The sequence below is a fragment of the Ornithodoros turicata genome, chromosome 1, assembly GCF_037126465.1.
Source record: "Ornithodoros turicata isolate Travis chromosome 1, ASM3712646v1, whole genome shotgun sequence".
NCBI lineage: Eukaryota > Metazoa > Arthropoda > Arachnida > Ixodida > Argasidae > Ornithodoros > Ornithodoros turicata.
The window spans coordinates 171,380,594-171,524,772 of NC_088201.1; the positions used below are offsets into that span (position 1 = coordinate 171,380,594).

General features: G+C 45.0%; 2 protein-coding genes and 1 long non-coding RNA gene across 7 annotated transcripts; 2 read left to right on the forward strand and 1 right to left on the reverse strand.

Moving 5' to 3' along the window:
- The first annotated feature begins 8,658 nt into the window (after positions 1 to 8,658).
- On the forward strand, positions 8,659 to 63,936 carry LOC135372930 (uncharacterized). 4 transcript variants are annotated; one of them, XM_064606311.1, is made up of 12 exons: positions 8,659 to 8,843; positions 9,002 to 9,091; positions 10,153 to 10,325; positions 11,823 to 11,885; positions 15,156 to 15,307; positions 15,493 to 15,530; positions 19,966 to 20,080; positions 22,270 to 22,341; positions 37,311 to 37,440; positions 48,348 to 48,449; positions 49,159 to 49,197; positions 63,008 to 63,935. In XM_064606311.1, exons 1-12 carry the CDS (start codon positions 8,816 to 8,818, stop codon positions 63,125 to 63,127), a joined length of 1,122 nt encoding a protein of 373 aa, XP_064462381.1. In that variant the 5' UTR covers positions 8,659 to 8,815; the 3' UTR covers positions 63,128 to 63,935. The 4 variants fall into 4 exon arrangements, with proteins under 4 accessions (XP_064462381.1, XP_064462383.1, XP_064462382.1 ...); XM_064606314.1 differs by having other exon boundaries at positions 8,696 to 8,843; positions 10,135 to 10,325; positions 63,008 to 63,933; XM_064606313.1 differs by lacking the exon at positions 48,348 to 48,449 and having other exon boundaries at positions 8,660 to 8,843; positions 10,135 to 10,325; positions 63,008 to 63,936.
- LOC135378796 (peroxynitrite isomerase THAP4-like) lies at positions 57,245 to 60,307 on the reverse strand. The gene is made up of 7 exons (XM_064611892.1): positions 59,971 to 60,307; positions 59,699 to 59,891; positions 59,271 to 59,474; positions 59,173 to 59,211; positions 57,817 to 57,891; positions 57,621 to 57,680; positions 57,245 to 57,503 (listed from the first exon to the last, which is right to left on the reverse strand). The coding sequence occupies exons 1-7, from the start codon at positions 60,045 to 60,047 to the stop codon at positions 57,378 to 57,380; spliced, it is 774 nt and encodes a 257-aa protein (XP_064467962.1). The 5' UTR covers positions 60,048 to 60,307; the 3' UTR covers positions 57,245 to 57,377.
- Positions 63,937 to 119,676: 55,740 nt separating the features above from the next.
- LOC135372976 (uncharacterized) lies at positions 119,677 to 120,595 on the forward strand. Of its 2 annotated transcripts, XR_010416199.1 has the most exons (4): positions 119,677 to 119,812; positions 120,001 to 120,059; positions 120,134 to 120,284; positions 120,447 to 120,595. It is a non-coding gene; the product is annotated as an uncharacterized LOC135372976 (long non-coding RNA). The 2 variants fall into 2 exon arrangements; XR_010416197.1 differs by having other exon boundaries at positions 119,677 to 120,059.
- Positions 120,596 to 144,179: the final 23,584 nt, after the last annotated feature.

Consider the following 144,179-nt stretch of genomic DNA (forward strand, 5'->3'; position numbering starts at 1 on the left):
ACGCCTGCAACGAGTCAAAGATATAAGCGAGCTTCCTGACATCCCTCCCTGTCAAATATTGTGTTTTTAACTTAAGTTAACGTCTATAATGTGATTACCTAATGAGCGGAGCTGTCAAGCCAATGTAATTTTTCTCTCACGAATTAAAACACCATTTTCAACACCAGTGTAGAGAGGGCGTATATAACGTAAACACCTTTTCCGACACCATAGTTACTTGAAGGGTGTAAAGACAGGTGTAAACTCATAAAAACACCCTTTTTGATACAGCACTTGGTGTAATAAAGAGTGTATTTTCTCATACACCTTTTTAGGCCCTTTTTGCGGCCTTTGGTTAACTTTATGGAATTAAAAAAGACGTATTTGCTTAAAAACGCCTTTCTTTTTACCTAGAAAGGGTGTTTTTGAATTTACTGTGCACGAGCAAGAGCAGAAACTGAATGGCGGCAACCATTAGCAGTGGCCGCTTCCAGTGTTCACCTCCCTCTTCAGGGTCTTTAGAGCTGCGTGAGAGAGTGCGTCGAGGTCTCAGAGTTTGTATACGCCTGTCCTCGCGTGTGACGCAGCCCGCAGTATGCAGAAGCTTCATGACAGAGAGCTCTAAATTAAACGGCAATCAGAAGACCCGTGAGCCACTCCAATGCTGAGACTGCAAAGGATCCCTACACCCCAGTGACAGAATTGATTTTAAACGCAGATGCCGACGATGTCGATATAACTCGAGCCAAAAACACAAAACAAAAACAAACAAACAAAGGTTTGAAACATCAAAATTCCATGGGCGACAAGAGCTGGAGCCTGCTCTCCGCTTCGCTGTCGCACAGCTTCAGCTACCCAATGCAGCAGCTGATTTATGGAAAGCCAGCTCATTGTCGATATGAATCATTAGCACCATTTGATTTGACTACTTGAAAATTATCAACACCTTCCCAAAAATTGTTGCAGCGTCGAATTTGCCCCAGATGATCAGGGTAATGTGTTTTGGCACGACCGCGTCTCACCAAGGACCAATGTTCTCGAATCGCGCCAAATGCAAGGCGTTACACATGGACGAAGAGGCTGTCATAAAACTAGACCTCCAAATGAAAAATGCATGGAAGAGGAGGAGAGGGAACCTTCAAATTTCCTCTCCTCACAGACACCCTTATTCTTTCTGTGTTCAGTGTTCTTCAGGTGCTTCTAATAATCAGCGGGTATAAACGTTTTCCTTGTTTGGAACAAAGAGAGTGGCTCTGTATCATTCTTCAACTGGCCAGCTTTAATGGATGTCGTCTGCGACTAGTGTGGAGGGGCTTTGGTCATGCCTAAGGACAGTAATGCCCTGGACCGGATTAAAGTCGAAAGAACAGCAAGACGAATGTGAGTCACAAACATAATTACTGAAACCCACACAGTGATTCAGGCAGATGCCATCAGGTACGCGAAAACAAAAGCCGATACCCTCAAGGTTTTCCTGGAGAAGCTGGTCACCTGCAGCGGGGAACTTGAAGCACTTGACTGAAACGTCGAGGAACAAGCTTCCGATGAGAGCTTCGAGGCGGGGTAGTGCTACATTATGAGGAGATGAAGGACAGAGGTCATTGCAAATTTGTACCTAACCTTTGAACGCATACAAGGTACGCAACCCTCCACTTCCTGGACTGCTGCTTTGTGTTCTCCGGCATCTTTGGCTGCGACTACTAAATCTGGATCAAGCTGCAACGCCTTCAACTGCTCAGGTATCGAGTAGACATTGCTGAGTGGCAGTCTTTCTCGGAGCGGTAGAGGGCAATGTACACCGCAGTCACAAACTGAGCAAGTCTGAGAAGTTCTACTACCGTCGCTTGCTGCTCTTCGAAACTGCTGCTGCCGCTATGTTGTACTGCAAACAACTGTGGTAGATTATGACGGCGCCATCACGCTTTTTACGCACCGTTTCGGTGATCGGGAATAACTCGACAAACGGCACCACGATAACTCAGAGATATATCAATGGTGAGGTCATAGGATACATTGGGTGTCCCAAGACTGTTCGACATATGGTAACGAACGTCTTTAGGCTGAAATCATTGGAAGTGCACACCTGCACTTACATGGCCATGATGTGTCACTCTTTTTGCCCGAGTGCCACCGTCGGAAACTTCGCAATACCAAGACACACCTGGAACGTTACTACCAGCGCAGTATGATCCCAGGCAACCTTCAGAGACGGATAACGCAACTTTGGCAACGATTTCCGGAGAGTGGTACAAGTTGTTAAGCTTCGTGAAGGCGGAGTCGAGAACGGTGTGGAGTTTTCGACAAACTGACGACGTCACACATTGAAGACGTCCTTTCTGAGCAGGGGTCAGCAGAACAACGCCTGCGGTTCAGCGCCTTCCATGCTGGTGGATCTACAATGCTCGAGTCGTTAACATATTATCTGGTAAGACAGAATAAATCGTGTCACCACTGACATTTGAATCTCCAGTTCAGCATCCAATAAACTACTTGTGAGTAATTATTATTACGTGCAAATTAAACGAGCACGTAGTATAAACAGATATCAATAGCGCACCAAATGAAGAGACTACAGAGCAGATGCTGCTCACGGGCAAGCGTTTATTTCAGACGCGTCGTGCAACGGAACAGCCGACACACTGCCACAGCCATCACAACGGGATGTCTCTACAGGCTGGGCGATCTCAGATGCTTGAGCGATTATTGCCGGGTGATTGCTGCAGCAGCACATGATTTTTTGTGTGGCTTACACACCGCACACATCCTGGGTTACGGAAAGACGATAAGAAAGAAACATGCATGCCATCGCGCATTCATGTGTGCAGAAGTGGCAGCGATAGCTGTATCGTGCACGCGCAACATTGAGCGCGTGCGGGCGCGAGGTTCGTCCGAATCCACATCATATCACGAACCTCACAAACATGTCCAACCTGGTTATTCAGGATCTTACGCTCTAACTCAGCGTCGGTCAGTGCAGACTCCGACGGACGCGTATTCGTTTCAAGTACACACGTCTGGGACCGTTTATATCCTCTCGCCACGGCCTCGTGCCCTCGTACCTCAGTCAACCACGAAATGTAGAATGAACGTTGAAATAACTTTGCAAATCTACAGTACCATCCTAGAATCTGCGATAGCGTGCAATGTAGAATCTACGTACAAAATGTCCCCTCAAAAACACTATAATTTTATAAAGTTACTTCTACGTTGACGTTTGTTTATTCAGCGTTGATAGGAGATTGATCAAGTGATGTGAATTACTCTTTATTCTACGTTGTCTATTGCTACCGCTTCCTACTATGCTACTTTAAAGTTCCACTTCAACTGTCGCTATTGCGCACGTGTCCCGAAACCTAATTATGTACAATTACAATAGTATAAACCGTGAGCAGTGCGCGCCGGGCTGATTATGTCTGGCCAGACGCGCTGTGCGATCTTCGCTGAGGCCGCACTGATAGCTGGCGACGACGGACTGCAGCCGGCTACATTTTCCGTGGGAACTCGTTGTTGCGAGATGTGGTCCGCTACCGCACTTGTTGCGTCCACGCGGGCGATTGGCGAGAGAGAGACGTCGAGGCGACCTCTTCATGGGGGATTTCCAAACTAGTTGGTGTCAGTGTAGCTGGTGGTGGTCGCCTTTTCGGTAGGGGGATTTTGGAAACCGTAGCACTATAAACACGAATTATTTTTAGCACCATTTATTTCGGCATGGTTTATTTTAAACGATTTATTTCGCTACGATTTATTTTAGCGCGCTTTACTTCGCATGATTTATTTTGGACGGTTTATTTCGGTAGCTTCCCCTGAGTCCAACGCCCCTGATTCGGCAGCCTCGCCCACTTGAAACGGTAGTTGGAGAATGTCGATGGCGACAAGGCAGACGTGGTTGCGCTCTTCTCGCACTTATTGGGAAATGGATTTCTTGTTATACCCCTTAACTTCCGTAACCGATGATTATAAGTGACGTGCAAAAGATAAAATATTTTGTGTTTCTCTTTGCTTAATGAATACGTGGAATTCGTGGTGAGTCGTTTACAAATATGCTTAAAAAAGGTATGGCTATGAGGTTATAAAATAAATAAATATTACACTGTTAGAAAAAAAGGTATAAATAAGGTATAATAATGGGCCCTTATAGCTCTTTGGTACCTTCTGCTTCGGATATATACCTTTGGATGATATAGAAGAGGTAAAACTTTTCTATTTATACCTCCAACCCTTCTCAAGGGCTTGAAAGAGGTATAAAGAAGGGCTAACGTACCATATTTATTCCGCATCACCAGGCGTTCATATCCGGTACCAGGACTAGATCAGCAGGCTATGCCTTTCACAATATAGATGAAGGTTGCTTATTCCTTCTGATTTTTTATAACTTTATTGTTTTTTGTACCTTTGCTTCCACAACTTGCTGTATCACATCATCATATTTTCTCTTGAGACGGTGTCAGCTAAGTTGAACAAATATTTAATTAAGAAACACAGACATCAGTACAGTACTATCTGAATCCACATGGTTGGTTTATGGCTGCATAATATCTGTATTGCTGGAATGTTGAATCTAGATGTCCTCACCAGTAGGGTTGGTTACCACACGAAGGCTGCTGCACAGTTTGGCAAGTTGCCACCGGTATATCAGCATTTGTTATTCTGTAAATGTCGCGATACACACAATACATGGCGATATACACTTCACTGCGAAGGGCGGCCTTGCTCCTTGAAAATTTTCTTTAGTTTTTCTGCCCCCATATTGTCTTTTTTGTCTACATGGGAGTAATGTGCACGAGCGTTGCTTTATACTTCACAACCATATGCAATTGCGTGTGTTTGTATTACGGTGTGTATGTCAAAAAGTTTTCTTCGCTCCAAAGGTGATTTTTGTATCTCTCTCCTCTAAAAATATCTACGCCTAGGTGTGACTTAATACCACGATGATACTCGTGCAGACCTTCACAGGGGTATAGAGCTGTACCCCTAAACGTATGGCATATAGCCCTTTGTTGAGGACTATTTTTTATACCTGTAAGCGGGGTATAAATAATACCTAATAAGGGCTAAGTTATTGAGCAGGCCCTCTATACCTCTAAAGGTATAGATTTTTCTCTGAGTGTATTAGTAATGGCAGTGAGATGATTACCACGTCATATAGGCCTTGCTCTACACGCGAACGGCACAATAGAATGTAAAAACAGTGGCACAGCACACAATTGGGTGCGAACAAAAGGAGCAACCACTTTTCCATTCGTGAAAAAGGTTCAGTGTAGAATCAACGCAAGTTTTTGCTGCGCATATCTACAGTTGAGTGGTTCGTGGAAAATGAACGTGTTTCTTCACGTTCACAATCCACTACTGACCAGGTACAGTTGAATCAGCGTTGGTACAGCGTTATCATTCTACATTCAAATTGTTCAACATTGCTAACATTAGACAACGTAGATCCCACGTTCCACCAACAGTCGGTATATGCTTGGACGTGTGCCGTCTTCCACCCTCCATTGTCACAACATTGTTGCGTACAATTGTATTGCCATACCATTGTCACACAGGCAGTCTTAAACGCCGTTACCAAACCGCGGATATCATGAACCACGGTTTGTTGTCACACGGCAGTTTGTGACAAGTTAGTAGTGACCACGTGGTTGTGACACAAGCGCTAGGTATACTCGTATGTTCTGATTACACTGTATACTATGAAAACAAAGGGGCATAATGGTGGTTAAACAGCTTAGGAATAATTGAATACACATTGTGCACATAATTATTGGCGGGCAGTATCACACGGCAGCGGAAACCGCGCTTAAGGCAACCGTCCACTACCAGCTCCCGTGGCATAGTGGTTAAGATGATCGCTTTCCACGCCGCGACTGGGGGGTGACACGGGTTCGAATCCTGTCACCGACTGTGCTGTCTGAGGTTTTCTCTGGGTTTCCCGAAGACGTTCGAGACGAATGTCGGCCCAGGACGCAAACTCCCCTCCCACTCCTTCCTGCTGTTCTCTCTCCATCTGTCCACGTCTGTACGCCGCTCATAGCAACAGTTTCTTCGCGGCGCTAACACGATATAAAAAAGAAACGTCCACTTCCTCGGTTACATCGCGAAACTGAGGTAGCCAAGCCCGGTTTTCCATAACCGCGGTTAGCGGCGTAACCTCCGTTCAGAGTCGTCTGCTGCTGTGATTCACCATTCTGCGAATTCAAAAATCCGCGAATTATTGCAGCTTACCCGGAACCTGCAGACCTAAATGTTGCGACAAAAAGTGCAAGACGCTTTCCAGAAAATCAGTTTTGAGAAAGATTGAGACAGTTTCACGCTTTATTTTCAGGTTTTTCTCATTTAGTACACGGGGACGTTCCATCACAACTCGCAGACGACAGTGGTTCTTCTCCATGGCCACGACCGCTGAAAGCACGTTCATGATTGGCTATGGCCGTTGAAAACACGATGCTGATTGGCTGACACTTAATTGTTACGTCACGTCGATGAGCGCGCAGGCTTTCTGTATCTAGGTGGTGTTGGCCGAGCTCCCTTTCGGCAGACGTCGTGCAACGCTCCGTAACCGCCACATAGCCTCTGGTACACTGACTGCGCTCGCACCCCAGTTCTCTTTTTCTTTTTAGCTTCTCTCCGATTTGCTGCTGCACCAACCAATGGCGCGCAGAATAAAAAGGCCAGGAACCATGCCGAGGCCTCCACAAAAGTTCCCCCATACAGCTATCGCTGCAAAACGAAAACTGGATAACAGGCAGAACGACAGGGAAAAAGCCTAGCATCCGCGAGATGATTTGTCCAATGTGTTTGGCTTAGCTCTTGATGGCGCCGTGACACGGAGATTCGACAACTACCTCTGTAACGCTAAATGTCTGACGCGAAAATAAAAGAGCAGCAACGCCTGGATGCATGGTTTAAAATCGAATCATCGTCGTCCTTTTCCTGTAGATTCCACGGTTTTCCTGCTATCACAATATTCTGCTCTTTTTTGCTATTCTGTAAGGAAGCGGATGGTTTCGCCACATTGACCTGTATACACAGGGTGTCTCAGTTAAATCCCCGGGCTAAATAATTCGGGAACGGGGGCACCAATCGAATAACTTTATTTTTTACAAGTATACCATATAGTGTACGATAGATAGATTAGATACCAATAGATTACATGTATTACCGTAGATACACTATATTACCGTGTACCAATTGTACGATACCACCTACAAGCTTCGCACCGTGTGAATGAGTGGGAGGCGTCATTATTTAAATAAAAATTCAGATGTGTTTCGTGAAAGCAAGTTACCGTCCGCATTAAAATGGGTACTACGCCTTTTGGGACTTTCAGTGGACACCTCTTAGCGAAAAATCTGCCATGGAAGCGGGTCATTTGGTGAAGTAATTCATTGGTTTCGGCTTAGATATTTTTGTCATGGCTGGTCGCGGCGAAGCGCAAACGGACGTTATTCACTGGTGTAATTCATTGTGTAAGGACGAGATTCATTGGACCAACGGCATGGCCGAGTGGGTTACGACGACGCGCTCGTTGGTGTCGTGCTAGCTGGGAGGTGGTGCGTTCGAGTACTACCACCGGCCGTGCTGTCTGAGATTCTCCCTGGGTTTTCCGAAGACTTTCCAGTCGAATATCGGCACAGTTCCCCCTGAAGGCGGCCCTGGACGCATGCTAACCTCCCTGTCCCCCACTCCTTCCTGCTGTCCTAATCGGTATGCCGCTCATAGCTACAGTTGCCTCGCGGCCCTAACACGAAAGTAAAAACAAATAAATAAAAAAGTAATTCATTGCTGGATAAGGGAGTGGAAGAGCGTCCTTTCGGGCTTCATCGCGTCGACCCGCGACAAAAATATGTAAACCCAAACCAATGAATTACTGCAACAATAGACCCGCTTCGGAGGCAGATTTTTCTCTAAAAGATGTCCACTGAAGGTCCCAACAGGAGTACGACCCATTTTAACGCCGAAGGCGCCTGGCTTTAGAAGTTACGTTTTTTTACCAAACACATTTGACTTTTTACTTAAGTAATGAGCGCCTCCCACTCATTCGCGCGGTGCGCAGCTTGTAAGTGGTATCGGACAGATACTTGTAAAAGAAAAAAAAAGTTCTTCGATTGGTGCACACGTTCGCGAATTATTTAACCCGGAGATTTAACTAAGAAACCTTGTATATAACGCGAGTACTACGGCCGCAGTTGGCACACTTCGTGTAGTTGGTTCCGTATTGCCACAGAAAAGTTGCGCCAAAGTCGTTTGAGCGGGGTTCTGAATCTTCATGATGAGGTAGAAGCAGTTTGCAGGAGCCCATGCTGAACTTTTCCCCTCCCCAGCTCGCTGCTCGCTACCTAGCGGACCTCCAGCGGAAGCACTCAGCGAATGATAGTAACAGCGGACGACAGGTTTAATTCGCGCTGACCCGAAACTGCCGGAACGACTTCCATTCGTGTGCGATGGAGTTTCCAGGCTTACAGAACTCAAACAGCAATAGCACTGTTCAATTCCGCAGTGCAAAAACTACAGTGGACAAGAATATTCAATGTCGAGAAGGGGAAGACGGGGGTGAACGAAAGCAACCAACACAGCGGGAACCATGCGCGAATTTATATTTGTACAATCTTTGAAGCGTGTCTCGTGGAAGAAGGCATGAAGCACGTTGATTTATTCATCGACAATCATTATTTTCTCCGTCATCTTGAGGACGACGCAAGCGTCTCCATACGTAGTTGGAGACGCGATTAGATACGAGATTCGACATCTCAAAACTTTGTTGTCCTTGTTGTTTACTTCCAGAAGCCGAGTCGTCATCTGCGGAGTACTTGTTCTGGCAATTCTTTCCGTCGTCATCGTCATGAGAGTGATAATCGTCCTCGGACAAGGTAGGATCACTCGAAATACTAGCCTGCAACTAGTATGGATATGTGACATATCCGGCTAACCAACCCTCTTTCCTCCCTCTGGAAACCATATGTTTACAGGAATGATCTTATTAGCTGCTGGAAGCGTCATAATAATTTGCGCATCTTGTCTGTTACAGATAATGGTTCCTTCTTCGACTCGATTACGAACGCAACTATCGCCAGCACGCGCAAATACGCACCTGATCACCACCAGCACACCAGCACCAGTAAGCACACCTGTATTCAAAAATATGAATAGACAGGTTATTGAAAACGAGAACGAACTTTTAAATCTTAGCATTCGTTATACTCTCGAAGATTTACGTCTTGTAGGTCTCGAGATTCAACGACCGGCACTGTTCCCGTTCATGTCGGCTTCTCAGGCATGTTAGTTCCCCCTCAGTCTTCCCAACTTCTACCATGCTGTCCTCTTACTATACTTCGTGACATTTCATCTCCTAAAGATTAACCAAGCCAGCACACGTAGAGGCGTCTGTGCTTGGTTTAGGTGGCTGCGTGACGCTGTTGAACTCGTGAATTTTTAAACTCGCTCGCGTGGTCCATTGGTTAGCGTGCCGGCCATCTCATGTGGAGCCTGGGAGGTACCCGGGTTCGAATCCCGGCACGGCTTGTGTTGTCTGGGGGTTTTCCCGGGTTTCCCTCAGACGCTTTCAGACATTTGTCGGCACAATTCCCGAAGAAGTCGACCCAGGACTCACATTCCCTGATGGCGTCAGTCGTGATGTTGCCCAGCTCTGTGAGACCGACAACGGCGAGCGCTTTCACCACCCCCATCATGAATTTGAGAGGGCTAAAACCACTCAGGAACACTGAAAGACGGACAAACAGAACATCAAGCGGTCGTGCACTGATCGAGTTCCAAAAATACTCATCAGAGACATTCTACCTAGCGTACATTTGCATGCTTATCAAGCTAACACGTAAAGTATTCGCGTTAAGAACCATGTGCAACAGACACTTTTCTTGTATCAACATTCTCGATGTGATGACTACATTATCCGACTGCGTATACCTCCAGGATTATAGATATTATATTGTCTCCAGATATGCAATTTAAATCCCTCACAGAGTGAGAGCTGCTTGGCGTTTGCTAATAAGCAACAAGGTCCACGTCCGAGATTTGAAGCTCGGTTAGAAACTGTAAAAATGTGAAACATGAGAAAAAGATCGCGACTACAGTAACGTGCAGTTTTGAGGAGAATGCCACTGATGCTTTTAACTTCTATTCCTGCCACGACGACTGTTCCAGCCCCGACGACTGTTCCAGCCCCGACGACTGTTCCAGCCCCGACGACGACGACGAATGGTCCCCTAACCGACGCTGAACTGACTAAGCTGGCTGAAACGCGACCCATCACGGTTCTCTTCGTCGGTGATCTCAGCTTTAGCTCCATATCAAAAGAACAGTTCATGATATACGCACAAAGCCAGCTTAATGTGGTAAGTGTACAATAGACGTACGGTGAGTGTGGATTATGCTAGAGATGCACACCAAAGCCACGTGAGCCATGAGAAGGGAGCGCTAATCACAGCGCCATCCTGAGTCAGAAAGATGCTGAATAGCAGGGAGCCATCGTTGCACTTTGGCTACGAGGTGCTTTATGTGGCAATCCAGCACAGATAGAAGTACATGACCACGCCAAGGAAGCGATGGAAGCGTACAGGTTTGAGATACTTGGCACCCACCCACAGAAACAAATTTGTGACAGGCTTCCGTGCGAACGGGAGCTCGATGTACTTTTCATGCGAAAGGTCCGTCCCAAGTTGCGTGTGGTATGAGGGGATGTTATTTAAAGCCAGCTGCAAGTGCCGCTGAGTGGCAGGCCATGATTTTACTATACTGTCCAAAGGGCAACGTCATCTGCATACACAGAGAACATCACTTTCCGAGCAATTATCGATTTACGCCCCCCATCACCTAAACTTCAACCACAGAGACGTGAAGCCAGGTGAAGCGCTAGGCGCATTCCACTGACAAGTAAGAAGGCGTGTACACGTCACAGTCCTTGGTTGAGCAGATCTAATCCTATTAATAATTCGGCGCTTTACGCCGCGAGAGAACTGCGATAATGAGCGACGCCACAGTGGTCGGATCTGTGGATAAATTTTGCCCATCGGAGAGTTCTTTAATGGATACTCCTGGTGATAAAGATCTTACCTTATCGTAACTTATCCTAACGTGAGCCGAAATCTCGGCACTCGGCACGCCACATTTAACGTCCCTTGCTGAAGACGGGGTGACGGAGGCACGTGTACTCCTTCACAAAGTTGTCACTGTCCTCGACCGGGCTTGATCCCGCGATCTTCACATCAGGACGCGGGCTTGCTACCAACTGAGACACCGAGGGCGGCTCGAGCAGATATACACCATAAAGCATGGCTGTGCCCTTGGGTGTTTCGGAATGAATTATCTGTTTTCTTGCGTTTTCTTTTCTTTCGTTGTCTTTGCAGATTTTTTTTCACGTGTTGATGTACCGAACTGGGAGGATGAAGCTGCATGTTGGGGAGAGTTCGATGTGGGCTTTCAGAATATTGCAACCGTGTCAATTGTTTAGGATATTGGCGTAGCTGATGTTTAAATTGTCTAATGAAAGCACAGGAAAAATACGCAGACAGAAGAGACGCTGCTGGGATTCAAACCCGGTTCACGTCGCATTCTGGCCATAGAGCTACGCCAACGGGAGCTTCTTCATTCGTTCTTCAGTGCCTTGTGTTTTACATTTTATAGAAAGTAGCGTTAGTAGTAGCGGAAAGCAATGTACAGCACTGCTTAAAACTCACTCAATGCGGTGATAAATTTGCTCTACCAATGACGTTTGCCATTAGTCGTAGTTGATGGAATTGTTCAGAAGCAAACTCGTGTTTGGCGGTGGCACATGACAAAATATCCATAGTATTTGAATTAGCGGACATTTTGTACCTCTTCTTACCTTCCAGATGAATGCAGCTTTTGCAAATGTCAACATCAAGCTCAAGATGAAAGTGCACGACACCTATGTGGTACGATCTCATGTACTGGTCTTCCAGCCGTGTTAATGAATGTACACGCTTAAAATGGTGGTCAATGTTATGCATTTTAGGGTTGTAATGGCTTGTCAAAATTGTTAGTCCACAAGTGGGTAAGTTTAGTCCAGTACCCCGAAGCTCGCGAGTTCCGTTGCGGAATAAAGTGAGGCGCTTCATGAGTGTCACGTCATCGAACGTCACAAAACGTCAGAAAATTGAACGTTACGACGACATCCAGTGGCTAGTGCTTACTGATTGGTTAAAATGAGGTAGAATTTGTTTTCTGACCGGTGATTGTCCGTTAGCAAATTCGTTCGCGATCGCCCAAACTGACAACAGCGCGTCGGCTGTGCCGGATGGAAGGGGTCGCCGGTCTCCGTCTTTGATGGCTCATGTTGTGTACAGCGGTTGAGTAGGTCCATGGATTCCGATTTTTCACGTCAACGCCTTGGAAAAGTCACAGTCGCCGGGGAAGATGCCTGCGCAACATACTGCTCTGATTCTTGGTGTAGAAACCATTCGACAGTCGAACGCCTAGATCTTCAGATACACGGTCAACTACAATAGACAGGTAAGTGGGTACGTCATTTGTTACTGCTTGTTGCCTTACAACACCGCACGTTCAGCATTGGCTTCGTGTTTTGTAGATATGTAGCTCAACAGACACTGTAAATCCCGGGCTACGCTGTGACCGACAACGTAGCTTTACAGTCGCGATGGTAGATTTTATTTCCTTTCGTAAAACAATATAATTTTCATGTTATGAATCAACAACCGCTCGCGTCCTACTGCATAAATGCGTGGCACAGCGGTAGGTCTGTGATTTTCGGTGATTCGCTCGACACGTTTTATCCGACGTTGTTAACTTAGTAGCTGTCCTGTAGGTAGCTCCAAAGCCCAGTTTCGGGTATTCGGCCTGGACATATCGTTGTGAGGTTACGAAGTAAAACATATGTTTTGTAAGTAGGTCACTCATTACACTCCATATCTGCGAGCCTCTCCACAAACGTGTCACAATCGTTCTCATTTCTCGCATTCAATACCAGCTTTTGTCTTTGTGTTTACATTGCAACTTTCACATGCATAGCTGTATATCTGATAAAATCCGCAGCCATCATCCCGCAATAGTTGCTGCTGTTGTTGTATATCTGATCCTAATTTTAATCTTGCAGCCACTGACCTCCAGCCCCCCGTAGCAATCCTTGCCCGAGACAGCCCGACGTCGTCAGGCTTCAAGCAAATTCCGGAGCAACATTAGTGCCACGGAGTTTTCGTTACTCCAAACATGCTTTGCACGTGTCGCTTGCATAGACGCACACTGCACAATAAATTACTTGTGTGGCAAAACAGCAAATGGTTCGTTGTTTTTTCTGTACTTTCCACTACATCCGAACAAATGCGAACCAAAGAGACAACGAAAGAGACGAACAAGGAACAACTACAAAAGACGGGAAGCAGAGCAGAAAGGAGGAAAGTAGTGAGAGAAACGCGCGCATTCTACGTCATTGGCGACACCACCAAAAACTGGGTGGCTAGTCCTCCGTCATTGGTCCAGCAGCAAAGGTCACCTACAGTAGGGTGCTATGGCAGCTTCGCACCCCTGGTTTAATCCATTTGGCAGGGTGATACGCTTCAACCCTCGGCAGGAGTCCTAACTGTGCCGCCCTCGGTGTCAAATCTATACAGTTCAAGTGTATCAGTGCATTATCCGAGAGCCTGTAGCGTTTGAGCTTGGAACAATACGGCTTCCTCGAAATATGCTAATAGCGTATGTGTCGCTGCTGATGTCTTTAGCGTCTTTAGCGTAATACATACATACAAAATTCACGAGCATTTTTTTCTTGGATTTCCGTCTATACAGGGTGTCTTTTTTTAGGCGATACAGATTTTTCATTACAAAACTATAAGGGCTATAGACATGCTGTTTTCACTTCTATCATCTCTGGGCCGGCGGACGTTCTTGGCCAAGTGTTGCTCGACCGTCAAATGACTTAATTACCTAAAAAATCGTTAATTACCTTTTTAATTATGAGAGATACGAAGTTGTCCCAAGGAGAACATATGTTCCTTTCGGTGACCTGATATCTAGCCGTTTTCAGAACAAAAATCCGTTCGGTAGATCGTCCGCCAAAAAGTCGTGAAGGAACGCCATTTTTTTCTTCATTTTGTTCAATGCGCATCTTCGGAGAACCGTCGTTCCTTCACCTTCAATGTGAGAGGGGGAAAGAGCACACTGGTCGCCTCTTGCGACCCGGAAAAAGATTAACAGAAAATGCGGCCCAAGATAAGGGCAGTTTCGATAGCGTCGCCCGATACATGTGTTTTTGTTTTGTTACCGCAAGTTAGCTCATCTTCGACGCATGAGGCGGCACTTTCAGCGGCATCTTCGACGCATGAGGCTCCTTAGATTTCCCCGTCGTAGTAACTAAAAATATGCCGCCACAAGTGAGAACGTTTGGAATTGCGTTCGCGTATTGCTGACTGCGTTTTCTACTTAAATTACTCCTCAAATACGATGATACCGTCTCTTCGAGAAATTACGTTGTGTCATGTAGTAAACTGGTGCACTCGGAGTGGTAAATGGGCTAAGTTACCAACCTGTGTATGTTGTCAACCGAAACAGGACGCCGCAATCGAAGAATAAAACAGTCCCGTTTATTTATTTATGTATTTATCAATGCCCACCAACGGAAATATTACTCACTAGTGCAGCACGATACACGAGAGAAAGAAAGAAAATAAACGTGATCAGTAAAAGCATAAAAAAAAGATGCTAAGCATCGGATAAGCATAGCTAACCAGATCTCGTTTCATTATACGCAGACCTTGAAATATCAACTTCAGTGTCACGAGCAAAATCATTGAACTCACACAGTACACGACTGAACGGACAATGTCGATGATGAACAGAAGGGAAGAATGAAAGCTGCATACCCTTCCGCAGGGGCCCGCTGCAGTTGAGTGTATTAGTATCTGCACAGTGCAGTCTCTCTACTCTGAAGTGCTTCAGTTCGCGGGGAGGGCACTGAGCCCAACGGGGCGCCTTCAAACGAGATTGAGGGCAAGAGTAATCTGGTGGCCGGCACAAGTTGCTCGGATACCAGGGCTGCTGTTGGAATCCTGTCGGGTATCACAACTTTGATGGGCAAAATTAGGCAATGGAGCGACCGCTATGGCGGCACTGGTGATGATACTTTGTCATGCTACAATGTCGTTACCTATAAGGGCGCATGCGTAATTTTGAGAAACCACCTGCATTTCCAGATGACTGCTGATCAGGACAGGACCCACCTTCCGAAGATACCGGGTCAAAGCTTGCCAATCGTAAAAGCAACGAAAACCATGGATTTACTTCGCACAAAAGTTGCCGAATACCCTGGGGGAAATGAGTCTGACATGGTGTTCGTATTAACGAGGTGGGTGTCGAAGGAAATGGCGCCCGTCATAGACTCACTGCAACAAAATTAATTCCAATAATGCAAAAAGTTTGCTGTTAGACAATGAAGGTGTCCAACTCCAATATTTGAACGGTGAAGGTCACCCAATACAAGCCCCCGGCAATCAAAATAGTTTCATTGAAACTTACATTCTTGCTTTTCAGAAGTTTTCTCCTAAACGACAACAATAAGGTTGCTTCAAGTAAGTATATGCATCGAATAAGCGTAGCCTAATACTGAAATGAGTGCTGGTAAGGTAGCTACGTGGGTTGATATGCTGTAGGTGAACAATTCGAATGAGCGGCGAACGGGGTCAAAGCGACGTCGCATACACCGTGACCCAGTGAGAAGTGGATCCCTCTCCATTTTCGAATGACCGATGTGGTGTTGATAATCAGTTTTTGGCTGCACAGGGTTTGTGACAATTATCCTGTGTTTTTGCGCTAGAGGAATGATCCTACTTTTTTCTTTTCTTTTTTTTTTTGTAAAAGAGCTACGAGAGCAGTACATGTGCTGCTTTTTGTTGGCGAGCTATATACGGCCACGCGCACTATCTGTGGGAGAGGGTATGCGACTACTAGGTGATTAATTACTTGAAATTCATCAAATTTGTGATGTGACTGTTTACGGGAAATTTGAGATGGCGAGAATTGTAGCCACCCTGCAGGGCACGCCAAATAGCTAGAAACCGAAACGAATCTTATCGCGAACAGAGGAAGAACAACTTGCTTGAACACGTGCTTTGAAGCGATGGAAGATTATGGAGTAGCCGCTGCTCTGCTGCAGAGCTGCTCCAGAGCGTTTTGTGGCCTGGATAAGAGGCGACACTCAATACGACGGAGAGAGTCCTTCCCAAGCAGCACACAATATTGGCTGATGACTGGTAATACGGGTCCACTATGGGACCCGTTTTGCCAAGATTTGACTATATTGCTCAAACTTTGCAATATGTGTCCCATATTGCCAAGTTTGAAGTGTGGGGAAAATGTCGGTAACATGGGGCCCATTATGCCAGCGTGCGCCCCGTGTTAACTAGAAATGGAGAAGATGGGACGAACCCGAATTTGGTAACCTCTCGCACCTGAAGGTATGACAAAATGAACATTTTTCATGGACTTGCATGCGAAATATGCCACGACGTGCAGAACATGCATTTATATGCACCATAGAACCCTTCTGGTCGATGCCAAACCAAGACCAAAAGTGTTTTATCGTTTCGGTACGAAACCATATCGCGAATGAAGCATGCATTTGCATGAAATTCTGCGCTCCATTCACGGCTCCTATATGTCCTCAGCCTAAACTTTGAGTTGCGAAACCTATTGCAGAGTAGCATTCTATCGCGGGATTTCCCGGTTGTGGTGACTACATTATTTCGGTTACTTTTTCGCTTTTCTTTCTGATGGTGATGATGATGATGGTGATGATGATATCTATGATGTGTCTAGGGCCCGGCACCTAGAATGTTACTTGAGGGTGAAGGCGCTCGCCTCGTTTAAAGCAGTCCACTGACTGCGCTTGTGACCGGCAAATATCAAAGACAGGATGTGCAGAGAGTTAGTTTGGACACTAGTGCCTCTGTGCGACGCTTGAACATGTTCATCATACATAGGGTCAAGGAAGACGGTGACACCCCTTGAGACTGAGAGAAGACAACGACGAACAAGAACACTTCTCATATGTATTTTGGATCTGAAAACTTGTGGTGTAGGGTTGACCATTCTAGTCTGTAGATCCATAACTGCATCATACAATGTGCGTAGGCTGCTGATAGGTGTTCAGTGTGTGACCTAGCGACAGGCTCACATTCCCGTGATGTCAGAAAGTTCCAATAAAAATATCGATCCCAACCATAACGACGAAGGCTCGCTTGCAAGAACATTCAGGTGATTCCGCAGCGTTGTCTTCCGTAGCTTCAGGGGTGCTTGGTGCACGTGATACAGCCAGCAAAGCTCTCCGTGCGTAAATCACTACAAAGGCTGCTGACGATGCCTCTAAAGAATTTCCTCAACGTTCTTGCGAGCGCGAAAATATTCGTGCCGCAGGACGAAGGCAATTCGCTCCGAGATCGAACGGTGGACGCGTCGTCTGCTTTTACACATTTGCTCCGTGTTCAGTGCGGTAGGTGCGGAGCGTAGGGGGTCCGAACATTATCGTACCATCGCGGCACAAGTGGTCTTCAGGTGAATGTACGCAAGAATTACAGAAAAGAACCATCAACTCCGAACATCGGCAGGGAGTCATCCACACTAGAAAGGTGACAATGTCGCCCCTTATAGCTCGATCTTGCAGCGCTTGTGACACACAGCATCTCGCTGTTTCTGTTTTGCTTTCCATTATATGGAAAACCCCAGTTGATAAGATAACGTGGTTGCGTTTAGACGAATGGTAATATGGTCGGGTCGTTCGAATATATTTGATTCATCTCTGAGAAAACTAAGTTACTTGAAGCAGATACTGGCCATCTTGATTCTGTTTGTGTCTGTGTTAAACGCGATAGTATTTGTTACCCGCGCTTTCAGGCCTTGGCGGTGTAGTGCCAGTAGAGAGGGATATTTTCTTTCTCGCGATACGTTCTCTCCCACTCGTTCTTTTCTTTATCTCGGCCCACAAGAAACGTTTCGGCGGGCGAGGATTTAGCAGATCTGAAGGTCTTCATGAAAACGGTTCTTAAAACACACGATAAGCCCTTATTCCTTTGGAGTGGCTGGCATCACGCTATGGATCTTTGTTTTGACACCTTCCTTTAATGTTTCGTTTTCGTAGAGAGCTCGCGACCTGCTGAAACTCCCCATTGACTACGTGAGTTCGTTATGTCGTCAATATCGTCCGACATCACGGAGGGTCAGTGTAAACGATGTGATCACGGCCAAATGTCTATGTGCACGACGTTATCGTTAACGGTTTGAAGGGAACTCCCAAATTCATCCAGAACGACGGACTAGGCCGCATCGTCCCTCTATGGCTCCGGTTTGTTGGTGAAGTAACTGGTCGCGCCGCTAAAATCAAGGCCGCCTCGCTACGTGGCATCAATCCTTGTCTCAGTCCGGACAGAGCTCCCATCAACCTCAGAACGGTCACCATGCCATGTCGCGAGTGACTATCCTCGAGGGCCTGTGCATAACTAATGTACATGGAGACTTGATGTTTTATCACACCAGGCGCAATGCAGACAAGCATCTATGCAGGATGAGTTTCGAACACTTGAGCGCAAGAGGCTCGATACCGTTACCGTGCGTCCACACGAGCGACACCCTCATCGTAGAATGTAGGGGGAACAAAAAGAGAAAACGGTAGAGGAGACCGGGGCAAGTTGTCATAGTTTTTACTTCTGATGTTGGTGTGACGAAACTGCGTCCGTCAGGCTGATGAGACCAACGCTGGATTTTGGTACCATCTTTTGCCTACGCAATGCACTTATTAAACGAAAGCTGACTTTCGAACGCAGTATACAGGGTGTTGCACGAGGGAGCGACCCCTAATTATTTTTTTTTAATGTACGTGAGAGAGAAGTGGGAAACGTTCTGTGAATTGTTGTGGAAACAATGTGACCGAAATGGTGTGTTGCGGTCATGAGCCTTTCAATTAAGGGGAAAAAAACGTTACCTTTCCTTGGCAAATTTTCCAGTTAAATTAAGCTAATTATAATAACCCAATAGCACTGCTGAAAGGAGCCCGTCGTTCTATTCTGCTATACCGGTGACATCTCTGGCTTCCCGCCAATGGGCAACCGACATTCTCCCCCACCTATGGTGGGAAGAGTTGATCCAACGCTCGCTTTTCGCATGCCTCAAAACACCTCTCGTCAACATGCTGCATTACTCCATCGAATGCGACTCGCGTGGCTTTTACAGCTCAGTGACGTTACCGCTTGGGACAAGATGACTCTCCCACCTGCTGCCACTGTGGTGCTCTAGAGAATATGGAGCACATTATTCTTCATTGCCCGCATTACCAACCTTCCCGAACCGCACGCTCCGTGTCTTTTAGTCGGCTGTACTCTCGCCCCTTCTTCGTATCAAAAATTGCTTGGGGCACTGATAATCCGTGTGAGACAGCCGGATGCGGGTCCATGTCGTTCCCCATGCACCAACGTTTCAGAGCGGCTGGTGTTGCACTTTACACCAAGCAAGGGAAAAGTGGGGCCACACAATGGCGTCTGCCCATCAAAACGAACCGAGAAGAGGGAGGCATGTGCACAATCGAGAGCAGTATGAACGATCGTAGGACCATCATTGTCGATGTCAACCTATCGCCAAATGTCTCACGAGATGCCATCACAACTCTTCCTTACTTGGAGTCTCCTGCTCTGCACTTCTAAAACGCAACTAAAGTTTCCCAAGGCAAAAACGACGCACTGTACTACCGAATAGCCGTAGCGACGGGGACGGCGGGATGGGGAGGGAGGGGGGAAAGTACGTATGACTCTAGGGCTTTTCGACAAGACAAAATGCGGTACGGGCGAAGTATGTTGTGAAACCATCGCGAATTTGGTCTGCAACCATTGTCTGTGCCTGGGCGGTTCCTGTCTCAATACTTCTGCCTGGTGCTCAATTGGTGTTCTTGGATTGTGGTCGATAGACTATGATCTCAACATTTTAATTAGTACATTGTTTCAATATACTGATATCTTTCAGACTACTTCCACGATCGAACTGGAGTTTGTGGGGGACGCTTCAAGGCAATGCTCTTCAAAGACGGTCCCTTCTCCTATCTCGCTGCAGGTACCATGTGGAGTGTTATTCTGAGAAGGTTCGTAAATTATGCTGGAAAACGCAGTTTGAGCGGAGTGTACACTATGTTATCGACATTACGAAATTTTCATTAACAGTTTATTGTCACATTATCACGTTCCTGAACGCAACTAATTTACATTGAACGAGCGAGACTTGAGCATCGAGAGTGCCGAGGAGCGGGGAGTGTCTTTCCGGACGTCATGTAAAGTTTTGTCAACCCTGAACGGTCGGCGTACGGAGAGCACGTTTTAATTATGAAACAATTTTAGAGAACTAATAGCGCCGAGGGTTGAGAGGCGGGACCACGCCCCACGACACGTGGCCTGACAGTTCTAATGCATGGAAAGAGTTTTTTTTTTTTTTGCACGGAAACAGGGGACAATGTGCCGAAGAATGTTATTAGTTTGACGTTTTTATATTTCATACTTTTCAACATCGAGTGGTGAATGGCGGTTTTACGTGGTTGTTAGGCTTTGAATTTCTCGCCGGTTGGTGTTAGGAGAGCTTCACTATCAATCAATTAATCGAGTTTTCTTTGCCAAAACTGAGCAGTGAACATGAGAGAACTGATGTTCTGGGGCTGGAACAACATAGAAGGGACAAATACATACAAAGCCTCACTCTGCCTAAGAAATTAACGATGAAAGATGAAAGTCACTGAAAAGGTTAGCCAGCTGTAAGACTCGAACCCACATCTTCTGGATTGCCGGTCCAGGGCTCTACCAATTGAGCTAAGCTAACACGCCTTCGCAGCGACTTCCAAGGGTGCGTCATATCTGAAGGGACAAACCAGCCACTCTCTCTCACTCATCCTCCTTTCACTCTTACATTTTTGCTCACTCATACACACATTCATACGACGGGATCGACGCAGGCGGCAACTGTTGAACATGAGAGAACTGATGTTCTGAGTCTGGGACAACATAGAAGGGACAAATACATACAAAGCCTCACTTTGCCTAAGAAATTAACGATGAAAGATCTTTCATCGTTAATTTCTTAGGCAAAGTGAGACTTTCTATGTATTTGTGCCACAAACATCACACGATGGCATTGGTACTGCTGTAGCTATTTCAACTTCTTTTACTGAACGCCTGAGGCGAGAGGTTGCGGCAGCTCTCGGCTGGTGCAAAAAGCGCCATCTCTTGCTCTTATTTTCCTTGCGAGTGTAAAGGCTCAACAACATTTGTCCGCAACCGTGGACGAAGGTAGCTTAAGGGTTAAGCTTTCTCTGCTTCTATGCAAGGGTTTCATTAGCATGGGGTCCATCTAATGAGACCGGCAACTGCGCGGTATTAATCGTAGTATAGATGCTTTCTTGGCGTTTTGTCGCCTGCACTGTGTAACCTACTACACTCTAAAACCAGAACTTCACCGCATAGCACGCTGTCAGCCAACCATTGCCACGAATGATAGGGTTATCACTTCTGATTTGAGGAGAGAGAGGGCCGTACGCCTTTTTGTGGCAATTTGGATATAGGTAATTGCCACAAAGAGGCGGACGCCTCCCTCTCTCCTCGAACCATAGGCGATAACCCTATCATTCTTGGCAATGGTTGGCGCACAGCGTGCTATGCGGTGAAGTTCTGTTTTTAGAGTGTCCTTACCTTCGTATGATTACAGTTCTACAGGTTTTCCCGCTAATTTTAGTCTATTGGTCACTAGATTTAATACACTGGTCAACCATCAATTCAATTCAAACGTTATCCTAATTTATCCAAGCGTCCATAGCGGTGTAATGCAGCTTGTCATGAGCGAAATCTTGATGCAAATGTCAGTATTCCAGTCGTTAGTTATGTTTTTACGACTAAGGCTTTCAAGCCAAGTGGCTCATCAGTGACAACATATAGCTGTGCGTTTGTGCTTAGTCCGCGCAAAGTTAGAGGTCTGCCTCTGCTCTGGCGAGCTCTGAGATGAGAAGCACAAATGAACTAGAGCCGATTGTGGAACAGTAAATACACACGCGACTGCACACAGATGGAAGCTTTACCGCACGGCAACGTGTTCACAGGTTCACAGAAAGAGAGAGAGAGAGAAAGAAGCAAAATTCACAAAAATATTTGGTAGTACCCAGCGTTGCTTTATCAAGGGTATGTATGTACTCCTGCAGCAATTACAGGTTGCCAGATACAGGTTGTCTCTCGATACTTCACTAATCAACTAACATGAAGAAAATGGTTGAAGAAATTGGTTTTCTTTTTCCAGGATGGCGAAGCCAGACGGATGTAAAATGGAGGAACGCTATCGGTGCTACAACCAACTAATTCCTACATACAAGTAAGGTTCGCCTTTCACGATGCTGCACTTAACCTCCATGAAAGTTTTGAGCGCTTACGGTAGCATGTAGCACGGTAATGCGTGTTTTCTGCATTTATGCGGTACCGTTTGTAGGCAGAGAATATACTATTTACGGGTGGTCGCGTGACAAGACATTGGTGGACGGTTAATTGTAGCGATAGAGCCATAACTTCCACAGGTAAGCAACCCGCTGTAGGGGAGTCGGTTCGTCGCGTCCAGAGTTGCACCATTTAAGTGGCTCTGGGTAGTTTCATTTATAATCGAATGATGCCCGCCGGTCACATTTTTTATTTCTCTCGAAAAAAATATATGTTATCCCACCCACACAGAGATGCAAAAGATGCCTGACCGCAGGTCTCTGCGATATTTTCTTCTCCGTCCACGGCGCTTCGAAGCAACCTGCGCTATTTCGCGGCTTACATTTTTTCCAAATTTGTGACCTTGTATCTCTTGAACGAGATGTCCCATTTGAACGAAATGTTTTTTGCTGACAGAGTGGATGGTGCATGTTCCACCGTGGGCTATTAAATTTATCAAGATAAAAGTATACGAAAAAAAATCCCGAAAACGCAACAGAGAACAGAGCAGAAAGATCATTCTTTGCTCTTTCGTTTGACGTCAAACACTGTGCTTTATCTTCAGCCATTATCCCCGAACAATGCCGTGAACACGGAAGGGTAGGGGAAAATTCTCATTTTCACGGCAGTTTTTACCCAAAAAGGACATCTTGAAAATGTTTTAATATTTCGTACTAACGTAGCTGAGACATAGGTCTTTCACGATATGCAATAAAATGTTTGCTTATTTTGGTCGCAGAGGGCGCGCAATTTTTTTTTTTCGCAACCCCTGTTGGGCAGCGCTCGCAGGGGTCAGACAGACGTACAAAGAGTGGACTTGCACCCCAACCCCTGATTCTTTTTTTTTTTTTTTGCTTTCGGTGAGTGTGCCATCATGCCGAAGGCCGACTATAGTAATATGCACAGATCACTGTGATGTCCGCAGACAAGCAAAATTTCGTTGCTTAGGCTTTCCCACCCGGTTTCCCACCCTGTTGAGTTGTTGAAATACTGCAAGACTGTTGCCTGTTACGTGCTTGAAGGAAATCGGACATGGGAACATGACATTTGTAAATACTGCTGCTTTGCCAAACCGAAGCGCGAGACGTCTATTCTCTTGTAATTTTGTTTTCTTATTTGCTGGTTTCTTCTACTTGTGAACAAAGACGGAATTTGGAGCACTCAGGTGATATGCCACGATGCCGACAGATCGCCCATGGACTGGTTGTCTGGTCTTCCTGGGAATGATAGGACATGTTCGGTCCCTTATTTCTTCAAGGTGAACTCCTCTTAGAAATACTATTTGAAGGAGTTAGCCTTCCAACGGGTGAGAAAGTCGGGACGCTACGTGGGAAAAGATGGTCTTTAGGCGTCTACGGGGTTCCCGCCGCTGTCCACATTTTAAGACAAGGCCTTGCTTTCCTCGATGTTCCGCATGGATTTCGTTTTGTCGTCGGCGTAGCGTGTACTTCTGCGCTCCCCATGGCCAGCCGTAGCCACACCAGAAATCGACTATACTGCACGAACTATATTTAACGACAAAAGAAAAAAATACCCTGGAACAAGAACTTCAGGCCGGTATCGTTGATAGGATCAGGGCCTTTGAATACGATCTTGAGCACCTCTGAGGCAGTTCATGTCCACGACACCGACGAAATATGTGTGAACTGCTACAACACGTTTCGACTACAGGTTGCTGAGGCAGTGCCTTCAGGTGAACAAGACCCTCTGGCTTCAAGCCCTGACGATGCTGACTTCACTGACCCCACCGAAATTCTGCAGACTGTGAACGATAACATATCAGAGCAAGATATTGGTGTGAGCCCACTGAGGCACCCGTAGTAGACGAAGTAGAAGAAACAGAAGTAGAAGAAACCAGAAAATAACAAAACAAAATTACAAGAGCATGGACGTCTCGCGCTTCGGTTCGGCAAAGCCGCAGTATTTATAAATATCATGTTCCCATGTCCGATTTCCTTTAAGCACGTAACCTTGAAGGGATTAACCGGGTGGGAAAGCCTAAGCAACGAACTTTTGCTTGTCTGCGGACATCACAGTGATCTGTGCATATTACTATAGTCTGCCTTCGGCATGACGGCACCCTCACCGAAAGGGGGTGGGGTAGAAGTCCACTCTTTGTACGTATGTCTGACCCCTGCGACGCTGCCCGATAGGGGTGCGAAAAAAATTGCGCGCCCTCTGGGACCAAAATAAGCAAACATTTTATTGCATATCATGAAAGAGCTATGTCTCAGCTACGTTAGTACGAAATATTGGAAAATTTCAAGATGCCCTTTTTGGGATGTCCCTTCCGTGTTCACGGCATTGTTACGGGATAATGGCTGAAGATAAAGCAATGTGTGTGACGTCAAACGAAAGAGCAAAGAATGATCTTTCTTCTCATGTGAAGAACATCACAGTCGGAGATCCAGGGCCGCAGCCATGACCTTCCAAACGTGCGGTAAGACGCTTCTCTATTGCATTTTCAGGATTTTTTTTCGTATACTCTTCTCTTGACCATATAAATTTAATAGCACACGGTGGAACATGCACCATCCACTCTCTCAGCAAAAAACATTTCGTTCGAATGGGACATCTCGTTCAAGAGATACAAGGTCACAAAGTTGGAAAAAATTGAAGCCGCGAAATCGCGCCGGTTGCTTCGAAGCGCCGTGGACGGAGAAGAAAACATCGCAGAGACCTGCGGTCAGGCACCTTTTGCATCTCTTTGTGGGTGGGATAACATATATTTTTTTTCGAGAGAAATAAAAAATGTGACCGGCGGGCATCATTCGATTATACATGAAGCTACCCCTCTGTTTAAATCACTTCCTATTTTGATGTTCTGCTTAAAAGTGATACCTGTTGGAAAATTAAAATGGAGATGACGGGGGCTCTCTGTCGCATGCTGTTTAGTAGAACAACCAATGAAGAATACGTATACTGAGGTTTATTGCTGCTATTGTACAGCTTACTCCAGCCAGGCAAAAGAAACGCACCGTGTATACACCTTGAACTTGGAATGTGCAAATACGCGTGACTAGAATGTTGTCGGACTCGTAAGAACACGGCGCGCATATCGTGTTTGCCTAACAGCAGAGCTCTTTGGTCGAAAAACTTCCATACTTCACCCACACTCCACGAAAGAGTCCACGGAAATGAATGTAGGGATGTTGTAAACAGGCGCAAAATAAAGAGGAGAAAAGCGCAGGGCACGACATGACGACGATCAGGCCCAGTGGCGATCAGGGATTATTCTGGAATAGATTCTGATGCCCCATTCCTGCAGTTTATTCAGGACTGAATGGGTCCTGAACTAGAAACTGAATGTAACCCAAACAAACTTGCCAATTATCTGATCATGCCCCGATTAAAGTCAATGATAACAAGAAAGTTGCTTGTAAAGGTAATGAATGTAAGATATATGTAATTATGAAAATACTAAATTCAATTAAAAAATACCGAAGGTAACCGCAGGTTATACCGGAGCGAATCAAATGTCATTAAAGGTAATTAACGTAAATTAAAGGGAATTCAGAGTAATTAGTAATTATAGCAAGTAAACGTAATTAAAGAAAAATTAAGGGAACTCAAGATTACCTCAAGTAACCTGCGGTTACCTTAGGTAATTAAAGGGTGATAACAGGGTTGTTGAAAGTAATTGAGGCCAGTTAAAGGTTAATTAAATGGACACACATATAGTAATTGAAAGTGTCAAACCGGAAATCGAGCATTGACGGGAGGTGGACAACCGGAAGTCATGTTAGACCGGAAGTGGAGAACCGGAAGTAAAGTATGTACCAGAACAGGCCGCTAATGCTAACGTATTTCTCTCGCACTTACCGCTAAATCGCCAGTGAATTTTTATTCGTGGATTACTTGTACTTCATTGTTATCAGTGAGAGGATCAAATAGGTGGTTAAAATATATTTATATCAAATAAATCTGATTTTATTTTTAAAAATGTGTTCCTTGTTGCTTTCATTTTTTTGCAGCCCTGGCCGCATATTCGCATATCTGACCCTCTCACTCATAACAATGAAGTACGGGTGGAATCTCCGAATAACAATTCACTGTCCGCGGGGCAGCCATACCGGGAATGAGGTCGTTGATACTGTCTGGGTTGATGAAAAGAGTGATGGGGGTATACTCTTGCGTGAAAATCAAACTGCTGGATAGGAACGAGAGACTCGGCGCGCATTTCCGTCAACATCCAGGACAGCAGAAGCTTGTCACATGGCCTCCTCTGTCACAATCACAGCACCGACTGCGGACCTTAAACGCTACTGATTCGGATGCCGCCTCTGAACAGAGAGATAGCCAGACACAGTTAGCATGTACTAAAGGTGACACAAAACTGCCTCCTATTTACAACAAATGAGGAGCCAGAACAGTGTCTCTGAACAAGGAGAAAAGGAAAATAAATGTAAAAAAAGTGTGAAGAATGAGTGTGACGTCATTCTTCCGTAGCACTGAATGACGGAAACGAATATGGACGCACAATTCTCCTCTCCCAGATCGCCGCAGCTCGCAGAGGATCTTGATCGTGCAGGTTATTCTAGCTTAATTGAAGCGTAATTGTTTCTTCCGAAAGTTCACAGCGTTGCAGTGACACTGTTGCGAAATTTATTGTATCACATGTGTTGGGACACAAAGGAACGACGACCGTTCAGAAGACAGGCAAGCTACGGTGAAGTGCTTGCTGAATGACGCGGTAGGGCCCGGTGTATAGCTGCTGCAGGCCCTTGTGCACCCCGTCGTAACGAATGAAAATATGACTTGATGTGCGAAGCTCGGGGTGCACGAATGAGATACGGGTTGTGCAAGGCCGTGAAATGCGGAGGCGCGGGAGTTGCATAAGAGCGCGGATATGCCCGAAGTAGGAACACAGGTAGAGTTCACTAGTAGGTGACGGTGTGGCGAAGGGCTCGCCAGAAATACGGAGGATGGTACCGTACATGAGTTCCGCCGCCGTACAACCAAGGTCCTGCTTTACTGCGGCGCGGAGGAAGAGAAGGACGATAGGTAGGACCTCCGTCCAAGGAGAGTGGGAGTGGACCTTGAGAGCAAAGTTCAGTGACGATGGAGGCGCTCGACCATACCATTAGCTAATGGATGGTATGCAGTGGTTCGGGCGCGATGGGTACCGAGCAAACGCGTGAAGTCGGCGAACAGAGCAGATTCAAGCTCACAACCTGGGTCCGTTGTTACGATTGTGGGGACGCCAAAAACTGGCAGTCCGAGTGTGGACAAAGGCAGTTGCGGCTGTATACGCGGTGGCATCTGGGATGGGGACGCCCTCTGGTCATCGCGAGAAGCGGTCAGTGATGGTCAGAAGATAACGTCGACCCTGAGACTGTGCAAGGGCCCGCAATGTTTAAGTGAATATGGCCGAGACGCTTGTCTGGAGAAAGAAATTCACCTGGTGCTGTAACGCTAAGACGTGACGGTATGACGTGATACTCGTCGACATAGGACGCAGGAGCTCACCCGGAGCTTAATGTCGCTGTGCATGCGAGGCCAGACATAGCGGTCTGAGATTAGCTTCTGGGTGGCTCGTATGCCAGGATAGGCCATAGAATGGAGGTGGTCAAATATGATGCGACGGGCAGGGCGTGGCAACTGCGGACAACGTTGGAATCGCAACCTCGACGACGGCACCCGGCACTGTTGAGAGTTGAGCAAGCCTCATGCTTGCGGCAGTGGCCAAGACCATTTGAAAATTTCGCGGTAGCCTTTGCGGGAACAGCTCGAGCAGGGGAGTGTCATCCGTTGAGGCAGAACGGTCTCCGGGTAGCTGCCGCAACCTTCGCAAAAGCTGCGTAGGTCACCCAGCTCCTCAGCAGAAAGCAGTTGCTGGAGACAAGACTGACCGGAAGCGGCGGTTCGTTGTAGAATGGCTTCCTTGAGGTGGTCGTAAGGTGCAGTGGGAGAAGGATTGGCGAGAATGTCGTAAGCTTCGTCCGCAGCTGTGGGAGTTAGAGCAGAGGTCACGTGGTATAATTTTGTGAGTTGAGATGTAACCCCTGCTAGGTTAAACTGTCCCTCAGCTTGTACGAACCACCCAGCTCGCTTGGGGTTGAAAAGTGGCGGTAGTTTCACAGCGAGAACAGCCACAGTTGCTGTCAGCGGGGCCGACCAGTCTTCATGCTCCCCCGGAGGCATTGCGGCTTAGCCATGAAGTCGATGAATGATATGTTCGTTGGGAAACGTCGGGTGACCAAATGTTGGGACACAAAGGAACGACAGCCGCTCATAAGACAAGCGGCAAGTGCCCAACTCAATGTCTAATGATCGTGCTAGGCACAGGGACGAGATGTGTATTAAAAGAATTAAGTTACCAACCACCACCACCACCAGAATGAAGATGTTGATAGCAGTTTTGCTACACATGTCTAGTGCGTGCAGCACTGCTAGTACGTCGTATCCATGCCGGTCTATGTTACACTAGCAGTTGAATTGTTTGTGGTTATGTCTCACCACAAATTGTCCATTGGAAATAGTAGACATGGTCTCATTAATTTCTCCCCGCAATTTTAATAAGATTCAATGGAAGCCAGACTGCGAATTCATTCAACGTGTGAAAGCCCACTATTTCTCTTTGGCTGAGTCGGAAATTAAGCAAACCGGGCTCCGCTGTGTTGTGGTGCGAAGACCACGTCAACGTAGTAAGGAACCAATTCAACGAATTCGTTAAATGGACGTCAATGAGATACGCTGATTTCCAATTTCATTTAATGAGATCCGGCATGATCTATATTACAGAGTGTACCAATAGAACAAATGACACATTGTCACCCGATGTAGAAATGCATTTTTCCCTGTGGGTCGGCAGCATTTTTATCCCCTGTTCACGAAAAGAAGTGGCTTGTGCCAGCAGCCACTTGCGCACAAACTCCTCCACCGCGTCGTCGTCATCGAATCGTTGGCCTTCCAGTGCTTGTTTCAGTGACCGAAACAGGTGAAAGTCGCAAGGCGATGAGCCAGGGCCATAGGTAGGGTATTCCACTGCTGTCCAGCCCATTCCCCTTAATTTTGCACATGTGACGGCTGCAATGTGGGGTCTGGCGTTGCCATGGAGGAGAATCGGTTCACGTGTTACTTGGTTACCCGTTTTGCTGCTATAAGAAAGCTTAACCTCGCTCAAAGGTTCACAGTAATATGCAGCGCTGATGATGCGACGATCGTGCAAGAAATCAATGTGCAAAATGCCGCTCTGCTCAGCGAAAGGTAACGGAATATTTTTCGTTTCCGTTGCCACCTCCGTTACTGGCCCTTATTTATTCCTGTTCCAGTTTCGGTTACCACCATTGTACCATTGTTGCTTCCTTTCTCATTTCGTTTCCGTTTCGGTTTTCGGTACCGCCCCACCCCTCCAGCGTTTTTGTTTTCCTTCTTTCTTTTTTTTTAAAAAAAAGAGCATTGAGACCGTGACAAAACTTAATCCCTCTACGTTCTGAAGTACGAGGGGTGTTCAAGTCAAACCGGGACTTTTCATTTTTCGCAAAAGTGAAATGGACTTACTTATTTTTCAACGTAATCTCCAGTTGCACTAATGCACTTGCCCCAGTGTTTCACGAGGGCTTGGATGCCAGCAGTGTAGAAATCATTACTGGCGCGTAGCAGCCATGATCAGACCGCATTCTTGACCTCGTCCTCGCAGGTGAAGTGGCGGCCCCCAAGGAACGCCTTCAGTGGCCCGAAGAGATGGAAATCGTTGAGGGCGAGGTCTGGGACTGTAAAGGGGATGTGGCAGCAACTCCCAGCCAAGTTCCTGTAAGGTGCGTGGCGTGAGATGCGTGGTATGCAGGCGTGCATTGTCCTGTAGGAGGAAGACTCCTTTGGTGATGAGGCCCGGCCGCTTTTGCTTCAGCGCCTTATGCACATCCCTAATAACCTGGCAGTAATATGCACTATTGATGGTGGTACCACTGAGCAGAAAATCAACATGAACAACGCAGGCCTTGTCCAAGAAAACCGTGGCCATGACCTTACCCGCAGACGGGGTGCTTCGGAACTTCTTGGGAGCTGGCGAGCCCGGATGCTTCAACTGTTTTGATGCGCGTTTAGACTCAGAAGTGAAATGGTGCACCCACGTTTCATCGCACGTGGTGATCCGATCAAGGAACGGCTGTCGTTCAGTGTCGAAACGGCACCTTAGCTCTTGGGAGATTTCCAGTCCTCTCTGCCGGCCACATACGGAAAGCTGCCTCGGGACCCAACGGGCACTAAGTTTCCGAAACTGTAGGTGTTCATAAATGATAGTGTTCATCGTTCCCACAGAAAGATGCGTCTTTCAAGCCAGTTCGAGGCATGTTATCCGTCGGTCCTTGAGGTTCAGGCGCTCCACAAGTTGAATGTTCTCAGGAACTCCGACATTGGGCTCTGAGCCGCCCCGGCCGGGATCGTCCTGCACTGTTGTACGGCAGTCTCGCAACCGTTTGCACCACTCAAACGCACTGCTGCGGCTAAGTGTATCGTGGTCATACTGAGCCTGAAGTCTTCTGTGAATTTGAGATGACTTTACGCCTTCATTCACGAGAAACTGACAACATGACAATTCGCTGTTCCATGTGCACGCTCACCTCGTTGTCGGACATCTTGTCCAGCACGTGTCTTCTGTTTTGCATAAACTTTGGACCACCACGTGGTGAACGCGGAGGCCTGTCTCGTGTGAAAATGATGAAAAAGAAGTAGCGCGAGCCATTTGTAGACTTAGGAGGCCGAAAGTCCCCGTTTGACTTCAACACCCCTCGTATATTTTGAGGACTCCAGGGATACATGCATACAAGAGACAACGTTTACTCAAAATACACATATAGGTACGTGATTTCTGTGAACAGGTAACATAACATGGTTTCCAGTAATGTTATTCACGCTGGCAACTTCCAGGTCACCATAAGCTTCTTCCACCATGCTTCATCTATTTACTGTATACTACCTACTGATATGCTCCAGTTTAATAGTTCATTCTAGTTTTAGTTCTTCAGTTAATTTTAGTTTGCTTCATTGAGGCTTATTTCATAAATTTATCTACATGATATGGTAAAAAAATCCAATAATTCGGGTACCCGAATTACTACCGTAAATTATTGCCGTTTCCGTTTCTATTTCAGGTATTCTAACTGTTCGATATCCGTATCTGATACTGTTACCTGCTATATTTCCGGTATAATACCGATTCTGTTACCTTTCCATGGCGCTGGTCCCAAAAACACAGTTGCAAGCATATTGCCAGCTGACAGTCGCGTCTTGGCTTTGACAGGGGCTTTCGTTTTTAACCTCGTCAATGCCTTCCACAAATTCATTATGCCAGGCGAACACACGTGGCCCTGACAGTGCTTGATCCCCGAACTGTGCCGTCAATCTGTGCAGAATTTTTCTCGGTTTTACACCCTCACGAGCAAGAAACTTCATCATATTACGTTGCACAATCTAGTTATTTCTCAGACATAGCATGACGGAATACTGAGGTAATGTAACGAGACCGGTCGGCTTCTTACTTAACTACTGACCAGACTACCTAGCACGTGCAAAAGCGGCAGCGCGCGCCATTTGACAGGACGCGCTCTGCTACAAAAAACTCGTTTATATTTCATCCACCCTCGCAAGAAAACATCAGAAATAACTTTCACCTTTATATCTGCCACTTAACAGTATTGTTATATTCTTTTTCTATTAAGATTCTAAGATTATGATTCTATGTAAGAACAAATGTTCACGCGGAACCGGTATCGAGCGTAATTCATTTTTACAGCAAAAACGTGCTTTCTGGTCATTTGATGCATCAGAATCGTTACTGCACATTCAAAAAGTGCATCGGCAATGATACTTTCAGTCTGATTTTGATGAGAATCCTTGCTCCGGTAGACTGGCCTCCAATGGGTGCCATCGAGCGCGCTTCCACTGCGTTCCCAATGACATTTTCAATTGTTCCTTATTGTAACCCACTAAATTCCAGTCGTTTTCAATACGGTACTTGTCCAAACTTGTGGATTGGGAACGATAAGTTTTTGTAATTTTCACTGAGAACTGGGAATACGATACCCACTTAAACCGAATGAGATTTCTGGGCTATTTTGAATTGGACTGTTTCCAGCAGGATGGTCGGCTACGGTTACCTGACCTTGATGGCATGTTCATGACGTGCTCTATGGGTCTAGGAGGTCTGGGTGTAAGACATTTCGGTGCGCGGACATTGTGAATCACGGACAATTCGGTGCACAGGCACATTTCAGCGCATGAGCTTCTTCGGGCGCTGGCGTATTGATACAGGCGTGCGTTGACACCGGGTGTGGGACAAAATGTTCCCTGGTTGTGCCGGCGAAAAAATAAAATGAAAGGGCTCCTGAGCACCCAAAAAGACAAGCGCACGGTTGCCCACGGCTCATGAAACACGTCACAACCGACCGCGCGCTGTTATCATTCGCTGTTTTGATTTGGTGAAAACTCGAGACACCGTTCTTTGTTGTTGTTTTCGTTTGTTAATGAGTTGAGGTCGAAAAGTCGAACATCGATTATAGAAAAGCCTTAAAATAAGGAGTTCCAAGAAGATGTCGGTGAAATAAATAATTTAGAAATAAATCTTTGAAAATAATTCATTAAAAAATTCACGTTTCAGAATAACTTTTCGAAAATCAGCGCTTTCTGTATCCACAGCTGTAAAATCAAACCCCAGTACACAGCAGGATTGTACCAAAAAGCGGCATACCAGAGGGAAAAAAAGGCGTTTACAACATCAATTCCCAATACCTGTCCTGAGCTCAACGTTGTGGAATTACCTCATGTAACAGTTGTATCCTTTCAAATATACTTTTCATTTCTTGGTGGCTTCTGCCTTTGGCTAGTTCGGTATTCCGAGCTTGTGGCCTTTTGATTTTCAGCCTACAGAGTGAGTCTCACCAACAACATATCATTATATTAAAGGGACCGAAAAGTGAAAACTAACCACTTTTGCCCACTGTCGTGCACAACATCGTTGTTTGATAAGACACAGAAAGCATTACTTCTCAATTCGGCATATTTTTTACGTATAAATATTTTGAAGATTGCCGGAACATGGACGGTGCTGCCAGCGAACGGCGAAAAAGAGCAACTTGGGTTTCAGGTCCGGGCTCCCAGGGATTGGTCAACCCCTACCACGTGAGAGTTAATTTTGTAGAGAACAAAGCTGACGCACATTATCTTACAGCTAAACACTATTTTAAAAATGACGCTCACTTCGATAGCTTTTACGTTAATAAAGCATTCAGCTACTTCGCCGGTACGAGCTACGATCCGCCGCGCCATCTGCAAGGCCGTCTGTGTTATCGCGTTTATTGTTTACGTCGTGGGCGGTCGTGTTGGTCGCGCGAAGAGAAGTGAATGACATGTTCGTGGTTGTTGTGTCAATTATTCGAGAGACATACATATGCCTGGTGTAGTTTTGGTGTTCGGGGATGCAAAAATCATGTTCGTTCACCATCGGCGGCAGGCGTTTCTACCACAAGATTCAACAGGAGAGTGCGCGAAAACGAATGTGGTTCAAAACACTCGGTTATTAGATGTAGCAGTCGTGTGGTATGTGCTGAGCTCATTTCGCTGCCGATGACTACGAAGATGCCGTAGAAGGCGAATTGCGAAGACGTCCGAAGCACACTGATGCTCAGTACCCAGTGATTTTGCTTCACCGAGGTGACGAGTTCAACACAACGTCTTAGGTATGTACAGGCGTCACACATGTATAAATTATAATATAGCGACGACGTATTCCATTGAACTTATGTTATCCTACTTGTCCCGTACTCATCATTGTCAACACCAACAAATTTAATTTTAGGGGCCTTCCAGTGTTGAAGTGGCGCAAAACTGCTTCGTATCTGTGATCCAGGCACTCAAGTTGACATGACAGAAATAGCTGAAAGCAGGTATGCAAAGTCCACAGATGGAAGCACTAGATTTGTTACGTGTTGCAGACTTTGTGACATTTTTTTGAGTATTTGGACAGGTGCAGAACATTAGTATGACGTCAACAAGAGGAGAAGAAACCGATGAGAACTACTAGTTTGTTTGAAGGGTACGAGAATACTTCCTGTTGAGATGGAGTTATAACTTTATCACTAAGGAACGCTAATTAATTTTCTAGAGATGCATCCTCTACACTTGAATACCCAGTGAAACAGCAAACGTTCATTGTCTTTGAACCCACAACTACTGGAATTGTTCAATGTGTGTCAGAGCTGCAGTGAGCCATGCAAGGTTACCACATCATATTGGTTCTAAATTTGCAGGGTTCCCCTATCTCGGACGCAACTGTCATTTCTCTTTATTGCTCCTCCGATCCTACCTTCTCAGAGATTAATATGGTTCACCATACACTGCATGGGCACTGCCTTTCTCTACTCATGCTTTCGGTTTCTTGTTCTGTTGAATAAATCTTCACTTGAGTTTGCAGCCATTACGCTGTCTACTGTGTTTGCCCCTCATGCATATTGATGTACTCTAACGGTATGGCACATCAACATCCCAACGACCTACCAAACGACCTTGCCTAGTCCTACTTTTGGATGGAAACTACACGATGTGGTAACATCCACATATATAAAGTTTTAGTCGACGGAGATTTGCTGTTTTTGTACAACCTTCATTGTACATTTCTTTTGTCTCACTTAGCATGCCTGAAGAAATGTTCTGATCTTCATCAAGATGACAGGTCATTGTTTGATCTGCAGCATCATTTTTCCTGTAATCTTTTCACCAACAGAGAATACAAAAGTGAAGAAATGGTAAAATATAACTAGCTTGTTAAATTCAAAAGGGAAAGACGAAACTGTTTATACTTCTCTTGTTTACTTTGTTGCAGGTTTGACAACTCTATCAAGTACGTCAAAACATCAGAGGGCAGGAAGTCCTACTCTATTTCCTAAATCCCTGGACAATAAAAAAGAAAGATATAGTTTGAATTGTGACAAAATGTTGCTTCTGCTCTTATATTATATTTCAATTAAATGTTACGATGCATGTGTAGTGTACACTGAAGCCAGTTTCAATCTGCAGGGCTGTCAAAAGTACTGTACAAAAGTACATCTCAATTACAGTAACAGAGAACTTATGCAATAAATTATTTAGCCATTTTGGAGTACTATGCACACCAATGGTGCATGGTTAACTTTGAACCCAGATCAAGGGTTAATAATAGTTGAAGTCAGCCCTCAAGTCCTTCTTTACAAATGTTAGTTGGCGACGTGATAATGAATCAGTTACAAGTACTCCGTTTAGCAAAACAGAGTTAATTAAGTGTTAAATCCCAATCTTGGTTCAATTATTAGTTGACATTTGGAAACGTGGTCACTAAGAAGTATACGAAAAGGTTATGAACACAGTTCAGCTGAATGACACATGTGAAAATTGTCTTACTTACTCCTCACATATACAAGTGAGACATGAGTATAACCTACAAATACATTTATGCCCACAGGTTACTTAACCCTCCAGGAACAAACTAGTAATATGCTGTGACAGCAAAGAAAAAGCAATGAGAAAAACTTGCAGCAAACAAGAAATGAAAATATGCTGACATCAACATTTCTACAGGTCAGCGCACTGAGGGGAAAGCATCCCTAATAGCATGCATGACGCAGATCGAGATCCAGTGGAGTATTTTCTATTGCATTTTCTCGGAGCACCCCATATCCTTGTGAATGGCCGACAGGTGGCATAACGGAATTTCCTGCAGCCATAAGGGTTTTCCGTCCAGTTTGCCGTTCAAGTAGCGCGTAAAGACCACACGGCGCTGCCGTGTACGTTGCCATGCTCTTCGGTTTCTCGGATGTATGTAAAAGACACTTGCAGTACTTCGGTGTCAAGGCACAGTATTTCGAAATATTCGTTAGTTCTGATGCAATCGTCTGTCTGCTTTTCACACGCATTCTCTACCTCTCGGCTGCAAAAACCGTAGTATCCATCCGTAGTATCCGTCGGTTTGCATTTCACGCATGAACACCTGCACGACGAAAAAACAGCGCTTGTTTCGGCTTACACAAGTGCTTCTCCCTGATACATGGAAATTTCACAAAGCAGTCCATGTTCACGGCACGGTGAGCTACTGCTGAGGACGAATGTGACTCCGATTAATCTCTGGACGAGGAATCTTCTGCTGCGAAGAACACACTTTCCAGCACGCTAACGCACGAACAACAGTTCTGTGTGAGCGACAGTTCTCGAATGCGGAATTCCAGCGCACTCATGTTCAAGAGGCACGACATTCTCGACGTAGAAAGTGGTCACAAATGCCCACTGCCATTTTCGTTTTCGCCGGATTAGCGCCCGGAAGTGCGCGTATTACATGCGTCCTCGACAGATGGCGCGGGGTCATGCAATTGTTGACAGACTGCTCGGTTTCCTACTAGGTCCCTGGACATGCAATTATGGAAAATTCGATTACAGAAAAACTACAGCGATTTCGGCGGAGTTCTTTGATATTTCAACTTTTGAAGGTTCAAGCTTTTCGCTGAACATAAAGTTTCGATAGGTTTATATTCACTTTTCGGTCCCTTTAATGTCTTAGGTCAATATCTCATAATGTGCTCGTAGGTCACGGCACTGAAGGATCTCCCAAATGTCCGTGCACCGCCAAGTTGGTGCACCGAAATATCTGTGCACTAAGATGCCCATACACCTAGACGTCCGTACACCGAGATTGCCGTCGTCGGTGTCGCCACTTCCACAACACATTAGTAATTCGGAAACAAACAGCAGTGCTCCCTCTTGAGTTTCCCTTTCTCCTTGGCTCTGAACGATGCATGACTAGTTTAGGATGTGCGGTTTAGCTGTTGTTTTTGCGGAACTCTTATACCATAGCGTAGCTGCTGTGCCTGGATTGAATATTTACAAAGCTATATTGTTTATTTACAGGGAAGACTTGAACGCAAGCCTTTGCTACACAACCAGCAACACGGCAAAGGCACCCACGTTTTCGGGCGTAGTTGGCTTCGACATGAATAAATTCTGTAAGGAGACGGCTGGTGGCATTCTAGTACAAGCGGTAAGTAAATTACAACGACAACATACGTCTTATATTTTCTTATAGTCTAAAATGCGGCAATGTACAACAGGTCATTGTGCTGCGATGCAATACAGCACTTTTCAGTCCTCCTTCGAATTGCTTTACATTGATTTTTTTTTCTATGATAATGAGCTGATAGTTGATAATGCATTGAATGATAATGCGTCGCCAGTTTTCCCGGTGACTGCATTTCCTATTAGGTTGGTTCGGGCAGGACAAAAAAGGAAAGAAATGTAGATAAATTGACTCTACGTTAAGTCTTAAAAATTTATTGATGTTCATTAATGATGCATCGTCATAATTTGGACAAATCACAGGTGGAACTGTCACCCCGCACAAAACAACACGCGCGGCATGCATAACATTAGTTCCTTAGCTCGACAATGGCAGTGCTATTTAAGACCCCGGCACTAAGTACTACATTTCAGCTATACTAAATTACTCTCACTACTTCATTTATTTATTTTAGATTACACAACACTTTCAACTGTCGTAACCATTAACCGCAACCTGGACTTGCCTATACTTTACAATCGAAAACCAGTTGCCCGCTTCGTGCTCTTCCAGAAAGCATATTGTTTAGTCATACTACGATCAAAATACATCAGGCCACCAAATGACTATCGACCACTCAAACTTGGCAGTATGGAGCCTATATTGCAAAATGTGAGCCAATATGGGGAGAATCCTGTGATTCACAGCCAATGCTATAATGTCCAAATTACTGATGGCTGTAACGCACGCTGACTTACGGACTACACAATGTACATATTTAGGGAACGAAGGGTACCTGTCCTTTGGCAGTTTCAACCGTTCAGTGTTTCACTGATATGCCTAAGTTTGAATCGTACAGGTAGAACTCATGAAATAAAAATAAATTTACTTTATTAAGACTTACGGGCCGCCAAATCTTTTTTTTTTTTTTTGCCTAGGCTTTCTGAGTGCAATGTACAGCTTGTGCCATGTCGGACATGCTTTTGTTGTGCTTTTAGTGAAGCTATTTTTTTCTGCGTTTGAATGCCATCTCTTCTCCTTCTTCGAAGTTGTGTGTGTGTCTTTTTTGCGCTAGCACTCGACGTGCAAGTGGGATATCAGTTATGTATAGCCAGTCTGCTTCCATCATTGTGACTGGAAGTGTTCTAGAAGGGCAACATTGTTCCTGTATTGCCAATCAAGTAACCATATTGGCCGACTATAAGTTGTATGGGGGCTATGTTGGTCCGACTTCCCAGCTTCCAGCCAATATGGGTTCCTTGCTGGCAGTCACGGCTCGATATTGCCCACCAAACATCGGCACCAACACAGGCTGGTAATCGGCAATGTTGGACCAATATTTCCATCTTCAAGCCATTATTGGTTGGCCATTGGCAAAACTGGTCCAATAGTGGAACAATCCTTCCAGTGACCAACCGATATTGGTTCAAGACTCATTGCTGACACGGTGCAGCAAGCATTCGAAATAGAATGAATGAATGAATGAATGAATGAATGAATGAAATGAATGAAATGAATGAAATGAATGAAATGAATGAAATGAAATGAAATGAAATGAAATGAAATGAAATCGAAAGCTGCTAAGAACCCGTATTGTTCGCTCAAGTGAAACTGAACCGAACCAAAACATTTTTTTTTGCGTTGAACCGGAACTGAACCGAAATAAATTTAGGCGGTTACCGGTTCGCGATACGATTCAGACGCAGTGTACGTTGTGAGAGATCGGAACTACGACCTATGCAGCAGATTGAGCCGCGTTGCCAAACAAATTTCAAACCGAAACTCAGCAAAACAAAACTGCAAGCAAAGTGCGCGAGGTATTTCCCCCTCAAAGCTATTGTGTTGTGTTAGTTTGTGTTTTTGTTAGTCTGTGTTTGGGTCCAGCTCTCACTTGGCGACGCTCGATGCCACGTCGCGAGGGCGGCAGAAGCAGAGGTGCTTTTCCGCCGCCCTGTCAGGGCGCACGGCTTTCATGTTCCCAACGCCAGTGATATTCCGTCGTCCATCCATATTCCGACGAAAAATAAGGAGGCGTGGCCTTTCTGTCTCACCTGATTAGTCGCCAGTATATCGTTCTCGGCAACCCTCGCCAACTCTCGCCGACGTCGTGAAAGAAATCCGGCATGGTATTTTTTTTGTCTTCTTGGTTCGACGCCTCTCCTCTCCCAACGCCGGAAATGCACGTCTACTTCCGCCTCCCGCTCACGACGTAGCGTCTGGCGTTGCCAGGTGAGAGCTGGCCCTTCGTTTTGAGGTCGTCCTTTTGATCGTTGTAAACTTCATTGCATGCGCCTTTTGTTGTCCACCAACCCCAAGCTTCCATTTTGGGGTGTGAAAATTACGGCCACTCCCTCAGCAGAATGATCCAGGTTGTATCGGATGAGTGAAATTAGAGAGTACAGTATGTTACTCTAACGGTGCCCCCGATATTCAGATCTGTACATGTAGCGTTGCTGTGTTGGCAAAAACAACAAGAGTACATTTGTGTCGTTTTATAGTAGTAAGGATGTGCTTGCTTTTACCCTACGGCGATCTGCTCAAAATTGACCGGTTTAAACCGGTTCAAAATAAGTGCGCACTAATACTGCTGTGGATGACTTCACAGAATATTACTGTCTGGTGTGACAGGAGAAGTACGAAGCGAACAAGGAGTGGGTTCAGTGCAAGGTTGGCACAGGCTGGAAACATTGGGATTCTAGTAAATACCTATTATACGTTTGCCATGACTGCACTGCAAATCCCTGATTCCTGCCTTGTGCAACACTGAACTGGTTGAACACATACCCGTAGCCTTTTCCTATGTGGCCCAAGTTTGGCGCATATTGAAACACTCTGCCTTCTGTTGCATAATTAAAGTTTTTGGCCACATTATCATGAAATATTCGCGTCATTTTTATGCGACAGCTTCCAGAGGGATCAACAGTGCAGCTAGTGCACTGAAATGTCTGCACCCCTCAAGTACGTTCCGAATTAGAGCGGCTTTCTAAAAAAATGTTTCAACTCCCCCCCCCCTCTTTTCATACGGCGTATATCGCTCATCTTGCTCATCAAGGCGCCGCCAAACGCTGCCGCCCCATGTGATGGCGGTCGGCGCCGCCTTCACACATGCAACGGTGGCGCGCCGCCGCCGCAGACCATTTCGGTCAGCCGCCGGCGCCGGCGCCAAAAAAAAAATTCTGTCGGGCGGCTAGCTGTAAGCACGGCCTACTACTGCACTACAAACCTGGACATCCGCAAAGCTAGCACCGCGGTAGTAGTTCTCCGCTTGGCTTTGGGATTTGGCGCTAGCTAGCACTATTCGTTAAAGGTCAGCTACGCCGATTTCCCGATGTGTTGAAACGGTTGTGATATTCAGAACGAGCACATCCAACTGCCCCCGATACACACCTTCGTTTCTCAATTTTGTCTTCCTATTACGAAAGTTAATTCATCAAAGAAACCAAAACAAGCCATGGGCGCAGCCATTTTTGTGACGTAGATGGGATAAACCTGCTCCATCTACGTAGATAGAGAATCGTGCGACTGATTGGATGAAAGCTGAGGCTTTCTCTGACTTCCCTGGCGTCTTCTCCCGTTTGCGAGGAAATCCAGTTATGGCCGTCGGCTACGATGAGCGTTTCGTCCGAGGTAATCCCGAGAACTATTGAACGATGGAAACAACAACCGCGAACTCACCTCAACATCATTTTCAGCGTGAAATTGTGATTATGTGCTCGAGAACTTCGCAGTTCAACCGTTCAGCTGCCATTCACGTCAACCCGTTTGCTGCTTTTACTACAAGTGCAGGAATGGGAGCGATTGAGCAACAACGTGAGACTTTGTGATCGTTTGAGCACACACCTGCAGAGGACTGGTCTTCAAAGAAAGAAGGCCGTATTTCTGCCCATGCACATCGTGCGATTGCCAGGCTTGTTACACGAGATACATATATTGTGCAGCATCATAGCGCGACTGCAATGAACGACGTAGGAATGTATCGTGACCACTCGAACTGCATTCGTTGAACCATTCGTCGGTTATATAAAAGTGCTCATTAGAGTTGCCCCGCACAAAAACTGTTGGATGTAGTTTTGTAGTGTGTTGTTTATCTCGTAGAGCGCATCGCGGCATGTAGGTCGAGAGCCCTTATACGTATTTTTTGCATGTTTACTTGAGTGTGCGCATTGTTCTATACCACACAGGCCCTATTTCATTCATAATAGTTTCGCAAATAACACGTACGGGTCGATCTCATATTGCTTTTGAGTTAGGCATAGTGTCTTCAAATCAGGGTATGTGTACCCTGTTTGCTGGGCCCAACAGATGTTATTAGGGGAGTGCAACATTTCCCACTTCTTGAACCATGCTAACATTGCCAGAATAAGGAACATTACACTGTGCTGTGTATTCCACACTCAGTTGTTTCGCGACGTAAACCCCCAATTATTACATTGGGTACTCCACATGTTCACCAAGTCAGCACTTCCCATATCCTATTTTTTTTAAACATGTGCTTAAAATTGCACAACTGCCACTCAAGTAACTTTGCCACCAAATTAGTCAGTGACAAAAGGTACATGTACTTTATCACAAATTTAATAACCTTAGTGGAAATGGTGGATGGTGTCCTCTGCCTGGTGCACTTCATAGCAAAATACACAATAGTCCAAATGTTTTCTTTGTGCACAAATGCCCTGTCAAAGCTGAAAGACTCTTATCAGAATGGGGAAGCGGGCTTGCTTGTCCAGAGAAACAAATATGAAACTGCAGTGCTCAACGTAAATAACTCCATGCTCCGCAACTAAAGCTGGTGATGCCGAAGACCTAATATTTCTAGGTTAAAAGGAACAAAAGAGAAAAGACCACTGCGGCATATTAATGTTGTTTCAAAAGTATAACACCACAAAATTTGTGAGAGGCAGTTGGTGTATTTAGTTATGTTGGTCGCCTCCTGCACCAATTTTTAATAAGATTCAAATGCGTTGCTACCAACCAGGACCTAAGCCTGACATATGATCTAATAATAATAATAGTATCTATCTATGACCTATATGGACCTTCATCACTAGTTTGGTCTAGGCTTCACACGTGGCTTCTAGTGAAATTCGATGCTGCTCTGTAGAGCTGACAGGAGACTTGCAGAGTAGAGAATTTATTTATATTTTCCAAAGAACATGTAAAAAACAATGTGCTGTACCAACTGTATTCAAAGAAATACAAATATACTTTGTTTGAGCTATGTGCATATTAGCAGATTATTATTTTTTTTATTATTACTTTTTTGACACATGCTTTAAACAACATAACTGCATAATCCATACGGATCATAGCCTAAGGCTAGTACGATCCGGTAAAGAGAGAAAAAATACAGTAACAATGTTCAACAGCAGCAACAGTCAAATGTCAGTGCCAAGCTACCGACATCCAGTCGACAGCAAACATAAAAACGTAATCATACCAACTAACACTTATAGCAAGAAACAGTAATACTAACACTTATTCAGTAGACACTTATAGTAGATATAGTAGACACTTATAGTAGTATAGTATATAGTAGACACTAACACTTATTCAAGATTACGGGTGACCGATGACACACAATGGGCGTCAAGGGTGAGAACACAAGAATACTACCACTGCAGGCACTGTCCTGAAATTCTACGTCACCATTTATCAGAAAGCAATGACCACACACAGCCTAAGGATCATATTCAGCTCCTTCCATTATTCTTTTTATTGACAGCATGTTGGCTGCCATCCCGTCCATGAAAGTGACCCTTATCGTTGAAAGAACGGTTCAACAGCAAGCGAGCTGGTGATAGTGTCCATAATGGCGAGACCTGAAGAGGAGATACAAGAAGGGACATAAACACGCTATGTTGAGACATTGTGTATGTCCCTTCCTATCCCTTGTCTCAGGGTTTTTCGCTATGGACCTTCATGATGTTTCCTTCGGCAAACTTTACATATTTTTATGTAGAATTGTGAAGGTACAGCCAGGCGCTGTTAGCAAATCACACAGTACTTTTCTTGAATCAAGAATCCATGGAAGGTACACAGTCATCTTCAGCATTGCACACATATATGGGACATGTTAATCACTTTGGAATGTCACAGACATGTCATGGAGGCCGGCACATGATTAGTGGTGCTGAACACACAACTATTTGTCATAGTTTAGGCATAAAAAGCAGTTTTGTCACCTGCATGTTGAGGAAGATGTATCTCTACATGCTTTGCCATGACACAAATATATGAAGCAACAAATGTACCCTCTACTTTATTATGGTTATTAGTCAACACTGCCAAGAATGTGGGAACACAGTCTTGTACCACCTACACTCTTCAAAATGACATTCACACACGACACATTGTAGGTCAACGAGACTCCAGAATGATGTCCTCTCCCTCCCCATTGGCTGAGAACATTTTTCTACTACTTTGCATAATGGAAAGTTAGTACAAGAAATGTACACATTCCTTTTTTGAGCAAATCAGTATTCAGCGCGTTACCATACTGTGGTAGGCCTGCAGTGCATTACGTGGTACAGCACACACTGTAAGAAATTTCACCGTAGAACATGTCCCCCATTCTAATGACAGTCTTCTCCAGTTTTTCAAACTGCCATTTCCCATAGTGCTTTATGGTATGACACAGTATTTCTAAATCTTTACTGTAGTTTACTGGTTGTAGCAGAAAAAAGACACCACTGTTTCCGATCACAGGACGCAAGCCATAAGTGCTATACGGATACAGTACATGCTGCTCTCTAGCGGTTGTTAGTGTTTGGACATCGTATGGTGCATGCAGGGTAAATTCCATGGTTAAAGTATCCAAACGTGAACAGCTGTAGTACAGTAAAACCTCCAAAGTCGGACATCTCCCTACCTCGGACAACTCCCCATGATTTCATTGCACGGGCAGGCTCCCATTGAAACTACATGGGGACGAAATTCTCTATGTCGGACACCTCCCTATCTTGGAAGTAGGATAGGGTTTTCCCTGCAAAGTCGGACAAAACCCTGGCCAAATTACCTCAATGTCGGCCCATCTTTGGACCAAAAAGACCCAAAATGAGCCAGTGGCCTTGACTTTTGCCCCTTTTTTCCCCTATTCTGGTCTCAGCATTTTGTTGCTTTAGTTTTTCGAGTCCAAAAACAAGTGCTGTCAGTCTACATTGTAATTCTTTACGTGAGCACTTGTCTTCAGTTTGTCTAGAGCCTTCGAACGAGCACTGCACCAAAGCTATGAGAAGTAGGCTGACGCTTCAGAGACAAGTCCTTGCTGCTCGAAAAGCTCCGGATGTGCCATTGAGTAGAATCTGAACGGAATTGAATATAGTAAAATCAGTAATAATTATCAGTGAAGAGTGGGTAGAGGTACCACTACCAGGCACCACCACCAGGTACCACTAAGGACCTTAAATTGAAGGAGGAGGACATTTCTCACAGCTGTGATCTCTTCCATTTTTTGTTGCCTTCATATTCTGTAACTCGGACACCTCTATACGTAGGAGACGCTTCGGCTGCACCGCGGGTGTCCAACATAGGAAGGTTTCACTGTACTTATGTTCCGTGTCATGTGACCACAAACAATATATGTTTTTGCTCATGCTGCACAGCACAGGCGAATTGAGCTGCATGTGAGGATAATAACATGAAACCCGAGGCGTGGAGGAAAAGGCATGACTTTACGGTCTCTATGTCAGTTGTTTCATGTTGTAGTTGCATACCAGCTGGTCTGTACATGAGAATAGGTTTGATGCATTGTACACGCACCATACACATGAAGTATGTGGTGTGTTGTGATAGTAATGCCACTGCCAATTGAAGAATAATGCTCCAGGTGGATTGTTTCGGTACAATCTTGAACTATGCATACCAACGGGTAGGGCATCTGCGTGACAGGTTTACCTGGAAGTAAGAATGTAAATGTTAGCTAAAGTCATTGAATAATTAACATTATCAATATACTGCTGCAGATCATACCAACAATAGCACACAAGATGCTCCGATATGCTATGCAGGAATGTCTCTGTACTCACAATATTAGTACAGCAGCTACAGAAAGGCATAAAACTAGTTTTTGTATACATGATACCACTTGAATGCACCACCTGAGAAAAAGTATGTACTGTTACACACATGATGCTGTGAATGTCTCGTAAAACATAATTTATGACCGAAAGACATCAACTCGAAGATTTCGATTTACCTTAGTCAAAACTGAGAAAAAGTATGTGCTGTTGCACACATGAAACTGCTTGAACTGCCCTTGAGCGCTCTGGAAGAACACCTTATTTGTGACCAAAATACAACAGCTGAGCGAACATTTAATTTATACCTTACTCAAAATACACAAGATGTGCTGCCGTGCATGTGATACGATGATACTGCTTAAAGGTACTCTGAAAGCGCTGGCACCTCAGGCATGGTTGCTCTAAGCTAGCGAGCAACAGCAAGGGTATACGAACACAAGAAGTCGAGCACAAGTGGTGGAATGCACTTGATTAATCAGAAAATGAAATGTCTCAGTACCAGGTGTCACTGTTCCGTCAACAAAAACAGATGGACTTTGAAGGGGCGTCTGGTTGGCACTGGTGACAGCCTTCTGATTGAAACCCAGACGGTGATAGTTGAGACGTGGAGTGCAAGCTTTTCGGTGGTGCCAGAATGCCTGCGAAATCATTTAACAAATAAGGCAATTCCAAATCTGTACTGAGAATACACCCGCTGGGGCGTAATCTCAAAGGATGAAGCAGTAACTGACAGATAGCGTATTTTTCTCTTCTACGTGATGCAATTTGCACCGCATGACTGACTTGTCTAACATTACGCGTCTTACCTTTATCTGCTGCCTAGTCCTGCCCCTGCAATCTCCTGCTGCAGATAAGGTTGGCACGGCATCCCGGACGAGACATCTTCGGCTTCTTGTGAAACAAGTTGCGCATTGCTTCCGTAACATTCGTATGAGCCAGATGAACAGATCACTGCTTTCGAAGGTGGCACCCAGTCGGAGTTGTAACCGATTGTTGCAGTCAATTGATTTCTCTTTCACCTTTCGGAAAATTGTGGTTTGAAACATTGGAACTGCATGCTGAAGTGTTCTTGCAGACGGGAGCACAACGCTCACGCATTCTCGGCTCGCAGCACAGAACACGAATCACACCAGGAAGTCTGTACTGGCCTAGCAAATGCTTTGCAGTCGAAGGAAGCAAAACTCACGTTCCTTGTGGGTTTAGTGAAGTCCAGAAATATACTGGCTCCCTAATAGCGAACTGTCTATCACTTCCCCAATGTGAATCTGCGCAGCAGACAGCTCGGCAGGCGAAACTGGCCGGCTTGGCGGAAGAAACCAAGCCAAAAGTCATGCCAAGCCGGAGCGCGGGCAGACCACGAATGTGTCGTCGACACAGGGTTTGCGGGCCACAAGACGGGATGTCAGTAAAACTAAAAATTCACTTTCTCGGAAAACCGCGAGGAGTTTGGGATAACTGTTTTGCATACATAATCAGTGTTCCCTTATGAACACATCGTGTGAGTACCATTCCATTCTGTAACACTCGAAAATCGGCGTAGCTGAGCTTTAACATTCGCTTTGCCGAAACCGCGGCACTGTATGGTGGGCTGTGTTGACAACGACGAAGTGGTACGGAACAGGGTAGCGCGTGCTTAGCAACAGTCTGTGTAGCCCTGTGTAGCAGACGAACGACGGTGGCAAGAATGATAGTGTCATTCGCTCCCCCCAATAATGTATGTGGCGCTTGCAGCAGCCCCTAGTGTAACTAACCTAAAACACGGCTGTCCCATAGGCGATTGCCAGACGTCCAGGTCTCTAGTAGAGAATAGGTCGTGGCTGTAAGCCAGACCAAGCCAGATAGACGTTTCAGAGGCAGGTGCACGCTCGGGTGGCTTTCCCCTACTTACCTCTCCGAGACGGTCTCAGAAATATGTGCCATATGACGTGCAAACGGTACTGCACTGAACTTTGGATATTTTATATTGTTTCAACTGTACGGGGAGATTTCTTTTTTTAAATTCCGTGTTAGTGCCGCGAAGCAACTGTGGCTATGAGCGGCGTACAGACGTGGACAGATGGAGAGAGGACAGCAGGAAGGAGTGGGGGACAGAGGGGTTAGCATGCGTCCTGGGCCGACTTCAGGGGGAACTGTGCCGACATTCATCTGGAAAGTATTCAGAACACCCAGGGAAAACCTCAAACATCACAGCCGGCGACAGGATTCGAACCCGTGTCACCTCGCAGTCTTGGCGTGGAAAGCGGAGCCCCTAAAGACTATGCCACAGGAGCTGGTACGGGTAGATTTGTCTTGTAATTTTTGTTGTCGAATTGCGGCAGCGTGTACGTTGGTGTGGTTTGGTTGGTGCGTTGGTTTCTTGGCACGCCCGATCAACGACTTTCGGGTGGGAGTCGTAATAGACGTCAGTGACTTCTAGATCAGTGCTGAACTGACAGACACCACCTTTTTTGAGACTTTACGTCGGTTGACCAGTCGGAGTTACCAAGATGTGTAGGAAAGTACAGTGAAGCCGAGTTTGGGCTCGCGGAGAACATCGAGGCACAGGAAGAATAGGGTCCTACGCCGTAAGAGCCTGGTGCTGCTCCGGACCCGTTACGGACCTATGCAGTAGTTTCTCCAATTAAAGCATCTTTGAACTGAGATAGCCCGGTTAGCACCTCTTTGTTTACTCCGCGGTAGTGTGAAATTAACTGAAAAGAGAACATTATGGTCGTGCTCAAACGTGTAACACGAGGACCGACAATGGCACCGCGAAAAGGTACCATATCATATGTTGCGTTCGAAACTTCAATACCAATACATACTAAAGTCATTTTCATGCGACGTTGCTGATTGGTGATTGTGGGCTACATGTGTTGTCTGTCACGGTTCTAGGGCACAGACTTTAAAGTGGATGAACATTGCATCACCTCGTGTGGCGTGACAGGGATGACTATTGAGACTTGCTTCCTTGGTCCATGCGGGGCGACGCACGTTGTAAGTACAGAATGCTAAGGCCGTAATGCTGTGAAAACGTTGAAAGAGCGCAATTCAATGTAACCCACGCTGATTACATCCCCGTGCCATGGTTTGCAGTCCGGTCAGTTCCTCTACACCGATATCGCGCCGTATGTGTGCATATGATCCGCAGTAGTAATTAATGTTTTCCTGCTCGTTTAGAGCGGTTTATAGCGATCGTGCCATTTGTACCACTGCCCGACCATTTTGAGACTTCTGCCAAGTCAAAATTCCAGAACCCTTTTTTGAAAGCAAAAGAAACATGATTTGTCCGTAGCAGGGCATACGAATGGTACCCATTGGGACGTTAGGCAGAACACACCCACGCCCGGGCAGCCCGGGCAGTTTTCGAGTGCTGAATACAGGCAAGACCCCGGTGTACGCACCATACATTTGCTCACATATAGACCCACATACCAAGTACTAAGGCAAAGGGACCAACAGGAGGAAATCATGACGTCATGGCAGATATCTTCGTCAGTGAGACGTCCACGGGTTAGGTCGCGTGCTTAGGTCAACCAATTGCAATCGTCGATGATCTCGCCGTCCTTACGTCAGACTAGGAAACGCAGACAAACTTTTTTTTTCAGTGTTCTTGCTTGTAATTCAATGTGTGTGCTATGTAATGAACCAGATGTACCGTACTAACACAACACCCGGCGGTTCACACTTCTTTATTGGTTTCCAGTCTGGACAAGGACAAGGATGCTTCGACGAGGACAAGATGGCAAGTGCGCTTTTGACATTTAATGTGACAAGCGATTCTCGCAGCTATCACGTTACCACATAGATTGTCGGTACGCTCGAGAACCTTTTTTTTTTTAAATCTGCCGTATGTTACCGCACTTTGTCAAAGGCTTTTAATTGCGGTGCCTATATAGGGTTATCGTTGACGGTAAATTTTTAATAAATGTACTGAAAACGCACACACACGCAAAGTGCACACAAACCACGCAGACACACGAAGCACTGGAGGGACCTATTCCTCCCTGATAACGCAGCTTTGAGCTCACGCACCCGTTCCTATCGTCTCAACCCCGACATTCCTCCCAAAGCTCCCCCTGCTCTTCAAACGTAAGGTGGGCTAGTGCAAGACTAAAACACATCTAAATGTTACGATTATGAACATCTAGTAGACGTCTCAGAATAGCCCTTAATGCCTAATAGTCGTCCCTTGGCGTTCTCCTAGCTGTGTTAACGTTACGCTAATATGTTGCTTATGCAGGGTTTTTCCCCTAAAGTGATAAAAAAATTTAACTGGCGGCGTACTCTTCGGAGGATTGTGGGACTTTCGGCAATTGCCTCCACGGATAACCACAATCCAAGTCCTCCACGGATAACCACAGTCCAAACAAAACCTAAGCACCGTATCGTGTGTCTCATTTACTTGTATTATTTTGTTTGTGTGTTACTGAACATATGTAACCTCGCGTGCTAGTTTATATTAATATATTCATTATGTGATGTATAGTTCTTATTGTATTATTCGTTCACACCCCCCTCATGTAACGCCCCTCGCGGGCATTTGAGGTATTTGCATAAAAATAAAAAATAAATATCGGAAGAGCAATGGTGGCAAAAATAGTAAAAGTTCTGCTTTAGCCCCGCCTGCCTGATTGTCGCAAAGGGGAGCACATGGAAGGTGCGGGGAGAGTATCAAGTGTTCCCGCCTCTTGTTTTACTTTTCTTTCATCTTCTTTGACCTCGATGCTGGTTACAACCGTCTTATCACAAAGAATAGAAAACAAATAACGGCGGGACGCTTCCTCCTCTAGACCCACATTTCGCATGCGCTTCTTTGCGACAATCAAGCAGCGGCGCTAAAGCGAAATTTCACTGATTTTTTCGACTATTTCTATTGGGATACTGTGCACAGTTTTTGTTGGGGCTCGGGGTATCCGTGGAGGACATTATATTTCCGCAAAACCAAGTGAGGTTCGCTTGTCAAATTTCAAAGTTCAATTAGAAAAGCAAGTTTCCCGCAATTAGAATTTGTCCGAAGCCACCCTCAATGCGACGAAAGATTAGAGAAGGTAGTTGCCGAAAGTCCCCACAACCTTCCGTCGAGTACGTCGCCAGCTAGAATCCTTTATTACGTTTAGCGAAACACCCTGTATTATGCTATATATATATAATGAGACCTTATATTTCACGAAAATTCTAAACGGCACAGAACTTAGTCATCAAGTGAGTCGCCACGTAGATATGCTTTAGCCGAAATTTCTAAGACCGGACCAAGTTTATACCTTAATGTTTTCATCCCATAATATTAACAACGACATCAGTGTGATCTCCTCCTCCATACGAATAATCATATAGAAATGTCTCATGATTGTAGGAAATACATCGCGGCAGTAGTAACTGAGACACTAATATGGACATTGGTACAAATTTATACTTCCAAATTGATTGATTTTTATTGTCGTGTAAATTGACCAAGAATTCCGTAGAGGTTTACCTCCACAAACAAAACTGCACTAAACAACTACACATCAGGAAACGCTATTGAGATGTGCTTCATTGAGTTACTGACAACATACGGAATGTCAATTACATTTGTTGCCTAAACAATTCCTCAAAAATGTTGAAGCAAGTACATGTATGTATGTGAACACTATTAACAAGTGCTATGTAATTCGCACGACAGTGTAACGTACATATAAAGACAAGAAACGAAAACTTTGCACATAGGATAAGGGAAGTGAGATAAGCGTGTGTACATGTAGAGAGGTTGACAGTAGTAAACTAATGACACGAGACCGACATACTTATTTTCCTATGTGGGAGCTGGGCATCCCAGCAGGAGCGGCAGAGTAAGCGCGGCAAAAATCACCTGATCAGTTTGTGGTAAAACGAATTCTAGTAGTCACGGGTATGTCACTCAACGAAATAAATACGTTACAGTCTTGTCTGACGTAACTCTTAAAAACCGACCGAGCATATACTTATACTTTGCTATCGACAGGCAGGGGCGGATCCAGGGAAGATTCTCGGGGGGGGGGTCATTCAAATTCTTACGGCTCATTCAGAACGAATTAGACGAAGTGGCGCTTTCCATGTGAAATTTCAGCGCATAATACGTCTCCTAACATTTAATTCGACGCCCACAAGCGCTGCTTTATTTCGTTTTACCTTAATTACAAACAAGGGACTTTATTTCGGCCAACCCTGTACATAACACCCGGTAATCCTACACCAGTATCTATTTGTCTTCCTCTATACGTATGTCTAAACAGCAAAAAAATAAGTCCTACCATTTTCGTAACGTGCTGTCTCTTTGTGAAGCTGCGTGAGGACGCCTTAGCGTTGTAGACAGTGGAGTGCAGCTGTAGCTTCCACAGTTTCGCCACGAAAACCACCGCCCCTCTTAACCACGTGATCATCCGTAACGAATCACGACAAAATAGCCGGAAAACGGCGCCAAAAAGCGCGCACTGGCTGATCGAACTGCGCATGTGCACTGCGTGCCCTCTCCGTACCCTCTCACTCGAATTCTCTCCCCCCACCCCCACCCGGTTCCGAGCGCTTCGCCAGGCCATCTGCTAATATTATCGGGAAGCAGAAAATGAAAATCCAGAAGACGAAGGAATTCACGTGTACAAATTTATTGACACGGTAAACATATAAACAAGAAGCAACATTTGAATGCAAGTAAACCTACACGATTATTACAGAATAAATAGTGACGAGCAACAGAAAGCGTGACTATCATATTATACAATCATTAAGGGAACCTATTCGGTTCGGAGAAAGTAGATATTACTATACACATATATAGCACGTGATGAGTCGCAGAAGCCATCCGCTTTATCCCAGCACAACTGTAGAATCTTCAGGTGACAGGGGCCACATGTTCGCGGATCGCAGGGCCACGAACAGGTGTCGGTGTCCGAATGAAAAGAAAAAGAACCTCGTAATGATATGGTAAACCCGAGCACAGGCAACGTTAGTATTCTGTATACGCTATGTAAGACATGCAATCGTTAAGCGCCTAATGTCGACTAATGACAAAATTCGAAGAGCCCTGCGTACGCGATGCACGCTGTTTTCCTTTACATGCACACCAGTGTATTAAACATCGGACACATTCAAATAGCGGAACAAAACGCGACAAGTAACGCCACGCAGAATCATAAACCAGATCATGACTGTTAACCGGCAGAAAGTGATGTAATACGGGACAAGGCGTACCTCCATGTACACAGTTAGGCGACAGTATTCAACGTCTGATCACTGACATGCATCATACGTTTGTCTGCTTACCTTTCATTCAGGCGTTCGTCCATAGCTCGAACATCTTCGAAATCCACGAAACGAAATCACCGTCTGCCTACATAGACGCCAGCTACACAACGGCCAGACTGGTCGGCGCCTCGGAGAAACGAACGCGGGCGAATCCACCGGTTAAATGAGCCTCAGCCAATCATGATCGAGAAAGGTCACGTGGGGGACCGGAGCCAATGGAAAGTAAATAGCCGGAATTTGGCGGGAAATGCCAGCGGCGACACTATTGTCGCGGCGGCGAAACTCGCTTACTGTGCCTCCTCTGGTTGTAGAGTCCAGGCAGCCACTGACCGCCCCAAACGTCATATCGCTGTCTTTATCACAGGGCGGCCCTTCAATGCAATCGCCCATACACGAGAGCGTGCCAGTAGGCGCCATCTTGTCGTGTTCACACGTGACCATAAACATGGCGGCGCCCACGAACCGCGACCTGGGTCGATGTAAACATTGTAACGCCGTTCGTTTGTTTTTGTCCGTTTCATTTTATAAGATCATCCAGCCTTGGTTATTACTGTCGCGTTGTAGTAGAAAAGTAGGTCTCCAAGTGTAATACAATTAGAAGACAGTGGGATGTCTGAAAAACGAAATAATGCTGTAGGAGAGCTTGTTACTTGTGCCACTTTACTTGTTGGGTAAAACTGTAATTCCTCCATTCACCTCACATTATTTATAAGGCACAATCACTGATAATACATTTGAAGAATTACCGTAGTACCTGAAATGCAGCCTGCGCGCATTGTTTCACGCTAGGTCTGCTGATTTCTGTCACCTCATACTGTGCCTGTAAAGCTGATTTCTCAACAGACTGCTTTGTTTTGCTTGCAAAAGCCGGGCTGAGTATACAACCAAAGGAAGGAGGCAGTGTGACTTCTGCATTTTTGCAACTGACAAAACGTTCTAAGCAATAAATTGCATTCTCACTGTGCTCGAAAATGTTTACCTCCACACCGAAATCTCACTTTCATGCGCACACACAATCATTCCTCAAGCAGCCTGCCAGCGTTTGTTCCAGTCTATCAGCTGCAGTACTTGCGTTTCTCCTGTAATTATAGCTGTAAGGCTGCTCTCTCCTGTCGTGCTAAGAAATCCTTTTAGCTGACACTGCTTCAGGACTGGGGCAACGTCTGGGTATAGTATTGGAATATGAATGCAGATGACAGTATTATGGCCCAATTAGTACACATTTATCATTGGGAACAACAACTTATTAGGGCAGATATAATAACAAATCACAGTGGCATGTACTTTGGCTCCTAAGGCAACTATTGTCCTTTGAACTGGGTAAGCTTAGTGTACATTTGCCGGCATCTAATCTTGTGCAACTCTTCTGTACGTAGTCTGCAAGCGTGATGAATGCGTATGCTTAAGTATTTGTGAGCAATAGATCGTATTAGATGAAAGTAGTGATTTTCAAGTGACGTCTGTTCGAGCATGTGGTCATTACGTATGGAGCTGAACACACCCCTGTCCATCATAGACTCCAGCACTTGTAAGATTAACCTTTGCAGAAGTGTTGCCGATGATATGCCCTCCTGGAAAAGAGCTGCACGCAGCAGCTTCTCAGATTTCCTGCAAATGGTGATCACATCATCAGATGGATAGGGAAGTCTGTGAAAGTAATCCTTTTGTTGTATTAGTGAATGGTAGAGGGAAGGTGTACGGACTGTCAGGTGGGAGATGCAGATGTCACATTTCAGATACTCGCATAGGTAGCACACTATACGTCCTGCAATGTACACTATCACTCTTTCACCAAAAGTTGATGGCTCCGTTGGGTCTGAGAAGTAGTTATGCTCACGTAGATCCTCCTGTAGAGTCACTTCTTCTGCAGGTATGCTTCTTCCTCTTGATGTCCAGTTAATTATGTCTTCCGATAGGGGCTGTCTAGCGCTGCTGACGTGCAGTATGGAGACATTTTCGAGTGGTAAACAATTTCCTTTTTGAGAGGCTTCCACTTCGGTGTTAATGATCAATCTTTTATATGCTGCTGCAAACTGCCTTGCAGTAGGATTATTGTTGTATCCTCCATGCGAACGTACTAAACCAAAGAACAGTTCCAGATGATCTTGACTGACGCGATGTGTTGGGAAGTATGTCACAAGGTTCTTAGAGTGGAGAAAGTCATAGAGCTCGATGGCACTCTTGCAGCATGTGATGAAACCAAGAAACCCAGTTTTCCGGTTAGTCTGCACAAGAAGTGGCCCAGAGTTGCTCCTCCGTAGACTGCAAATGTATGTTGTGGCTATTTGAAACATTGTGCGTGCCCTTTCGATGTTTTCCGGACAGAGCGGCCTCTTCCATGACTTCTGGTGCATATTGACGGAGTTCAACACATCGAACACATTATTGATAACTCTCAGGAACCTCTCAGTTGCCTCCGAGTCCTCAAACCCTGATACACCTAGATCACGACACTCATGTATGGCATCTGCAATGCTCATGCTTAAAAGCTCTGCAGCAAGATTGACTTTCATGGGCTGCCGCTGCCACTGAACATGCGCCCTCCTTAGTTTATTTGCGGCATGGAGCCCCTCTTTCTGTTGAAGTGAGTGGAGTGCCTCTATGTAGTCCCATGATATTTCCTTGCCATCTTCATCAATGAAGGACTTGAAGTGAGAAAATGCATTTCGTATTAACTTCAGCATGTGGCAAGCGTCAAGAAATACGCTTATGGGCTCGGCTGTGTCAGGATGGGGAAAGCTGGTCCGTAGATTTTCAAACTGCAGCGAGCATCCTAAGTTATGCAACATTGACAAGTTTGCTGCAGCACCGTCGCAGGTAACAGATACAACCTTCACTCCAACATTGTGTACAAGAGACAAGCCTTGAAGGACAAGGTTACTTCTTTGCTCACCAGTTATTCCATCTACAAGGAAGTATCCTATCGGCAGCTTCCACTGCTCATGTAACGAAACAAGTAGGATGACAAATGCCTCCTTTGCTACAGCACAAGAATCCTCCGAGGTTGGCCCAACGGTTGCGAAGCCATAAGTCCTTTTCCCATCCCACTCGACATGCCTCCTAATCGCCATCTCATCAACCATAAGACTGCATACAGTTGACAGTGCTTTCTGGTTGTTGTCCGTAACACGCATCTGCAGGGCTAACAGCGCTTCTTTTGAGTACCCTGGCTCACCTTCGACTGACTGGTACCACTTCCGTATCGTACGTGGGTGGGGTAGACACGTGTCAAAGACCTGCCTTACATAGTTATATGCACGTGGCGAATAGAAATGTAAGGTAAGTGCAAACGCTCGTAACTCTGGGCTGTACTTATGAGGCAAGCTTGTCCCCTTACTTTTTGCTGACTGCCTCATCAGCAAGTCCTTGTTTGCACCGGCAATGTTTTCGAGGCAGCTTGCGTGTTCTTGAAGTAAAATGTTCTGAGATGTGAGATGGGATATCACATGCTGTAGCTTTGCAACTTTCTGTTTGATGCGTCTTTGTGCCTGCTGCAAGGCCTTGATTCGTTTTTTGCTGAGGGTATGCAGGTTGCCTATACGTTTGACTTCCTTTTTGAGGAAGGCCTTTACTGGCGTGTCTTCAGAGGATGTCGCCTGAGACAACAGGTACCAATAACCTCATTAATACTCAGCTGTGAACAATTTAGATAGTACGTGGCAGCCACATGCAAGGCCATGCAGTCATGCACAGGTTGTGCTTCTGGTCAGATACATGTAGGAGCTGCTTGCTCAGAGTTCCTTTACAACACAGCATGATTGCCTGTCTGGTACAGGACCTACTCATATGGTGGCTATTCGAAGAAAGTATGAAGGTCTACAGTTACTGTCCTAACATTATGTTTACTAAAATTTAAAAAAAACATCTGATGCGGCAGTTAGCCTGCCTATAGTGAGCTGCCAGCTCTCAGCGTATCACTCGTACAGATAAACAGACCTTGGATGTCTCGAATTTAACTGTTTACTATGAGCACTCTTGACGTATTTACCTAGCACTGAATGGAAGCAATCGCACCCTTATATCTTTGTGAATTAGGACCTAGTATCACGAGACACAGTAGCACAACACTGCTCCTTTTTTGACACACTGTGCATATACTCACTAGAGGAGAGATCCACATTGCAGTGGTCACAGTAGATGACAAAAAGTCAGCCATGCAGATCACAGAAGTTTCTCCACGCCATTGCGCTTGATCAAATCCATCTTTATTGATTCAAACAGTACAATTCATTGTGACAAGTATTGGGGTTAGTAATAATCAGCAGCATGCATACCAAGCTGGGAATTCCCTCCATGATATAGAGCACTCTCTGAGCTTTGTAACTATAACTATTAGGCTACAAGTGTTGCCAGCATCGCTGCAGCAGAGACAGATCAGTTTTGTCAAAAAGACTGTCCCTCTTAGTTCACTCAGACTACCCTCATACCCATTGCTAACACCAATAAGTGCTGGCAACAGATAATTTGAGAAATGTTTCCTCGGGCCAGTAACTATACAACAGGCTGCAACTAACGGCACTGCACTGAAATGTAGCCGTGAAAGGGGCAATAATATGTTTAAACTGTATGCTCAAGTCTAACTGGTTTTCCCTTATGCACCTGTACTGTATGAAATAAGGTATTTGAAAGCCTGCTCCTGGAACATATACTTGAATGGTGCAGTCAGCACCTACAGTGGAATCTTAACGTATTAGTTATGAACATGCAATTCTTTTCCACGTCGAGTATAATTCTTACCAAAGGTTCACATCTGCTGGTGCTTGGAGTTGAGCCACTGGGGGTTGTGTCCTGGAAAGACGTGGAAATAGCAGTACAAATGTAATACATAGGATGTTCAGTATGATCATAACCCCTGTGCGTTAGTTATGTACATCCTAGTCTTTCCACTGAGAGCACAATCCTTACCATGGGGTCAGGCCTGCTAGTGTTCGGAGTCAAGCTTGTGAACAGACAAGCGGAAGAGCCCTGAAAAGAAATTAAATTAAGTACACAACCGCGGTGTAAAGTCCCAATACTCAGAGGCGAAGAGGAAGGCTACATTTGATTTGCAGTGGAGAGAGAATGAGAGAAGCCCCTAGTGTCAATACTTCCGAAGGCTTACCGTGCGCGACTGTTCAAATCGCCCTGGTGTGTCGGAACTGATACTGCTGGAAGCCTTGGCTGGTGTGGGGCTGGACTGGAAGGAGAGTGCACGCAAGAACCATTATCATTAAAACACTGTTTCATTCAGGGCCCCTTGATAATCAGAACAAAACGAAAACTTCCAAATAAAGATTCAAAAGTCCTGCAGCACTTGTAGATGGAGTTTGGTGCTGTGTCGTGGAAAGCATGGGCGGATCCAGGATTATTCGCGGCTGGGATCCAGTATGGACAAATGCCAGGCGCATGCTGGGATTGGTCCATTGAACACCATGTTAAAGCCAAGATATGAGGGGGTAGCGGACAACCTCGGTTTACACCGTGCGGGAGTAGTCTTCGAAGCAGTGACCCAGTGTGCGAAATTTTAATGGAAAATGCGATTGATGGGCATTAAAGTGAACAGTGTTTTTTTCATGCGTAGGGCATGTTTAAATCTGTACAAGATCTGTTTGGGGTACCTGTGAGGAAGTGGGTTTTATGGTCGTTGGAAATGCTTTTCAAATATAGTTGCCCGAACTAAATCCTACTGTGTTCTCATGATTTTTGCTCTTCTGTGTGATCGTCATGCCATAGATATATTGCAGGGTGCTGGTATACAGGGTGCATCATTAAGAACTGATCAGAGTGCATCACAGTGAGACTGATAAACGGAAACCGGAGGCTACCTTTGTGGTACTTGGGTTACAAACAGGTGTCACATCAAAAGTAGCACCTGGTTGTAACTCATGTGCAACATAGATACTCTCTGGTTTAGGATTATTGCTCTCTTCATGAAGAGCTCTGATCAGTTTTTAATGTCGCACACTATATACATGTGACATGCAAGCCAGGCACCGAATGTGTAAGTGCATGACAGGCACAATGCATCTGTGGTTCATTTGTTTGTGCTGCTGAGGCTTCACATTGAAGTTGTGGTAGGTGGCTTAGTAGTGAAGCCTGAGCTGTTGATTCCCTACACACGATTATGAGTAAGAGCATAACACCTTGGGTCTAACTTCTGTACAGCCTGAAAAACCGAACCATGACACACTTGGAGAAGAGAAAGGGAGGCCAGTGTTTGGGCAACCACTGCCACAGAGCAAGTGGCTCAATTCTGAGTAAGACCTAATGGTCAACTGGGGATGACAATGAATAGGAAGCTTGCTAACCAACTCAAGGACTAGCATGCGATACAGTTCATCTTTCACTCCACTAAGTAAGCAAGACTGACAAATTGATGTATCGTATAAAACAAATAAAAACATGAAGGCAGCACAAACCCATAAAGATTTACTCGTGAAACAAACTGTGCGGTTAATGCTAAAAAAATGATACCTACCACAGCAGACGCAAGAGGTGTGCTTGTAGTTCTGTCTACCTGTAACGGCATACTATTGTTCGGCATCACATTTGAAAGGCTTTCAAATATGTGCTCACATGGATTCGCTCTGGTGTCTTTGGTTCGAGCAGGCCCACATCCATTGGCTCTTGAGTGTCAGATCCAGACGCCATGCTCACTTCAATCTCCTCCTGTGTGTCAGGCTCAGGCAGGCTCACGTTGCTCGTGCCGGGTTCAGGCGTGCACACGCCTATTGGTTCTTGCCCGCTAGGTTCCCGTCTGGCTGGCAAGTCATGCTCCTCCTGACGTGACAACGAACGAGTTGTATTTACCAGACTTTTAAACACCAAAGACACAAAAGAACTGGTGAACGTATTTTGTGGTCAAAGGGCCTGACCTCGAGCAAATACTTGGCAAATTTGACCGCTAACATGTCCCTTGCATTAATTCCCTTTGTACCCAAGCTCTGGGCCCATAGTGTGGCTATATGCAATTGATTATCGACCATAATTATGGCGAAACGTACCTGGTGAACTTGAACCGACGGATGTGCGACAGGAACGGAACCCTCCCGCAGGCGCACGCGTGTTAGCGACGTTCTGTCGAAGTCCTCGTTCCTGAAGTGTTTTGAGCACACTCGGCTGTACTTCGTTGGCACCCAATCCGGTCTCCCGATCGCATTCACCCATTGCAATCGTAAGGACTCGTCTCGGGGAAAGCTAAAACGTACCGCCGAGAACAAACAAAGGCAACATAATGAGACGAATCGAAACCGAGAGCACAGGGATATATACTTACTGGTGGTACGTTATGCCAGATTCTTTACTTGCAAACTCTGAACGATTAGCGCAACCGGAATAACAACACACTACCATGGCCTGTCACAGAAGTGGCATGTGTGGCAAGCAAACGCAATTCAATAGCCAAACACGCGAAGTCAAAGCGGACGTCGAAAGCGGCGAAGCAGATGACACGGATCAGCTGAGACGGAGAAACAAAACATAATAAAGAAAACAAGCCAAGCCGAGATGTGATTGGGCGATAGTTCCGTGACGTTGAACACGACAAGATGGCGATTTTGCGGAAAGCGACCGCTTGGGGGTAGTTACAAAAATGGCGGCTTTCTGGCCCCCCTGTGGTCTTTATCCACTGTGCAGTGTCCGGCGCGTTCCGCGCGCTGAGAGGAGGCGAATGTGATTCCTCCTCGCACCAGCTGCGTCTTCGCTCCTTTTTAGGCAATGAAGTGTTCGTCGGGGAGTATATGTCATGCCCTTCGCGCAACCTTGGGGTGAAAGGCGCACGCGGGATTGGCGGGAAAACGGAGCGTGCGGCAGGAAAATCTGCCGGAATGGGGGTAGAGGTATGTCTCGTGGGGAGAGGGGGGAGGGGGCAGCTCCCCCCCCTTGGATCCGCCCTTGTCGACAGGGCATTTCCCTATGGGCCTTTACAGCACGTTGGGAGATAATAATAATACCCCTGATATATCTAATAATACCCCTGTGACACGGCAAAATTGAATGGCACAACCACCAAATGATATTCGTTTGTATGACATCGAGCTACACGAAGAAAAAGAACCTCGTTCACAAATGACGTCACTGTCGCAGATTAAGACACCAAGTCGAAACTTGCGAAACTGTATACGGGAACATTCGACATATTTTTATTTCTTTTTCTCCAAACTTGCGAAACAACATTAGACTGCTTCACAAAATCATTGCATGCAAACTATCACAAGCCAAGACAAGTAAGACGCCTCTCTCGACCACACCTCGCAACATGTTTAGTTTTGTGAAAAGCAACGTCAAGCATTCCTTGCTCCATGTTGAAAGCTCTTAATTCGTGATAAGTATTGCAGCAAAACTTATAATTCGTGTTCACTTTTTCCTAGAGTTTTATCGCTGTTGCTTTAGCTAGCTTTCTCCTGGCGAGTGTACGCAGTCGGTGCAAGAGGAAAAAGCGAATGAATTCCTCGAACTGATTAATTCACATGTATTGACCTTTGATTGGTTTCACGGTGTGACACGGAACGAATGTCATTCAGTACGAATGTTGTTCGCTGGGAATCATTCAATTTGCTGTGTGACAGGGGTATTCGCATCCCTGCTGCGTATGAGATGAGAAAATCGGTGAATTCGTGGTTTGGAAAAACGGTAGATTATTTGAAACGTCGACGAAAGCAACGCTATGGGGCTGACGCGTGGTAAACATTGTAATACCTTTATAAATTTCCCACAGTGACATTTTGCAGTTCTTTTTGTGGAAACTAACTAGTTACTTCAGAAAGTAACTATTATAGTTTCACATTACTTGTAGCTTAGACTCTACCCAAGACAGGAATCGTGTGTAGGGCAATACAATTTGCAACCTAATTATTGATGGCAGGAACAAGAAGAGTTTGAACGATGGATAGATATTGTAGGCGACACTAATACCCCAAATGCACTGACGCGGGATCCACATTGCGTGGAATCGTGATTAGGCAGCGATTGTGATCGCCCACAGGTGCGGACAAAGCGAATCTCGACGACAGAGATCGACGACGCAGACACTTGTCCCCAATCCCCGGGTTGGCAAGACGGTGTTGATGGCAGTGGCGTGCACGAGGCAAACAACAAGGACAAAGGAGCATGCTGAAATAGCATTTCGAATTATAAAGTAGACACCCTGAGCCACTGTTTTTTTTTTTAATTCGAAACTTCGGTGGGTACTGTGCAAAGCTGATACTCACACGTATGGAGAAGTCCGACGTACATTTGAAGCATCGCACTCCTTTCTGGGCAAGCGGGTGTTCTCTCCGCTGCACAAACCGGCGCATCTGTTTGCAGAGCTGGGGCGCGACTAGTCTTCCACTTCTTCCTATCCTTGCTCGCGTACTTTTTGCACGTTCTTTTCCTCTCTCGCACTTTCCCCACGCACGCTTTCTGCCATGGACAGACTCAAGAGCCCGCCGACGGTGATAGGCCCTATCAAGCAATGACTTCATAATTACTGGTGGCCCTTCACATGACATCGCTAGGCATTACGAAGTTGACCGTACACCTATGTGGAAATGCCTCGCCGGAGTGCGTTGCAGCATAGCCACACAGAAAATGTCTTGCAATAGATGCTATGCAAGGCAGAAGCGTCGCCTACCGTTGAAGTTGCGAAGCTTCCCTGTCCGCACCTATGGAAATCAAAGACTTAAACCACCTATTTGACCTTCCGTAGACAGCCTATGATAAATCAGGTGAAGGCTACAGTATCTCTAATTATAGCCAACAGAAGCCACTCGGGTGCCGCCCGTGTACCTCCGTGTCTTACTGCAGGTTGCGATGGAACGCGCTATTCTATTGTCTCCATGCTTGTGCGGAGACTATAGTCTCCGCGCTATAATCTCTATCGCTTGCCTTTTTATTCTCCGCTCTTCCTCCTTGCGCCATTTTCGTGAATCCGTTTCTCTATACACCCGTTATACCCCGGTAAGATGGCCTTGAACGAAACTACAATTACAGTATACGGAACATATCGTATGTTCAGACGTCATATAACTGCGCAGTTGCATATTTTATTCAAACACCGGTCTGTTTGCACGTTCGCGGGGGGAAGCCATTGGTTACCGATGTATGTTGTGTACGATTGTATTTTTGTAACACTGAAGAATATTTGTGGCGCAAAGAGCAACGCAGTTCTCGTATCAATGATTTCACTCTAACGCCTCAGCTCAGATGAAGACCTGTCCAAAGCTAGGAGAGTCATCACGAATAACTATGTTATGACTCACCTTATTGGATCATGACCTGTACCGAGAGACAGAAGTCCTGTGTATGATTTGTTTCTTTTTCCATTCCCACAGCTGTGCTTCGACCAGACGTGTGGAAAGAAATACAGCGAGGTAAAAGCACTGTCCCGTCGCAACTGGCACCTACCAGACAGTTATTACGATGAAGACGCTGCCTGTGCTAAACATCCTTGACGTGGCGTTCCGTGGGCCACAAGTCCTCCAATAACGTGTGTGGTGTATTGCTTTGGTTCAGCCAAGTGACTCGATTAACGTGCTCAATATTCGCGCTAGTGTTACATATATCACTCATAATTGTGACTCAGACGTGTGATTGAATCATGTGACTCTATAACATATCTTCACCACTGAACTTTTGCTTGGTAATTATTGCAATTGTGCTATGAGCTGTAAAAGTGCGATATAAGTGCTACAACGTCAGATTGCGTAAAATGGGATGCGACTGCGAACAAGGCTTATTGTTGGATGGCGATTCTATCATACGCTAAACGAGTCCTATCAAACTCGTTTTCTAAATGTCGGTTATTTGAATCCTTTTAACTTTGAGTGACAATTGTCTAGTAGTCATGATTTTTGGTCCTGCAACTTTTAGGTGAGTTTTCGTACATCGTAAGCATCGTATTCGCGTTCGTAAGGGATAGCGTTGGCGATTCTGCGGCAATAGATAAATAGAGCTTTGCGCATTGCGCAGACCCTCCATGCTCTTCAGTACTTACGCAAAGGTGCGTAAGATATATTAAATCACACTAATAGCTCGTACGCAAGAAACAACGGACTTGCCGTGATAACCGTGAAGTTTACATAAACGCATTCTCGTTTCAATACATATTTGTGATCATATACTACTGAGTGTGGTACAGTACATAGATGGAACGCGCTTAATTGTGACGTCAAAGTGGAAAGGATGTCATCAGTTCAAATGAAAGCAGAAAGAACATCACGCCACGTCATTGAATGCTACAGAAAATAATGGATAGAACGTGTTCCTCAAAGAACACCACCTCACAAAGCCATGAACCATGTTTTGCAAGGGAAGATTTTCTAAATTTTATTACGAACGACAGCACTCAGATAAGACACTAAGCATTACAGTAGAGTGCCAGATAATTTCTTTTTGATTGCGTGTTAGCGCCGCGAAGCAACTGTGGCTATGAGCGGCGTACAGATGTGGACAGACGGAGAGAGGACAGCAGGAAGGAGTGGGGGACAGAGGGATTAGTATGCGTCCTGGGCCGACTTCAGGGGGAACTGTGCCGACATTCGCCTGGAAAGTCTTCGGAAAACCAAGGGAAAACGTCAGACGGCACAGCCGGTGGAAGGATTCGAAACCACCACCTCCCAGTCTGCACGACACAAACGAGCGAGACGCCTTAACCCGCTCGGCCATGCCGCTGGTCCTAACAAACAGAAACAACTGTTGCGGCTTAAAGCAATCGCGAGAAGACACTACCATTTTATTGCATTTCAGTTTAGCATCTCTTTCAATCCTAAAGAACAAGAAAATCTTCTTTTCTACGAGTGTAAGTCAGAATAGACCTCAGACAGCACAGCCGGCGGTAGGAGTGCCAAATAGTTCCGCGTTAGCACAACGCAATATTACTTGTCACAAGAGGTGGGAAAATGCCCTCACGATCTTTGCCGTCACCTCAATTTGCTGAAAACTTTTCCTCATCTCAGCCTCCTTTCAAAATTATTGTCCTCACCTCACCTAATTTTTTTTCTGAAAAATAATCCTCACACCTCACTTCATCACTTTCGAGAAAGCTTTTTCCTCACCTCACCTCACTTCATTTTTTGTGAAAAGTTACCTCACCTCACTTCACGTCTTTTCACAGTTGCTTCGTGGAGCTAACACGGAAGCAATAAAGTATTTTAACGTCGTTGCCTGAGGAAGACACATGTAAGCGTTGACTATCCAAGGCTTCACAATGAGTGGTGCTTCAAAGAATCGCCGTGTGAGGCGTATTTCCGACAGTGTTGTACGTAGCGGGGCTACTACATGTGGTAGTGCAGCGACAGTATTCGCTACTTCTTTTCAGAAGCGGCGTAGCTATCGCGCTATATTTTAAATTTGGGTAGTGGGGCGGTCTTTATCCGCTACCGCAACCGTTACTTTTCATAATGTGGAATACATGGAACACAGAGAAATAAAGTGAGGTAGCGGTGAAGCAGATGTTTCCCCCTTGTTCTTGGTTTTAGTAACTTGTTAGTTAGGTGACGATTTCCCTCAAGTTTAATAACATTCATAAGCTAAGCGCAATCGAATAGTTAGGTATACGATTTGTGTTCCTCTGTATATTTTCTAAATTTCGTAGCTCGTATTTGCGAAACACAAATGGAACATCTAACATGCTGCGTAACAGTGACTACGAGGCTAGTTTCCGTCATGCAATCGGTCGAATAACAAAAGTGACCCACTTGATAGGACATTTAAAACTGTATTTTGCAACTTTATTGCACGGAGAAGAAGCTAAAAAAGCTTTTGCAACAGGAATACAAAAATATATCTGAAACACAAGGGGATATCGGTACAGCCATTGCACTCCAAACGTACCGTAAGGTGTTGTGCCCTAGGTTGGGTGTTCTGTTGTTGCGTGCCCCATCACTGTGTTGTCCTGTGCACTTGCTTTGGTAGCCCTTGTTGTTGGGGGCACCAGAGTATATAGCAATCCATATCGCTCACGGTTTGGTACGGTATTAGGGGCTGCAAGCCTATCCCATCTAGTGCAACAGCTACACAAAAGGATTATAGTAAGAAAAAGAACGGAGTACATTAACCCTGTACGCGGCGAGAAAGCTCGAAGGCAAAGAAACTGGGGTGACTGTGCTAACGGCTATACTGCTGCTGATGCTAGACTGCTGTCATCGGTAGGTTTGCTTCACTTAGTGTGCTCTCGCAGGTCAAGTACACTATACTTTTTTTTTTCATTTCATTCCATTTATTTCCCTCAAGGGTGTCCCGTACAGGACGCATTACATGAGGACAAACATCATTACAAAAACATTACATTACAAAACAAGATTACAAGAAGTTATATTTGCATAATTCCTAGAATATTTTTAATTGTCGGACTCTATACCATTTCTGGGAGTAGTGCGTTCCAATCACGAATGCAACTGAGCAGCAGCAAACACTTGTATTAGTTCGTACAAGCGAATACCGGCTCGACCTTCTGGAAATAATCGTAACGAGATCGAGGTAGGTTGGGTTTTCGCAATACAATTCTCGTTTTGTCTAGGCCTGGGGTAGTACAACGAAAGACAGATATAATCGGTTAAACTTAATACGCAATGCAAGACTTGGTAAATAAATTCCAAGCAGACGATCAACCGACTGCAGCGCCGCAGGAACCCGTGACGTCACGCGCGCAAACTACACTCTAAACTGTAGTACACTCTAAACTGTAGTTCAGGCGTGCCTGATAGGGACCGCCGATTTGACTTGCATATTAAAATTGGCTGCATATACAAGTTTTGAAGGTCCGAAGTTTAATAAATCCAGTAGATCCTTGGCTTCGTTTTCGTATTATGAATCCTATAGATGGATACGATTTCGACGTGATCTCCTTGATGTGACAACTCCAGGATACATTCGCCGTAAACTGAACTCCAAAATTATGGTACTGAGAGTCCCGTTCCAGAGCAAGATATTTAATTTTATATTAGTGACATATTTTTTGTTTACCCGCAGAAAAAGCGATTGTCTTAGTTTGGCTAATGTCGATCCTAATTTGCCATGTTTTGCACAATTATGACAGACACCACATCATTATGTAGTAAATGGCAATCGCTTGATGAAGACACCAGCCTATATATTAGGCAGTCGTCCGCAAGTAACCTTGCAACGGAAATTAAAAGGCATGGTAGATCGGTAATGTAGATGAGATATAGAAGCGACCCGACGGCGGATCCTTTCGAGTTTCCTCGGTCTTTCGTCGAAGAACTACGGCGTTACCACTTTGCGGCCGTTTACACTATGAGCGAGAGCAGATAAATATGACGAAAGCGGCATTTCCGTAACGCACCGGTTAACGCAATGGGACAAAACAAACAAACACTGCACAACAAGTTGCATTTCTGTCTGTTCGAACTCTTATCTAAACCCAATGTTCAAGGACATGCTGCATAAGTCACGTTTACATCAGCTCTCTTTGGACAATCCATTACACAATCCTTAGCGCAATCCTTTGATGCCGAAATATAATGATATGCCATGATTTTTTTTGGGGGGGGCAGGCGGGGCTCGAAGTGGCACTTTAGGCTAATTGCGGCACGGGGGCGAAATAGAAATAAAATGAAAACAAAAGAACCACTTAGGAACAGACGTATTCTCACGTTTAATGTAATGTAGAAAACGAAATCGTCAGTTCTTACACGTAAACCCGTCTTCTTTTTCTTCCTGCCCTTTCGTCCATTCCCGCGGGGTAAAATCAACGATGTGCTGCAGGAATGACAGGATGTCAGAGTTCCGCATGTGTTGATGAGGTTGGATGTCAAACGCCTTGTCATTGCACTACCCCTAACGATGATATTATGAATGCCGAGGCAAACTTGTCATTTCTAGATGCTGCTCTGCAAGCCATTGAAAATTCTTGCATACAATGCTCATCCGTACCCATACTGACGGATGTGCTAATGACTTATCACCTTCTGTAAGAAGCAGGGCACAAGCTGTTTCTCGAGTGCGTTCCACCAGATTATGCTGTCCTGGGGAATGAAGAGGCCGACAGCGCCTCAGAAGCTGCTCTCTCGTCTCGGAGACGTACGAGTATTGTGCTGTTAAGAGGAGATCGTCGTTCCATTTTTCGACGTCTAGTGACGCCCCTGGCTGGCGCCTGGCTCTATGCTGGGGAGAGTTGATCCAACGTTCGCTTTCGGCATGCCACGAAACACCGCTTGTCAAGATGTTGCAGTAACTCATCGAATGCGATTCCATCTGGCGCTTACAGCTCAGTGGCGTTACTGCTTGAGACGAGTTGACTTCCCAGATGCTGCCACTCCTATGCTCTACAAGATCTACAGAGCAGTCCTCTTCATTGCCCAACCTACCAACCTTCCCGAACCACATCTCTCCTGGCCTCTTAATCAGCTGGTCTCTCGCCGCCTCTCGCTATCGAAGTTGCTTGGTTCACGACCAAATCCAGCTTACCAACGCTCTGCCCTCAAAGCTATTTTGTCCTTCCTGGACATCATATGACTTCGATCCTTATCGTGAATGGGCTAAATATTTCATTCCCTAACATCACCACCAGCAATGGGGTAGAGTATAACTCCTGGCGCTAAACCTCCCCATCTTCAAATCAAGTTGTTGTTATTGCCCGCTTCGTCGTCCTCGTCCTTGTGACCCCCCCCCCCCCCCCGCCCCCCCCCCACCCGACACAAGGAAACGTTGCCTTCATTACGTATCATGGTTATGAACCCAAATGAATTCCTAAGATCACGTCTCATGGCGCCATCCTCGTGCTATTGCGTTATCAGTGGAGGTTAATTAGTCTCACACAACGGTTCATAACAGACGGTTCATATTTGTACTACATGCCCATTACTTTGGTGAAACAATGTACCACAGCTATGATCACGTTCTTCATAAACTTAACGTACCCACCTAATCCCACCGTATAACATTACCCGATTGTCATTTCCTCTACAAGTTTGACATTGTATCATTGACTGCTCTGAATTGCTATGGTCAGTGCCCATTCATCTGCCCTGATGCAATCTAAGAGCACATCCTGTTATCTATGCTAATACAGAAAATAATTGTGCTCTCGTACCTCGTTTATTCCGCCATATGAACGAACTTAACCATGACATTAACAATTCTTTGCCTTGTTCTTCTTTTACATCACACCTTCTTAACCCTAATGCGCAATCACAGTAACACTTTTCACTTCTTTCACGTTCTGATATTTTCCCCATGTTCCCTTTATATTCTTTGTTTTGTTTTGCTTTCTGTATTGCTTCTGCAATGTCTCAACTACCATCGATCTGGTTGGCTTATTGGTGCAGCATCGGGTAGACCTCACAATTGTTGATGGGCACCGTTCAAAATAAATTATTATTATTATTACTATTATTACTTGCTTTCGGGGCTTGCGATAACTGGATGCTTTTTTTCATTTTTCACACTTCCACACAATACTACGCAGTAGGCTTCGTTCTTCTTTCAAAACAAACTTTTATCAGCGTCGAATTACTTCCAGCGGTCGAACAGCTTCAAGAACAGTGGTTAAATAACATTCACAGTCTTCACAATGCCAATGTCGATCTCACGTCAGGGAATATTAATATGGACCGACACCGTTTCATATACTTGTACTTTGACGACAACGACGACGAACAATTTGTTAATGTGCACCAATGATCAATGCGGTCGACTTCCATACAAAGATGGCTGCTGGTGCATCGTGGAACCATAGTGTGCATTTCGCGAGTAGGACGCTATATCTAAACCATTGTTGTTCCTTTACTCACGACAAATAATATAGTAGGCGTCTGAGATGCTCCTCGACAAACTTTGTTGCGGCAAACACTTTCCTTCAAGTTTAGTTATGAATAACGCATAATTGAACTACATGTCAGAGAACGTTCAAGCCTGTTTTTCTATATACATATGAAAAAAAAGCAGTTAGCGTCGCCTTGTATCTAACTCTCTGCGTGGACTGCATATTTACGTCGACGTTAGTTGTCCTTGTTTTATGATAATGTGCAAAACTTTGTGGATGCTTCCATGTTTATGTCTTGTTCTCTTTTCTGCTGTTGTTTGATGTCGATGTAGTTATCAGTGCTTTATGTTAATGTGTAAAACAGTGTTACTGCCGTGCTATTCTTTTGTTCTCCTAGAGTGATACTCTGAAGGATTTTATTTTTGAAGAAAGTGTAGAAGGTGGAAGGTGTTACAGGGCTAACAGCTCCGGTTGTCCCCTGTGCTGTGCAACGTGCATGTGCGACGTGACTAACTAACTGACTAACACTTATAATGATTAGGGAAAGTCAAGCAGCCGAGGGGGTGTAAAGGAATCTGCTCTCCGTAGACTTAGGCGTCGTCACGACTATAACCGACGAGCAGAAGACAAGGGTGATACACTGATTGAACGAATCGGGGAGGCTGATCCTTTCGAACTTTTTTTTTCCATTCTGTACCCTATGTTACAATTGTTTGACCGACCACATGAACTAGTAGATTTCCATTAGATAATGAAAGTGTGTGGATGGTGTCGTACGTCATCTGTTGCGTTCAAAACGTGCTTTGGATGTATTTTGATATTCAAAAATTAAACCAAACGATATGCCGTGTGCGTTATTTTTGATTCAGGAGGGATTTTTTTTCTCATAAAAAAATGTTATTACATCAACGTAAATTTTGTTTTTGCACTTCAGTTCTCAGCCAGGCTGACATGCTCGCGAAGAAAGTATGCATACTACAAGATGATTAATTACCTAAAATTTGTTAATTCACTAAATAGGCAAACGCGAGAGAGCAGAAATGAAGACAATCCTCGTCGAAAGCCATTCTAGCTTCGCCGGCACCCACAAGAATCATCTCCATCGCTCCAAATCACATGACCCTCTGACGTTACATGAGCTCCGTATTCTGTGCGCTCCCAGCATGGTTCGCGGTCGCCGCGGTGTCGATTTCGGCTCATTGACACATCAAAATTCGACGATTAATGTGTTAACGCACGTGCGTGCTTCAACGTGAAATGGCTTTCAACAAGGGCAGTCTCTCAATCTGCCATATCGCTTTCCCCCGAAATTCTCTAATTAAGAAGGTAATTAATGAAGTTTATGTAATTGGTAATTCTGTAGTTCTATACTTGATAGAGACGAAAGTATGGAGAAACTCACAGCAGTCCGTTCTCCAAGATATGCTTAATTCCAAAAACCAAGTGTAATTGACAACAGTGTTCACCTAGACGGTGCTCAAGTTGTCAAACAGATGTAGCCCTACTATGCGACTACCCTGTTGAACGAAGCATCTTTGTCAGATTTAATACAAGTTAAGGTAGCCCTAAAGAACGCGTCCTGGAGTAGCTAGTCCCGAGTGGCTTGAGACTAATGTCTGTTTTATTTTACCATTCAGTCAATCAATGAATACAAGCTTTTGTTTATCGACATATGTGTTTCTTTCCCACACAACCACCAGGAATGGGGTAGAGTATGGCATCTGGCGATGAAGCTCCCTATTCACCATTATTTAATATTGTTGTTGCTGTTGTTTGTTCTTTGTGAATCAGATCTACGGACGAAGAGAACACGCCTAGATGAGATCATCGAGAAACTTCAATATTGAGATTGCCATGATGATCTGACAAATAATTGATATTGCTCCTTGCTGATTTGCTGTAATGATGATTGTTATTTCTGTAGATCCAAACATCTTCCTCACAGTATTTACGGTAATAGTTACGGTATTTAGATATTAACATTGAAAAGTATTTTCGCAGAATATTTAAATACGTTTTCCAACAAAGTATCTGGTATTTATATTTAGATACTTAAAAAAAAACTATTCATGCCCATACCTGTGGAAACACAGCCCTGATCAGAGTTGTAAAGCGATATAAATATCGCATCCAAAGTTGTTTGCGTTCACAGTTGAACCGATTCATATGAACCGGTAACCGAATTTTTCGGTTCCGCTTCCGGTTTCGGTTAATTGCCGGTGGTGAATTGCGGTTACGTTCCGGTTACGGTCCTTGGAAAAAAAAAAGAGTTCCAAGCGGTTTTTGGATTCACTACGGTTGCTATCCCTTACCATGGACCGCCACAGGGCTTTTCCAGTTTCCTTATTTTTGATGCATCGCTTGTAACATGTTGGACAGAGGCGGTCTCCAGGACAGACAAGGACGACAAGGATAATTCGTCGTATAATTCGGGTAATTCGACGGTAATTCGGATAAGGATAATTCGTCGAAATTACCTTTGTGTCTTACACCCTTAGTTTGCAATGGTACCCACAAATCCTCCTGATACTTTTAGCGTCGTCGGCGATGTTATGAACTGCTCCTCGCGTTGGAGCTTGCAATGTGCTGCAGTTCCGTTGTCCGAACGTACACCCAAACGGCGTCTGGATACTTGCAGCCGCTGCCCAAACAGCACTAGATGATACCTCTGCCACGCTCACACAAGTCACTGCACTTCGTGCAGCACATCGCAGAACGCACCATTAAAGACCTAATGTGTAGTTGCTTGCAACATTTCGTTGCCTTTGCTTCCTGTGGAGTATTCGTATTGGACGTCACGTCCAACTACGAAAAAGAAGTTTAAAAGAGGAACAATAACAAAAGAACCCAAACGGTTCAAGTACCGTAAATACTCGGAAGCGCTGTAACCGGCATCACACACAAAAAAAAAAATATATATATATAAGTACATATATAAGTATATAGCCCGGGTTCTCTGATGACACGGTACATTGACCGATAAGACCTGGCGCTTGAGTGTGATGCTTTGTAAGTGAGCTTGACGCCGCATTACCGCTTGAGACAAGTTAACTCTCCCCACTGCAGTCACCGCGGTGCTGTTCTCAAGCACATTCTTCTACATTGCCCGCACTACCACCCTTCCCGCTCCGTACTCTCCGCATCCCTCAACGAGCTAGACTCCCGCCCCCTCTCCCTCACAAAATTGCTAGGCCCCTGGCCGCATCCAGCTCACCAACGCTCTGCCCTCAAGGCTTTCTTCCCCTTTTTGGACGCCACAGGACTTCGATCTTCATTGTAACGGGACTCATTACTTCATTACCCGCCTCCCCTCCAGCAATGGGGTAGGGTATCGCCCCTGGCGATGAAACTCCCCACACATCATTCTGAAATAAAGTTGTTGTTTGAGTATGACGCTTGCTACGGAATGCCGCTCGCACCGCCGAGCGCTTGGCAACGCGGACGCGGTCGAAAAATCCTCACTGGAGTAGAACGAAACACACCCTCCAGATATTTTCTGTTTTCAATACTCGAATGCAACACCTCTCCGCAAGGTTCAGCGGCCAGGGGCATCCACCAATTTCTAAGGTAATACCGCTAGAAGTAAGGTAACTCCGCAAGAAACCCTTACTTTCGAATTTTTAAAATCGCTTTAATGCCGCATCAACCTCAAACTTTTTAACGCAGTACATGGGTCCTCTCAAACAGAATAAACAATGTTTCTAGATTTCTGCATTTACATGCTACGAGAAAAAAATCAAAATTCCACACATTTCGCGAGCCTTTCACTCGGCAAAAGCCGTTCAACAGGTTGCTCAGGCAAGGCTTGGATGCGACAGCAGTTAGTCTTATCCTTGTCGAAGAAGGTCCTCTTGAAATTTTTGCACAAACGCATCACACTTTTCGGTCTGACGGCGACATTCACAGCAGCCTAGTGGCCGTTCAGCGGTGTGTTAAACAAAACTATTACGAGGAGTATGTATATCCACTATGGTGAACAATAGTTTTTTGTTTTTGATTTTTGCGGAAACCGGAGATGGTGGAGCCTCGCGGCCGGGACACTTGAGCTGGAATGACCATAATTCGTTTTAAAACGTTATTGCCATAACGCATTAAAAAATTCAGCATTGTTTCAGAGTAATTCCTCTCGCACAGAATATCTCTCATAGAGGACATATTCATCTAGCTCACACATAGGAGAAAATAGCCGATTTCTCAATGACAGCAACAATCAAAAAGGAGCCCTTTAAGAATCAAGATGAGCATATTGCACATGTCAAAGTCAGTGGACGTAATTCGCTCGTTTTCATTGGTCAAGCGCCATTATTGTCCACGGAGGCGAAAAAAAAAAAGATCTGAGACCTGAACGGGAAACGAGAAAGAAACGAAACGGGAACGAGACCTGAACTCAGAAACCCATGACGGAATACAAGGTCGGAACCACCAGACAATGATATTTTATATATGTATATGGCGGCAAGGGCCCAAACTGGAAAAGAGAAAACAGCCATGAGACGAACTTGGGACCTCTTTCAGCCGCGACGTTGAGATTGTCGAAAAAGGACAAGGACTTTTTAACGTTCATTTAATTAGCGCGGAGAACAGCCTCACCATTTCCGTCGCAATAATTCCGTTTTATACTAGGTAGATGGGTAGAAATCCAGCGAACCGGTAGAATGTAGGAAGGGAGTTGCCTCAGGACAGAAGCCGCCGATATTTCGAACAGAGACTGTTCTTCTTCTGGGCACCGTCCTCATCATTGGCATGGTATTTAAAGGGTTAGGTGTGACGTGTTTAAAGGTTCATGCGAATTGTGGGTCAACAGCCCGGAGGGAAGAAAGGTTCCGTACGGGCTTTTACGGCCGGAGTGAATGGCTGCTTTGTTAGAGTGTGGAGGGGATTATGTGAACGTAGTGATCTAGGCTACAGACCGGTTACAGAAAAATGGAAGGTTCACGAACACGTGGACGAAACGGGACAAAAGGCAAGAATTGGCAAGCATAGCGAAAGATAAGGAGGTTAGTGGTTACGTGGGGAAAATTCCAGAACCAGCAAAGGTTTTTTTTTTATTTTTTATATTTGTAATGCAAAGTTGTGGCATGCAATAAAGAAAGTAGAAAGCAGTGGCCATGCAGAACATAACAGATGATAATGGAGGTAGAAGGGAAAAGCATATTTTATTTGTGAAGTGTTTCTAGGGTGCCGTGTGATTTGTTGATACCGGACGGGTGAAGAGCGTTGAACTTGTATATGAGATAAGACTCGCTATCACGTCTGTCACGTGTGGATCTAAACCCGGTTTCTAGAATATATAGTTTAATGTTATCAAAATTGTGACCAGGAACGTTAAAGTGTTCGGCGACTGCTTAGGGGAGTTTGTTGGACGTGTCGGTTCTGTGTCCGGTAAGGCGGTTGTTCATTTGTTGGCCGGTTTCACCAATGTATTGCATAGAGCAGTCGCCGCATTCAATGCAGTATATCACATTGGAACTTGTGCATGTGAATGCGTGGTTAACGGGGTGGGTGTAATTGCTCGCAGTGCTTTTGATGGAGTTAGCGTGTTGAACGTGCTTGCATGTTTTGCATCGCGGGAGGTTGCAGGGTCGTGTTCCCGTGTACGGGGTGCTTGTTTTGCTGATTTTGCATTGACCAAGGAGTCTGCCAGGTTTTTTGCGCGTCGGTATGTCACCTGTATGGGATTTGTGAATATATTGCTAAGGCGGTCACTGCTTTGGAGGAGGGGCTCGTGCTTCTGTAGAATGGCTTTGATGTTTGGAAGTGCGTTGGAATATCTTGTGATGGAGCTTATTTGGCACGCGTCAGGATTTTTTCGGTTTTCCAGAACCTCGTCTCGATCGAGTGTGAGTGCCTTGCGACGGAATTCGGTTAGGAGGGAGTCTGGATAGTCCCTTTGGGCAAGTGTACTGCAGAGTTCGTCAAGCTTATCAGCGTAATCTGTGTCGTTTGAACAAATTCTGCGTAGTCTTACACTCTGCCCATTAGGAATTCCAACCTTACAGTGACGCGGGTGGTGACTCTTGAAGTGAAGGTATTGTTGTTTGTCAGTTGGCTTTTTGTACAGGGTTGTGATGAGGTTGCCGTTGTCTAGTGATATTGTGGTGTCGAGGAAGTTAATTAAGTGAGTTGACTGTTGTGATGTGAACTTTATGTTGCTATGCGCGGTGTTCAGTAGATCTATGAACTTTTGAAATTCATGTTCCCCGTGTTCCCATATTATCAGTATATCATCGATGTATCGAAGGTACACCGTGGGTTTCAATGAGAGGGCGCTGAGAACTTTGTTTTCTAAGAACCCCATGAAGATATTTGCGGTACACGCCAACGAGCTCTATACGGCTGACATCCCCGGCAGGCCAATTGTATCTAATAACAACACACCAACAGAAAGACTCTCGAAATTCCTGGACCACTATTTAAACCATATTCCGACAACACTGCCATCGCATGTACAAGACACACCCCATCTCCTCAGAATAATCAGAGATATAAACAACACTCGTACAGTGTAGGGACACAATACTAGCCACGCTGGATGTGACATCACTGTATACTAACATCCCACACAACGACGGAATCACAGCCCTCTGCAATACCCTTTCTACAACAAACACCAGAAAAGACACGGAAACCATACTCGCTCTAATGGACTTGGTCCTTAAACTGAACTATTTTTGAGTTCAATGGCGAACACTACCTACAAGTACACGGTACAAGTATGGGCACACCTGTTGCACCCACATACGCTAATATCTTCATGGGGTTCTTAGAAAACAAAGTTTTCTTTGTTTACTTTGTTTTCTAAGAACCCCATGAAGATATTTGGGTGCAACAGGTGTGCCCATACTTGTACCGTGTACTTGTAGGTAGTGTTCGCCATTGAACTCGAAGTAGTTCAGTTTAAGGACCAAGTCCATTAGAGCGAGTATGGTTTCCGTGTCTTTTCTGGTGTTTGTTGTAGAAAGGGTATTGCAGAGGGCTGTGATTCCGTCGTTGTGTGGGATGTTAGTATACAGTGATGTCACATCCAGCGTGGCTAGTATTGTGTCCCTACACTGTACGAGTGTTGTTTATATCTCTGATTATTCTGAGGAGATGGGGTGTGTCTTGTACATGCGATGGCAGTGTTGTCGGAATATGGTTTAAATAGTGGTCCAGGAATTTCGAGAGTCTTTCTGTTGGTGTGTTGTTATTAGATACAATTGGCCTGCCGGGGATGTCAGCCGTATAGAGCTCGTTGGCGTGTACCGCAAATATCTTCATGGGGTTCTTAGAAAACAAAGTTCTCAGCGCCCTCTCATTGAAACCCACGGTGTACCTTCGATACATCGATGATATACTGATAATATGGGAACACGGGGAACATGAATTTCAAAAGTTCATAGATCTACTGAACACCGCGCATAGCAACATAAAGTTCACATCACAACAGTCAACTCACTTAATTAACTTCCTCGACACCACAATATCACTAGACAACGGCAACCTCATCACAACCCTGTACAAAAAGCCAACTGACAAACAACAATACCTTCACTTCAAGAGTCACCACCCGCGTCACTGTAAGGTTGGAATTCCTAATGGGCAGAGTGTAAGACTACGCAGAATTTGTTCAAACGACACAGATTACGCTGATAAGCTTGACGAACTCTGCAGTACACTTGCCCAAAGGGACTATCCAGACTCCCTCCTAACCGAATTCTGTCGCAAGGCACTCACACTCTATCGAGACGAGGTTCTGGAAAACCGAAAAAATCCTGACGCGTGCCAAATAAGCTTCATCACAAGATATTCCAACGCACTTCCAAACATCAAAGCCATTCTACAGAAGCACGAGCCCCTCCTCCAAAGCAGTGACCGACTTAGCAATATATTCACAAATCCCATACAGGTGACATACCGACGCGCAAAAAACCTGGCAGACTCCTTGGTCAATGCCAAAATCAGCAAAACAAGCACCCCGTACACGGGAACACGACCCTGCAACCTCCCGCGATGAAAAACATGCAAGCACGTTCAACACGCTAACTCCATCAAAAGCACCGCGAGCAATTACACCCACCCCGTTAACCACGCATTCACATGCACAAGTTCCAATGTGATATACTGCATTGAATGCGGCGACTGCTCTATGCAATACATTGGTGAAACCGGCCAACAAATGAACAACCGCCTTACCGGACACAGAACCGACACGTCCAACAAACTCCCCTAAGCAGTCGCCGAACACTTTAACGTTCCTGGTCACAATTTTGATAACATTAAACTATATATTCTAGAAAGCGGGTTTAGATCCACACGTGACAGACGTGATAGGGAGTCTTATCTCATATACAAGTTCAACGCTCTTCACCCGTCCGGTATCAACAAATCACACGGCACCCTAGAAACACTTCACAAATAAAATATGCTTTTCCCTTCTACCTCCATTATCATCTGTTATGTTCTGCATGGCCACTGCTTTCTACTTTCTTTATTGCATGCCACAACTTTGCATTACAAATATAAAAAAAAAACCTTTGCTGGTTCTGGAATTTTCCCCACGTAACCACTAACCTCCTTATCTTTCGCTATGCTTGCCAATTCTTGCCTTTTGTCCCGTTTCGTCCACGTGTTCGTGAATCTTCCATTTTTCTGTAACCGGTCTGTAGCCTAGATCACTACGTTCACATAATCCCCTCCACACTCTAACAAAGCAGCCATTCACTCCGGCCGTAAAAGCCCGTACGGAACCTTTCTTCCCTCCGGGCTGTTGACCCACAATTCGCATGAACCTTTAAACACGTCACACCTAACCCTTTAAATACCATGCCAATGATGAGGACGGTGCCCAGAAGAAGAACAGTCTCTGTTCGAAATATCGGCGGCTTCTGTACTGAGGCAACTCCCTTCCCCCGTTTTATACTAGGTTTTTCGAGGTGAGCAGAAGCAAGGTGCGGTCAACACGGTTACCGCGCTGCGGAGCCTAGTTTCCAAGTATGTCGCCGAACAAAATTTGTTCAATTGAACAAAAATACTTTATTTTTTCTCCACGGATAAATGAGGTGTTCTTGTACATTTCAGTGAGGAAATTTTCAACCGCGATAACAAGCTAGAAAGACGTGCTTGTTTCTAGCTTGTAATCGCGTTTGAAAATTTCCCCACGGAAATATACACTATTCAAGGATTTTCGTGATTTTACGAATTTTTGCCACACCTAAACCGCGGAGAAAAGGGTTCAGAATTTTTAATTAGAAGCTAGTCCTGATGGACTTTACATATGCAAAATTTGCTTTTGTTACACGCTGTAGTTATTTGTCGAAAAAAAAAAAGTCAAAATTTGTCACATGTCGAAGTGTATCACAGAATTGGTAGAATGCTATTTTTTTTTACAAACCACTAAGACTCGGTCAGTAGGTCGCAGGGTGCTCCTAGAAAATACGTTTAAATTTTTAGCTTCTTCGGTGCAATTGGACGCGCTCGACACGCTTTCATAGGGACTATGACTTTTGCCCGTAGGGAAACATCAGAGTCCTCTAGCACGAGAACGCGGCGGTATACCACCACAATGAACTTTCGATTTGTTTCGTAACAATCGGCGATGGTCGAGCACTATCGCTAGATTACTTAGCGTGGAATATATCAGCTGATACGTTGTTTCCTAAAACAAAACGTCTTTTGCGACTGCGCCCCGCGACTTGCGCATTGTCTATCGGGCCAATCCCCTGAGGCCTTGTCCCCGCACGCATAGAACCTGCGGCAAAACGCGAGCTCAACGCGGTAAACTGTTGTTGCGGGGCGGGAAAAGACAACACCACCTAGACAGACAAGGCCTCTCCATGCTACCCTCTCCCGTGCCGTGACGTCACACAATTCAGTCCGGCTGCTTCGTTTTCTGACTCGAAGATTCTACATTTCTAGATGCCCCCGTCCCACTGCGTGCGTCATTATGTGATGACTGAATGGGATTCCATTTCACACGAAAAAAGAAAAAGCACGACAAAACACACACAGACAACAACTTTATTTCGAGATGATGGATGGGAAGTTTCATCGCCAGGGGCATTACTGTACCCCATTGCTGGTGGTGATGCGGGGAATGAAATGATGAGCCCCTTCACAATATGGATCGCAGTCCTATGGTGTCCAGAAGGGCACACACAGAAACACATACAGAAAGAAACACACACAGACCGCTACATTCAACACCTTAAAGGTCTGTTCTGACATATGGCTCCGGGCTAATACAGCGCTACAAAACAGCACGCGAAAACAGTGCTCGCTGTTATCGGACGGTTCACATTTGCAAAGCGGCGCAAACGCTGTAATTTAGTGGAAATTGTTCTTTCCGGCCTCTCTCATCATGTCGCCTAAAGAGTTCGACAGCATAGGACGAACAAATTCGACCAACTGACTGAGCGGTTTATCAAGAAGGAACAATAAGAAAAATTACCAGGTAATTTCCAGACACTCGCCGGTTCCACTGCGGTCGCTGTGCAGTGAAATGCGGAAGCAAAACCACTCCACGACTTCCGCGACGTCATCACTGAAGGGCGTCCTCATTGGCCAAGAGGAATGTAGTGCTAATATTCGCGCTGAGAAAGTTTACTCGAGCTCATCTCCGGCAAGCGCAAATTTTTAGCGAATAGGTGGAATGTGAGAAGGAAAATATCGTGCTATTTCCTAGCGCTATATAATTTAGTCCCTACATGTCGGAACATGCCTTTATGCATTCGCACCGAAACCGATGTTGTAGTGAATAAACTTCTTAGGATTGTAGTGTGCTAGATCGGCAAGCCCCGGTGCCAGCAAAATTATACACGGGTTGAAAACGAATGCATTTTAATCGTTATGATTCTTCTCGGACACACTGTATTCACAAAAGCTATCAAATGTGCCCCTGAGATTTTGATTTTTGTTCAACTATCGCTAGACCTTGCCAATAAAATACAGAGGAAGGAGATGCACCCATATATCAATACATATTTACTTAATGAGGTACAGCACTGCATACAAGGCGCTGGCTGTGAAAAGTCAACATTTCTATATAGGTGTGCGAGCCTCATGTGAAGACAGAACCAATCAAAAAAAGCAAAAAACAGGCTATCTGACCGCAAGAGAGGGAAGGAGTCGTAGTCCTATTTATGGTCAAACTTCTCACTCTTGATGGTGTGCTCTATCTGTTCACAGCGAGCACCAGTTATTTCTCTATTGAAAGCACGTTACAAGAGGCACCTGAGAAGAAATTTAAAAAAAACTAAAGCATGTACTGTAGCAAATGCAAGGAAGTCGATGCAGGCAACGACATCCCACCCTTCTCAAATATATCAGGCAAAATGGAAATCGACGTAACCTAACCTAAGCTCAACTTAAAGAACACTAAGGTGTTTCTTCTAACCAGCCTTCAATGACATTGACAAGAAAATCGATGTTGAAGGAGCATCATTTAGTGCACGGTAGAATTACTATGGGCTTGAAAGAAACACCCTTAAAAAAGCACGCTCTTGAACAGATAATCAAGGCTCCCAACGACGCAAAAGTCAAGCAACAGAATGTGAAGCGATTGATTTATATTTCCAGTCCCTTTGTAGCTGAAACACGTACGTTTTGTCAAGAGTTCTGCATAAGTAAAATAGAACAGCGAGAAAGCCCTCTCCTACAATGATTAAAAAGGGACGTTCTGCGTCATTGCAAAAAGGGGAAATTGCAAAAGAAAAAAAAAGCAGCAAATGTTACTCTCTCTTGTCGGCGGCTGCGCCGTGATTTGATGTTTCTGCACGAGCTTCCAATCGTGGATTGATTGTCCTGAGCTTCTGTCTTCTATTTCATCTCATGTACCTCCTAGGTCCCTCAGATGTTACCCCTCTATGTCAATACGCATTTCAAACTTAGTCGTTTAATAAGAATTCTGGGTGATTTCAGCAACTTTAGTGTCAACATATTATCGATGTCTTGGCTCATACTCGAATGTTTGACCACTCTTGGATCCTAAATCGTATGTACCTGTAATTGTACGCATGAAAGTATAACTTTTGCACGTATTTCGAAGTATGTTGAAGACGGACCGTTGTACAACCGTTCTGGACGAGGCATTAAAAGCCACGCGAGTTCAAACGAGTAGTAAAGCTGTTCAACTCACTTTCGTTCCTCATTTCGTATACTCGTAGCGAAATAAGCTGTAGGTGGCTCAGCGTGCAATTGTGTATGCAATTATTCCGTCAGGTATGAGCACAAACACTGCAATAGAATCCCATTCTTCGAAAGTACACGCTGGTTCGCTGTTTCACGTAAAGAAAACGAGTGAATTCTTCTTCAGAATGGCGTCTCTGCCAAACTCAAACACAGCAAGCGGACTCCATGATATCTTCTCGTCGGACGGGATGGGGTGACGTCACGGAGCTCTGCGCAGGAGAGGACGATAAGGTGGCAGAAAGCCCGTGACAAGGCGTCTCGCTACTCAAAGAGCAGGCAATAAGGAGGCGTTCGCACGCGGTCTAAAACGCTATAGTGAAAAAGATGAAGCGACGTGGTGGTGGTGGCGGTTTGGATGGTACTACGTAATCCTCATAGTCGTTTACGGTTTGGCAGGTTACGTCACAACTACCGCATGGGGGTGGGAAGGGGGGTGGCGAGGGGAGTGCGACCTGCACCGACTCCACAGGGAACTGTGTCGACACAATCAGTTGACATTTAACACGACTCAAAACCCCACCTCGTCTGTCAAGCTGGCCACCAGGGGTCACCATGCAAAATATTTTCACTCTCCGGAGTATTATACCTGCGCAATCTCATTGATGAAAACAGTTGAAGAAAGCAGCAGCGGAGGGCCCGACACCATCTTCGTGTGACGTAGGGTTCTACGTCAAAACCGCGAGTCAAAAATCGCGACACATCAAAATCGCGAGACGCGGCAGTGTAGTTGTGTTCTTCTTTACTTTTTCTTGTTTTTCTAGTGCATCCTGGGCCATTAATAAGATTTAATTTACTACCCATTAAAATTGGTCACGTACAGCGCCGAGACTTCAGTCTCCTCGTCAATTTGCAGTTCCAAGAATGAAAATGGGATCAGTGACGATGAATGTATAAGGCCGTGTAATATACGTGAGTTTTTGGCATGTAAGTGACCTCATTTATTCCTGTAATTTGAATTTGACGATACCCTGACCCACCCTGAACCCTCTACAACCTGCCCGCACAAGCAGCCTTCCTGTGCCACGCACCGTTTTTTTTTTTTTTTTCTTGAACAGTGAAAGCTTAATTTTGGTCGCGCTAGGGTGTCCCAGTGAAAATAAATCAGAGGTTAAAGACCAAGTGCTCTATGCGAATGAAACCAGCTGTACATTGTTCACATTTTCTAATTTTAAATTCGATTTTTTCTATGGAAAAGCTGTCTGAAGGATGAGAGCGCTCTTTGCTCAGCGGGGATTCTCAAACCCGACATTGAACCCGGGAAAAACGAACGATTTGACTAACTAAAACCGACGAATTGCCACCATGGCACTACAACCAATAACTCAAAAATAAGAAAATTAATTATCACTAATTAATTGATTGAGTTCGACGAAAAAATTATTTTTGTATGGTTCACTCAACTGTGAACAATGTATAGCTGGTATCATTCACATAGAGCACTTCGTCCTTATTTTAACCCCTGGCCTATTTTCACTGGGCCACCCTGAATATAGCTTAGTCACGATTCTGACGTGTCGCGATTTTTGACTTGCGAATGAGAGACAAGAGATGTAGAGAAGGCTCAGTGCATTTCTTCTTTGTTTTTTCTTAGCAGCGCTCGCGCGTCTTATGCATGCTTGATATTTATTGTTTTGTTACATTGGCCTCTACAACAAAAATTCAACGGTAACAAATGGGCATGTTTTGTCATCGTTGAATTTTCGCTGTGGAAGCCAGTGTAACAAAACGGGAAAGATCATGACTCCTGGCTTTTGGTATATTTTCAATATACATGTTGTACTGTGCCGCTGTACATTACTGGTCACGTGAGGAGAGTAGCATCCCAGTAAACCACATATGTCCTTTAGACATCCAGAGGACGGTTCAGCTTGGACATTTAGTATGTGCAGTGGATATCCAGATATCAGATTACGTTGAAAAGGCGTAGTGTAGACGATCGAATGCTTGTCGACATCACGTTGCTGGTACGTTGTACAGATGTTCCAGCTGGATGTTTCGCACCTCTAATAGACATAGATTCGAAGCACGCAGGGTGTCCCAGAAAACGTGCCATTGAATTCTAAAAAAAAAAAAAAAACGCCACCTAGAATCAGGGGTGAACGGCATTTGTTCTTACTGGGTTTGTGCCACCTTCTGATGCATGTCATGTAACCTAAGTTTAACTATGTAAATTTTTGCGAAGTGAACTCGGTAATTTGCCAAGTAAATGTCACTTTTTTACCCCGGCAAAATGAAGAGCGTGCTGAATTTACTCAACTTCATATTAAATGAGAGTGATATTCAGGATCTATCCTATCTGGAGAAATAGCCGAGCATCGTGCTTCTCGGGGTACGTGAATATGACGCACGGGGGCTTTTTCAGCGCAATCGCCCTGAGTCCGACGAAAGGAGGTTGGAAACCCAGCCCACCGAGCGGTAGTAGAAAAAGTGGCAGTTCCTGAAATTGGGAGACGGAAGCTATCTTCCAGCCGAAGCCGGACGCGATAAGCTATGTCTGCGTTATCTCATTCTACCATGCCGGTGTGGGTTGGGTTTCCAACCTTTTTTCGTCGGACTGACAACCATTCAGCTGAAAAATTCGAGCTCCGTAGAGCATGATTTTCGGCTACTTTTTTTTTCCCTGATACGATAGCTCCTCAATATTCCTGTCAGTTATCATTAATTTCAGTAAATTCGGCACGCACTTCACGTTGGTGGGGTAAAAAAGTGAGCTCTACTTTGCAAATGTCCGATTTCAGTTCGCCAAAATTTACATAACTAAGCTTAGGTTACATGACATGCACATCATGAGGTGACAAAAACCTAGTAAGGAAAATGCCGTTGACCGCATAATTCTAGGTTGCGTAGTTTTATTATTAGAATTCAATGACACGTTTTCTTGGACATCCTGTATATGGATGTCCATCGGACGTTCTATGTGACCATCCCTGTACATTGTATATGCCGTGCATTCAAATACAAGAAATATTTCTAATTTCACCTAAGCAGCAGCACAAATTTCACAATGTTAAGTCACTTGGTCGAAGCGAGGTAATAGTAATTCAACACAGCACAGTTTTGAGTCACAATTCATTCAATACACTAAAGAGCAAATACTTCCTACACAAATCTCACTGAAATCGCTTAAAACGTAGCACACACAACTTTGTACTCATAGGTACTTTCAGTATCACAAAATATCACACGTGTTAAAATATACAATCGCGATACAGTTGTCTGATGTCGCATGTCAATAATTATGCAGCCCATATTATTGGTATGCTACAGCGTCTACACATAGCAAGGCATTTCAATAAGGATGACAGTGCTTATACACTTCACCGGACAGTGCTTATACGCTTCACATGCTACAAAACTATGCAACGAACACAGAGTAAGACCACGCACCAAATGTACGCACTTGTACTGTTGAACGCAGCCGGAGTTCCAAGCACAAAACCACAGAAAAGAACAAAGACACGTGAGGCGCGAGCACAGACGAAGGAAATGGCGGACGATGATACCGATGACCATCACGATATCACGTTTGCCACAACCAATTATACTAATATTTTCACAAGGCGTTGAGGACTGCTGAAAAAGCTTCAAAAGGCGCCATTTTACGTTCCCACTTTCCCGCCGCGGCTCCAATTAACTCCCTTTTCACTGAACACAAAATAGCAGAAGATCGAAAAAGATACTGATCAGTAATCGAAACCGAAACTGCGTGAAGAACGACGCGTGGCCTTCAGAATAAAAGAAGAAAGGAAGAAATGGAGGAAGGCATTAAAAGAACAGAGAGATCAATTCGTCACACAGAGAGAGACTTTAGCACATCGTTTCATCCCCCCCCCCCTGGAATTGGGTGGTTTTTACTGACTCAGCATCTGCGCTGCAAGCAATTGCAATTTCTGGCATCCGTGGCTCCTCCGCACCGTTGGTTATGGATGTATTAACGGCTTACAAACTTGTCTACGAAGCAGGACATAGGCTCGCTCTCCAAAGGGTCCCCGCCCATTGCGGTGTCGAAGGCAATGAACTGGCGGACAGCGCCGCCAAAGCAGCTCTCTCGTCTTGGACACGGACGCATATTGCACCGCCGAGAGGCGATCGGCATTCCATACTTCAAAGCCTTGTGACTCCTCTGGCTACCCGCCAACGGACCGCCGACATACTATCCCTCGCCATGCTGAGCAGAGTTGACCAGCGCTCATTTGCCGCATGCCAGCACATATCTCTCGTCAAGACGCCGCATTAGTTCATCGAATGCGCCTCGACGTGGCCTTCACAGCACACTGGCGCTGCCGCTTGAGACAAGTTAACTCTTCCCACTGCAGTCACTGCGGTTCTGTTCAATCGAAGATCTCGAATACATTCTCCATTGTCCACACTACCACCCTTCCCGCTCGGTAATCTAAGCCTCCCTCAACGAGCTAGACTCCCGTCTCCTCTCCCTCACAAAATTGCTTGGCCCCTGGCCGCATCCAGGTCACCAATGCTCTGCCCTCAAGGCTCTCTTCGCCTTTTTTTGACGCCATAGGACTTCGATCCTCATTGTAACGGGACCCATTCCTTCATTCCCTGCCTCACGTCCAGCAATGGGGTAGAGTATCGCCCTCAGAGATGAAACTCCCCACCCATCATCCTGAAATAAAGTTGTTGTTGTTGACTTTATTTTGCCAGTTTAGCAGGAATTTCAACGACGACGGATCAAAAATATATTATTTATTATTGCGTGTTTTTTTCTTTTAATTTCGACGTTGTTGCTCTCGCTTTCGCACTGCCGATCAAATTAGATAGCAACCTTTCCCATTCACCTTCTCGACGCCAAACATCATTAGGTTTACAACCCATGTGTACAACATATATCGGACGTTCAGTGCACATAAGAATGGATGCACACTAGATGTCTGAAAAGAGGGAACAGTGTACGTTCCTTAGACGTCCAACTTTTCTAACGTATACTTGCTTACGTACGACGGATATCGATGAGACGTTGCCTTTGGATGTAGACGTTTGGATTTTTGATGCACGTCCGATAGACGTTGGCGGTTTACTCGGATACGTGACGACGTTCTGTCAATCTGCCAGGCGCTGTTTTCTCGGGGAGATGATTTTTGAAAGGAGTGCGTAACAGAGGCTTTGCGCGTGGTCTGTACGTCACCTGCGCTCATCGTTCTTTCGCGGAAGCTTATTTTATTCTTTATAGAACACGCCCCAGCGAAAAAATAAATAAATAAATTGCGCGTTTCCCTCAGTGCACCTTTAAAGGGGTTGGTCTTTGTGGGTCTCATAGGTTACCGGAAGCTTGTATATTTCATACTCAATGTTCATTATTTCGAAGACGCTCGCAATGCAAGGTAGAAAGGATAACAAGTGCGCGCTATATCGCGATGAGGCCTGACTGATACGTGTGTAATGAGGAGTTTCACGTCGGATACGTCGTTATGACGAAATGTCCCATCTGCCACGTCGAGACCCCGTTGCCAGGTGCGACCCAGGCGCGACTTTTCTTTAGCTGCTGTTTACCAAATGTTAGTTGGTTTATTACGCAAAAAGATCACCATTATTTTCAATTATTTTCAATAAATAGCTATTGACATATTTGTGTGCCATTAGTATTAAGGAAATTGAGCACGGGAGTGATGTGTCAATGCTCCCGTCCCTAATTGGCAGGTACACGAACAACTGATAAGGTTTTAATCGCGGATTGATGCTGAGCACCTTGGGTTGCCGGTGGTTCCCGGTTTCGGCCGTCTGAGAGCGTAGCTTCTGAGAAAAGTTGCCTCGTGTGAACGCTGCCTGATTCTGTGCCTGTTACCTTCTTGCGTGGCAGTAAACTTTCTGCTACTACAGGTACGCCGCTGCAATTTCTGTATCCGTACGTCTCACAGGCGAGCCGGAACCTCCCTCGCCCAGCGTTCGTCGAAAAAAAAAATGCGGGAAGGGGCAGGTTCCGCAACACGTTAGCTTTGATAATTTGATGCGCTGTGGGTGACGTATTCGACGTTTAGCAACGATTCGGAGAAATGAAAGAGGAACCTTAAAAGTTGCACCTTTACTCACGTTTTAATTATAGGCGGCGCAAACGGTGCATCTAGATGCATTATTTAAATGAGGACAGAATCTTTCATATCGCGAAGAGGTATGTTTTTCACATTGGTGCCCATTCAAAGCGCCCGAGGAAAACCCAGGAAAAACACCCAGAGAGCGCAGCGGACGTCTGGATTCCTGCCCCGGATCACAGCCCAGTTCAGCGACGTGGACTTCGCGTGTAGTAGCTGCTGTACCTTATTTGAGACCATTCTATGCGCACAGGGCAAAGGGGGTTGAACGGACGTGCGAAAGGCTCACCTTGCATAGCCGATTACGACAGCCACATTTCAGCTCTCCTGGCGAGTTACATCTCAGATCGAAAAAGCCGATATATTTTATGTGTCGAATGAACGGGAATGAAATATATGTTGAAGCTGTCGGTGAGCTAGGAGAAATGAACCCCTTCCGAATTCTCTGCGCTGGGAGGTTCGCGAATAGGACAGAAGGAAAAAAAAAAAAAATTGCCTCTCAGAAGACGATGTCGTCGCGCGCGGGTTTGAGCGTCCCCTGCATCGCTATTTCTTGTCGAATTGTAGTGAACTCTTGCTCTCGATTTAGATGCCCTAGGGCACACTATTGGTCCCTGCATTGACAACGATGTGTCGCTTTTTGTATATCTGGAAACAAATTATCAAAGTTACAAAAGCACCATATTCACTGCCACTTTCCGGATGATCTGCAAAATAGATAAGATTGAGCTTTATGCCATTTAATTTGTTATTCATGGGGCTATCGAATGGAATATAATTTTTTGCTCCGCTCTCTTCAGGAATGTGGGTGATACCTTATTAAGTAGCGAAGCAGACGCTGCGCGAAAGCTTGTTAGTAAAGCTTTTTGAGGTTCTCCATCCTTGTAACTTCATTGTTTAGCACCCTACCTCCAAAAAATGTCGACTATCTGAAGTATTTATCTAAAAAAAAAAACCAAAATATTGCCTGGAAAATTTCATATGCTGCAACAGTAGCCAACGAGGGATCGCTGGCATTCCGTCAGAGACCACGTGATTCTCTCTTGTATGGCTGCAGAAAGAAATATAACCTTCTGCACATATTTCACATTCAAAAGGGTCACGACGAAGACAAATAGGTGAGAGAGGGAGAGGACCGATCAGAGGAAGGGAGAACTACTCCACGTGACTCCCATTCTCTCTCGCTCTTTCGTGTGTGTGTGTGTGTGTGTGTGTATGATTGACGTGGCCCTCAGACACGATCTATATCCCAGGAGCGAGGACAGAGAGAAACAATGTTGTCCCCGCGCGTGTTCCTTAGCTTTCCCATTATTCTAAATGCACGCGTCGTCGTGTTGAATAGGCAAACGTAGTAGCAAATGTAATCACATACAGTGGCAACCACTTCCAGGCACGGATGTAAACAACCTTGTTCTCGGACAGTCGCTGGTCACTGCGCTTATATTGCTTGGCTTCGACGACACAATGGGTCTTCGTATTCTTCTGGCACTCTGCTTTCTGGTCTTGGACACCCAGCAGAAACTCATTCTCAGTTTTGAAGAATTTATCGGTTCAGACTTGGCTGTGCATCTGATTAGCAGCTACGCTGAGAAGAGACCACTCACCCTTCTCATACAAAAACAGTGTGACTCAGCACATTTTTCAGCCTCACTCTCGTCTCTTCTTCGCGGCATTGACGTTCCGACAATCACATGGACTGACAGGGAGGCATACCTATCTGAATTGGAAAAAAGCAAGAAGAATTTCCCTCACGCACGCTCGGATGATCGCTTACTGATTGTGATTTGCAAGCATGACTTTCAGTTTATTGTTAATATGGCGTGTCATCACCGGGCACCTCGCGTCATGTACTTGTAAAGTGAAGAGGCGGTAACGTACCGTGCGGTCCCAGGAGAACCCATTTGCCGGCACAACGACGACAAAGCTGGAGTTTTCAACGTCATTCTCTCCCGGGGCCGTGTTTTTCTAACGGAGGGAAGTCGTCGTGAATGTCTCAACTGCGGAACACCAATAAGGAATCCACTCCTTCAGCAACGACCACTAGCGACCAGCCTTACAGTGTTATGTACGCGGGGAATATTTTGCGAACATCCTAATATTGCCACACTGATGATGAGCCTCCAGCACAGGAACGCGACTGTCTCTATTTTCTCAATAATGACAAGGGTTAAGAGTGGTTTTCTTCTGAAAGACGTGGTGAAATCATTCACTCTCATACGTAGAGGTGTCGGCCTGAGCTCGTTTATCATTCGCGGGCACCCATTTACCCCGGCAAACATGGCTTATACTTACTATGACGTGTTTGCATACTTTCTATTTGTAAAGTTGCAAGAGCGTGTTCCCAAAGAAATGCTTCTAGTCGTAGCATTCACCTGGCAAGTGTGGACAGTGGCGCTTGGAACATTCCTGTGTTGCTTTGGCATTACGTTTTTTTACATGTGGTTCAGAAGAGGAAGTCGGCCAGCACCGCTGAATGTTTGTCGCCCATTTCTTGTTGCTGTATTAGGACAGGGCGTAAAGGTATCTTCCTGGGAGTACCCTTGCAGGTTTATATTTGCTAGCTGGTTGATTCTCCTTCTGGTGTTGTCTACCGGATTCACTGGAAATCTCACGTCCCTCCGCTACAAAACGCTACACCAAAGAGAACTATTGAGAAGTTGTCTGACCTCAACCACGTGAATATCTCGGAGTACCGCGTGTGCATACTGGAAAGCGAAGGGAGCACGGTCTACGACGCCTACTTGGATGCGCCTGAAAACCAAGGGATTAAAGCTGGCCCAGTATGCTTCAACGCTGATGGGTCGATAAAGGAGGAATCCGCCTTCAAAAAGCTGTATCTCACGCATAACGTCTACACCAACGGAACCACACGTGTGCACTTTGAGTTGCGTGACATGGAATATGATAGATTACCTGGGGACTTTGGTCCCACCCCTACAGGAGTAGCCATGACAACCACTTCGCCCTTCTTGAACGGCGTGCTAAATACCGTGAGCAACGCTTTTGAATCTGGGCTTTTTATCCACGCCAGGAACAAACTGCAATCCGCGCAGACATTTCTATACATGGAAGGCGTCCGCTGGAGCTGCTTTAATATTTTTGTCAGTCTTGAAAACGCTGTGGAGAGATGAGAAATACACTCACCGAAATAGAGTTGTATCGACCATAGAGATTTATACTCCATTTATTTTTTCTTTCTTTCTGGGCACAGCCATTCCTCGTCAAAAAAGGAAGATCTTAGGCGATTGTCTCGCCCATCTGTTTCTTCGATGAAACAGTAATGAAAACGGCATAGTTCAGTGATGTTTTTAATTCCAAATATGCCCGATCCTTACGTCACCGAGCCGTTGGCCTGCCTGCGAGATTCGTTTGTCTCGCACCGTTTACTTAGAGAAGAGGGCCGAGGTGTGTCCCCCGACCCCACCACTTGCAGCGCATGAAGAAAAGCCAGAAAAAGCGCAAAAACAACTGTATAGGCACCTGTGTCTCTGAAGGCTTCTGAGGGATGTTTGGCATTAGCAGTTCTGTGGGACTGCTTAGTTAATTCTGCTCTTCGGTTTTTTATGGGAGAGGGCAGTGCTATTTTTGAGGTGTGACGTGGGCAAGCTTCCGCTTCTCCCATCCTACAGTTGGCAATACGACTGCCTGTGGCGGTGTCGTCTGTCTGTTCACAGTGCACGAGGTTGCTTTACGAGCCACTGACCAAAGAAATTCTTTTCGGTCGGCTTTCATTTTGCTAGTACGACACAATGAAGGATAAGTTAATTATGCTATGCGCGTGTAAGTTGACTGTAAATGAGTCTGTCATTAACGATGAAAGATGAAAGTCACTGAAAAGGTTAGCTAGCTGTAGGACTTGAACCCACATCTTCTTGATTGCCAATTTGCGACTGGATTCGCAATTTGCCAATTTGCGAGTCCTACAGCTAGCTAACCTTTTCAGTGACTTTCATCTTTCATCGTTAATTTCTTAGGCAAATTGAGGCTGTGTATGTATTTGTCCCTTCTATGTTGTTCCAGCCTCAGAACATCAGTTCTTTCATGAGTCTGTCATGTTTAGCGACACATGTGCTGTTTCGCTAAATGGCATGATAACTATAAAAGGCGTTAGAGGAAACACCGTAGGACTGAGCATCCCAACTGACCGCTCTTCGAATAAACGTCGAGCAACCCAGAACATGAATAATCCCAACAAGAGTAGGACATCGAGAGGTAAGTCACACCGAAGCCTGAAGGAAATGAAGTGTGTGGCACGAAGACTTATATTTACGTCGTTTTTGAAGATGTGCTGGAAGGCATCTTGCCGGATACATCATTCTCTATGCAAGCCAGAAAAAAAGTGTCCAAAGGCTTTCCCTTCCGGACAAGGACGGAAATTCTTTCACGACACCGTAAATATTTGGGGTCCCAGGGAGCAGACGTTCTACAATTAATCAGACATAGCACGCAGCAAATTAGTTCCTGCCTGAAAGTCGCATCGCTTCTTTTGGGTACAACTCTCCTAGTGTGTTCTGGTGTTGCGTCCCGCATTCTTTGTTGTCTACAACAGGCTTTTGCCGGTAGAAAAGATAGGTTCCGTGGATAGCAGACCGATAGAATGCGAACCGGCCGTGCTTTTTATTACTGTTGGTGATGTAGTGAACACTGCCCAATGTCCAGCAGGAAAATATCCGTTGCCTCACGCTAAACGGTTGCAGTAGAACTGACAAGCCATCGCGGTAGCGCTTTGCAGCAGGGTCAGACAGGGAGGGGCTGAAACCGAAATGAATAGCTGTTACGGTACGGTTCATGTCAGAACTGTGAAAGCGGTTAATGCTACAGGATTCGTCGTTTCAATATTGGCGGTTAGCGGTAACCTAACAGTTCCACCGGTATTTTTGTTTTCGGGTTTCTCTAAGATGTCTTTGCAGAATGCGTGGATGTCGCAAAATGAGCCTCAAAGTGCAAACGGGTAAAAATGAAAACAGTTATGCGTTCCGCTCCGAATGGGTGGTGAAGTGCAATGTGCCAGTTCCCACTTTTGGCATTTACTACATTACCCGTAAAGCCATTTGTTACGGTTTTTGTTATCACGTGCGCATTCCTTTGGCTCGTGGTTGAACAAGCTACGACGCAAGAACGACAGTGTGCGTTCAGCGGTTAAGCGAACAGACCTAAAAAAAGACAAAAATACGTGCAACGCTTCGTATCTTACATGGTTACAATACTGCAGTTCATAACTGACAACAGACATACGCAATACGTGTGATATGATGCGTATGTCATCAGATAATGGGTCCGAGCGCATCAGATTACACATTACGTACATAAATTTTGAATGGAAGTATTTACATACGTTGTAATGAAAATACTATTTCAAGTATAAATACATGTATTTATATTTTCATTCAAATACAGAGTCGAAAAATATGTTTGTAATTATACTGAAATACCACTTTCCGGGTATTTATATTTCTAAGTATTTTATAAACGATCGGATACACAAGATACATGTACGTATGTTCCATGAATTCCCACCTCCGTCTTCTTGGATAGAACCTCGCATCGCGAATTTTGTCAAGGATGACTACGACTGCACACATGTGTCAGACATTTCAACATTATGTCCCGGTATGGAAGTGGCGCCGCAAATAACTCTGGGGCGGCGAGTCGTGTGCGGCACTTGTGAGGGTCTTCAAGGCAGATTTCACGTGTATCTGAATGTGGAAAGACGACGTGGCCATCCATGCATGGGTATCCCACCCTTTCGTTAAGCCTAGGTGGGCGCCCAAAGAGCTGATTGCAGAAAGAAAGAGAGGGACGTAACTGATGCCACGCAACTCCTGGGATGGACAACATTGTTCACTTAGACGGTGCTCAAGTTTTTAGATGACCGCCAAAACGCATGTGGAGCTGTACTATGCGACTACCATGTTGAACGAAGCATCTTTGTCAGATTTAATTCATCGAATGGGACTCGATGTGGCGCTTACAGCGCAGTGGTGTTACCGCTTGAGACAAGTTGACCCTCCCAGATGCTGTCACTGCTATGCTCTACAGGATCTACTGCGCAGTCCTCTTCATTTCCCACGCTACCAACCTTACCGAACCACATCTCTCCTGGTCTCTTAATCAGCTGGTCTCTCGCCCCTCTCTCTGTCGAAATTGCTTGGTCCACTGCCAAGTCCAGATTACCAACAATGCGCCCTCAAAGCTCTTTTTTTCTTTGCTGCACACCATATGACATCGATCCTTATCCTGAAGGGGATCATTATTTCATTCTCTAAGAACACCACCACCAATGGCGTAGTGCATCACCCCTGGCAATGACCCTTCCCATTAATAATCTTCAAATAAAGTTGTCGTTGTTATTGCCGGTGTCGTCCTCGTTTCGTGACCCCCCCACCCCGCCCTCAGACACAAGGAAATGTTGCCTTCATTACGTATACAATCATGGTTATGAACCCAAATGAATTCCTAAGATCATGTCTTATGGCGCCATCCCCGTGTTATTGCGAAAGCGGTGAATGTTTATTGGTCTCACATAACGGTTCATAACAGACGGTTCTTATTTATGCTACATGCCCGTTACTTTGGTGAAACAACTTACCACAACTATGATCACATTGTTCATAAACTTAACCTACCAATCTCATCCCACCGTAGAACATTACGCGATTATCATATCCTCTAGAGGCTTGTGCAGTGTATCATTGACTGCTCTGAATTGCTACCTTCGGTGCCTATTGATCTTCCATTAAGCAATCTGAGAGCACATCCTGTTATTTAGGTTAATACTGGAAATAGCTGTGCTCTGGTACCTCGTTTATTCCGCCATATGAACGCACTTAGTCATAACCATGACATTTACATTTCTTCGCCTTGTTCCTCTTTCACATCACCGCTTCTTAACACTAATGCGCAATCACATTAACACTTTTGACTGCTTTCACGTTTTCCCCATGTTTCCTTTATATTCGTTGTTTTGTTTTTCACTCTGTATTGCTTCTGCAATGTCTCAACTACCATTGATCTTGTTGGCTTGTTGGTGCAGCATCGGCTAGACCTCACGATTGTTGATGGGCACCGTTCAAAATAAATTATGATTATTATTACTTGCTTTCGGGGCTTGCGATAACGGGATGCTTTTTTGAGTTTTCACACTTCCACACAATACCTACGCACTAAGCTTCGTTCTTCTTCCAAAACAAACTTTTACCAGCTCACTTTTTTTGTCATTGTAGACGTCGAATTACTTCCAGCGGTCGAACAGCTTCAGGAACAGTGGTTAAATAACATTCACAGTCTCCACCAGGCCAATGTGGATGTGACGTCAGGGCATATTAAAATGGACCGACGCGATTTTACAGGCTTGTACTTTGGCGACAAAGACATCGAACAGTTTGTTAATGTGCACCAATGATCAATGCGGTCGACTTCCATGCAACGATGGCTGCTGGTGCATCGTGGAACCATAGTGTGCATGTCGCGAGTAGGACGCTATATCTAAATCATTGTTGTTTCTTTGCTCACGACAAATAATACAGTAAGCGTCTGAGATGCTCCTCGACACATTTTGTGGCGGCAAACACTTTCCTTGCAAGTTTAGTTATGAATAATGCATAATTGAACTACATTGCAGAGAACGTTGAAGCCTGTTTTTTTATACGCATGTAAAACAACTCAGGTATCGTCGCCTTGTATATAACTCTCTACGTGGACTGCATTATTACGTCGATATTAGTTGTCCTTGTTTTATGATAATGTGCAAAACTCTGTGGATGCTTCCAAGTTTATGTCTTGTTCTCTTTTCTCCTGTTGTTTGATGTCGACGTAGTTATCAGCGCTTTATGTTAATGTGTAAAACAGTGTTACTGCCGTGCTATTCTTTTGTTCTCCTAGAGTGACACTCTGAATGATTTTATTATTGAAGAAAGTGTAGAAGGTGGAAGGTGTTACAGGGCTAACAGTTCCCGTTGTCCCCTGTGTCCGACTATAGCCGACGAGCAGAAGACAAGGGTGATACACAGATTGAGCAAATCGGGGAGGCGGATCGTTTCAAACTTTTTTTTTCTTTTCATTCTGTACCCTATATTACAGTTGTTTGACCGACTACATGAACTACTAGACTTCCATTAGATAATGAAAGGGGCTGGATGGTGTCGCTATGTCATCTGTTGCGTTCAAAACGTGACTTCGATGTATTTTGATTTTCAAAAATTAAACCAAACAACATGCCGGGTGCGTTATTTTTATTCAGGAGGAATTTTTTCTTTAAAAAATTTATTACATCAACGTAAATTTTGTTTTTGCACTTGAGTTGTCGGCCAGGCTGTTATGCTCTCGACGAAAGTATGCATACTACGAAATGATTAATTACCTAAAATTTCAGTGGTAGAAGTGTAAGGGTGCAGGCGAGCTGGTACATTGTAAAACGACGGTAAAAACCGGAGACACGGAACAGAACGTGTCGTGTTGTCTTTTTTCTGTTCCGTGTCTCCGGTTTTTATCGTCGTTTTACCTAAAATTTGTTAATTCCCGAAATAGGCAATTTCCGCAAAGGCGAGAGAGCAGAACTGGAGACAATCCTCGTTGAAAGCAATTTCAGCTTTTAAAGATCCGGACAAAAAAGCGCGCGCAGTTGGATATCCTTTCGGTATGCATATGAGCCGATGCTGGAAAAGCACCCCCGAGAACAGCATCACCCTCGGAAACAGAGGCTTTATCTGGACAGGAAAGCGGTCTACTGGGTCAACAGATAGCCACCTACTACAATCATCTCCATCGCTCCAAATCACGTGGCCCTCTGACGTCACATAAGCTCCGTATTCTCCGCGTTCCCAGCATGGCTCGGGGTTGTCGCGCTGTCGATTTCGGCTCAATGACATATCAAAATTCGACGATTAATGTGTTAACGCACGTGCGTGCTCCGGGTTTTTTTCTACGGGGAATGACTTTCAACAAGGATAGTCTTTCAACAAGGATCAATCTGCCATCTCACTTTTCCACGAAATTTTCTAATGAAGAAGGTAATTAATGAAGTTTAGGTAATTAGTCATCCTGTAGTTGTATACTTGATATTTACGAAGTATGGAGAAACTCACTGCAGCCCGTTCTCCAAGATATGCTTAATTCCAAAAAGCAAGTGTAATTGACAACAGTGGTCACCTAGACGGTGCTCAAGTTTTTAGAGGACCCCCAAACAGATGTAGCCGTACAATGCGACTACCCTGTTGAACGAAGCATCTTCGTCAGATTTAATACAAGTTAAGGTAGCCCTAAAGAACGCGTCGGAGTAGCAGTCCCGAGTGGCTTGAGACTAATGTCTGTATGTTTTATTTTACCAATCAATCAATCAATAGAAGCTCTTGTTTATCGACATATGTAGGCCAATTTCATTCCCCACATAACCACCAGCATCGGGGTAGAGTATGGCGTCTGGCGATGAAGCTCCCTATTCACCATTACTTAGTGTGATTGTTGCTGTTGTTTGTTCTTTGTGAATCAGATCTACGGACGAAGAGAAGGCGCCCAGATGCATCATCGAGAAATTTCTAATATTGAAATTGCCATGATGATCTGACAAATAATTGGTATTGTTCCTTGCTGATTTGCTCTAATGATGATTGTTATTTCTGTAGATCCAAACATCTTCCTCACAGTATTTACAATAATAGTTACGGTATTCAGATATTCATATTGAAAAGTATTTACGCAGAATATTTAAATATCTCTTCCAACAAAGCATTTTGTATTTATATTTAGATACTAAAAAAACTATTTATGCCCATCCCTGTGGAAACACATGACAAAGAGATCTACGTCTCATTATCACATTTCTATCATTTATTGTTATAGTTGTTTAACAGTAGGACGTACTACAACCCTAATCAGAGTTGTAAAGCGATAAAAATATCGCATCCAAAGTTGTTTGGGTTCACAGTTGAACCTATTCATATGAATCGGTACCGAAATAAAAAATTTCGGTTCTGGTTTCGGTTAATTGCTGGTGGTGAATTGCGGTTACGTTCCGGTTAGGGTCCTTGAAAAAAAAAGGGTTCCAAGCGGATTTTGGTTTCATTACGGTTGCTATCCCTGACCATGGGCCGCCACAGGGCTTTTCCTGTTTCCTTATATTTGATGCATCGCTTGTATAATGTTGGACAGAGGCGGTCTCCAGGACAGACAACGACGACAATCTTAAGGATAATTCGTCGGATAATTCATATAATTCGGGTGATTCGTCGGTAATTCGGATAAAGATAATTCGTCGAAATTATCTTTGTGTCTTACACCCTTAGTTGGCAATGGTACTCAAAAATCCCTCCGATACTTTTAGCGTCCTCGGCGATGTTATGAACTGCTCCTCGCGCTGGAGCGGGCAATGTGCTGCAGTTCTGTTGTCCGAATGTACACTCAAACGGCGTCTGGATACTTGCAGCAGCTGCCCCAACACCACTAGATGATACCTCTGCCACGCTCACACAAGTCATTGCACTCACGCTCGCACAATTAAAGAGCTAATGTGTAGTTGCTTGCAAAATCTCGTTGCCTTTGCTTCCTGTGAAGTAACCGTATTGGACGTCACGTTCACCTACCAAAAAGAAGTTTAGAAGAGGAACGATAACAAAAAAACCGAAACAGTTCCGAAAAAGTTCCGTAAATACTCGCTAGCGCTATAACCGGCAACACACACACACACAAAAGGATGTGGATAAACCCGTGTTCTCTGATGACACGGTACATTGACAGATAAGACCTGGCGCTTGAGTGTGATGTTTTGTAAGTGAGCTTGACGCTTGCTACGGAATGGCGCTCGAATCGCCGAGCGCTTGGCAACGCGGGCGCGGTCGAAAAATCCCCACTGGAGTTGAACAAAAAACATCCTTGAGATATTTTCTGTTTTTATTATTCGAATGTAGAGCAACACCTCTGCGCAAGGTTCAGCGTCCATGCGCGTCCACCAATTCGTAAGGTGATACCGCTAGAACTAAGGTAATTCCGCCCGAAACCCACACTTTCACATTTTTTAAAATCGCATAAATGCCGATTCGACCTCAAACTTTTTAACGCAGTGCATGGGTCCCTTCAAACAGAATAAACAATATATTTCTAGATTTCTGCATCTACGTGCTACGAGAAAAAAAAAAGATCCAAAAGCAAAAAAGCCAAAGCCGTTCAACGGGTTACTCAGGCAAGGCTTGGATGCGACTGCAGTTAGTCTTATCATTGTCCAAGAAGGTCCTCTTGAAATTTTTGCTCAAACGCGCCACACTTTCAGGTCTGACGGCGACATCCAGAGCAGCCTGTAGTGGCCGTTCTGCGCTGTGTTAAACAAACCCAGGCAGCACATGACATCGGGCCGATGTCGGCAGCAAGTTGGGCGTGTCGGCCCAACATATCCCCGGCACTGTCAACTTGTGACCGATATACCGCAGAAGTTGGCAATGTCGGCTCGATGTTGGCAGAAAAATGCGACATCTAGCCAACACTGCCAACTTGCGACCGATATCGTGTTGAAGTTGGCGATGTCGGCTCGGTGTTGACCAAAAGAAGCGACATGTAGCCGACAATGCCAACTTGCAACCGGTATCACGTTGAAGTTGGCAATGTTGGCTTCATGCAGGCAGACACAAGCGACATGTAGCCGACAATGCCAACTTCCGACCGACATATAGCACAAGTTGGCAGAGTCGACTTGATGTCGATCGAAGCCAACGACACGACGCTGACAATGGCTTTGCATCGACCTAACAGGCCATTTGCAAAAGTTCCAGGGAGCAGCGCGCGTCCTGGGAGGGCAGACCGGGAAAAGATGTGCACAACGACAGCGACGGTGCATACACCAGTAGGACGACGACGACGAGATCGGAGACGATAGCAAATCGCTGTCGTTTTGCGCAGCATTTCCTGGCGCGCCCTGCCAGGGCGCGCGCTGCTCCCTGGAACTTTTTGAAATGGCCTATTGGTGTCCAGCACTAAAAGCAGTCGACAACACATTTGTTACGTTTCTGTGAAGTTAATATTCGAAGCAATTCCTCACTTGAGCCTTGTTTGTATGCGTGAGCGAATTAAACTGAGTCATGTCACCTCCACCATTTTGATTCCGAGGCGAGAATTTTGCGGTAGCTCCTAAGACATGAACTATATAGTATATGTTTTCTCTTCGAAAGGAATGCCGGTATATGCCAGTCCCCTTTTAAAGCTTCTTGCACTTCTTGGCCCTAGGCTTTTTGTAAGGCCGTGGTCATTGCCCGCCGGGGGATATAAGAGAAAAAAATGAAACCATCGGAAAATGAAACGAGCGTACGAAACAATGGTAGAAATGAACGTTGATTCCTCGCAAATACGCAGTTTAACGTTGTTATTGTCATTACGATTGTGAACACATGAATAAAAATACAAAAAATATGTTGGCGCAACATCGCTCGCAAATCGGTAGCATGTCGAAGTGATATCGGGCCAATATCCTGACCCGACATCGGCCCAACTCTGGGCGGTGTTGCAAAGTGCATGTTGGGCCGATGTCGAGGGTGTCGGCAGCAGTACATCGGGCCGATGTCGGCCCGGCATCGGGGTGCTGCTTGGGAAACTATTACGAGGAGTATATGTACCCACTTTGGTGAACAATATATTTTTTTTTCGCGGAAATCGGAGGTGGTCGAGCCACGCGGCCGGGACACTTGAGCTTGAATAACCCTAATCCGTTTTAAGGCGTTATTGCCATAACGCATTTTTAAAAAATCAGCCTTGTTTCAGCGTGATTTTCTCTCGCACAGAATAAAACTCTTATAGAGCACATATTCATCTAGCTCACACATAGGAGAAAATAGCGGATAGTTCAATGACACCAACAATCAAAACGGAGCTCTTTAAGAAATCAAGATGAGTATATTACACATCACCGTGTCAGTGTACGTAATTCGCTCGTTTTCATTCGTCGAGCGCCATTGCTGTACACGAAGGCGAAAAAAAAAAAGATCTGACACCTGAAGGAAGCAGAAACCCTGACGGAATGCAAGGCGTGCAAGGTCGGAACCTATAGACAATGAAATGTATATGGCGGCTATAGGGCCCAAAGTGGAAAAGAGAAATGAGCCGTGAGGCGAACTTGAGAGCTCTTTCAGCCGCGACTTTGAGACTGTCCAAAAACGCCAGTAGACGAATCACCTTTTTAAGGTTGACTTAATTAGCGTAGAGAACAGTCTCAGCATTTCTGTCGCAATCATTTCAGTTTTATACTAGGTTTTTCGAGGTGAGCAGAAGCAAGGTGCGCTCAACACCGTTACCGCGCTGCGGAGCCTATGTCGCAAGTATGCCGCCGAACAACATACTTTATTTTTCCCCCACGGATAAACGACGTGTTCTTGTACAGTTCTATGTGAAGAGAGAATGGCGTAGATGCAGGCAAGCTGCTGGAAAAACTCCATGTTAGGCAAGCCTGAGCGATGGCAAGACACATAAAGAACACGATGCGAAATCTCCAAAAGGTGTTGTTTACGTGGATCGTATTGTTACGAAACAAATCAGAGTTCATTGTGGTGGTATATCGCCACGTTCTCGTGCTGGAGGACTCTGACGTTTGCCCTGCGACCAAAAAGCATACTTGCTATGGAAGCGTGTCGTGCACTTCCTACTGTACCGAAGAACCTAAAAATTTAAACGAATTTTCTAGAAGGACCATTCGACCTACTGACCGAGTCTCAGTAGTTTATCAAAAAATTTAGCATTCTAGCAATTATTGGATACAATTTTTACATTTTCTCGAAAAATAACTACAGCATCTAACAAAAGCTAAGATTGCATATGTAAAGTCCGTCAGGACTAGCTTCTAGTGCTGAACTCTCTTCTCAGCCGTTTAGATGTGGTAAAAATTCGTAAAATCACAGACATCCTCGAATAGTGCATATTTCAGTGAGGACATTTTCAACCGCGATAGCAAGCTAGAAAGACGTGCTTCTTTCTAGTACATGGTCACATGGTCACATGTCGAAGTGTATTCCAGAACTGCTAGAATGCTACATTTTGTGATAAACTACAGAGACACGGTCAGTAGGTCGCATGGTCCTTCTAGAAAATACGTTTAGATTTGTAGGTTCTTCGGTGCAGTAAAAAGCGCACGACACGCTACCATGGGGAGTATGATTTTTGCTCGCAGGGCAAACGTCAGAGTCCTCTAGCACGAGAACGCGGCGGTATACCACTACAATCTCTCATATGTTTCGTAACAATCGGCGATGGTCGAGCAGCATCGCTGGATCACTTGGCGTGGAATCTAACAGCTGATACCTTATTTCCTAAAACAAAATGTCATTCCCGAGTGCGCCCGGGGACTTGCGCATTGTCTTTCGGGCCGACTCCCTGAGGCCTTGTTCCTATACGCATAGAATCAGCGCACAACGCGGTAAACTGTTGCCGCGGGGCGGGAAAGGCCAACACCACCTAGATAGACAAGAGCTCTCCATGCTTCCCTCTCCCGTGGCTAGTTCCATCTCAAATCGAACAATCCGGTACACTTGATGCCTCCAATGAAGGGGAAAAAATATATGTCGAAGCCATCAGTGAGTTAGGAGAAATAAATGCTTTCGGAATTCTCTGCGCTGCGCGGTTCGGGAAATGGGGGCAGAGGAAAAAACTGCCTCTCAGGAGACGATGTCGCTGCGCGCGGTTTTGAGCGTTCGCTACAAGGCTATTTCTTGTCGCATTGTAGTAATTTCTCATCTGGATTTAGACCACCCAGGGCACAATAGGCTCCTGGGTTGGCAGTGCTGTGTCAGTTTTTGTTTGCCTGCAAAATAAAAAAAAATCAAAGTTGACTCAAAGCGCCTAAAAGCACCATATTCACAGCAATTCTGCGGGCCATGTAAAAAACGCATACGATTGAGCTTTATGCCGTTTAACTGGCCATTCATTGTGCTATAGAATTATATATAATTTGCTACTCTATGGAGTCAGGAACGTAAGGGATACATCTTTATGTAGCACCATACCACCGAAAAATGACCAATTTCGGAAGCCTTTATCTAAAAAACCCCACCAAAAACTTGCCTCGAGAATTTTATATGTATTAGGTAGTCCCTTAGACTATGCACAGAAGAAAAATCAAAATTCGGACCTGGTCGGTAGGCGCAGTGTGAATTTTTTGCCACCCCTATACGCGGAGCGCATTCAAGCAGTGGCACCGTGTCCCGCGTGTTGCAAAATCGAATTTTCCAAAGGGACTTTCAACTTCCGTCTTTACATGAAAGTAATTGCTACAGTTTGAAGCGTTCTGAGCGTTTATGTTAATAACAGTGTTGTAACCGCTGAATGTAGATTGTGGAGCAACCAGATGTGCTAGCACTTTTTTGCGGGATGTCACACATGCATTGCAAGTGCTGGGAGCCCGTGCAGAACAGAATGCGTTTACATCTTGGTAAGAGCTACATCTGTGCAGGGTGATTATAAACAAGCATATTTACTGTACATATTATGGCAGGAGAGACGTAGTGATTACCAGCATTCTTTAAAACATTTCCTTTCCCACGGCTCCATGACCCCTGACGGCGGAAATCGCACAGAGGAAAGTGTTGTTGCGTAGAACCTTACGCACACATTCAAGGCTAATTCATGGTGCCTCTTGTGAACCTTGCCGACAAAGCGCGACTGGCGCCGCTGTCCAATACGTTCTTGGGTTTGACATGCTGCGACCATGGGAAGGTCCTAGTCGTATTAACTCCCGGAAGACACCTTGCACAAAGTTTCGCATCATCCTCGACTACAGAAGTGCTCGGGATGCGCTTATACAGAGTATGTGAAGACATCTACATTACTGTACTGTGTCGTCCTGGCTAGTGGCGTCACTATGGGGGTGCGGTCCACACGGTGAAGCGACGGAAGGGGTGACGCGCCGCACCAATACTGCCGCTTCCTTCCGTTCTCTGCGGCACGATGAAGCCAAGAACAACATGCGGAGCCTTCTCCGAGGCACTTTTTTTTTCTGAGTGTGGTGTCATATGTTTATTTATCGTGAATCGCTTGGTACCGAAAGGTATCCGTTAGCGGGGGTATGGGGTGGGGTGGGTGACGCAAAGAGCTCCCGCACCGGGTGACGAGTCCCCTGGCGACGCCACTGGTCCTGGCATCACACCTACCTCAATGGCCTCTTCGTTGTACAGCGATGACCGTGTGTATTGCGCTGACTACCGCCTCATACACAGGAAAAAGTGTTTCAGAAAAAGTACTTTCGGTTTGCTTCGGAGATCGGCGTAGCTGCCATAAAGAATGTGTTTCCAGCGGATCAAACCGAAGGTGTAACAGAAATGGACTAGCTGTGCAGAAGCTGCTTCAAGTACCTCACCACAAAGGTGGCTGAATCACAGCAAGCAGCAATGTCGCCCACATTTGAAGGTAGCTCACGGGGTGAGCCGTTTGTGCACCAGCCCGACGTGGTGGACGAAATCATTGAGTATACAGGGTGTCCCAGAAAATGTGTCATTGAATTATAATAAAAAAACTACACCACCTACAGTCATGCGGTCAATGGCATTTGTTCCTACTGGGTTTTTGCCACCTCCTCATGTGAATGTCGTGTAACGTAAGTTTAATTATGTAAATTTTTCCGAGCTTAAGTCGGAAATTTGCCTAGTAAAGGTCACTTTTTTCCCCCACCAATCTGAAGAGCGTGTCTAATTTAGTCAAATTAATGATAATTTACAAGGATATTCAGGAGCTATCCCATCGAAAAAGATACAGAGCTACATACAGAGCTTCTCTTTGAAAGATCTGCGGTCTCTATTTGTCACCTGACTTCACCTGCTTAGAGTCTATGGTTTCCATTTGTACTTTGACTCACTTGTTGTTCATGTTGTATATTCTTGGGTTTCTTCTTTTTTTTTCAATTAATATTTTTTGCTCAAAGTTACATTGCACGAATCATATTGTGTATTGTCGTCACGTGTGTATTGCATGTATGTACTTTACTGCCGTTGTGCCGAGTATCCTCTTGGGGGTGTGCCCTCGTCAAGCAGCAGTCTTGCTGCTTTTAGGCCATCCCTTGTGCATAGCCAGTGTAAGTTACATTCCCATCTCTTGAATAAATTGAATTCAATTCAAAAAAAAAAAAGAAAATAGCCAAACATCATGCTCTATGGAGGTCGCACAGAATAGCACACGATGAATGTTTCAGCGCAATCTTTGTCATTCCGAAAGGAGGTTGGAAACGCAGCCCTCCCCGACGTCGCAGAAAGAGATAAAAGAGGCGTGGCTTATCACGTCCGACTTTCGCTAGGATAATGCTTTCCTTCTCCCAATTTTAGGAACTGTTACTTTTTCTACTATCACTCTGTGGGCTGGCTTCGGAACCTCGTATCGTCGCACAGAGTGCGATTGCGCTGAAAAAGTCATCGCGCGCTATGGTCCGGTGCTCCGAAAAGCATGATATTCGGCTATTTTTTCCGACGCGACAGCTCGTGAATATCACTGTGCACTATCATGAATCTGAGTGAATTCGGCACGCTCTTCATATTGGTGGAATAAAAAAGTGATCTTTACTTGGAAAATTTCCGAGTTTAGTTCGCAAACATTTACATAATTAAACTTGGAGTACATGACATTCACATTAGGAGGTGGCAAAAACCTAATAAGAACAAATGCTGTTGACCGAATGATTCTAGGTGGCGTAGTTTTTTTATTATAATTCAATGACACGTTTTCTGGGACACCCTGTACAGGGTGTCCCAGAAAACGTGTCAGTGTCGTCCCAGAAAACGTCCCAGAAAACGTGTCGGTGCTTTGAATTAACTTTGATGTTTTTTGCAGACAAACAAAAACCGTCACAGCACTGTCAATCCAGGAGCCTTTTGTGCCCTAGGTGGTCTCAAGCCAGATCAAAAAATTATTACAATGCGACAATAAATAGCCTTGTGGGGAACGCCCAAACCTGCGCGCGACGACATCGTCTTCTGAGAGGCAGTTTTTTCCTCCTCTCCGATTTCCCGAATCGCGCAGCGCAGATAATTCCGAAAGCGTTTATTTCTCCTAACTCACCGATGGCTTCAACATATATTTTCCCCCGTTCGTTCGAGACATCAAGTGTACGGGATTGTTCAATTTGAAATGGAACTCTAAACCTTTTTACACCTTAAAGGGCGTAAACCCAAATGTACAAGGCACTCACCTTTTAAGGTGTAGTTTAACACCGTCAGCATTGTTAGGGTGTAACCATGTGGAAGGGTGTAATTCTCAACGCTGAATAAGAAAATACCCAGAAAATGTACTTTTTTTGCATCGAGGTGAAAACACTTTCTGGGTATATGCCCAGGAGCATCTAGGAATTAAGTGTAGTTGTATGTCATTTTGATAATCACCAAATGAACATATCTATAGAAAGTTTCACTGCATCTAAAGTATTCAGTAAAAGTTAGTCTGCTCATGCAGCATGTGTATAGGTAATTGGAGAACTCTAATGTGATCAACTATGTGTATAAGAATGTTATGTTAATGAAATATATACGGCTATACATAGGCAACTCAAGGATAGTCCGATTCGCCAGAACACACTTCAATGAGCTATATGAAAAATGGTATGCATGGCTTGTTATATTCTCTGGATTTTTTTTTTCTGCTGAAAACTGATGGAACATGAGAGGTGTCACTTGAACAGCTACCAGAATGTCACATAAGAAACTATGTTTCTGACAATCGTATTGTTGTTGACATTGTGATGTTTGTCAGAAGTGTCACGATTGATGGCTTCGCAGTTTCGGTAAGTTGTGTGACTGTAAAAGAAATTCCTGAAAATCACTTGCCTGTATTTTCAGAGACCTTAGGAATATATGTTGTAAATTCTCAGCTTCTTTTCATTGTCCTGTGTTTAACCACCGTTGAATACGATTGCCAGTTGCATGTCCATGTGGCAACCACCACTCAGGAATCCACTGTTTTGGAAAATTGGAAGAGCGTTTCACCTGGCGTGCTGAACCTGCACAAACTCCCGGATGGCAGGCGCGTTATCAACCCGTGTCATGCGCTCCTGTAGTGTGCCTTACTTATGTCAATTCATGTGACGCGCATCAGATTGCCTATGTTATTTCTTAACTCATGTCGAGCTCTCCTTAGTGTGCCTGAATTAATCCACGCCTGGCTGTTAATCATGCCGGGTGTTTATTATTTCGTCATGCCGTGCGTTCTTCTAGTGTTTCGTAAGTAGTTTTATGTAATGTGAAAAACCTGCTTACTTCATCGTCAAAATAAAATTGTTGTTGTTGTTATGTAATGTGCTCCTTTATAATGTTCCCCTGTCATGTCTGCAGTATTCGATCTGTTTTCAGTGAACAAAGTAAATGTATGTTCAAGATTCAAACACACCCTAAATAACCCTGTAACACACCCTAACCGAGATTTTCCAGAAAAGGGTGTAATACACCATTCTTACACCCTCAAGAGCTCTCAAACATATTTTTCGGGTGCACAAAGGGTGTATTACTGCTGTATGCAGCCATTTTACACCCATTTTACACCTTTAAGGGTGTGAAAAGATTTGTAGTCCATTCCGGCTGCTTCGTTTGCTGACGCGAGATTCTACGTTTCCAGATGCCCGTGCCCCACTGCGTGCGTGATTATTTTGTGACTCAATGGGTTTCCATTTCACACACAAAAAAAGAAGAACGAACACGACAAAGCACACACAGACAGCAAGAGCAACAACAACTTTCTTTCGAGATGATGGATGCGGAGTTTCATCGCCAGGGGCAATACTCTACCCCATTGCTGGTAGTGAGGCAGGGAATGTAATAATGACCCCCTTCACAATATGGATCAAACTGCTATGGTGTCCAGTAAGACACACACAGAAACACATACAGAAAGACACACAAGACACTGGTGAAGAACCTCGCAGCGGAAATATGGCATTGCTCTTTCGGTTCAGGTGTCCTTGCCGCAACTACATGCCGATGCCGACGGCAGAACAATGCCTTTGTTGCCGCGAAATGAGGCGTTACTGATGCAGCGCAGCGGATGTATTTCAAGAAATGTGTACTTTGAAATACTGTGACTGAAGACTGAGTTGCTCCAGGTATCCTATTGCTACGTGAGGCAAAGCGACGAGTAAGCTGTTATTAGGAACAGCAAAGTGAACAAGTGAGTTCATTCATGTGTGCCTTCGGCTTGTTATTAGTAAAGTTACATATCATAATTTTACGCTGTCCATTGTATATGCAGAAAGTTTCGGTACGTTACCTACAAACAGTTTATCAGGTGGCTCTGGGGACCATTAGGGAAACACTGCAGAAAGCCCTCAAAGCATGTGCTTTACATGCCATAAGGGAAAACTTTGCTTCTGAAGCATACAAATGTTTTTGCCTTTTTGACGTGGGACGCAGTAGGTGCTGTCTACCATGTGTACGTTTATTCGCTTGCACTGAGATGAAGCTCTCAATTTTCTTTCAGGTGCTTGTAGGCAGCATTGAATGCCTCCCATCTTGACAGAGGTACACTGGATGATTTGGTCGTGAACACTGCTGCATCACAACAGTATCCCTTCCATGCACATATACCATATACCCTTTTGGAATAACCAGACAGCCACTACGCAGTAAAATACATTCTCCAGACATTAAAGCTTGTAATGTTGCTTTAGTGATCACTGTGTTTATAAATGAACATACAAGTGATAGCAATAAACAAGCAAACAATGAACGAGAACATCCCCATATTGTGTTCATATCAATTTGCAGTAACGCAATGTATGTATGCTTTTTTTTCCTTCTGTTCGGTGCACAGGTGTTTGCCACAAACACGTTCCTGTCTATAATCTCTAAGAGAACGGAGGTTATCACCTTGCCTACAAAACATCTCGAGTTGATGACTTGATCAGTATAAGAAAGCCTCAGGTGGAGTCATATGCCAATGGCATCAACAGAGGCATCCCTATCGTCCACAAAAATTTTAGACCCTTTCTGTGCACATCCATCTTTGCAACCGTTCTTTAATTTCGTATTATAAATTTCCCATGTTTCCCCTCAGACCAGTCAAATTGCAGTCATTGGTGCGGGCTCAGGCCTTTTGCAGACCGCTACTATTTCACTGTAGCTCACATCTTTGCAAGTTGTTGGTGTTTCACTCAGGAGGTGATCTACATCCTCTGCAAAGATTTGGTCATGGCTAGGTGTTTTCCCTATGCTCTTTATATCGAAACATGGTCCTTCATGTATCATGGATGTTGAAAGCGTGCCGGGTCAAACCTAGACACATTATTCCGAAGCTTCTATACACTGTTTCATGAATGACAGCTCATTTGTATACGTAAGCTCCTACTTCTCCACATGCTAAACAGAATCTCTACATTTCCCTCAGAATTGGAACTACACCTGTAAAGGTGGTTACAAGTCTGCTGCATCCACGGCTTTAGCTCAGCACATGTACGGGACTTGACCGCAGCTTCAAGCTTTTTCTTAACCCTGTGTTTCAAGATCCTGTTGTGGACTACATGGCCACTAAGCATTCCCAAGCATGGCAATTGCATATTGCAATTGTACAAGCTTCTTTTTACCTTTTACTACATGTACCTTTTATGTCATCGTTGCAGATAAAATTATTGTAACAGAAAATTCAACTACGCAAAGCTTGTTTACCTTGTTTTGTATTTTTTCGTGCCCTCAATGCTTTCTACCAAGAATTTGGATTTCCTCATCTCTACCTACTTTGTTCCCTTTCTCTAATGTACATCAGTATAAATATCTGTACCATGTGTGTCTGTATCATGCCTAATGAAGGACGGACTCTATTCGAAAGCTTGTGTTTCAGTAAGATTATTTGAATGTTTCAGTCTCTTATGGCCGTGAGCTCTGATAATCCTACCTGTGTCGCGAAAGGGAGCCTGTGACCTTTCTGTTAGGTGTTGTAGGTCAGGTCTGTTGAGGTGACTTTTATAACCAGGGAACCTAGTCAACAGCAGATATTACAAGGTGTCATTTGAATCTGTGAAAACATAAGGTGCTATGAATTCACACCTTGGCTGCACTGGCCGCACTGAAAAGCATTGTGCCAGACACCAAGGCTGCGTTCCAATACCTCGCCCCGCGAAGCCGCCTGACTAGGCAGCTGAGTAGACCCCTTTGCTTGTCACTATTGGAACAGGCTTGCGAAGCCGAGGCGCCTGTGGCACCATCTCGTTGCTCACGGAAGAAATGCGTTCGGCGCAAGCGCAGCAGGACTGTAATGCGCTAAGTTTGTCGGACATCGTGCATAAAATGTCACCTTCACAACTAAACATGTGTTGCAACTCTCTACGCAGTTTTAAAAAAAACATACCACTATGTGCAACTTTACATTTAAAGCCAGCAGAAACAGCGGGCACGCTGGTACCGTCAACGCGCGTCTCCATCCCGTATGTCAGATGGTCAGGCGTATAACTAGACTGCATCGATGCGTACTAGGCGGTAGCCGACTGAATAGCGGACTTAGCGAGATTTGGAACGCGACTTAACATGGCGGCACTTCCGGTTAGACCGCTAGGCAGTCGACTAACCGGGGTATTGGAACGCAGCCCAAGACGTTTCCCGCAGCCATCTTGTTCACTTCTGGATGACGTTTCCTAGATAAATTGTGTTCACTTGGGCACTCGGCTTTTGTGGTGAGAAGCGTGACGCGAACGTCTGTGTCCACTTTGTGAGATACACCGGGAGTTCTGAATTTGATTCGCATTTGATGCACTTCTTCTGATCTGGTGGAGGAGATGGCACAACACTGCAAAGTAGAAGAGCGTTTAGTATCTGCAAACTTGTATCAACAGGCCGTACAAAACTGTTGTCTTGAGATTTCCAGAATGACTCAACAGCTGGTTCCACCAGTGGTGCAGATATTTTCGTATCATGCACGTGCAAGGAATGCAGAAGTTAAAATGTTAAACACAACAAGAGCTTGACCCACCTGTGAGCATGAGAGTGTATGGGGAATAGGTGTTGAATTCATCACTGAATAAAGGTTGAAAGGTGTTGACGGTAAATCATGCGTTTGCACGCTTTTGCTTGCGAGTTTCACGTTCTTGTCAATCACGATAGAAGCCTGTGTCGCTGATATAAATGAAGAATACGGTCAGTATCTATAGCGCATAATTTATTTGACACTTATATTCTCCTGCGAGAGCTCGGGGCTCCCCAGGGGAAGGGGCTTATTGCATTTGTTACATAACGTAGCGTAGGCGTCACAAAAATCGTTTTGAATTTGAAGTGAACCACATGGTATATGTATTATTCCTGTGTATCGGTAAATACGTACCTCGTGTGCACTGGTGTTCGCAGCGTCAGACATCACAAGGAGAGGAAACAGAGGGCGCTGACCGCGCTGACAGTATTTTGGGATCCCAAAATACTGTCAGCGCCCTCTGTTTGCTCTCCTCCCAGCCATATCGCACGGCTTTGCAAAGTTTGTGTACGCAAAAAAGTTCATTTCCCGCCGAAATTGAACTGAGCTTGTGGGATTTGCTCCTGCAAGTAGCCTTCCCCACCGGGTTGTGGTCTAAATAACCGGTACGTTCCCTATCGCCAACCAGGAATGACTCTGACACAGGTTTGGAATAACTTACATTCTGACTTTATTCCTGCAATGTCTGCTTCTTTCCAAGTCCCAGGCACGAGTGACCTCTTCCTCCCCAGGGTCCCCTCCCGCGACACCTTCCACTGACCTACTTCCATGCGCCAAATCGGCCCACGCGGCCAAACTGGCCAGTGGAAAATTCCTGTGTCGAGGGATCGCCTGGGGGAGATGAGGTCACGGGACGGCTCCCCATGTGTCCCCCAAACTGGGTCACCACAAGCTCCACCTAACAGCGATGCCAGGTATCTACTGTAATATTCGGGGATACACCAAGTGTGCTCCTTCGACAAGGGACGTTGTGTACCACAATATTCCAACGGTAATGCGCGGAAACGAAAGTTGTTGCAAGCACTTGGTCAAGACATTCGTGAGCCCCGCCGTATTTGCTCAACACATTTCTCTGACGAGTCGTACGAAATAGTAGCAGCGGATGGTCGAAAATTTCTGAAACGCTCAAACGGACCGTAGTCCCGACACCACTATTTCTCCTTGTGACGTCTGACGATGCGAATACCAGTGCACACGAGGTATGTACTTACCGATACACAGGAATAATACATATACTATGTGGTTCACTTCAAATTGAAAACGATTTTTCTGACGCCTACGCTGCGTAATGTACCAAACGCAATAACCCCCTTCCCCTGCCCAGGCAAAAATCTGCACTGGTTCCAGAATGGTTCCATTTGAATCTGGACTGGTTCCATTTGAATGTGGATGGTCCCGGAATGGTTCCAGTTGAATCTTGATGGTCTCAACTGGATTCGCAAGTGGGGTGGCTGGTTCCACATTGGTGAAATCAGTGGTACCACTCTGGCCTCAAATGGTTCCAGAACTTACAGTGGGAACCTCACAGGTACCATTTTATTCCCACAGTGGTCAATTGAACCACTTGAGATTCCAAGCTGGGCAGCTTCCCCCTTTGAGATCCGTTAGGGGAAGAAGAGTCCACTCTTGCCATATACCCTTCTGTTTTTTTTTCTGCTTTTTTAGCCATTATTTTTATGTATTTTAGCACACGTATGATCTATATTTCTTGTTTTTTATCCGTTTACGTCTTCGATAAAGTATATGCTGTAACTTCAATTCGTGCTCAAATTCTCATCTAAAGGGAAATGTCATAAAATGTACCAGCAAAATGCCAAAAGACACAATCAGAAGATGACACACTCCGCCAAATAATTAGAAGAAATAAAAACAAAGAGGTAATTGCACGGGCTGACCCAAAGCAGATGCAATAATTATGAAGGCGCTCCGGTGCGGCGGGAGGCTTTGAATTCAAATTCTAACGGCGGGCCGCGAGAGGCGAGAGGGAGCAGAGAGAGCGCGGGCGTCAGTTGGAACTTAGACGCGTCGTAGCGAGGTCGTTTTTTCTCTTCGGTTGCCGTGGCAGAGATCGCGGGCATCCCCTGTGCACTATTTACGTGGTTTTAGTGCGTGTTCTAAGACAACGTGATGACAATGAGTCATGTGAAACATATTGGCGATATCTCGGAGAAGTTTTGACGCTAGGAAGACACGGCGTCCGCAGAAGAACAGGACGATGAAACGCCAAACGGACTGCACAGAGTGCTTCTTCCGATGTTAAGAGGTATAAGTGCTTACCGTGGTGCTTCGATTACTACTGATTATGTGTTTTATTTCAGAAGCTAGAGGAACCCGAGAAACATGGTTAAGACGAGTATAAAGATTAGGATCGTTTGGTGAAGAGGAAAATGGTACATGCTGCGACCTACATGGACGGAGGTGTCATCTTCTCTGAGAAAATACAGGTGTGAGGTGGTCAACAAAACGCCATGTTCCCTGTTGTCCGTGAGTGCATCGCAAATTCAACACAAGCACATGCCTCGTCTGAACGCAGTGAGTGATTACCCGTGTGCGACTTAGTACGTGAGAGATGTATCGATTATTTATTTATCCTTAGTGTATGCTCATAGCAGAATAAACAATATTTACTTCAACAGTATGTGCTTTTCTACGCATTACTTTCGGTCATGCATTTAGTGGTCCCATCTGCTAAGTGGTCGCATCCGAGACCACTTAGCAGAGGGGACCAGTGGATAATTTCCATTGGTTCCACTTCAAGTGGCACCACCGTGAAACTGGTTCCACTTTTAACTGGTCCCAGCCAGTGAATGATTCCACATTCGAAGTGGTTCGTGTCCGATAATCCAGTTCGAAGTGGTCCCACTCCAGATTTTTGCCTGGGTGGGGAGCCCCGAGCTCTCGCAGGAGAATATAAGTGCCAAATAAATTATGCGCTATAGATACTGACCGTATTCTTCATTTATATCAGCGACACAGGCTTCCATCGTGACTGAAAAGTATGTGAAACTCGCAAGCAAAAGCGTGCAAACGCATGATTTACCGTCAACACCTTTCAACCTTTATCCAGTGATGAATTCAACACCTATTGTCCATACACTCTCATGCTCACAGGTGGGTCAAGCTCTTGTTTTGTTTAACATTTTAACTTCTGCATTCCTCGCACGTGCATGATATCGAAATATCTGCACCACTGGTGGAACCAGCTGTTGAGTCATTCTGGAAATCTCAAGACAACAGTTTTGTACGGACTGTTGATACAAGTTTGCAGATACTAAACGCTCTTCTACTTTGCAGTGTTGTGCCATCTGCTCCACCAGACCAGAAGAAGTGCATCAAATGTGAATCAAATTTGGAAACGACGTCTGGAAATGAGCGAAGAGAACGAACGCCAGCACGCTGCCGCCACCCACTGAAACTTTTGGAAAGAGTCGTTTGCAAAGAAACGAAGTGCGTGACCACGACCATGTGAGTGGAACGTTTCGACAATCCTTGTGTCAATCGTGCAACCTCAATTTCAGAAAACCTCAGAAGATTCCAATCATTGCTCACAATGCTAACTAGGATATGAGTTTCCTTGTGTCTCATTTGCATTTGCTAAAAAAATCGAACATAAGAGTGATTGCCAGCAGCTGTCAAAAATTCAAACCTATTGACGTTGGTTCCTTTATATTCCTGGACAGTTTGAGTCTCCTAAATGCAAGTCTTGAAACGTTGGTGAAAAATCTGCGTGACGAGGGAGTGGAAAACTTTCATTGTCTGCGACAGTTTTTCTCAAACGAAGAACACTTTAGACTTGTCGTTCGCAAGGGAGTCTTTTGCTACAGTCATATCGCTGACTTGGATGTTGATGATGTGCCTTGTTTGCCACCCCGTAAGAATATTCGGATTTGTACCTGCTCACCGACACACTGCTTTTAGCAGGTGTGTTTCAAAACTTCCACAAATGGACACTTGATGTGCACAAAATTGAGCCCCTGCATTTTGTATCTCTCCCAGGATTAAGCATGTCCTGTGCACTAAAAATTAGAGAGATACAACTAGAAGTCATTCACGACCCCGATGCGCACCTGCTAATTGAGAATGGTTTGTGAGGAGGTGTAACACAATGCTCTTTCCGAAAAGCGACCGCAAATATTCCCGAAACAGAGCAGTTTGATCCAACACAGCCGACAAGAATAATTAAGTACATTGACGTTAACGGTCTGTATGAATCAGTAATGCGAGAGTCGCTGACCTATAGAGGTTTTCAGTGGTTGACAGAGGAAGAAATTGAGAACCTAGATGTAACTCGATCGCATTCCACGTGATGCATCTATCGGTTACTTTCTCGAAGTGGATCCTTTGTATGATCAAGAAATTCGTGATCGACATAGTGATTTTCCAGTTGCACCAGAGAAAATGTCCATTCCCTACGACCTATTGTCAGCTTCCGTCGAAAGCTATCGAGCTAAAGCTGCTGCTCACATTGTTCAACAAAGAGACGTACTTTCTTCACTATCGCAATTTGCAGTTGTACATGCAATTGGGACTGCAAGTGACAAAGGTTCACAGAGTTCTAAAATTCAACCAGAAACCTTTTCTTCGCGATTATGCGGATTTCAATCACGAACTGCGAAGAAATGCCACTAATGCATTCGAACGCAAAAAAGCAGGTTAATGATAAATGCGGTTGACGGCAGTTTTTTGTATGCAAGTGAGACAATTTGTAGACTGTCGCCTCACAGTGACGGACGAACAAGTGTTGAAACTCTTGCATAAGCCAAACCTCAAACAATTTCGAGGATTAAGTGGTCATGTAATCCTTTTCCAGTTCTCTCAGGCAGTGCTTCAGATGAAAGAACCGCTGTACTTGGGTATCACAATACTGGAACTCTCAAAGCTTAAGATGTTTGACGTCTATTAAAATCATCTGATGCATGTTGCTCCCAATACTAGACTGTTGTACATGGATACAGATTCCTATATAATAATGCTGAGCGATGAAAAGTCACTGCTTGAACTAGCCGACGATCACTTGGACAACTCAGCCTATGAGCAGGACAATCCTTCATATTCGACAAAAAACAAAATGGTACTGGGCAAGTTTAAGAATGAGATGCCTCGTGATCATATTCTTGTTTTTTGTTGCTTAAAACCCAAGCTGTATGCACTAGATCGCTGTAGCAAGGAACAGTACAACTGCGCTAAAGGTGTGAAGCAGTGTGAAGCACGAAAACTTCACTTTTCCATGTACACGGATGATCTTGTCCCTGATGGGATGCTGCATGAAGCATTTCCGTGGAAGATACAGAAAAGTGATGGCATATTACAGCGCGCGCTTCACTTTCGGTGTATTTTTTAATTCAACTAAGTAGGAAACACGGACGTTACTTTGTTTGTATCCGTATCCTCCAAGGAATTCGTCACTGGTGTGTTGCTTATACATGAAATTGAATTAAACTTAGGTACCTCACCCTTGGTTTTGACTGCGATGTTAGGAGGACTCTCGCACATGCGGGAGTTTGCAAGATAAGCAATATACAGGGTGTCCACGCTAAGTGTGAACAGATTATTTAAAAATATATCAATCACTTTTTCCGAGATGAAATCAATGGCAATATAGCATATGCCGAAGGGCACTCCCTAGTGGGGCGTTAACAGACTGCTAAGGCAATGTCTTAATTAACTTTCAATAGTTAACTTTTTAATTGTAAAAGCTACGAAGTTGCTCCAATGCGAACATCTGATCTCTTCGGTCACCAGATACCAAAGCCGTTTTCAGAACAACAATCCGTTCGATAGATCGTCCGCAAAAAATTCGTGAAGGAACGCAATTCTTTTCTTTATTTTATTCATTGCGCATCTCTAGAGACGCGTCTTTCCTTCGCCCCCAATACGATAGGATGAAAGAGCACACTATCGCCTCTTGCGTCCTGGAAAAAGATTAAAAGAAAACAGAAAATGCAGCCCAAGATAAGGGCAGTCGCGATAGAGTCACCCGATAGATTTGTGTTTTTGTTTTGTTTCCGCAAGTTAAAGCTAATCTTCGACGCATGAGGCGGCACTGTGCTCTTTCACTCGCTCACACTGGGGGTAAAGGAAAGCCGCTTCTTTGAAGATGCGCAATAAACCAAATAAAGAAAAAAATGGCGTTCCTTCACGAATTTTTTTGCGGACGATCTACCGAACGGATTTTTGTTCTGAAAACGGTTTTGGTATCTGGTGACCAAAGCGATCAGATGTTCTTATTGGAGCAACTTGGTAGCTTTTATAATTAAAAATTTACTTATTGAAAGTTAATTAATACATTGCCTTAGGAGTCTGTTAATGCCCCCGTAGGGTGTGCCCTTCAGCATATGCTATATTGCATTTGATTTCATCTCGGAAAAAGTGATTGATATATTTTTAAAAAATCTGTTCACACTTAGCGTGGACACCCTGTATAGTATATGGTTTATCTGTGAAAGGAAATGCCACGGTTGGATATTCCTTTCGACGTCGGCTGTCTTGGTCTTACACTTAGTGGCACATGTGCTCTTATATTTTTTGCTTTTGATACCATGGCACCCATTGTTCGTCATCGAAAAACAATAATAAATGAGAGACGGAAAATGACAAGCTGGTGGCCAAGGTTGAAAACTGCAAGAGAGAGAGTCCGTTTCCACTGTAAACGTCTGCACACTTCTAAAAGTGAGAAATGAAAGCAGATTTACTGGAGGATTTTACATGATCCTATAGTGCTCCTGAGAGTATCCCAGTCTTGTCACCAGACGTTGTCCCTAGGACCATCTCTGGAGTCTCATTCTAACACTTTTCTAACAAATTGAGGATCATGTGGGGATATTTCGAGGATGTCACTGCTGTCCCGACATGAGAGTCCAGACATGACATCCTCAGGATGAGTGAGGGATGTCAGTGTGTTCTTGGGGAAAGTCTAGTGTACCACAAATGGTTGTAGTTGTATTATCCCTATTCCAATAATTGTGTTCTTAATTTAGACAGCAATGCTTGTAAGCAGCATGTCTTGTATTAATATTCCGGAAAAATGTAAATTTTTTGATAGGCCTCTGGAGGTAGGGGGATGTCTTTGCGCTTCAGTTTGTGAAGCAAGTTCATGTAACCTTTTGTGTAAATATCCTGTGGAAAGTCAAAGTCATCCGTGTACTGTTGACCGCCAACATCGAGCACTGCTCTCTTTAGTTTAAAATGCTCCAGTTTGAAAGGGTTTTGCAGGAAGTTGCCCTGGTAGGCAATGGTCTTGACCATCAACACCGTCAATTTTGATGAAACTCTTTCACTGTAGAGGTAATCGAATATCGTCTGAGACTGGTTCGGTGCAATCGTTCTGTACTTAATTTCCAAACCTCGTAGGAGATACGAGGCAGGTGTCATTTGAAGTCTTCGCTCAATGCCGACAAGTACGGTGGGTGAAACCTGCACACGTCGAAGGTAGAGGGCAATGCGTGAAAACTTCACTGTATGCTTTTCATTCTCAGCAGGACCAGCGAGATGTCTGAATTCGCTAGTCGTCTGCCAGAGCACAACACGGATATCGGTGCCATTAAGTAAAAATTTTTCGTGCTGACAGATGTCACTGAAGATTGGTGCATAAAGATCACAGAGTGCAGATCCTTTAGCACATTTGTAACGAGGAAACATCCCTTTTGCTTCAGCAGGCAAGGCAAAATTTTCTGACTCTCCCACAGGATCTGGCTCGAATAACATTGCGGACAGTGTGTGGGTTTGAGTAACATTGTTTGCGTTCGTAATGATATCCAGGTAGGAACAATATGCATAGTGTTCGAAATTAGAAACCAGTGTCGAATTTAGATAAATGTGCACATGTTGAAAGAGAAGAGGCAAAACTCTGAACAGGGATCACGTTATCTGGTGTCACAGTCGTGCCTACCGTAGCGGATGCCGCGTCTCCATTTTTGCGAACAATCTCGCATTGAATGTGTAAGAAACTCGACTGTAGATTGAAGAAGCCACCTCCAAGACAAGGAACATTATACTCAATCACACCACTCGATGTTGGTCCTGAAACGGGAAAGAACTCCACGTATTCTGACTTTTCCAAGGAAAAGTTGATTGGAGGCAATGAAAAGAGCTCCAGTTGATTTGTTGTGCAGAGGCAGGAATTCTTGTGTACAATGGCAGTGCTAGACATGTTTCTCAGGTGAAAAAGTCAACCTTTCTTCGTTTCTTCTCCACTTTCACTGACCGACGAACCCTCTTGCGTTTGCTTTTATTGATATTCCTTCCTTTCCACAATAGGAACAATCCGGGGTAGTTGGTATATGTTCATGATGACAAATTTAAAGAAGGTTAAGATGCTGTGTTCCTTCATTAAACTTCAGTTGAGAGTCTGCAGTTGTCCTGTCTACTTCTACTCTGTCCATGAGTTCATGCTCCCAGTCAACACACATTGTTGGTAGAATGCAGAATTAACGTTGAATATTGCTGAACAATGTAGAACGCAAAATGCGAACATTGATTCCGCGCTGACATTACGTAGTCAATTCAGCATGTCAAATCTTTTACGTGAATATAACGTGGATTTGTTGCACACAAATTAACAGTACATTGTCATACGTGAAAACAGCGTCGATAACTGTAATGGAAAGTCACAGAAGGACAGACGTCGAATATACAACGTTGCTTTTGCGAAAATTTTGCCTTTAGCAAAAAGCATGCTCAAACAATGAATCTGCCGCGCAGGCCGTTCAACAGCGCTTTACCATGGTTGCTTTTGCGTGACTCTGCTACTGTTAACATTGCAAAAGATCGTACAAAGAAAATATTAATATGGTAGTAATTCGATACGGCGGAAACCTACAGCTGATGGACAGCCAGTAAGTGCTCACCCAGTAATCCAGACACGGGTATTTTATCAAATTCAGAGCATCTTGAAAACCCTACCTATAATCAAATTCTATTCATTTCAAAGAAAAATAAAAGTTTGGGCGTTTCAGCCCCCTTTTCTCCGACATCCGCCTTCACCCCATCTTCTTAACTCTGCCCCCCTGCCAGCTGAGACCCCCACACCACCGTACCACCGCCATGGCGCCCGGCCAGCCGGTCACAGGAGAAATCTGCGCAGAAGGCGTATTTTTTCGTCAGGCGCAGAAGAGAGAATCACGTGATGCCCTCGCCCGTTGCGCCGTTGCAACGGTTAATTTCAAACTGTTCGAGACGCCGCTGGAGGATGGAGCTGAGGAACATGTCGGCGTCTCGATAGGAGTGCGGTAATTTCCAGCGCGAACAGCTCAAGCACAGGTTGAGTGAGTATCCCTCGTAGGTAACGGATGCACCACATGCGGCCACAGTCTATACAGGTAAACGGGCGTGGTGTCTTTGTTTATTAGCGTTCGTTTGAGACTCTATTGTTCTTCCAGTCGATTCAGCCCACCGAATTCATGAAAATGAAAACGATCCTGGCTATGCTTCTAGGCACATTAGCGTGGTGTGCTACTTTTAGTTTGTGGTCGATTCACTGCAGTTTTCATCTTACATATTCTTTTAGGACTCGGAAAGTGTCTCTTTGAGCAAGCTTGGAATCATTTACCGTCTAATGCTCTACAGGTAAGAATGCTGCGTATATCGGAAAATTCTCTAACGTCGAAATGTCTGTATCATGTGTGTGTCGTTTTTCTCAGTGTTCTTTGACGGCGGAACTTCTACTTGGCCGGTGAGTTCCAGCGATTGGAAAACACGAAGGAACAATGAAATCGGTTCGTTCATAAGGCAACAAGGGACCAGAGGCTACAGTTGCGTCGCTAGCAGGCAGGACCCGAGCTAATTATACTGGTGAGTAACATCGACGATCCTTCTTATTTACATAAGGTGGTGATATTGTGATCGTGATCTATATAAACGGACGCTCTGTGATTTGCAAACATAAATAACCACAAAGTGGTCTTGACACAGGCATGAACAGTTCATCAGTTGACACTTCCCGATTTTTTACAGATGCAACATCCAAGTGCCTACGTGTACAGACAAGCAGAGGTCCCAGCAACCACAAGCCAATAGTGCAGAAGATAAACACGAGGGCTATAGCAAATTCAAGTCAACGCTTATGCCATAGTGCTTTGGGTAATAAAGCGAAATTATTTTTATACCAGACTTGGGATGTCTAAATGAACATTCAAAGTGTTAAGGGGATATACTAAAATAAGTGTAAAATTACACTGAACGTGTAATTTTTATCGTCATGGCAGCATTGGAGAAACGTTGTAAAGCGCTGTTTATTTTATGCTCTCATGTCGTACAGTCTGGTACGTTGTATTCACATATAAACTGCATTTCATATACGTTAAATTTACGTTGATCGGCACTTGTTAAATTAACATGTTTTCGAGCGGACATTTGCTCGCTTTCGTTCTCTTTCATCGTTCGGATGAAACCTTCTTTTTCATCGCTTTCATCGTCGCTTTCATCGTCGATTCAACATTCATTTCGTTGATATACAACGTTTTTTCTACGTCGAATTTACAATAGTGTGTTGACTGGGCTGCTATTCGTCATAATTTTCCTTCCTTTTCCTTTAAGTTTGCGAAGCAAATCGTCATGGGTTGAGTGGATCGTGCGGGCAACACTTCTCTTTACAGCCTCTCCAAATGTTGTTCCTTGTTGAACTTCTTCAGCTATATCGTCCTGTGTCGAGGAGTTTTCGACCCACATATGGTGCCACTTGTTTAGTTATTATAGGCATGAACTGCTGCACCAGTTCAGGTGTCAGAAAAAGCCCGATCCAACTTGATAAAGCAGTCCCGAATAATCTGGAAGATCCCGCTTTCCAGCACCAAAATGTGCGACGGAGTAGGGTGACTGCAATATGTGAATTTTTTTTCTTAGATTTTCCTAAAGTGTATGGTTTCCCCGACACGTCCTGAGCCTGCAATGAATGGAATGAATTCACCTATCTCGTTTGCCAACTCGATTTGAATGGTAGTTAATTCCTTGGCTACTACATATTTATAGTACAGGTTTGTAAAATAATAAGAAATGACTTCATATATCAAGCTCTGCCACAGCAAATTTGGAGAAAGTTTTTCTCGCTTCAAATCCCAACATTAGAGCTAAATATTGATGAAATGTGACGTAGCCATCGTTATGACGTTCCAGCTGGCAGACGTTGTTGAAGGAATTGTAGAATAAAAGACGAGTGTTCTGTGGCAGCTGTAACTGTGTCCGATATGCATGATTTATTGCATCCACGAGATCGTGTCCTGAGCTGTAATAGCCTTCTGGAATTTCATATTTTTTCTACGTGACTGATAAGCAATTAAGGTGATTTCCTCTTCGGTATCCACTTGGTACTTGAGTACCTTCACAGACTGACCTTTATCAATCTCCGAGCGACCAATAATCTTCTGAGTAAAGCAAAGCTTAGCTGCCAGTATGGGACTGAATTCCAAGCCAGCATTGAGTGGAAGCTGTATTTCATAGTGACCAGTACCGCGTAATATTCGTGCCTGTGTCCTGTAATCCTTTGCGAGCGGTTGCTTGATGGGTGGGAGAATGTTTTCTCCTGCTTGAAACTTGATCTTCTCCTTTGTGGTTGTAGCACCGAACACGCTTGTCTCTGTTATCTCATTAACACCACCTGTGACGTTCTTAATTGCAAAAGGAATATTTACCTCTGTCAGGGCAACTTCCCACATACCATCTAGACTTAAGGGCTGAGTGAACTTAACACAAAACTTGTTCATCGTGTTATTGGGAAATTCATTAGTGAAAGCGTTCGATAGTAGATTTACATAAACCTGGCTCGCGATTTTCTTTCTTTCTGCCAAACATCCAGTTGCACACACTACTTTTATATGCAAGTGGTTTGCCACTCGTTTCTGAACCGGGGGAAAATCTCGAGAGATGCGATTCGAGATAGTCACCCTGAAAGAGCTTCACTTTTCCTGTTCAGATGTTACACACAGCTTAGAGCAAAAACAAAAAGTCACCAGATCCTCCCTGAAGATAATGATATGCGAGAAAAGAAAAACTGTTTGTTGCTCAAGTCGCAAGAGAAAGAGATACACGAGTCAAGATAATTTATCCGAAAACTTGGTTTTGCGAGAGGGGTATTTAAGCGAAAGTTTTTTTTCCAGCAACCACAGTGTGGTATGCCTTTCCTCGAGACTGTTGTCAAAGTGTTCTCCTCAGAACTCTTGCCAAAGTGGTACGTCCTACTGTTGTCTTCAAATCTTGTTACAGTCTCTGTTCTTTTCAGTTATGTCGTGTGGATTGTGCGATATATCAAATTCAGAGGAGTGCATGGATGCATGAGGAACAGCATCTCGGAGGACTACATGGATGTATGAAGCACAGCCGTTCAGAGGACTACATTGATGCATGAAGCACAGCAGTTCAGAGCTCTTCACCACTAAAGGTCGGTCCATTACTACTCCATATACTGTGGTTGCTTGTGTGACAATGCATACATTGTGTGCCCTCGCGTAAAAGTTTTTTTAACAATGTTTGTGTGAGGTGTGTTCTTACAAATAACCTTATGTGACAGTTTGTGTGCTGTATTGTGTAGCAGATGTGACACATCCTTACGTATGTGTCATTGTGTAGTAATTGCAACATCTTGTGTGTTGCAGGTGATATAGAATCAAATTGGTTCAAATAAAAATATAAAAACGTGACATATGTTTGGTTATCAATCACTTGCATGAGCCGGGGCGGGGCTGGCGGGAGATGGGTCTGGGCTATCTTGCTCTCAGCGTAGTGCTAACACCGTCGGGCTCGTTATGTTACTGCTAAATACATACTGCTCCCAGCATCTAGTGCTCCCAGTGTAGAGCAACGTCTGGAGAGCATTGCAGCTCGCAATGCTCCCAGCGTCCTGCTAACAGCGTCTGGATAGGTATGTCATTGCTAACTACGTACTGCTCCCAGTGTCTAGTGCTCCCAGTGTAGAGCAACATGTAGCTAGAGTTACGTGATTGCTCCCAGCGTCTAGTGCTCCCAGCGTCTGGCTAGGTATCTCATTGCTAACTACGTACTGCACCCAGTGTCTAGTGCTCCCAGTGTAGAGGAGCGTGTTGACATAATTACGTCATTACTCCCAATGTACACAAATGACACTACTACATGTGACACTGCATACAAAGCACTGCTCACCGGAGGAAAGGCCTAAGCCTGCGTCAGAAAATCATTGAGCATACACAAGCTCATTGTTCTATCTTGCGTAAACTAAAGAAGGGTAAGAGCAAAGCACACCGCTTGAGGAAAGCACATGAAATGCAGCGCAACAAGACCTACGACGAGCACTAAAAAAAAAAAAAAGTCTGCCCAAAACAAGGACTTCACCAGGATCGCGAGGCAATCCTGTTAAAAATGCTCGTCCCATCCTACAAATTGCAATACAAAGCGATAACCCGTATTTTTTAAACCATCATTTCACGCAATAGTACATAAATTTATCACTCGTGTCACGCGAAAAGGCAACCACAAAGAACTTACTTGTCAAGTCGGATCCCAGCTTCACAAACACATCACTCACCGGCATTTTCACATGGACACGCCACGAGCGAAGACAAAAGTATCAAAAAGTATCATCACGACCACAGAAATTCGTATTATTTATCGAAGTCAATAATTGTCTACAAAAGAAAACACGGCCATACATGTACTATATACGTGTGCGCCGATGAAACAATAGAGCTTCGCTCCGGATGTAATTGGATATCGCCAGACGACCGTCGCCAAACAAAAAAGAAAGCGGCTCAGGAATGCATGTTGTCTATACATCCAAGAAAAAACTGTGCCGTGCTTTTGTGCAAGAATTATAATACAGAAGCGGATTCATTTCATTGTACTTTGATTCGCTTACACCCATATATTTTGTAAGAATACTGTTGAGTGGAACGCGTAAATCAGAACATGATTGACTACATGCTGTACCTCTCATCATTTTTAAACCAAACCAGTTTACAAATGTTAACAAGCACACGACTCTTCACTAAATAGGTTAGTCGCTAATGACTGAAATAAAACAAGAAATGAAACAGTCATTCCAACATAATCGACTGCAAGTTTCCGTACCCAACAGAGCAGTGCGCTACCATCAACACCACGCCTTGAGCTCACCCTACACAGTCGAAGCCTTTCTGAATACATTCTGCTGCCACTGGAATTATCGCATGCCACTGCTGCCACTGGTTTATCGCAAAAATAATCATCTGCTGGAAGGCATATTTTTTATAAGAGACACCAACTCAGCCTCACTCTCGTTGTGTTAACACTACGTATGGTACGATAACAACAACGACATCAGTGTATTTTTTTCATATTGTTGATTTTGTCATTTTCGAGAGTCCATTACTTTGTGCGAATCGTGGAAAATTTCAATATCAGCTCTGCTGCCTATAAAGTACGTGTCTATAAAGCACGTCTCCTTGTGCATTCCTGAGCTGCTGTCTGTATGTGTGCTTTTTTCCTGATTTGTGATGTCATCATTGCATGTCTGGACTTGTTTAGCAGTGTCTTTCTTATTGCAATTGTACCCGCCGCTAGTATCTTGTTGTTGTCATCTTGTGTTAGCCGTTGAGTTTCGTAGCGATGTGCGGTGACTCTGCGATTATTCCTGAGTGCTCCGTCTTAAGCCTTTTCCCTGCTCGCTTAAGGGAATTTGTGTACCCTTGTCATGTGCTTTCTTTACGCAGGGACAATGCGACTGTGTATGCAGCATTATGCAAGAATTATCTGATAGCAGAAATGGGTATCATTTTCTTTGTTTTTTAGCGTATGCCTCGGTTTTTGAAGTCATAGCAATTCCAGCACAAGTGCGTGCAATTTTTCGCTGCTCTTTCCTCGTTTCACTCCTTTTACGCAGAAGAAAGCTGCTTTGTAAAGCTGAATTCGGGAGAAGTGGATATGTTTGTTTGTTTGTTAGATGTTGTTAGGAGCTCGGTATGTTGAAGAAGAAGCTGTTCGCAGTTATAGGTATTTGTGCAGAAATGCTTGCATCTAACTGCAAGGTAGAAAATCCTACAAAGCACGCCACCCACAGTGTAAATTAATTATTTTGGATGTGGGTGTACTTCACTGCATGACAGGACCCGGTGGGCTGAAATGGCAAGAGAGAAAAACTTGGAGCGCTTGATTGATAGTAATCCAAGTAAGAGCGCAATTATAGTTTCCATATAAAGAAGCATTTTAAGGCTCCTAAAATTATAGTTGAGCTTTTTAAGAGTAGTATGGGCTTTTTGTGATAGTTTTTCTAAACTGCAATGCAATAATGAAAATCATTAATATAGTAGGAATGCAATCACACCATATATCTGTTCCCGTAAAGGTGTTCTGTCTTGTGCTCCGTCGTGCGCGAATAGAACTTTGCCCACAGGCTTTCGCGCCATTTCGCTCGCAGGTGTAGCCTCAGACAACGGGTATATGAGCATAAAAAAGGTTGTGCGCCATGTATTACATAAGCCTGGTGATGACGTTGAGTGTTCCACGGTCTCAATTATTATTTTAGAGAGCAGTGATAGGTACTGCTGTTGTGATTCTAATTATTGAAAGTACCATGGGTACCATGATAAGCCTTTGGAGCGAAAATGCTTAATCGGTAAGATCAACATTCATGCACGGTGGTTTTTGTTGAATTTTAATGTAAGGGTGAATATTCTTAAGAGTAGGACAAAGGAAATAATCTTGCGATTCAATAAATAATAGGAGGGTTTGTCTTTGCTGCTGCCTAGCCCCGCTCTGCACCTCTTCAGACAGGATGTCATGACGTCATGCACTGGCGCTATGTTTCAGGTGTCTGTAGCAATGCGACCGTTACTGGAGAAAAAGTGCAGCATCAGAAAATGGGAGGTTGGTCGATGGTGTGCATTGTCCTGGACGGATTTACGATGAGCATTGTTTTTGAATAAGAGGAGTGTGTGTGTGTGTATTTCGAAACAGTTTGATGCTGGAGCCCAGGCAGCACACCGATGTTGGGCTGACAGCGGCCCAATGTTCGTTTGCTGACACCCATCATGTCGGCCCAACATCCGTTTTGAAACACCCCCGAGGTCGGGCCGACATCACAGCTGTACACAGGGCCGATGTCACAATGAGGCATTGGGTCGACGTCAGTTGTGGATGAGCGACCGATAGCGGGCCGATACCGGGCCGATACCTCTGTGATCCTGGCTCTCGGAGGATCCGCTGCCTTTTGCCGCAGTTTGGGACGACACGCGACTAACCAGTGGCTAATCATATATGTGGACTCTGCACTACGTATAATTTGTGAGGTGTACCAGAAGTGTGTGAGCTACCTGTGCTCAAATTGTTTATAGTGTCGGTGAGCTAAATATCTATGCAAGGAAAGGAGCCAAACCAGAGCATTTGTGTTCGAAAAGTACTTGTGTATTTTAACAGTCCCCTCACAGTAACAGTAACCCTCTCTTTCCTACTGTCTTCACGGTCTACCGCACACGTTAAATAGCGGCCAATTCTTGCTGCAATTTCTTTCTCAGTGGCGTCCATCTTCAGGGTATTCATCCTTTTGTGAACGGCACCTGGGAAAACATAAGTTCCTTTGTATGTATTGCATAACCTACTGCTATAGCTGATGGCATGCAACAATGATTTGCAAAGCAGTTCTATGCAAGTCAGTGAACCGCAATAATCATATACGAAATACTGCCACGAATCATCATCGCGAAACTTCCAGGGTAGGCACGAAACGGTACATCTCATCCCGGCGCATGCTGAAGAAGAAGCAAGAAGCTTCCAGACACATCGCCTGCTCTCTGGCAAACGCACGTGCTGTTTCTAGACTTTTCGGCGCCACGCTTAAATGCTTGTGCGCTCCAAGTTGGAGCATTCATTCTTTGAACTCAGTTGTGTTCAGAGAGCTATCACTCTTGTGTTTTGCTACCAAGTAGTCTAATAAACCGTTCGCTGTTTATTCGACGACTCGCCGACCCATTTCGCTTCGTGACAATACATTCATATGAATGAAAGGAAATTAAGACAACGGCAATGTGTATCTGCAGTTGGCAGAATAATCATTTTAACCTAAACTTTTGTCGGGATCTGTACTTATCGTGATCTCAGTACAGGTACACAAACATGGAGAAAGTAGTTCCTGTTGCTGGCATGGGTGCGTGGTGTAGGCAAGCAAAGATGTTCTGCAGTGCATGACTTACCCATGATACACGAAAACAGGTGTGTGCCCTTCAGTGATGTTTTGTTGTTACGGCCTTTGGCGGTCATCTGCTGTTGCAGCGCCTTCCTCGTACATGCCTCCATGATGATGCGTACCACCTCTCTAAGGTTGCTGCCACGGAGGACAGCAAGTCGTTTGGTATGAAAGAAGTAAAGTACACCAGGACCAAATTAGTGTACTCCAAAGAAGGCGCAAACGAATAAGCCACAGATTATTTGTGCAAATTTTCACAGGAAGACATTGCAAGAGAGTACACCATCAGGATGACCTTACAAGGGACTTTCTGGTTGCGGGATCCTGTAGCTTCACTTCCAATGCGTCCAACTCCATGGTGCTCGAGAGTGGTGCCAAAAGGAGTTCCTCTAGCACGTTGCTACATCCAGCTACTGATGCCCCAGCCGTGCCCGAATTGCAAGCCTCAAGAGCAGCCACCCTAAGGCACAGGTCATTCAGGGAAGACTTGACCTCCAGGAGCAGCCTGATAATCCTCTCATGGTATGCTGCAAGTCAGAACGAACAAATACTAATTTTATTTATTTATTTATTTATTAATAATACCTCAAGGGCCCTTGTGGGCATTACATGAGGGTACATAGTTGGCATACCGAAAGAATGAAGTGATGCACAGCAAACATCAGGAGAACATAAATGTACGCAGATGATTTCGAAATGTGTCTGTATTATCGATGACGGCCAATGCTTTGGGAAGGTCATTCGAATCTTTGCTGCTGCGGGGGAAGAAAGATTCCAGGAAGTATGACGTGTGGGCGACATACAGCTGCACTTTGATAGGGTGATCGCGACGCCGAGAGATGTGTGAAGCCGGTGAGATGTATGTGCTGCTCAATGGTGGAGAATGTATGAACTTATGAAAAAGACAAAGACGGAAGAATTTACGACGCGATGCAAGTGGTGCCAGGTCGAGGGAACGTTTGAGTGATGTGACGCTAGAGTGAAAAGAGTAATCGCTGAGAATAAACCGTGCGGCTCTGTTCTGAACTGCTTCTAACATGTCACAAAGGTATGCTTGGTGTGGATCCCAGATTGAGGCAGCATATTCCAGCTTCGGTCGCACGAGGGTGGTGTAAGCTTGCAGTCGGACAGAAGGAGGAGATAACCTAAGGTTGCGCCTAATGAAGCCAAGGGGTGAATTAGCGGAGCATGTGATATTTTTAATGTGTTCATTCCAAGATAGGTCAGAAGAAAGAGCCACCCCTAGGTACTTGTATGAGGAAGCCATAATAATGGGGGTGCGGGAGAGGAGGTACACGTTTGATCGAACAGGGGTGCTACGAGAGAAGGGCACGTAACAGCATTTACCTACGTTAAGCTGAAGTTTCCATTCAGTGCACCAGGATGAAATGACACTAAGGTCCTCCTGTAGAATGGCAGAGTCTAACGAGGAGTGAAGATGGCGATACAGAACACAATCGTCAGCGAATAGTCGTAAGCGAAAAGATACGTTATGCGGAAGATCATTAATGAAAATGAGGAAAAGAAGAGGACCGAGCACCGAGCCTTGCGGTACGCCCGAAGTGACAGAGCTCGGAACAGACTCTTGCGAGTTTACAAAGCACGACTGCTGTCGATTCTTGAGAAAGTGCGCAATCCACGCCAGCAAATTGGAAGGCAGGCCAAGACTGGATAATTTATGTAAAAGCCGGGAGTGTGAGGCAGTGTCAAAGGCCTTGGAAAAATCTAAGAATATGGCATCGGTTGGTATGCGGTTATCCATGTTACACTTAATGTCATGTATGAAGCAAGCCAACTGTGTCTCGCATGAGTAACCATTACGAAATCCGTGTTGGAGTGGAAAGAAGTAAGAGTTAGATTCGAGAAAAGCAGAAATGTTTGAGTAAATGATGTGCTCCATAATCCTACAGGGCACAGAGGTGAGGGAAATGGGACGGTAATTGAGGGGGTCTTGCTGACTACCTCTTTTATAGACAGGAATGACCCTCGCCAAGCGCCAGTCCTTAGGTACTGTACCGGTAGACAGAGATTGTGAAAAAATGGCAGACAAAAATGCACTACTAATGAGCTCCGTGCTTTTAAGCACTTTAGGGTTGATCAAATCGGGCCCTGGCGCAGCAGCTGATTTGAGACCCTCAATGATATTCACAATGCCGGGTACAGAGATCACAAGGTCTGACATGGATGATGATACATATTGTTGAAATGTAAGGAGAGAAACGTTGTCCTCTTTGGTGAACACTGAACAGAACGCGTTGTTAAACGTGTTTCCACATTCGTCATTTGAGATGGTGTTACCTTCTGTATCGTGTAGCACAATTTGGGTGTTAGTGGTAGGTCTAAGTGAACTCCAGAACTTTCTGGGGTTAGTGGACAGCAATTTCGGCATTACATCATGGAAGAATCGACGTTTTGCCTCGGATAAGGCACGTTTGTACTCTTGGCAACATATTTTATATTTAGATGTAATATCAATGGAGGATGACGAAGTACGGGCTTTGTACAAGCGTCTTTTCTTGCGGGCGAGGCGCTTTAGATGGCAGTTGTACCATGGGGCACTGGAGGACCCAGGTATCTTTGCAGTAGGAACATGTAGATCAACTAGAGTATTAAGCTTGTTCTTAAAGAGGGACCAGTTCCTGTCCACATCACGCAACTCAAAGTCAGAGATAAAGCTATCGTAGAAGGACGTGAGTTCTTCATTCATAAGGTCGAAATTGCCTCTGTCATACAACATAATAGTTTTCACAGAGCGCTTTCGTGGAGGGCAATATAAATTCAGTGGAGCATAGATGACAGAATGGTCACTCAAAGCACCCACACATGAGAGTTCACCAAACAGCTCAGGATCAGTGGTCAATATCAGGTCCAAAAGGGATGCCGAGGAGGTAGTGACACGCGTGGGAAACGTGGCAATCTGCTTCAAGTTAAAGTCTAGGCACATGTTGAGGAATGCTTGGTGCTGCAAGTCCCCCGTAGAGGTCGTTGACCAATTTATGTTAGGGTAATTGAAATCGCCGAGAATAATTACTTTGGACCTGGGAAACTTCTTAGTCACGTAACTGAGGGCATTGTAAAATTCGGGGACAAAAGAACGAGAGTTGGGTGGGCGATAGCAAACACAAAACAACAAATGAAAAAAGGATGTCTTCACAGATACGCAAGTCATCTCAAGATTACAGCAAGGTATAAGCACAACGGAAGGTTCAAGGCTACTCCTGACACCAAGAAGAACTCCGCCTCCCCTTCTATCTGCTCTATCACATCGGAACAATGATAAGTCAGTAACATTAGGAAAAACTTCAAAATCGTGAACAGCACTTGACAACCACGTCTCAGTAATAGCAACGATATCACAGGAGCACATGTCAATAATATCACACAAATCATCTTGCTTCGGAATGAGGCTACGGATGTTTGACAGCAGGATACCAATGCGATTATTACTGCTTTGACGACAGCGAGAAATGCCTAGTTATCTTTGTATTTCTACAACGCATCCCTTATCGGCATCGTAGACAAAGCATTTATTGTCAACAAGTAATTTGTCAAACCGTAGCTTAAAAGGAGTATTCAAAGATCGTGCATGGTCCAGCAACTTCCTCCTAGCTAACCGCACATGAGACGCATAATCTTGAGAGACAGAAATTGAAATGTCTTTGAAACCTGAGGACGCCGCCAAACACGTTCTCTATTTTGAAAGAGTTAAACTTTACAATTATAGGCCGCTTCTTGTCAGACCTGTAAGTCCCGAGTCGGTGGGCTCGTTCAATTTGATCGGCAGAGATGTTGATTGCCAGATGCTGGAAACACGCGTCAATCACATTACTTTCGGATTCAGCCCATGATTCAGCGACGGAATCGGAAAAACCGTAAAAGATATGGTTGTTTCTGCGCGATCGGCTTTCAAGGTCGTTAAGGCGTCTGCTAAGACCGCTGACATCAATCGCAATAGCCGAGGCGGACTCTTGGACCGCGTGAACCACCCCCGACAACTGCCGTAATGAAACCACCTCGTCTTCAATAGAAGTTATCTTTTGCGACAATATTTGTATAGCTGCTTGTGCGGTCTCCTGAGCCTCTCTGACTGCCTTTATTTCACTCAACATGTTCGCCTCGTTTGCGGATAAAGTGTCACGGACTGCTTTCAGCTCACTGAACAAAGCCGACTGCCCACTTTGGATGTTAACAAAAGCGTTTTAAGCTCCGATGGAATGTCACCTGGGGTTGGTTCACGGGGTTCGATCTGGGTGGGACCAGGGTTGCTTTCAACGTCACCGCAACACATTAGTAGTAAGAACATCACATCGATGCAATCGCAAACGATAGAGACTAACGCACTTCGGCACGGTGACACCAGAAGACAATGGTTCTTGCTTTTACGAGCGTAAAGTGGAATATCATTTCTCACCTGAAGCGAGAAGAACATGATGTTAGAACGCGGCATCAACATGGTGCCACCGTGCCAACTGCTGGGACCGGCGTGAAAACCGGCTTTTAAGGTCGGTGGAGATGTCGTTGACGATGTGGCAGACGACGGGCGCAGCAGCAGGTCGAAGACAGGCACACGTGGAAGCAGAAATCTGTAGTAGTCGGGCTTCTTATCAACGGCGATAGGGACCAAAGGCACAGGTTGAACACGCGGGATGCTTGAGCAGGTAACGCACGCTGTAGGTAGGGCATACTTCAACGATGTGGCCACGAACACGCTCTGAAGCGAGAAGAACATGATGTTAGAACACGGCATCAACATGGTGCCACCGTGCCAACCACCAATTTTATGTGGATTTGTGGCATAAAACATGTCTAACACACTGCAACTCTATTACTCAGTGTGAAATGCCATCATTCTCAGCAGTGTACATGGAGTATTGCCTTAACGTATGAGTCTGTGGTGAACCAGCATGCTGACAGACTTAGCCCTGCACAAAATGCAAAACTGTAGCAGTGATTCCAACCACAGCTATTCACATTTTGCTGAGGAATTAACAGCAGCATCTCACCGGTCAGAGTTGTTGGTGCACCTTCTGTGCCGGCTTCACACCTGCTAGCACTTCCACTGTCCCCACAACCTATCGGAGGGAAATTTTATATCACTCATGACTGGAACACAAACACACACACAAATCTGAAATGTCAAACACGCACTCCTCTGCACGCTGTCCAAGCCACTACATGGCCGTGATGAGGGTATTGGTGACGGAACAAGGTCAAAAGTACAATCCTCCACTGCTCTGTTACTCCTCTGTTACTCCTCTGTTACTCCTCTGTTACTACACGCTGTCCAAGCTGCTACTGCCTCCACATGGCTGTGATGAGGGTACTGGTGACGGAACTAAGTGAAAGATACAAGCCACATTACAAGCACGAAAACGCATGTCAGATCAAAGCACACATCACATTTTGACACTCACCAGGGCTCGAACTGTTTATAGGAAGGCGTGCTGAAAGCAAATTTCGTGAATATAGCACCCAACCCGAACGCACGCAATGGTTAACCCAAAATCAATAGCTTACGTGGTGACGGTAGCCGCAGCCTCTTTGATGGCGGTTGACTAGGTACAACTACGGGAAGGAACAGATAGCATATAGGATCGTGTCACGATTTACGAGTGTTCTCCATTTTAACTTTATTTTTTAATACCTGGCCTGCTCTCCTCTTCGTCACCGGAGTCAGTATCCAAATGGGATGTGTACTCGGCTTCCCGAGCGTTCTTTTTGGCTTTCTGGTAAGAGTCTGTATGAAATAAATAGCATAACCGAAACACAAGAAGTGCCGTTGCTTAATCATCGTAACAAGCATTGCACTTACTGAACGACGCCATGCATTCGCATTTGAACTATGCCGCCATATTTGAACAGCTGCCAGTCATCATCCGGGTCAGCGCGCTGTTTAAGTAACTCCATGATCTTCGAACTTGACTTTTCGTTTGGCCAAAGGCACATCGTCCCGCCGATGATCCACTTCGTGGGAACCAACTCTACGGAGTTAGTGGCAAGAAACTTGACAACCGTATAGTTCTTGCTGAAATGCACAGTAAGGGTAACACCGTTAGAGTTTACTACCTACTGATACGGATAATATTACATGCCACAACAAAAGTACTTACGTAGGTTTCCACCGGCCACTGCTGTTGCTTTTTCCCGCAGGTGCCATGATGGTCGCACACGTTTACAGATTAAAGCCGTTCCAAGGGCAAATTTACGGCGCAGTGACTATATGAAGGGTTGCACTCGGGCTAGAAAGAAATTACACGCCGCGCGATACGAGGCGAACAAACAAATGGCAGCCCACAAAGACAAGAGATAGCAGGACGATAGCAGGAAGCGGAAACAGTACTCATCATTCATTTTATTCCGACGTGCGTCTGGTCACGAAGCCGAGCTTGCAAACTTTTAAAAACTGCGTTAAGTTGAAACAGCAAGTTTATGTGAGTCGTTTTCAATTCTTGTTTTCAAGCAATGCTCAACGCGAACGTAGCAACAGTTTGCTGCCTCCGCCATGTTTTAATACCTGTGCGCTATGCAGTGTTCTGAATTCTGTGGTCCTCCGAGTATTCGTTCGTATTTTTACCGTGTTCGTTCTGGCTCCCGCGTTGCAGTATACGCTACGGTCATTTGCGTAGCACGTCCGTTCCGGTTTGCACGTCGTGAATCTTTGAAACTCTGTGGTGACATGCGAGTGTTTTTCTTTTTTGTACGAGTTGACACGGGTCTGCTCTAGACATCTCGAGATCTACCCGTTATCGTTCCTTGCGAAAGGAGTTCATCGACATTATGAGTGATATTGTCAACAGTGATGCTCAGCAGCTATCTGCCCCGCTCTCCTATCCTCAACAGGCTGATGAAGTCGTAATCTTCAATGACGATGATATCGCGTTGGATGCTACGACTGACGATGCAGCGTCCGATATTTCCTGGGAGGACCTATGCGATGATGTGGGGCTGGATGACGAGCATCCGGAAGAACAAAACAACTTCGAAGACAGTTTGGTCAGCAGATTAGCGGGCATTTCCCTCAAGCACAACCTCGCACATGCGTGTATTAATGACATTGCTGCAATGCTAAGACACTATGGCCATGAAGTTCCAAAGGACGCAAGAACAATCTTGGGAACCCAAAGGAAGGCTGCTCTAGAACATGATGGAACCTTTGTCCATTCTGGAGTGAAAACCGGTATTTTGCAGGCACTACAAGTGGGCACACCACCTGCGGACATCAAATTGCAAGTCAACATTGACAGACTACCATTGTATAAGAGCTCTTCAACTAGGTTCTGGCCTATCCTTGGCATGATGACGAACCACAGTGATCGGCAGCCTTTCCTCATTAGTATTTATTGTGGGTCAGGGAAGCCACCATTAGGATCTTTCTTAACGCCGTTCCTTGAGGAAATGCAGGGCCTGATGACAAATGGCATGTGCCTCAAAGGAAGGCATTTAAATGTGAAACTTGAAGCCATAATCTGTGATGCTGTGGCACGTAGTTTTTTTAAAGTGTATCAAAGGCCACAGCGGTTATCATGGCTGTGAGCGCTGTGTACAAAAGGGCACCCATCATGACAACAGGATGCTTTTTCTGGATTTGGACGTTGTTCTTCGCACAGATAAAGACTTCCGTCAAAGAAGTTCCCCAGGTCACCACACAGGAGAATCACTGTTTCTGTGCCTGGATGTCAGGTGCATCTATCACACGAAGATGTGACATTACGTGACATGGCTGCGGCTCGTATGTTTTAAGACGCATCCGAAGCAGTCACCTCTCGTTTACGTGACACATATATCTACTACACAAAAAGTAATCATGTATAAGTCAATTAGATTATTTTTTAGACAGCTATGACACTTCATTCCGTTCTCAGAATTGCGAGGAGAACGCCTCTTGGCGTACCTGCTGCCATTTAATGAAGCAATGAATCCCACCTAGTTTTGATAGCATATCCGTTGGACCTGACCATTAAAAAGAAGTGTCCAAGGTGTTTCTGTGAGATGTCCCTCGACGGAGGACAAGCTGAGTCGAAGCTCAACTGCGTCACAGTTTTTTCTTTTCCTTTTGTTTTATTTTTGTTTTTTGTGGGGCACTTATTTTCGTCGTGCTGGCTTGATTGCAGAATGCATTGGCGAGCCTTTTTGCTTGTACTTCGTGATAACAATGGGCTCTCCAGAAAGTGTCTATGTCAGGCACGAAAGCTGAACCTGTTTTGTATGCTTTGCAGCTTTAATTGTGCGCAACTGTAGAATGCTACAGTTCCTTTTTTTTCCTCGACGAAAGAAGTGACGAGGAGTTCAGTGTGGCTTCCGAACCGTCTGCGTCTTGATGTCTCTGGTAACTCTTGATGCCAGTGGTAACATGGTGGTGCAATGTTAGCTGAGTGGTATAGATGTCGGTACTGCTTTCGCATTCCACGGTTCGATTAGCGGACCATTACGTTTTAGTATTACTTCTTTTTCTTCTATAAAGAGTGTTCTGAGAATAACGGCATGCGAGAGCGTCGCAGTTCTCTTCCTAGAGGGCTTATTAATGCCGTACTGGCACTATGGCATAATGCATTGTTGTTCTGTTTTGCTGTAGTTAGTAAAGCTCACCGCTCGCTTGTGCGCTTCGTATGAGAAATGCAGGCAAATGGAGGTATGTTCTTGTTCGCACCTGCAGGCCTTCCCGCGCATTTTAATCCAAATGCCATAACAAGTAATGCATGAGCCACACAGACTATTTTGCACGTGGATTAATCATTACAGCGCTTAGGGCGAGTGAGAAAACCTGTACTTTTTCCCGCATCTCACTTATTACAAAGTGTACTCTACATGTGGGACTGCAGGTTCGATCCCCGCCGGGGGAAGGTGAACAATGTTTCCAGCACTGTGTGTCGCAGATTTCCGGCGCACCTAAAAAAAAACCCACGTTGTATAAATTATCCGCAGTTCTACCCAGCGGCAACGTGCAACATGTCGCCACATTGCGAAGACGATGATGATGGTGATTCGACTTTTTTGGCGCATCGACAACAAAGGTCATAACACTGCACAGACAAACCTTACGTGTAACATCACGGTACCATTATTTTGTTGTATGTTGCTATTATGACTGTTGCTGCGGCCTAGTTGAGGAGTTCGTCATAAAACGCATCAAACGCCCGCAAAAATTCCGGAAGAATGCCGCATTCCAGTCTGTCTACCAGACACATTATACATGCGTTTGCGTGACTTTACTCTTGGGGCGATGAAAGGAAACTTTGATATGATATCCCTTGATCCCAACCATCTTATCATCAAGGTTTCGGATTACATCTTTTTCTGTTTTTCTTTGTTTCTTGTGCTTATTCGGGCGGAGTTTACCAATCACATTTTGTATCATATCGTAGGTCATATGCGCTTCGTGCACATTCGCGCAACTCATTTGCCCCCTCTAGATTATATTGAACCTCTGAACTTGAAGATTCTTCGGCTTTCTGCCGCCCTTTGGCGATGAACCTCCGTACTCTCCATCTCAAAATAAAGTTGTTGTTGTTGCTGTTTTTGTTTGTGTGTGTGTGGGGGGGGGGGGGGGAGGTGTAATCGGCAATGCTTCTTGACGGAAGATAGAAGAGACCGTAACAGGCACAGTTTGGAATAGAGTATTCAAATGTACTGATGATGACGCCAAAGACGAATTGAAGTACAGAATAAGGCGAAAACGGAGTAACACGTGCAAAGTGCCGTGGACTGAATAACTCGTTTTCATACCCCATAGGGTATCTTCTTTTCATGAGAGAGTTTCGGTACATCGTACGCTACCGCCTTTTTGTACGAAAGGGATAGCGCTGGCGGTTCTGCGCTTATTACAACCCCGAGTGACACGGTAACACGTATCAAGATACTCTCTACCTCTGTGCAAATTCACCCAGCTATTTTTTTTTTAAGCTGCGAAGAACACGGCACGCTCATTTCAGAATGTCCTCCTACGTTAGAACTCCTACTAGTAAAAACAAGTTCCCTTGACCGCATGCCTCTATTTGGCCTACTAAAAAACTACGAAACTATAATACTTCAACCAACTTCAGAGAAGATTGATGTACGTGTCTCGCCGACAGTTTTCTTAACTTTCTGCTGCTTCGTTGCGAACAATGGACGACACCAATTAACGTTCCATCGACCTACTCTTTGTCGAGACATCTGTCTGCTTCACACGTGCAGCTGTCGTTTGGAGTGTCTGCCAGAAATGCCAGCTGGCGTTGGCGTCCGTCACTCTCTAGGAGTATAGTGAAAGCAGAAAGATCTGGAAACGTGTTTTTCCGGTTGCGTTGCGCATGGAGTCCGTCTTCGTTCGTATGTAACACTAGCGTAATATAAAATATATAAATACGACGCTATATTACTTCTTAAAGTTGGCACATCGTAATCAACACTAAAATACAACATTGGTTTTATGACGCAAGCTATTTCGTAGAAAAAAAAAAGCCATTATTCATCTCACAATAAAAGTGCATTGTCCAAGAAAAAAATCGAAAAACGAGCGCTGACATCGCTGAAATGAGAGTTTACTTTATTATTTTATGTGTGGCGATTGCAACGTGTTTATGACATGCGTCCCAAAACTGAATGCAACTTTCAAGTTTAAGCAGTGACTTTCAGCTACGTGGAGATATTTTCGATTACTACCCAGGAAAAAATCTGCCGTAGCCAAAATTGTAAATCAGATATAATTCCCTTCTCGTGAGGTGCCATATTGACTCCAACATGGTTTAAGAGGTCTCATTTTTATTCCCCAGTATACTGTGAATATGACATTGTAATCATATTTTTATCCCAGGTAGTTGCCGTTCACCCCTTTTGATTCCCTTTTCTCTCATTTTTTATTAAGCATGCCCCCCCCCCCCCCCCCCTCTCTCTCTTGCCATGCCACTCGATCAATTGGATACTAGCTGTTGAAGAAAAGGCGCGGAGTGGCATTCAGTGACACTTCCGACATTCTTTCCTTGGCTTACAAATTTACTTTGGGCCGGCTTAACGTCAGTTCAGGGAGGGAGGTCCCATCGACCTCCTGGAGATCATTCGCGTACAAAAAAAAAAAAAGAGAGAGAAAGAAAGAAAAGAAGAGAGAAAATCGAGAAAATCCAGTTCCGAATTCGAGTGTTCCAGTTTTGCCGTGTTTGCACGCGTACATCTCCTGAGTTCTAAAAGAAATTGTAGTGAAATCTTTCAGGCTTTAGTATGCATACAGGCCAGCAGTCCGAGCGCAAATTTTGGCCCGCAAGTGCAACGTTCTGCGCTATGAAAAATGTTTGTTTTGTTTCAAGTTCGACGTGTGATTTCTCTGGCTGTGCATGTCCCTCATTACCATACTTGGTATCAGTTTACTTAGCTATTAATGCTCTTTCATCTGATATATCTATCTTGCGAACATCCGGTATCTGCTGCAACAGGCAAATGTTTAGGCGCGTTCGTTTCTCAAGAAGGCCCTTTTAATTTCATTTATGTTTTGCCAGGACATGAGCCGATGCTAGACGCTTCATCAGACGTAAAAAGATTATGCTTCAAAAGTCGTACACTGGCCATTACTACCCATTACTAGCCGTACGCGGCCATTAGCGCGTTAAAACGTGGCCCTGATCCGTGCGTACGTGTCGGAGCCCGGCTAGCCCCAACCCTGAGATGGCGGATATCTGTCGATGTCATACAAGAAAAGGGGCAACTTTGTGTAATCACAAGTGGTAGTTTATGTGATATATTTAGAAGACTGCGAAAACGGAAGCAGTATTTTGTAATGGCAGCAACAAATGATTTGACTCAGTTTCGATGAAAACGTCACTTTTCTGCATTCACTGTCCACGGTACGAGCTATGAATGTTTCTCGGCCTCCACTTTGCGATGCCTTGCTTTGCGACGCATGCGAACTTTGTGTGTCACTTTGATGCAGTATCAATTTACTCATTCCTTTTTCTTTTGCATTATAAAGTCTTCAGCACGTAGATGGAGTAAATGGACGCGTGTTAGGTGTTTTGGCTAGCACGTTATCATATCGTGTGACCAATGTCGTCTTGCTCGGATGAACGCAAGTTAGGTGGTGCTTGATTATTTCACCAATCCTGTCACACGCACTTTTGTCGTGACCTGTTCCTGTGAACCGCCATGTCGTGAACGCATAAGTAGATTTGGAGAGCTCACAGAGCCTATAGGGGTTTTTAAAATGGCTCGCCGCTCCACACGTAAATCATTAGCTGCAAGAGGAACATTTTCGCCAAGCCACTCTTCAATAGCGATGGAAGCTAACAGTGAGGGTGATGAGTCGTGGCACAAGTCTTCGCTCACCAGACCAAAACTGTATTTTTCCGTGCAAGCTGTTTCCACGCATGTGAATATGGAAATCTGTGTTTGTCCAGTCGCACGCTTGTATTTCGCTAGGCATAGCTACTGTCCACTTTACAGCGAAATCAAATGCATCATGTGCGTCTTGGAAGGTGGATTAGTACTTTTCTCCCGTATGGCTTTGCTGTGAATGTCTGCATTGTAATTATGACAAATGTGACAACCCGCCTACTTCCTTAGCTCTGAGAGGAAATGTACTGCTGCAACTTCAGCACAGAACACGCGTTTTGTGCCCAAAAGCCCTCTGCATAACTTAAAAATATCGTAAAATTAAGTAAAGCAAGTTTCGTAGGAACTTGCGGAGACCCTGGAAAAAGCAACTCCTAACTCGATACTGATTTCAACAGTATGCGTATAACCCTGTACGCAGTTTGCAAGTGAGAGGTTTTGCCATCGCTGGCCATTTACTCGTTGTCATGCCGCTCTACGGCGACCTTGGATTTCATTCAGGAGGTTTGTGGGAAATAACGAACTCCCAGGCGTGGATTCTTTCTTCAGCAGGACGTCAAAAGTTCGCGACGAATAGACCACGTAAGGCTAAGGCCAGACAGCATTGCCCGAACAAAGGACACATAGGCAGGAGGTCCGCCATCCAGCGGTACCGCCAGCCGGGCTCCGACACGTACGCACGAAGAGTGGGGACGCGTTTAAACACGCTAATCGCTAGTGTACGCTTTTTGTCAGATGAAAGGTCTAATATCGGACCATGTCCTGCCAAGATATAAATGAAATCAAAACCCAAGCAGCACAATGTACTGAAAGTCGAGTGCAATAGGGGTGAACGGTTTGTGTCTTATCAATGTTCTGTCCTTTCACGAGTATGTTCAAGGTCTTCCTCCTACCCGTCCACCCCTATTGCACTCGACTTTCCGTACATTGTGCTGCTTGGGAAGCGGCCTTTTCGAGAAACGGACGCGCAAAATCCTTGTTTTTTCGAAATATGCCTAAACATTCGCCTGTTCCAGGAGATACATATAGGAGGTATACACACAATAGATATATCAGATGAGAGAGCATTAAATAAAGCTGTGTGAACTGATAGCGGGAATGGTAATGAGGGACACATCTACAGCCAGAGAAATCCCGCGTCGAAGTTGGAACAAAACCGCGACGAGAGAGCGTGTTCGCCATTTTTCATAGCACAGAGCATCGCACCTGCGTGCCAAGATTTGCACTCGTACTGCTGGCATAGTAAATAGTAAAAAAATCCGTTACATCATATTTTATAACTCGGGAGGTATACGCGTGCAAACACGGCAAAACTGGAACACACGAATTCAGGACCGTATTTTCTCGATTGTTTTTTTTTTTTTTTTGGCGCGACAACTATTTTGTAGAAATTATTCATTTTACTGCCGTTGAACATCGTGTACGATGAGCTTCCATATAAACAAATAATGAAAATCCAGGAGGTGGATGGGATTTCCCTGCCTGAACTAACGTGAAACCCGCGTCTCCTATAGCACCACTGTGAGCGCAAAATTAATGAATGTTCCGCATATGGCAGCAATTTGATTTCCTAAGGTGGAGATATTGTACATGACCCCATTCTGGCACCACCTCTACAAGTGCCCAGTATGACTATAGAGAGTGCAGTAGTGGAAATTATCTGAAACAAAGCTTCTCCAATCGACAACACACAGCAATGGTATGCTTTTTGTTGAGTTCAAGCAACAGCCACTTTACTGAGCCAGATACACAGGTTTCCTTTTTCTCCTGCTATACAGGGACTTCCGCAAGAGGAGGTCATCAAATCTATAAAAATAGACCTGTTTTACATCAGAAAATAACATTATGAAACAACCAGAATGCTACCCAGAGCTGACGAGCCGCAAACACGGCGAAACACGTGTCCTCGAGTGTTGTCGCATCGTTCCATAAGTATCTGTTTCTCTGCGTGCAGCCATAGAAGCCATCTTAATCTGTAATTTTGAATTTCAAACACATCTAGTGTCATTTACTTGTTTCTTTAATTGCTTTTTCCCACCTCATTATAATTCACTGGCTTACACTGTGGCATTGAGGAATGCCCGGTCACCCTCGCAGGTGTATATCGCTCGCTGAACGATCCCTGGTGCGCCAATTCCGAACGATGCGCAGCTACCCAGAGCTGACGAGCCGCAAACACGGCGAAACACGTGTCCTCCGGTGCTGTGGCATCCTTCCATGAGTATTTGTTTCTCTGCGCGCAGGCATAGAAGCCATCTTAATCTGTAATTTTAAATTCGAAACACATCTAGTGTCATTTACTTGTTGCTTTAATGGCTTTTTCCCCCTCATTATAGTTCACTGGCTTGCACTGTGGCATTGAGGAGTGCTCAGTCACCCTCCCAGGTGTATATCGCTCGCTGAGTGACCCCTGGTTTGCCAATCCCGAACGATGCGCAGCTACCCAGGGCCGACGAGCCGCAAACACGGCGAAACACGTGTCCTCTGGTGCTGTCGCATCGTTCAATGAGTATCTGTTTCTCAACATGCAGCCATAGAAGCCATTTTAATCTGTAAGTTTGAATTTCAAACACGTCTAGCATCATTTGCTTATTTTTTCAATGGCTTTTCCCCCCTCTTTATAATTCACTGGCTTGCACTGTGGCATTGAGGAGTGCTCAGTCACCCTCCCAGGTGTATATCGCTCGCTGAGTGACCCCTGGTTTGCCAATCCCGAACGATGCGCAGCTACCCAGGGCCGACGAGCCGCAAACACGGCGAAACTCGTGTCCTCTGGTGCTGTCGCATCGTTCAATGAGTATCTGTTTCTCAACATGCAGCCATAGAAGCCATTTTAATCTGTAAGTTTGAATTTCAAACACGTCTAGCATCATTTGCTTATTTTTTCAATGGCTTCCCCCCCCCCTTTATAATTCACTGGCTTGCACTGTGGCATTGAGGAGTGCTCAGTCACCCTCCCAGGTGTATATCGCTCGCTGAGTGACCCCTGGTTTGCCAATCCCGAACGATGCGCAGCTACCCAGGGCCGACGAGCCGCAAACACGGCGAAACACGTGTCCTCTGGTGCTGTCGCATCGTTCAATGAGTATCTGTTTCTCAACATGCAGCCATAGAAGCCATTTTAATCTGTAAGTTTGAATTTCAAACACGTCTAGCATCATTTGCTTATTTTTTCAATGGCTTTTCCCCCCTCTTTATAATTCACTGGCTTGCACTGTGGCATTGAGGAGTGCTCAGTCACCCTCCCAGGTGTATATCGCTCGCTGAGTGACCCCTGGTTTGCCAATCCCGAACGATGCGCAGCTACCCAGGGCCGACGAGCCGCAAACACGGCGAAACACGTGTCCTCTGGTGCTGTCGCATCGTTCAATGAGTATCTGTTTCTCAACATGCAGCCATAGAAGCCATTTTAATCTGTAAGTTTGAATTTCAAACACGTCTAGCATCATTTGCTTATTTTTTCAATGGCTTTTCCCCCCTCTTTATAATTCACTGGCTTGCACTGTGGCATTGAGGAGTGCTCAGTCACCCTCCCAGGTGTATATCGCTCGCTGAGTGACCCCTGGTTTGCCAATCCCGAACGATGCGCAGCTACCCAGGGCCGACGAGCCGCAAACACGGCGAAACACGTGTCCTCTGGTGCTGTCGCATCGTTCAATGAGTATCTGTTTCTCAACATGCAGCCATAGAAGCCATTTTAATCTGTAAGTTTGAATTTCAAACACGTCTAGCATCATTTGCTTATTTTTTCAATGGCTTTTCCCCCCTCTTTATAATTCACTGGCTTGGACTGTGGCATTGGGGAGTGCTCAGTCACCCTCCCAGGTGTATATCGCTCGCTGAGTGACCCCTGGTTTGCCAATCCCGAACGATGCGCAGCTACCCAGGGCCGACGAGCCGCAAACACGGCGAAACACGTGTCCTCTGGTGCTGTCGCATCGTTCAATGAGTATCTGTTTCTCAACATGCAGCCATAGAAGCCATTTTAATCTGTAAGTTTGAATTTCAAACACGTCTAGCATCATTTGCTTATTTTTTCAATGGCTTCCCCCCCCCCTTTATAATTCACTGGCTTGCACTGTGGCATTGAGGAGTGCTCAGTCACCCTCCCAGGTGTATATCGCTCGCTGAGTGACCCCTGGTTTGCCAATCCCGAACGATGCGCAGCTACCCAGGGCCGACGAGCCGCAAACACGGCGAAACACGTGTCCTCTGGTGCTGTCGCATAGTTCAATGAGTATCTATCTATATATATATATATATATATATAT

What these genes read in the sequence shown, in the direction of transcription:
- LOC135372930 (XM_064606314.1), top strand. Translation starts at nt 8,816, where the DNA reads ATGAGAGTGATAATCGTCCTCGGACAAG. An exon ending in CCACCAGCACACCAGCACCA is followed by an intron (nt 9,092 to 10,134) that starts GTAAGCACACCT and finishes CGACTGTTCCAG; the next exon opens with CCCCGACGACTGTTCCAGCC. An exon ending in GTGGCATTCTAGTACAAGCG is followed by an intron (nt 37,441 to 48,347) that starts GTAAGTAAATTA and finishes TCACGGTTCTAG; the next exon opens with GGCACAGACTTTAAAGTGGA.
- LOC135378796 (XM_064611892.1), bottom strand. Translation starts at nt 60,047, where the DNA reads ATGGTAGTGTGTTGTTATTCCGGTTGCGCTAATCGTTCAGAGTTTGCA. An exon ending in CGTCGGTTCAAGTTCACCAG is followed by an intron (nt 59,475 to 59,698) that starts GTACGTTTCGCC and finishes TTGTCACGTCAG; the next exon opens with GAGGAGCATGACTTGCCAGC. An exon ending in GATTTGAACAGTCGCGCACG is followed by an intron (nt 57,681 to 57,816) that starts GTAAGCCTTCGG and finishes ATTTCTTTTCAG; the next exon opens with GGCTCTTCCGCTTGTCTGTT.